This window comes from Perna viridis, chromosome 12 (genome assembly GCF_037379345.1).
Source record: "Perna viridis isolate PV_CMFRI_1.1 ecotype Kerala chromosome 12, ASM3737934v1, whole genome shotgun sequence".
Lineage (NCBI taxonomy): Eukaryota > Metazoa > Mollusca > Bivalvia > Mytilida > Mytilidae > Perna > Perna viridis.
Genome location: NC_142456.1, coordinates 28456383 through 28568087, shown reverse-complemented (window position 1 = coordinate 28568087; position 111705 = coordinate 28456383). Strand labels below are relative to the sequence as shown.

General features: G+C 32.4%; 4 protein-coding genes across 17 annotated transcripts; 1 reads left to right on the top strand and 3 right to left on the bottom strand.

Moving 5' to 3' along the window:
- Positions 1–8453: 8453 nt before the first annotated feature.
- On the bottom strand, positions 8454–34517 carry LOC148601921 (dnaJ homolog subfamily C member 28-like). 7 transcript variants are annotated; one of them, XM_088554943.1, is made up of 8 exons: positions 34378–34503; positions 32398–32470; positions 24657–24867; positions 23415–23612; positions 22998–23105; positions 21377–21543; positions 18400–18600; positions 8454–9363 (listed from the first exon to the last, which is right to left on the bottom strand). In XM_088554943.1, exons 5-8 carry the CDS (start codon positions 23097–23099, stop codon positions 8970–8972), a joined length of 864 nt encoding a protein of 287 aa, XP_088411069.1. In that variant the 5' UTR covers positions 23100–23105; positions 23415–23612; positions 24657–24867; positions 32398–32470; positions 34378–34503; the 3' UTR covers positions 8454–8969. The 7 variants fall into 7 exon arrangements, with proteins under 7 accessions (XP_088411069.1, XP_088411062.1, XP_088411066.1 ...); XM_088554936.1 differs by lacking the exon at positions 23415–23612 and having other exon boundaries at positions 24648–25091; XM_088554940.1 differs by lacking the exon at positions 23415–23612 and having other exon boundaries at positions 24657–25091.
- Positions 25112–27676, bottom strand: LOC148601922 (SCAN domain-containing protein 3-like). Its single transcript, XM_088554944.1, has 4 exons — positions 27350–27676; positions 26914–27069; positions 26313–26651; positions 25112–25994 (listed from the first exon to the last, which is right to left on the bottom strand). Exons 1-4 carry the CDS (start codon positions 27674–27676, stop codon positions 25701–25703), a joined length of 1116 nt encoding a protein of 371 aa, XP_088411070.1. The 3' UTR covers positions 25112–25700.
- Positions 34440–56782, top strand: LOC148601920 (dnaJ homolog subfamily C member 11-like). 2 transcript variants are annotated; one of them, XM_088554934.1, is made up of 17 exons: positions 34440–34542; positions 38723–38852; positions 39307–39380; positions 39822–39923; positions 40309–40370; positions 40613–40790; positions 41624–41691; positions 42594–42658; positions 43753–43877; positions 44196–44278; positions 45043–45159; positions 46084–46239; positions 47283–47352; positions 47593–47696; positions 48981–49074; positions 51503–51632; positions 54654–56782. In XM_088554934.1, exons 1-17 carry the CDS (start codon positions 34474–34476, stop codon positions 54686–54688), a joined length of 1662 nt encoding a protein of 553 aa, XP_088411060.1. In that variant the 5' UTR covers positions 34440–34473; the 3' UTR covers positions 54689–56782. The 2 variants fall into 2 exon arrangements, with proteins under 2 accessions (XP_088411060.1, XP_088411061.1); XM_088554935.1 differs by lacking the exons at positions 51503–51632; positions 54654–56782 and adding an exon at positions 51031–51087.
- A 2072-nt stretch (positions 56783–58854) lies between these two features.
- On the bottom strand, positions 58855–106480 carry LOC148601919 (cilia- and flagella-associated protein 74-like). Of its 7 annotated transcripts, none has more exons than XM_088554824.1 (44): positions 106419–106480; positions 103333–103488; positions 101954–102088; positions 100900–100998; positions 100302–100406; positions 99304–99477; positions 97174–97284; positions 96915–97017; positions 96506–96663; positions 95818–95950; positions 95543–95656; positions 94827–94944; positions 93194–93315; positions 92469–92588; positions 91954–92072; positions 89957–90023; positions 88695–88784; positions 87676–87849; positions 86960–87056; positions 86377–86481; positions 84536–84735; positions 84036–84157; positions 83120–83248; positions 82231–82318; positions 81719–81892; positions 80645–80778; positions 79941–80116; positions 78004–78104; positions 77351–77506; positions 76917–76931; positions 74694–74830; positions 74220–74345; positions 73518–73683; positions 72916–73035; positions 71772–71933; positions 71415–71544; positions 70903–71057; positions 70011–70140; positions 69173–69300; positions 68772–68786; positions 66184–66252; positions 62894–62926; positions 62402–62467; positions 58855–59255 (listed from the first exon to the last, which is right to left on the bottom strand). In XM_088554824.1, the coding sequence occupies exons 2-44, from the start codon at positions 103473–103475 to the stop codon at positions 59115–59117; spliced, it is 5160 nt and encodes a 1719-aa protein (XP_088410950.1). In that variant the 5' UTR covers positions 103476–103488; positions 106419–106480; the 3' UTR covers positions 58855–59114. The 7 variants fall into 7 exon arrangements, with proteins under 7 accessions (XP_088410950.1, XP_088410951.1, XP_088410954.1 ...); XM_088554825.1 differs by having other exon boundaries at positions 106413–106432; XM_088554828.1 differs by lacking the exon at positions 62894–62926.
- Positions 106481–111705: the final 5225 nt, after the last annotated feature.

Below are 111705 nucleotides of genomic sequence, written 5' to 3'. Positions count from 1 at the left end.
CAAAAATAAAAATATTTAGGCTTTCCAACCATGAATCACATTTTGCATTCTCAAAGAAGGAAGGTTCTCCAAAGAAAACTGAATCGGTATTCAGGTCAATAAGAAAGTAATGAGAATTTTTCGATTTTAGCCTCGCTGTATCTACAGTGCAGCTTTCAAAGAAATAATGACTAGCATCTTCATTTATATACTATCCACAAGCACAAATAGTTCTGTATTTAAAGAACTGGACCGATGGCGAATTCTTGTGAGGATTGTGTCAAAAAAAAAAACGATTTTCAATGAGATAATATGATGGGTGTTTGAAAATCAGAAATATTAGCTTTGACGGCACTTTTAAAGGATGATGAAGTTGGTAACGTTCGTATATTCAAATCAAGAGCATTTTCTAATGGAAGATGGAAAATATGAGTTGTGTTAAAAGAGTTATATAACCAAAGTTGAGTTCGTCAATTATATATTAAGTAGCTGTCTTTGTAAGAAACTTGCAAAATCTGAAAAATGTGATACACCCTAAAAAACGCTACATATTTTTATTTGTAATTAAGTTCTTTTATGGGTCTATATTGTGAAATCTCTAAGTATTCATTCATATCTGCCTGCTCTTAGGAGATAATCATCATTGAAAATCCAATATATTCTATTGTATTTGAGTGTCATTTACAGAGTTATCTCCCTTAAATTTGAAATATACAGTGCATTCTATATAATTTTTATCTCCTATGAACATGGGTTGCATGAAAAACCACATGTTACTCTCTGTTTACTATGACATTTTAAACAAAATATCAAAAATAAAAATATGTAGGCTTTCCAACCATGAATCACATTTTGCATGATTCTTATGTGGAGTGCTGCTTAATTATTCATGATTTCCTCTCCAAAAACTCTCAAGACAATCATATAGATATGGCAGACTTAACGATTGTGTATTTTGTACGTATAAAACAAACCCAACTTTCTCCTCCGTCTTCTGGAATGTTAAGACTCCCAACCAGATTTGAAGTACAAGGAGTTCTGAAAATGTAGAAAATTTACAATCCTGTAGCTATTCAAGCTGCTTTATGGTGTATCTGTTCAACTTAATTGAAATCTTGTATGCTGCACTCATCCCATAATTCACACACGTATTCAAATAAAGTAACTATAAGCTGCGAAATCTAGCTCTATGATCTTTTTCTTTTTTTCTGATTTTTTTTGCGATCGCAAAAATCAGAAAAAGGAAAAAGATCATAGAGCTAGGTTTCGCAGAATTTTCCACGTTTTGCTTGTTGAATGCATACTGTCCCTTGATAACATTCTTTTGAATTCCGCTAGAATCTTACCAAATATAGTGAGGAAAAAAGGAACCGTTGAAATTCAATATTAAAAAACTTCAAACGCGCACAAAATCCTTAAAGTTGCAGATATTTGCTTGATATTTTATACAATGCCAAGATAATGGAGACGATTATTTGTAGGCAAAAATTAAAAAAAAAATGTGAATTGCAATTTCTGGGATAAAAAAAAATCCACTTTTTCACCTAAAAATTTTATTGCTAAATTCATAGTGAAACCTCTCCACAGAATGATCATCAAACATTTTTATCAGAAACCATAAATGTACGGCACACGCTTTTTTGTGGATTAATTATTTTCACCACCAATCTTTTTTGTTGAGAAAGATTTTTTTTGTAATTCCCCGTCATTAAAATTTGAATTGGGATGTTTAGTTTTTTGTGTTGAAATGGTGTAGACAATTTCTCTTTTTCCAGTAGAATTGTATGTCTAAAAATGTGTTTCAGTACAGATTCACTAAGGTGAAAAAAAGCTTTATTGAATATTCTAGCTATATTAAATCCTGATACTCCTTCTAGGACACTGGAGTTCAACCCGATGGATTCGTTCTTTGTTTTTTTTAGTTTTAAATTGTTTTGTGTTGTATGATTTGTTAGTCTGCTGTTCGGTTGGGATTCCCTTGTATTGTTTTATCCAATTCTGCTTGTATCTTCGGTTTTGCTACTTCTTACCTTTCACAATGAATGCAATGAACACATTTTCTCACACTGCATGGTTGTATTAAATTGTAAGAGGTTGGGAACTAATACATTTGACGAATACGCACAACACATCTGGGTTAATTAAGAATGTTTTTTTTTTAAACAGCTACAGCACCTACCTTGGTACTAAGTGGAATATTCAAAACGTTTAAATTATATCTTTACATAGATCTAACTTAACAGACACTGTAACCCACATCAAAGTGTTTCCGGACTGTCAAGTAATTTGTTTATTAAGAAGTTATACAAAGCAAAAATGTACTTGAAACATCACATTCCATCTACATGTGTATATGTAAGAACAAGTGCGCGTCCAATGCTCTACCGTATAGTTAGTTTAGTTTCTTTTTAATGTTGTACAGAATAGAAAAAGGAACAGTTATGTTGAAACGCAACAAATGTCTAAGGCGGAGTTGAACTAGTTTTATAAGGCCCCAACCATCCCCCTTTAAATGGAAAATCAAAAACGAACTGAAACAACAAACAAACCATACAATTTATTTAGTAATATATCCAATTCTCTTCATAGAATACCTACATTAACATACAGACGAAATGGGATCGCTCGCAGTGACTGAAAGCTACATTAGAATATTTGAACATAACAATAAATCCCATAAAAAATACCCGGTCACTACAATGATTTGTGGTAGTAACGTCAAGTACTATACTAAATAGGCAATATTTGAAGTAGTGTTATACTAAACAAGAGGATCTCTCGAAGAGCCTGAATCGCTCACCTGACAAACCATACCCTATTAAGTAAGTAAATAAAGGTAACATGCTTTGTTACCGTTTTGACAAAAAAAATGCTGAAAAAGAGCATATATTGATGAATGTTGTAAGTTCAAAAGAGTACCGAAGGCACTGTAAAATGTTGGAAATGCCTTCAAGGTATTTTAGAACCCCTAGAGAAAATTTGTATTTCGACCTCTTTGTTCTATTTTGAGTAACAGCCATGTTTTTTCATCAATCAAAAATTCAAACGGTCATTTAGTACAGGAAACCCTAAAAATCCGAATCCATTAATCCATTCAGTAGTTCAGAGGAGAAGATGTTTGAAGAATTGTTAACGACGACGACGACGGACGCCAAGTGATAGCAATATAGCTCACATGGTCTATGGCCAGGTGAGCTAAAAATGACTTAGTTTTTGCGTAGGGATGCAATTATGGGTCGAATATCTTTATTTGTGAAAAAAAAATGGTTCAAAGAATAGAAAATGATATGAAAATCGTATCCTTTACGAATAAATCTATTAAGGGAGGTCGATAAATCAGTCAGATTTTTTGTTGTTGTTGAAAAAATGTGCTTTAGAGAAAATATTTCCATCAAAAACTGGGTGAGCAATACCATTTTTAATAAATAACCTGAACGTACTATGATATTTTGTATCAAATTTATGTAATGTGAAAAAAAAATGGTAAAATGTGTTTAGAAGTTCGTGATATAGATACCTCTGGCTGCAAAAGCTTTTCTGTTAGGAATATGTTGTTAGATTTGGTCAACTGTATAAACTATTTTGGGTAGATATCTAACATAGTTTTCGGAGTAAGTCTTGCAGAAACATCATTCGTGCACTTTTTCTTGATTCAGAAAATTGCAGCTTTCATACAAAAAATTATGGCAAAAGAGGCGAAATTATTTCCCTATTGCTAATTTTCCACTGAATTTCCTAGATGGTTATATTCCCGAAGCACCCTCCTACGGTATTTACATTTCACAACTGGTCCGTTTTGTTTGTAATTGTAATAAAGTGTAAGATTTTTTGTAGTGAATGCAAAAGATTCCTTACATAACAGCTTTTGCACGAGGGACATCGATAATACAGTTACATTTTTTTTCACCGTTACAAAAGTTACCAGTATCACCATTTAAAATGGCATTGCTCACTCAGTATTTTAACCTTGTTTTCACAAATATATTTTACCCCTACATAAAAACAATCTTGCATGTTTTGGAGATGACCATTTAATTCAGAGGTAGGGGCCTGACGGCTTTTGAAAATAAATATTCTGGCCTACACCTGACAGAATATCAATTATTCTGATCTCAGTCTAAATACTTCACACAGTGAAATAAGTAATCTTGCCCGGATGTGGTTTAAAATAAATTGTCTGACCCGCGAAACTAAAAAAATCGAATATTCTGACCCCACAAATTTTGCCAGCGCCTCCCCTCCCACCTATAGCTAGGAATCAAATAGTGTTGACGTTACTGCACCAAAATTGCAGTGACCTACTGTATTTGATGATATTGTCATTCTCATTTTGTCTATATGGTGTGACCTGATGTATTACTTAGTAAATTTCAATTTGTTGTGTGTTTGTTTTATTTATAAAAATAATTTTATTGGCCCAACACAATAACAATAATTGGTTTAGGCCCATGCATATACAGATAATATAAGTACATGTATATAAACAATTTCAATTACAGTATATTGAGACCTGTATTTTAAGACATTTTATTCTTTCTTGTTGCTCAACAGTTTATGGAGTGCTCATATCACAACTCATACGTTTATGCCAGAATTTGCCGAGACTACGCAAACTTTTTGTATCGCGCTAGAATTCTAACAAATAGGCGAGTTCTTCGTGATGTCATCACTTACCTGTGATTTGGTTTTGGTTGGCAAAAAATCCACTGAGTGGTATGGGGCATCAACTTTAAATCACCATATTTTTTTTCATTTTTTAAGATAACATAAAATTCTTTTGGTTTCCAAATTTGCTAGTAAAATTCTTTTTATCCATGGAATTTTTAAATAAATATTCCGTAATTAGACTATATGTGCATAAGATTTTAATTGAAATTTTATACGAAAATAGAGATTTACATAAAAATATCACAACAAATTTATTTTTCAAGTAAAAGAGTTATAAATTCACATTCAAAATATGAATTATTTTATCTAAATGAAACATTTTACAGAACCAAAATTGGATATAAAATAACAAAGTAATAAAGTTTTGAAAATTGGGATTCTAATCATGAAATTGTCAATTGTTTATTTAGTTGTTAAATTTGCCAACCAATTTGACAGGTAATGATATGCAAATTAGTGAATATGACATCACTTATGAGATTGGCGAACTCTCCTATAGGCTTCTGGAGCAGGGTTATGTTGCTACAAGATTGAAGTCATCACTACAAAAGTTTTATGGCCGTCATCATGAACTCGTGGATCGTTACGATGTATCCATCTGCGCCATGAAAACTGATTGGTTCAACGTGTCGTAGTTTTCCTTTCCTATTTCGTCTACCCCGGACTTGACTTTTTATGAGTAACTCGGCGGGTGTTTCTAGAAAAGCAGAGGACGCTTATCCTACAGATGCACCTGGTCCATGCTCCCAGTTTTTAGTAGAGTTCGAGTTGCTCATTTGCTTTTGTTACTTTTTATGTATAATTTTAGTTACTTTATGTTCTTTGTTGTTTATGTCTGTTTACCATGTCTATTCTTTGTCCCTGGATTACATTCTTTTGATTACTGCTATAACCTTGGTTTCCTTGATCACTCTTCCATGTCTGGTCATTATCCCTGTATTACATTCTTTTCATTATAGCTATAACCTTGGTTTCCTTGATTACTCTTTTGATATGAATTTGGAAGACATCTCAAGTATGTTAAAACTAATTGTTTAGAATTCAATCTTTTTTTTGTAAATTGTTCATTTTATTAAAATGTTTGCAGTTAGCAACTATCTTATTTTCAAAGTCTGATGAGATTTATAACAATCACAATTGAGTACAATTCATAGATCTACCTTTTACATTTGTTAATTCCTTTTAAACCGATTTTGTAGACTCTCCTGAAGTATAACATTTTATTACTTTTCCCATTATAAGAATTTTTGTTTTTGTAGATACTGGTAATTAATTCTTTGTTTACGATTTTGCTTTAAGCATACATTGGTTATTGAGAAGATAACTGAAGCCTAGTGAGTTGAGCAGTCTTTAGATCTTTTCATCCATGTATTTGTGTTTTCAGTTGCCTTATAAAGTTCATATATAGAAGGGCCTGAAAAATTCCCAACGATGTTAGAACTGTCAAATTTGCCAAGCAAATTTTTGGTCGTTCCCTCCGCAGGACTCGAACTCCTGTGACATCTATGGCAACACCGCCTGCACTAAGTCCAGCGCCCTAGACCACTCGGCCAGCTAGGCTATATAAAAATATAGCTTTCGCTGGCCGGGTCATTCCTCCTCGTAGGATTAATCTAGGGCTGTAACTTAGTACACGATGTATGGTAGTACGGGACAGTTCATCTAGGTGTTATTATGTAGGATAGAGGATCAGATTAATGATGCATGTCACAACAAATCAATATTATACAGGCTAAAAACCACTAATTCCACTTCCCATAGGCTTCTATGCTAATTTCACAATACTCAATGGCTTCTCTGGACTTTACCTTAACTTTAACCTGCAGAGGACTATATATCAGCATGATTCTACATATGTCAGCTCACAATCCTCAGAATGGCATGTGGGGTTAGCAGACTTGCAGTGCAGTACTGGTCACCGGAAGTTAAGGGTCTATAAATAGCATGGGAAATCCCAGTGTTTTCACAAGATAGGGGTATATTTAAAAATCATTATGGAGATTAGGCTTCACATCACAAGAAGCAAAATGCACCTATAAAATGTACAGAAATGTTTTTCCTTTCAGAAACTGTTTAAATTTTGTAAATAAAATGAGAACTTTTTTCACAGCACTATGAGGAACAGGGGTAATTTCTGCGTAGGACTATTTTTGCGTACGTTCCAAATGCTCATTGGTTGAATTGGTGGTCTGTAACCTAAACAGTCACTTTTTGTCTTAGAAAAAATAAATAACTATACAGGTATCTTCCTACACACATACTGAATGCATTTGCAAAGTTTCAGTGAAATGTGACAAGCACTTTTTTAAATATTTGATTTTTAAATATAGGGTAACCAAGTTGTGCGAGCAAAAAAGTGACAATATTCTACCATTATTAAATGCATTAAATATTTGCAAAGAACTTTTTCTGACTTTTCAAATAAGAAATATCAATCACAACTTGTTTTTTAACAATATTAATGAAGAAATAGTTTTAAAAGTAATTATTTTCTGAGAAATTGGTCTATTTTTAAAAATTTATTTTTGACATGCCTCCCCCTTTTTCTTGATCACATGTCAAAAATCCTAAATCTTTAAATTTTCACAAAAGGTGATATATTTGGCTTTAAATTTGTAAATACAGTGTTTTCACATTAAAACATGACCAGTAACGGGCACATAAAGCAAAAAAAGTACTCGGTAATGGATTTTCCATGTTGCCATAGGGGAATGCTTATATGGCCTTAACCGCAGTAATGAAAGTGAGTTTTTCCTCATTTCTAACCTAATTTTTGCTCAAATCTACACAAAACTTGATTTCAAGTGCTGATTACCACCATATTTAGGTAAATATAGCCCTCAAAGTTTAATATTTGATATTTTTACTAAATTTTCTACACTTTTTACAAGATAGGACATAAAAATCAGCCAAAAAGGCCAATTTTCCATAATTTGGACCTATAACTTAAAAAAATGCATATTTTGAAGGATTTTTGTAGTGTATTCCTCTCATGGCAAAGTTAACAAGATCTTCAAGTAGTTTAAAGCTATTTCAAGAAACTTTTCATTTTGCCATGGCTTCAGCTTAAGGCTAAAAACCACTAATTCCACTTCCCATAGGCTTCTATGCTAATTTCACAATACTCAATGGCTTCTCTGGACTTTACCTTAACTTTAACCTGCAGAGGACTATATATCAGCATGATTCTACATATGTCAGCTCACAATCCTCAGAATGGCATGTGGGGTTAGCAGACTTGCAGTGCAGTACTGGTCACCGGAAGTGAAGGGTCTATAAATAGCATGGGAAATCCCAGTGTTTTCACAAGATAGGGGTATATTTAAAAATCATTATGGAGATTAGGCTTCACATCACAAGAAGCAAAATGCACCTATAAAATGTACAGAAATGTTTTTCCTTTCAGAAACTGTTTAAATTTTGTAAATAAAATGAGAACTTTTTTCACAGCACTATGAGGAACAGGGGTAATTTCTGCGTAGGACTATTTTTGCGTACGTTCCAAATGCTCATTGGTTGAATTGGTGGTCTGTAACCTACAACGTCTCAGAATGTGACAAGTCTATTCGCTACACTACTCCATCGGATCAAATTGATACAGGGAAGATATATAAACGTATAGAAAGGTCTGAAAAATTCCCAACGATGTTAGAACTGTCAAATTTGCCAAGCAAATTTTTGGTCGTTCCCTCCGCGGGACTCGTACTGCTGTGACATCTATGGCAACACCGCCTGCACAAAGTCCAGCGCCCTAAACCACTCGGCCAGCTAGGATATATATATATATATATATATATAAGAAATGGTATGGTGTATATGTCAAAGAGACATATTTTATTTTTTTATGTACAATAAAAATAAGTTCTCAAAATAATTTACCTTAACAAAACATAACAATAATTTAACTACATGTGAGGGTACCATACATAAATACCTATACAGGCCCATAGTAAAAGCAATCAAAAAAAGACAATTCTAATTTTCATCACGGTAAGAAATCTTATGGTACAATTCCATAAACATCCATACCCTTAACTGAAATTATTGTGTAAAAAATAGAAAAATGTTTGTTTTGGACCTTTATTCCAAAAGGTCATAACCCCAAATTCCTTAACAGTCTAAACTTTGTGGAATGGAAATTTGTAGTATAAATTATAGTAATACATATTTTAAACTCATGATACTGTACAGAAACCAAATATCTACAGGCACTACAACAATATAGTTCTTGCAGACCTTCAAAAACAATTCTTAATATTATATGCAGAAGCTAGTACGCTATTACAAAAGTACTAAAATGGACAGTTGTCCCAAACAAGATGTTACTTAGCATCACTTGATCTTATACTTTTAAATGAATTTCTGATATCATTCCAAGTCTCCTTCCACTGAATTTTGTCTTTAGAAGCAATGTATCTATCAAACACACGATAGTCTGCTGAAACTTCTTTGTCCATGCCCTCTGGAAGAAACTTAGAGTACTGCTCTGAGACTTTCTTCACCTCTCGATCCAACATATAGGGTATCATTTGTTTTTGAATCAGGGAAGAAGGAACAATCATATTAAATTTCTGTATCTTTTCATTTAAATCTTCAATAGCATTTTTAAACACTTTCACATGATGAAGCCATCTTTTATCATTGACAGCCAGTTGTTCATCTCCTATTTTCATTCTCTCAATTGCAAGTCTCTGTCTTGCTTTTGTTATATCTTCTCTGAAAAAATATATGGTACAATGTAACAGACTGTTTTATAGAGGTATGTCTAATCAAATATTATTATATCACAGTTCTAAAATGAAACAATTATCATCACTTTTAAAAATGATGGTCAATATGGCCACTGTAAGTAAATGGAAGACTATGACATTTCTAACCATGCTGTACTTTGATAATGAATTTGGTCATAATAAAATCATCAATACACTCTAGTTGGTCCTAGCAGGGTTTTCTTCAATATGTCAGATAAACCATCCTTACATCTTAGTTAGTTTTAGCAGGGTTTTCTTCAAAATGTCAGATAAACCATCCTTACACCTTAGTCAGTCTCAGCAGGGTTTTCTTCAATATGTCAGATAAACCATCCTTACACATTAGTTAGTCTTAGAAGGGTTTTCTTCAATATGTCAGATAAACCGTCCTTACACCTTAGTTATTCTTAGAAGGGTTTTCTTCAAAATGTCAGATAAACCATCCTTGCACATTAGTCAGCCCTAGGATGGGTTTCTTCAATATGTCCGATAAACCATCCTTACACCTTAGTCAGCCCTAGCATGGGTTTCTTCAATATGTCTGACAAACCATTCTTATACCTCAGTTAGTCTTAGCAGGGTTTTCTTTAAAATGTCAGATAAACCATCCTTACACCTTAGTTAGTCTTAGAAAGGTTTTCTTCAATATGTCAGATAAATCATCCTTACACCTTAGTTAGTCTTAGAAGGGTTTTCTTCAAAATGTCAGATAAACCATCCTTACACCTTAGTTAGTCTTAGCAGGGTTTTCTTCAATATGTCAGATAAACCATCCTTACACCTTAGTTAGTCTTAGGTTTCTTCAAAATGTCAGATAAACCATCCTTACACCTTAGTCAGCCTAGCAGGATTTCTTCAATATGTCAGATAAACCATCATTACACCTTAGTTAGTCTTAACAGGGTTTTCTTCAATATGTTAGATAATCCATCTTTACACCTTTGTTAGTCTTAGCATAGTTTTCTTCAACGTGTCAGATAAACCATCCTTATATATTAGTTAGTCTTAGCATGGGTTTCTTCAATATGTCAGATAAACCATCCTTACACCTTAGTCAGCCTTAGCAGGGTTTTTTTTTAATATGTCAGATAAACCATACTTACACCTTAGTTAGTCTTAGCAGGGTTTTCTTCAATGTGTCAGATAAACCATCCTTACACCTTAGTTTTAGCAGGGTTTCTTTCAATGTGTCAGATAAACCATCCTTATACCTTTGTTAGTCTTAGCATAGTTTTCTTCAATGTGTCAGATAAACCATCCTCACACATTAGTTAGTCTTAGCATGGGTTTCTTCAATATACCAGAAAAACCATCCTTACACATTAGTTAGTCTTAGCATGGGTTTCTTCAATATGTCAGATAAACCGTCCTTACACCTTAGTTCATCTTAGAAGGGTTTTCTACAAAATGTCAGATAAATCATCCTTCTACCTCAGTTAGTCTTAGCAGGGTTTTCTTCAAAATGTCAGATAAAGCATCTTTACACCTTAGTTGGTCTTAGAAAGGTTTTCATCGATATGTCAGATAAATCATCCTTACACCTCAGTTAGTCTTAGCAGGGTTTTCTTCAATATGTCAGATAAACCATCCTTACACCTTAGTCAGCCTAGCAGGATTTCTTCAATATGTCAGATAAACCATCATTACACCTTAGTTAGTCTTAACAGGGTTTTCTTCAATATGTTAGATAATCCATCTTTACACCTTTGTTAGTCTTAGCATAGTTTTCTTCAATGTGTCAGATAAACCATCCTTATATATTAGTTGGTCTTAGCATGGGTTTCTTCAATATGTCAGATAAACCATCCTTACACCTTAGTCAGCCTTAGCAGGGTTTTTTTTTAATATGTCAGATAAACCATACTTACACCTTAGTTAGTCTTAGCAGGGTTTTCTTCAATGTGTCAGATAAACCATCCTTACACCTTAGTTTTAGCAGGGTTTCTTTCAATGTGTCAGATAAACCATCCTTATACCTTTGTTAGTCTTAGCATAGTTTTCTTCAATGTGTCAGATAAACCATCCTCACACATTAGTTAGTCTTAGCATGGGTTTCTTCAATATACCAGAAAAACCATCCTTACACATTAGTTAGTCTTAGCATGGGTTTCTTCAATATGTCAGATAAACCGTCCTTACACCTTAGTTCATCTTAGAAGGGTTTTCTTCAAAATGTCAGATAAATCATCCTTCTACCTCAGTTAGTCTTAGCAGGGTTTTCTTCAAAATGTCAGATAAAGCATCTTTACACCTTAGTTGGTCTTAGAAAGGTTTTCATCGATATGTCAGATAAATCATCCTTACACCTCAGTTAGTCTTAGCAGGGTTTTCTTCAATATGTCAGATAAACCATCCTTACACCTTAGTCAGCCTAGCAGGATTTCTTCAATATGTCAGATAAACCATCATTACACCTTAGTTAGTCTTAACAGGGTTTTCTTCATTATGTTAGAAAATCCATCCTTACACCTTTGTTAGTCTTAGCATAGTTTTCTTCAATGTGTCAGATAAACCATCCTTACATATTAGTTAGTCTTAGCATGGGTTTCTTCAATATGTCAGATAAACCATCCTTACACCTTAGTCAGCCTTAGCAGGTTTTTTTTAATATGTCAGATAAACCATACTTACACCTTAGTTAGTCTTAGCAGGGATTTCTTAAATGTGTCAGATAAACCATCCTTACACCTTAGTTTTAGCAGGGTTTCTTTCAATGTGTCAGATAAACCATCCTTACACCTCAGTTAATCTTAGCAGGGTTTTCTTCAAAATGTCAGATAAACCATCCTTACACCTTAGTCAGCCTTAGCATGGGTTTCTTCAATATGTCAGATAAACCATCCTTACACCTTAGTTATTCTTAGAAGGGTTTTCTTCAATATGTCAGATAAAGCATCCTTACACCTTAGTTAGTCTTAGAAGGGTTTTCTTCAATATGTCAGATAAACCATCCTTACACATTAGTTAGTCTTAGCATGGGTTTCTTCAATATGTCAGACAAATCATCCCTACACCTCAGTTAGTCTTAGCAGGGTTTTCTTCAAAATGTCAGATAAATCATCCTTACACCTTAGTCTTAGCAGGGTTTTCTTCAATATGTCAGATAAACCATCCTTACACCTCAGTTAGTCTTAGCAGGGTTTTCTTCAGTATGTCAGATAAACCATCCTTACACCTTAGTCAGCCTTAGGATGGGTTTCTTCAATATGTCAGATAAACCATCCTTACACCTTAACCATCCGTACACCTTAGTCAGCCTTAGCATGGGTTTCTTCAATATGTCAGATAAACCATCCTTACACCTTAGTCAGCCTTAGCATGGGTTTCTTCAATATGTGAGATAAATCATCCTTACACATTAGTTAGTCTTTGTAGGATTTTTTTCAATGAGTTAGAAGAATTATCATTACACCTTAGTCTTTGTAGGGTTTTTCTTCAATGAGTTATTAAAATCATCATCATACCATAGTTTATCCTTATTGGGTTTTCTTCAATGAGTTAAAAGATAAAGAATTTCAATCACCAAGTATTTGTCAACAATGTATCACATATATTAAGGGATAATACATTTTCAGCCACTCTGTGGCTGTTAGCTCAGTATTACTATTTCAGCTTCATTAAAAAAAATTCTTATTTAACATCAAAGCCCAGCCTCCCAAAGGATAAAGGATAAAAATGGTGGATACCAGTACCTTAATTTATTTATTTCTCTTTGGAGTCCTCCAATTGTAATTATATTGTTATGCATATTAACATATGATGCCAAACTACCAAAAAAAATTCATAAATGCCCTGTGAGTGTATAAGGACGGTTTGTGCTTAATATATTTTAACTTGCAAAACCCTTATTTGGATTTTCTCACTTTGGTGTCCTCTGACCATTATCAAAATCCACATATGATGCCAAACATTCTTATAAAATTTCAATAAAATCACTTGAAAGCATGGTTTAGGAGTTGCACTGACAAGAAAAGTGGACAGACAGAATGGCAGAGCAAAAGACAGGGTGGTTTCTATACACCCCATCCCCAAACTTTGTTTGCAGGGGTTATAATAAAATAACTAAGTCAAAAACATAAACTTTTGGTCAGATTGTACACATTTTTTGTATCTAGTATGGCTTTAAATATGTTTAAGATGAGTAAAGTTACCCCATTTGTTCACTTATTTCCTTGAAATTATTACATGTAGCTATCACCCATACTATTCCACGAGAAATCATTTACAGTAACTTATTTTAGTGTTGTTGTACATGTTATACCATGTTCAAATTCTTTTTATTTTGTTTATGTCTCATGCTGTGGCAGATTAAGTATATGAACTTTAACTAGAGAATATTACTTTTGTTAAAGTAGATATCTAGTACAATACTCAAATCAGAAGTAATGATTTCGGAGGTAGACCTAGGGTAAGGGACACAACTCTTACATATAACTGAACGTTTGTAGCATTTTACATCAATCTCATTTAGCATCAAAGTAACTTGGACTCATTTCATCTAGTTTCAAATGAAAGCTTGATAGGCTTTGGTGAAATTGAAAATGATACAAACATATCACTGATTTCAAGAGTTATTTCCATTAAACTAGGTCTACCTCCTTAATTGATACTGCTTACACATCAATTTTTATGGTTACTAATTTTTGTGCATTCTGTCAAGTGGACATGTTCATGGGTAAAATAAAATTTGGGGGTTTCAATAACTGATTAGTTATATAGCATAAAAAATTAATTTTGTAAGTACTCTTTTTTTTCTGTCCATCCTGGAAACGGTGAGGGCAATAACTCCAACATCGATCAACACATCTTTATGATAATTGTGGCATGGGTGCGTCTCACCATGCTGATCAATTTCCAGGTGAAAATTTGATTAAATCCATTTAGTGCTGCAGACAGGTATCAGTGCTTTAGTTTTCAAGTTTAATGGGCCTAGAGGGTATACGGCTGTATCATATGTCAATGGAAATATAAATCAGTGTAGTTTTTGAATATCGTACTTATCAAAGTGAAAAGCGGTAAAGTTTTCTGCTATTTTGCATTAATTAGAGGAAGGGTCAAAGATCAATCGACCCCAGTACACTTTGATAAGTAATTTAAGTAAATTCATATATTGTAGGTATCGGAAAACAAGTAACATGTAAATGTCACATGTATAGAATTTCAAAAATGTAAAAAAGAACTTTTTCCAACAAAAGGTGACTACAGAACAAAGTCACCTCTAAAATGGTTGCATTTTAGTGCATTTTCAATTATTAAGAGATAATAAGACACTGTATATTATTACAATGTATATCTGAGTATTGTTTACTGAATAACAAATAAAATAAACACAATGTTCTTGATTTGATCTGCAACATGAGCTTTACAAAATGTGTTTGAAGTTGCAAATTTTCACATATTTTAACTACTAATTATACTAAAATTGTAAAATATGAAATCATTTTCTGGACAACCTGTTCTGTTTCCGAACTGTTGGTATAACAGAAAAGCATGAATATTATGCAAAGTAACTTATTTTTTGACTTGATCAATATTTTAAGTGCTGTTTAAGCAGATAAATAAAAGTTTGACATATTTTTTTCTGTCATTCAATAATCGAGCACTCAACAATGTTCATTTTGAGGAAATTGTAATGAAGAACAGGATATTCTATTCACAGTCAAGACATAGCACCAAAAATACCAAAAAAGTCATAAGAAAAACATATATAAATTTAAAGAATTAATTAGCAAGCCACACTTGATAAAACAAATGGGGATTTGGACCAGGTTCATTCGTAGGATATTTATTTGAACGCCTTTTCTTTGATTTTCTTTAAGCGGCCGTCGATCTGTTCTTATACAAATGATGTCATTCCCGTTTAAACGAAGGAGGGAAACTCTGGCATTGATTAAAAGGTATCTACTATATGACGGTGAAAAAGAGAACGTTACACAGATTTTTGTAAATGGATTATTTCAAATAAAATTGACCTTTACTATCATATAGACTGATCAAAAGTTTCCAAGTTATGAATGGCTTATTTCCAATTCCTAGATTTTACAGCATCTTCGTTAGGTAAGGGTTATGGTCCCGCCCCTCCCTCTCCCATTGCGTGAAGGAAGGGGGCAAGACCATAACCCTATGGTAGCGAATTAGGCTTTTACAGTTATGATCCCATATTCAGTTTGATTCTTATTGGTATTTAGATTATAACAAATCAAAATTGGAGTGAACCATAAAGTGGCTCACTTATTTATTCTTTGCATGAAGCAGACAGACATGATTAGGTGCTCGAAAATTGAAGCTATGACATTGTAAATGTTCAAAACAACTTTTCTACCATATCAAAATATGACAACAGAAGCAACGCTCAATTCAATACACAAACCACTTACTACAACTGCTCTGTACATGTTTGTTTACACAGCAGTAAGTTTATAACAACTTATAAATATAGCAAACGATAGATTGCATCCCCAGTTTTCAAACGTCTTGATCACAGCCTCTCTTTTTTTAATATTCTTGATCCGCCTCTGGCCTGGACAATGATGTTTCCTATGAACTAGTATTCTATAACAACTATGTTGTAAACCATTGTGTCCTATTCATACAGCTACTAAAACTGGAGTCTTTTTGAGAGGTAAAAAAATCTTAGAAGTTTTTATTGCATCTGAACTTCTTTTTCTTTTTGCGTTAGAATCTTTTACAAGGAAACTGTTTTGTTTTTATCAACTCATTTAGAATAATCCATTCAGAACAATGGCCAAACCAGAGGGGATGCATGGGATTGGCACTCCTCTTTTTTTATTTTTGTCATTTTCATGTGTAAAATTGACAAAAAACGGTAAATAATGTCCTAGCACACACCACCTTTTCTGAGGAACCCCGGCTAGCACCCTCCTTTTCACAGTGTGGATCTGCCAATCTAGAGGATATTGCATTACAAGCATCAGTTTGGCACACAGTTAAACATCATAAGAGATAAATATTGTGACAACATGCATGTATATTTTTGCACATGCTTCCATGCAAAGTTCAAAGTTCACAGTTTATATATTGTCAAATTTATTACGAAATCCAGCCTTATCATGAACCCCCGAGTCACATTTTTTGTTTGCGAATCCCTGATTCATGGCTAAATCTTTCTGACGTTTTATTTAAAGTCCAAGCATATAAAGACAAATGCAACAACAAAAAATATGTATGATTTTTGTATGTACAAAAATAAATCTCAAAACCTTACATCTTTTCATCAAAACATAAGGTAGACTAGATATTTTACATGTGTCTCTTTTCTTAAAACAGTCTGGAAACTATACAAATTGTCCGGAAGCGATTCCGTGTTATACAATTTTAGTACAATTAATAGTTTAAATATGTGAAAATTTGCAACTTCAAACTCATTTTGCAAAGCCCATGTTGCAGATGGAATCGAGAACGTTGTGTTTATTTTATTTGTTATTCAGTAAAGAATACTTAGATATATATTTTAATATTCTACAGCATCTTATTATTTCTTAATTATCGAAAATGCACTAAAATGCAACCAATTTTAGGGGCATTTTTGTTCTGTGATTTAATATTCAACTTTTGTTGGAAAAAGTTCTTTTTTACATTTTTGAAATTCTATACATATGATCTTTACATGTTACTTGTTTCCAGATACCTACAATAAATGATTTCACTTAAATCACTTATCAAAGTGTATTGGGGTCGATTGATCTTTGACCCTTCCTCTAATTAATGCAAAATAGTGGAAAACTTTACTGCTATTTTCAGTTAGAAAAGACTGATATTCAAAAACTACATTGATTTATCTTTCCTATTGACATATGATATAGCCGTATACCCTCTAGGCCCATTAAATTAGAAAAATCCTTAGCCGTCCGCAGCACTAATTGATTTACGAGTAATTTCCATAAATCCTTAATTCTTAGTAATTGTGGCCATGTTTTTTGACAGATCAAAATTCTACACACATTGATTGTTAAGGATATCCTAACAAACATTCATCCAATTTTTTTGTTACAATCCATCTAGTAGTTTCAGAAGAGAAGATTGTTTTTCATTTATTTGCCAAATTCTGCAATTTGACCCCTATGGTCTATTTTTATTAATGACAGACATGTTTTTCGTAAGATCACAAATCCCCAGGCAAAGATTGTTGAGATGCTATAAGGAATATTCATGCTTATGTTTCAATCCATCCAGTAGTTTAAGAGGAATAAATGTTTGAAAAAATTAACAAACAACAATGATGATGGACATATAGTGATGGCAATAGCTCACATGGCCTTTTGGGCCAAGTGGGCTATAAATACCAGATATTAAAAGATTTTATCAAGCAGTTGCAGAGGAGTTGTATTGCAAGGTCTTCTATGTTTGAAATATGCTGAAAACAGTCTAAATCCTATAACTCAAACAAAATTCATGCAATCAAATTGATGGTGTAGTATATATATATCTACACTTCACACCAAATATCAAAAGATTGCATCCAGAGGTTTCAGAGGAGTTGCATCAAGGAAACCTTATTTTAGGACAGATGGATCCTTCAATTACCTATCCCTTTGTGAAGGGGAACAAAAATACCAATCATATAAATTTCAGTATGCTATATATTTGTTTTGAGCAACTGCTCATTAGAGCATTGGAATCAAATACTCAGAAAGCTCAATATTCAAAAATAAACTATATACAAGAAGTACTCAAAACCACAAATACACTATGTGTCAAACAAGGAAGCAAAATCCAGCATCAAAAAGTTCCATCAAAGAGAATTCATGCAATATGTACAATCCCTTGTTCATAACTTATCAAATGAAGAGAAATATGCTTTGTGCTTTAATTCCAATACTTTTTCTTAACTTCTTTGACAAGAAAGAAAAAGTAATGAAGAACTCTTAAAAGGGAGGAGGGAGGGCCTGTTAACTAATAAATCATTTTTAGTTGGCCTTCAGCATTCATTCAGTAATACCCCATTCAATCAAAATGATTGATTTGACAGTCATATATATACCTGATTTCTTTCTCCAGTGTAATCCATTCAGGAATATATCCATTATTGATTAGTATCTTGTTAATGTTGTGTGTCATGGTGTCAACCAATGGGTTTCTCTCTGCATAGTCCAAAGGTTTACCTTTCCCAGGTAGGTTGTCAAACTCACCTTTACTCATCGACTCTTGTATCAAATCTTCTACCATTCTATCTATAGTGTTACTGTAATAATTCACAAATTTCCAATACTACAGTCAATAAATCATAAACAAATGATTTCTAAAAATTGGTTACAGAATCTTTTATCAGTGCTGAAATTCTTAAGTATAAACTTTTAACGTAGATCGTACCTAATATTTCTAGTGGATAAAATTTCCTAGTTTTTCTTGAATGAACATACTTTAAAAACATAGGTCATTAAACTTGAGTTTGAGATAATTGAGCCTTATTAAAGCCAATACTTTACTGAATTTTATATGGATTCTGTAGGGATTTTCAATATTTTGAAAACTTGTAAAAAAAACTGATACAGGGATTGAATTTCAGAATTTTTCCCACTAGCTAAATTAAAGTTTTTTGGGTTATATTTGTACTTTACCTATATGACATACAAAATTCCACAAGCAAATTTGAGCAAATGGAAATAATTTCAACCAGTAAAATTAAATTTAAACTTCACCAAGTATTTCCTCCTAAATTTGATCACTGTGATAGATTAAATTTCTAATAATTTAATTTAAAGAACACTTTACTGACATTCTTTCATATTTCAAAATGAAAACTGGGCATCAATGAACTCTTTTTCTTGCAATATATATAAAAAAAAAATCCCTATTTATTTCAATAGAAACAGTAAGTAGTCATATTACCAGTCTTTGTTTTTAATTTGCTTGTTGCACTTTTGAGATAAAAATTACATAGATTGTACATGAAAAAAGGCACTTTGCAAGAGTTACCATTCTTGATTTGGTTTTATTTGGTTGATTTTAGTAGTAGATAAATGTATCATTTTCTAAAAAAGGCAGATCTGAATGCAGAAATGATTATCGTTACGTGAAAGTATAGCATATGTAGACTGAAAAAGCATCGTTTGTTTGGTGGATTTTTCTACATTATGAATCACTTTACAATTGGCAGTATCTGCATTCCATATGGATTGGTACTTAAAAAAATAAAATGATAAAGTTGTACACAGTTGATAACAGGCTGGACATGTATGTTCATATTTAATACTGACACATACTGAGGAACAGCAAAACCTTTGTTGCATCTAGTTTTATCTTGACAAACTTATTAGACTAATGTGAGTATATTTTTGGTAGGGCAGCAACATGACAGGTGAAACACAATGGGATGACTGCAGCAGTGGAACACAATGGGATGACTGGAGCAGCGGAATACAATGGAATGACTGAAGCAATGGAATACAGTGGGATACTGAAACTGTGGAATACAATATGGTGACTGAAGCAGTGGAATATAATGGAATGACTGGAGCAGTGGAATACAATGGAATGACTGAAGCAGTGGAATACAATGGGATAACTGAAGCAGTGGAATACTGTGAAAGTACTATTGTTCGTGGGGTACTAATTTTTGTGGTTTTCATGGGTCGGCCAGTGAAATACAACAGAATGACTGAAGCAATGGAATACAATGTAGCAGGTGAAGCAGTGGAATGCAATGGACGACTGAAGCAGTGGAATACAATGGGTGACTGTAGCAGTGGTATACAACGTCACAGGTGAAGCAGTGGGATACAATGTCCCAGGTGAAGCAGTGGGATACAATTTCACATATGAAGCAGTAGAATACAATGTCACAGGTGAAGCAATGGGATACGATGTCCCAGGTAAGGCAGTGGGAAACAATGTCACAGGTGAAGCAGTGGAATATAACATCACAGGTGAAGCAGTGGGAAACAATGTAACAGATGAAGCAGTGAAATACAATGTCACAGGTGAAGCAGTGGGATACAATGTCACAGGTGAAATAGTAGGATACAATGTAACAGGTGAAACAGTGGAATACAATGTCACAGATGAAGCAGTGGATACAATGTCACAGGTGAAGCAGTGGGATACAATGTAACAGATGAAGCAGTGGAATACAATGTCACAGGTAAAGCAGTGGAATACAATGTCACAGGTGAAACAGTGGAATACAATGTCACAGATGAAGCAGTGGGATACAATGTCACCAGTGAAGCAGTGGGATACAATGTAACAGATGAAGCAGTGGAATACAATGTAACAGATGAAACACAGAAATAGCATGCAATGCAATAAAATTTTGAAAACTGTGTCACCACCCCAGTCTTCATTTGTGTAGCATTTTTGTGAAGACGGAAATAAAGTTGCTATTCACAATTGAGAATCTCTTCAAAGCAATAAGCATTCCTTTATGGACTTCTGATAAGGTTATACTTTTCATATCAGGTATATATAAAACAAAATGTCTTTTATTGATTTATTAAATATGAACAATAGAAAAAAAAACTTTTCGGATCCTATTACACAACGGTAATCATATAAAAAGACAGGCAGACAAATATAAACTGAGTGACAAATGCAAAGAAAGACCTATAAAACCCAGTCGTTGTGACATTAAAGTTGACTTAAAATATGCACACTACATTGAATAACAGTATAGCAATATCATTAAGTTAAAATTACTTGAACTGACTTGTGACAACATGTGATTGACTCTGTGGATTTTAACAACAGAGGTGATACTGCATGATATTATATTATACTGCTTTTATGGGGTAGTGCTTTGAATGGCCACAAAAAATTGTCATATCCCTTTTTACATCAAAGTATAAGTCCAGTTTTAAGGTTAAAACCACACAGTGCTCTAATGTGTTCTTTGATATATTATGAACACATCATAATTCTATAACAAGTTCATTTATGCTGAGGCTTCTGTACAGAATTATTGGCTAAATGCACTTTAGATTCACCAGTGAGTTATAAAGTTCACTCCTAACTGATAATACCTTATTTTGTTTTTCTTGGCCTGTTTCTTATTAACAGCCAAGGCAGAAGTTTCGGTCTGCAGTATATTTTTACTCATTCTGAACTCTGTTACTACTTCTGATGCTCTCCTCACTTTATACTTGTCATACTGACTCAGTCTCTGACTAGGAGATCCAAATCCTATACCCTGAAGAGCAATATATCAAGATAAATCTAAAAAAAAAAGAATTCACCAATCCCATGACACATACAACCTCTTAAATATCATTAAAGTTGTGTTTTTTTTAAAATGCACATATGTAGCAGGTCATGTACTAATAAGCATACAAGTTTGAGTGACTTTCCCATGGGGAAAAGAGTTTTATTAATTTTTTTTAAATGCAAAACTTCACAACTTTTTTTAAGAAGCACTGTAAACATCTTAATTTGTGCGGATTTTGACAAGTGAGCATATTCGTGAATATCAATTTTCGTGGATTAAAAGCTTATTTTTTATAGTGTTTAATTTCATGGGTACTTTTTTCGCACGTTTATGTTCACCTCGAAAATAACGAAAATTAGTACACAGCAAAAATTAACACTTTTACAGTAAATTACTGAAATAGTCTATGTTCATGGTCTGTTGACATATCTGCTAAAACTACACCAAGAAAAATGACTTGCTTTGCACCACATGTACCTGTAAATTTAGAATAATAAACTAGAAAAAATTGACCTGACTGTACTGTATGACCCACAAAAGTCATTGGTTAAGAGATGTTAATCATCTTGCAGGTGTATCAAAGTGGTGATTTGTGGTATTGTCTCAGCATATCCTTATTCACCAAGTAATGTCTGTACCAAAGTGGTGTTTTGTGGTATTACCTCTGCATATTCTTATTCACCAGGTAATGTCTGTACCAAAATGGTGTTTTGTGGTACATGTATGACCTCAACATTAACTAATTCACCAGGAATTGCCTGTATGTGCCATTACATAAGCATTACCTTATTCTTAAAGTATAAGTATACCAAGGTGGAGGTCAACATCAACATTACCTCATTTTCTATGTATTGTCAGTACCAAAATGGTGGTCTGTTGTTTACCTCATTATTACCTCATTTTCTTTGTATTGTCAGTACCAAGATGGAGGTCTGTTCTTTACCTCATTTTATTTGTATAGTCTGTACAAAGGTGGTGGTCTGTTCTTTACCTCATCATTACCTCATTTTATTTGTATTATCTGTACAAAGGTGATGGTCTGTTCTTTACCTCATCATTACCTCATTTTATTTGTATTATCTGTACAAAGGTGATGGTCTGTTCTTTACATCAACATTACTTCATTTTTTATGTATTGTCTGTACCAAGGTGGTGGTCTGTTCTTTACCTCATTTTATTTGTGTTATCTGTACAAAGGTGATGGTCTGTTCTTTACATCAACATTACCTCATTGTCTATTTATTGTCTGTACCAATGTGGTGGTCTGTTCTTACCTCATTTCTTATGAATTGTCTGTACCAAGGTGTTGTTAAGTGCCATTACCTTGAAGGCTAACCTTATTTTTCAAGGTTTTACCTGTACCAAAGTGTTGTTTTGTTCTGTTAGCTCAGTATTTCTTCATTTCCTAGGTTTTGTCACTGCCTTTTATTGAGCATTACCTCATTTCCGAGGTATTGTCTATGTTGAGGCAGTGTATGAGGAAAGTCAAACTCTCCCTCAGCTTCCTCCTCTTCTGTTATTTTATCCTCTTGAGAATTCATATTTTTCTGCAGAAGATAAATGACAAATAGCTTACATTTCAGGTGACTGTTTCTGACTTTTGACCTTCTGAAAATGAATAAATTCAAGGTTTTTAACATTTCACAAAGAAAACCAAAAGCTGATCTCTAGTCATTTAAAATGTAAGAACTTTACTACACAAAGCAAAGTGTACATGCTGTTTAGAAATCTAAATTGTAATCACATATTTACACATTTGAAGCAATACCATTACTTGTCAGATTTTGTACAACCTCAGTAGGACATATCAGACACTCAGTCACAAAAAGTGATTATAACCATCAAAAGAGATTTACCTGAAAACCAATGCCATCCTAGCTTTTTATGTAACATCATTTCATCACAATTTGAAGTTGCTATCCCAGCAACAAACATTGAATCTATGATCTATGATACCTCCTATCCTATCCGACCCTCTTTGGAAAAGTGGCCCCCTTCAATGGATTTCAGTGAAAATATTTCCCATTTGGCTTTTATGGTTACCCACACTGCAACTAATTTTGAAACAAAATGCAATGAACAATGAAATCTGCATCAAGGTGACAAAGATGAATTTTTAATTTCACTAAAATTCCTCTCCCAAAAAAAAAGTGATTGCCTCAATGGTTTTTTTTTATGAAATTCTATCCCATTCAAACATTTATAGTCAGTTTAAATAAAATCCAACAAAAAATGAAGGTACTACCATAGCAACAACAAAGTGAGGAGGGATGGATGAGTCAGGAATATAAATAACTTCTACAACTTTGTTATAAGGGATATAATAAAGTAGTTTTTTTAACTCATGGGTTATATATATATTTTAGATTATTTGTGATACTTTTCTAACACACAAAAAATGCCTAAAAATGAAAGTACATGAATATCATTTCTTTTCTATGGAAATTATATCAATTATGGTAATTTTTTACTTGATTACGTTATCTTCAGTTTGTTCTATTTTTCAGGTCATGTTTGGATTTAATGTATTTGCTGAAGCTTCAGTCATTTTTTGCCCACATTAAATTGATTTATGATATTGGTAGATCTGGTTGCTTTATTCTCTTTTGGCAATATAAATTTTGTATCATCTAACTTAATATTATGGCATTTATATTGACTGGTCTGTAGACCACAATTAAAAAATCCCAAACTAAATAATATTTCATTTAAAAAAAGAAGTTATAATTTGGATTGGAATCGATAAGAAATTGTACAATTTACACTCACAAAGCCAACTTGTTCATGAATGGCAAATTTATAATGCATAAACTGCCTTAAAGTTGTTTATATCTCAATGCATGATTTGACAAAAACAGAAAACAATCCTTAAATATTTGTAGAAAACAGAGATTTACATAAAAAGAGATTATATCTATTAAATGAATAAATAGATTATAACTACCAGCTCCAATGTTTTAAGAAATCTTTTTCTTCTGATTGGTAACATTTTTGTCACGTTCTTGCAAAAAATTTTAATAGCATATTATACAATTAGTGTAAATTTAAAAAAAAAATAAGACAAAGGTATTTCTAATGCAAAAACTAACCAAGTATACCTTTATCATTTTATATGCTTCCTGTATCTGGTTAAACTTTCTTGGACAAGCTGTAGATGTACCACTGTCTGGATGATATTGTTTGGCAAGATGTAGATAAGATTCTCTCAGCTCCCCCTCAGTGCAGTCAACAGGCAAATTAAACAGGGAATAATAATCTTTCACATTATTCTGTAGTTTCTGGTTGGTAGTCTTTGATGTGAAAAGTTGCCTTTCAGGAAGAAAAATGTATCCTTCATAAACAAAAAGTTTACTGTGTCTGTGAATTACTGAAGATACATATCTTATTCCAGCATAATATAAGAGCCGTTTTTTGCTCAGCTGTAATAATTTGTATAATACCATATTTCTCTAGTACTAATCTACAGTTCTCTAATACTCATCAGCAACCTAATGTTATGTTTTTCTCCTCAGACAGCAACCTGATTTATCTTTCTACAATTGAGAATATAAGAGTACGTCAATATACATTGTACCTACCACTTTCTTACAATGAAGTCAAAAAAATATAATACACATTAATTTCCTTTAATTTTCTTGGATATTCCAAGAACTGGTAATACAGATTTAACAGAAGAGCATGATTTACCACTCAAAATTATACCATCACCACCAAGGATAGAACCCTAGATCACTTAAATTTAATGGGTATGTTTTTTTTTTTAAGTTACATAAAACAAACATTGAGACTTTTTGATCAATCAAATTAGTCAGATTATTTTTTTTGAGCTCCAAACCCACATATAGAGTATATATATATGTTAGCGGCAATAAGCAAAATCAGGCATTAAGCCTAAAGCCTAGGCAATAAGCTATTGACTAGTCAATAACCATATTGACTGAAATGTGTTAGGCTTTCACCTTAAAGACTAGGAAATAAGCCTAATGACTGAAAAAAAGAGGCAGGCATTAGGCCTATTGCCTGGTGCATATTTTTTCTTTAATTTTGGCCTTTTAAAATAAACCAAAGCTCATGAAATTAAATTATTGACAATTGAACACATTTACATTATAATACAGAAATATATAAGGCTAGTGCTTTTGTCACTTATTGTCACATGTGTTGGAAGAATGGCATCTGCTGTTACATAACTTTCCCATTTTCCTGCATTTACATCTGTTTGTGTTGCATTTTGTCGTGCAGCTACAACGTTGGAAACCCTGGCTGCTGGAAATTGATTGTTTATTTGCAGCCTCTCTAACACTTAGAGATGTTTCATGACTTGTATCATTCTCACTAAGCAATGTCTTTTTACACACACTGAATTCATTTGAACCGTATTTCCCTTTCAGCTCCCCGTACTTGGTGGCTATTCTACTGAGACCATGTTCGTCTACCTGTAAAAAATTGCTTACTTTTGAAAAAAGGATAATGTGTTAGTCATGTCTTTTAAATGCATATTTTTTATATAAAATGTAGTTTCATAAAATTGATGTAGCATTCTTCTGCTTCTGTGTCAAGGAAGGGTGTGGCTTATACCTCTGTGTCATATATCTTTAATTTTTAGTGTTCACAAAACTGACAGACTGACATACAGACAAATAGACGGACGGACAAAGTGAAAAAATATATGGCGCAACATTTTTAATACGAGGCCGTGAATTGTATTTGATATGATATGTAATTAATGATGTAATATTTAGTCTAATAAATACCTCAGCTATCCGTCTGAGTAGATTTTTACTGTCACCCTTTCCACGGTCATACATTGGAATTGGCACTGCTACTGTTTGTCCAACCTCTGGAGTACCAAGTAGTTTCTTGCTTCTGTTCACCATAGACACGGCCTGTTTGTCCTGCCTTTCCTTTGCCCCTGATGGACGACAAATACATCTCGTATCAAGAAAGCAGTGTGGACAGAGAACTTTGCTACCGAAGCCTTCCTCTGAGTTTACGATTTCTTTACCACAAATGATGTGAATGGAGGTATTACACTTTCCACAACTATGCGCGCCTGATGTTTCTAAAGTACACACCACACAAATCTGTTGAGGCTGAAATAAAAGTTGTATAAGTGAATGAATGTGACAAAAATATGAAATATCATGATACTGTGAAATTGAACCTATGTATGACGGATGAACAGGCAAAAGGACTATACCAGCCTCAACAATTGTGATCTAAAAGAAAAACTCGAGTTTCAATAAATGAATGAATTCACGGACACTATATATTCTAATGGATTATTTATTTTACATGTGAATAAGAAAAACCTGTCGATAACAAAAAAATAATCTATGATTGGAATACTTGTACCTTATCAGCTACATCAGTGGTTCCAGTTTCAGATGAACATTCAAGTGTTACTGATTCAGCAGTCACGTCTCCAACAGAAGCCCCTCTATCCTGGTCAGGCACTTGTTCCTCACACTCTGACTGCTCACTGTCAAGCTCACTTTCCTCGCTGACAGACTATATTTAGAAATTGAAAGGATATATTTGATCACTATCTTGATAAAGTTAGCTGATCTGTGTTAGAAGCTAACATTAGGTTTAGATCATACAATGTAACACAACATTTGTAACTTCACAGTAATCAGTGACACATTAAGAAGCACAAATAAATTCAAAAATTGAGTTCACCATATTTTTTGTGTTGAATGAGACTTAATTTGAAATCTATTGATAGTATAAAATGTACTAAGTAACAATTAAAATACTAGAACTAAGTACTGTCAAATATGATACTTACTAGTGGCCTTTTTGACGTCAAGCAAATCAAGTCTTCTTCTCGCTCAAGGTTGTCTAAAACTTCCTTGGGTAATGCTGCTGAAGAGGACAATCCTATTGTAGCGGTTTTTCCAAATAAGGCTTCATAAGGAGAGCGACCAATGCCTGTGTTTAAGGATGAGTTCTTTTGCAACTGGACAAACTTCAAACCGACAGACCACTTTGTACTGTCATTATCTAGCAACCATGCCAAAATCATGTCATGTATGTCTGCGTTGGACCTCTCAACACTGCCCTGAGACTGTGGATGTCGGGGTTTGCCATGTATGATAACAAGATCTGGCCACATCAGTTTTAATTCTTGTATGATTGCTGCTGCAAATTCTCGACCATTGTCACTGCATAATATGAGGAGCGCCAAATAAAGTAAAGATGTCAATTAGGTTGAAAGCAACCTCTGAAGCGCTTTTTGAAGTTAAAGCCTTTAACACACAAAACTTTGTTAAATGATCTTGAAAAACCATCACAAATCTGAAATCACCATCTGGATTGGATTGAAAGTCCAACAAATCAACTTGACACCTACTATTGAACTCACTAGAAGATAATGACTATTCCTTTGGATAAATGTTTTTTCTTCAAACAGTTTTCACAATATGCGAGAAAAAGCTCTATACTATCCCTCGAGACATTAGCATACCCCTCATTGACTTTCTTGAGCATTCAGTCTCTTCCCCCACGTCCAGTTTCTTTATGGGCTTTCTCCAAAACACCTAAAAGCTCTTCGAGATACGCGAACAACTTAAATCCCTGCTGATCACCTTCTGGTACTTTGGTTATTAGACGCTCAATCCCAGCCACAGAGAGAACATCAAATCTGGTAGAATAGTAATATTCAGTCAACGATTTCTTTTTAGTTGCTGCTGTCGATTCCTTTTTCAAAAGTTCCAAAAATTCATTATATTTCTCACGAGAATATATATTCCTAGTTTTCCCCTTCTCATAGCTATTTCTCATTTCTGCGTTAATTTTTCCTCGAATTGAGACATGTTGACATGACTACACAAGATGAGCAAATGAAAACCATTTAATGGAAATCAAGTGAGTAGTGAAAAGAACATTTACTAAATATTACTTGAAAACAACTCAGAACCTTATAAACTTATTTAGTTGTACATTGGTGTGTGTAGTGGCCTTTGGCAATATCTGATGTTCTCTCTATAGTTAAGGATTAACAGTATTAAAAAACTAATAATTTATATGGAAAAGAGTGGAAATGGGGAATATGTTAAAGAGACAACAATCTTTAAAAGATTAAAATGCAATGTTTTCTTTCTTTCATTATTTATTATTGCCTAGGAAATAAGTAGATTTTGACCACTATCATTTCAGGGAATAAGCCTAAAGCCTGATTTTTTTAGGCAATTAGTAATTGACTAGTCAATAGCTTATTGACTAGGCTTTAGGCTTAATGCCTGATTTTGCTTATTGGCGCTAACATATATATAAACATATAAATGCAATGTATTAAACCAATTTCGAATGTTTCTTTTCTCCAAAGAGTAAATATTTCAAGGACTATTCATTTTGTCAAAGAATATCCTCTTTATAAAGATATAAGATATGACAATTTAAAGATTTAATATAATGAATCAAAATTTTAGACGCTTTTTGCACAAGAAAATATTGAACTTTTAAAATGTTTCGGAAAGTTTTTATTTCATATTTTGGAAACAAGGAAATTGGCAAAGACAACCAACAAAGATTGTTCTTTTTTTAAATGAACTTTTTTTTTGCTTTATAGTTTACCCTATACCTGCAGCTGAATCATCATGAACATAATACCATTATATGTATGTACATTTTACAGTTTTTCAGTTAAATTAGTAACTGTCTTTATTAACCAATTACTTAGAATACAATAGAAATAGTCTATTCAACATTAAATATGCTAGTATTTTTGTCTAATTCCAAATTTAAGAGCATGTGTCCTGTATTAGTTTGTATTGTTTAAACTTGTCTTTCTGGTTATCTGGTTAATAAAGGTGTCATTAAATGGATATTTTCATATAAAGCCTGTATTAGGTCCACAAACAGTCATATTAGGCCTCAATCAGCTGTATATGCCCTCAGCCATGCCTAGTACATATACAGCTAAACTTGACCCAATGAGACTGCCTCATACCTAACACAGGCTTTATTTGAAAATAGCAATTTGATAGCACTATAGTATTTAATTGTCCTAAATGCGCTGCAAAGGGCCCTTTACTTTTAATAAACATATTCTACATTAATTCACATTTCATATTGCTATTTTGCTTGATCTATTGTCCCATGAGCAGCATCTGAGTACTTTTTCATACAAAACATTTGTCAAGTCATGACCATTTATTGAAAATGTGTTGGTACAATTAAATATTTGTTTTTGTAGTTAAGATTACTTACATGTACCATAATAACTATTGGTTTCATGCATACATATTATATAAAACCACTTGGTTGCCCTATATCACAATCAGGGCCGATAATTGAAAGTATTGGTCATTGTGTTGATCACTTTCTAGTACCAACTGCACTGTCGCAGCGTACTAAACTTTAAAGATACATTTGTATTTGTCCACATTATTGATAAATTTAAACCACATGCAGACTGTCTTCTAGTTTCGTATGATGTAATAAATATGTTTCTGAATAGTTCAAACAATGATCTTATATTAGCAGTAGATAAAGCATACAAACTTTTTGATGAAAATACATTTTACTTAAAAAGTTAACCTTCAAAAGACCAATTACATTCTTATTGAAGCATATTTTAGAAAAAAACATTTTCAAAATCAAAATCAAACTATTTAACAAGTAATAGGAACAGCTATAGGGGAAGTCCCTAGTCCCCAAGATCTATAGGAACAGCTATAGGAGTAATCCCTAGTCCCCAAGATCTATAGGAACAGCTATAGGGGCAGTCCCTAGTCCCCAAGATCTATAGGAACAGCTATAGGGACAGTCCCTAGTCCCAAAGATCTATAGGAACAGCTATAGGAGTAGTCCCTAGTCCCCAAGATCTATAGGAACAGCTATAGGAGTAGGCCCTAGTCCCCAAGTAATAGGAGCAGCTATAGGGACAGTCCCTAGTCCCCAAGATCTATAGGAGCAGCTATAGGAGTAGTCCCTATTCCCAAAGATCTATAGGAACAGCTATAGGGGCAGTCCCTAGTCTCCAAGATCTATAGGAACAGCTATAGGGGCAGTTCCTAGACCCCAAGATCTATAGGAACAGCTATAGGGGCAGTCCCTAGTCTCCAAGATCTATAGGAACAGCTATAGGGGCAGTTCCTAGTCCCCAAGATCTATAGGGACAGCTATAGGAGTAGTCCCTAGTCCACAAGTAATAGGAACAACTATAGGGGCAGTCCCTAGTCCCCAAGATCTATAGGAACAGCTATAGGAGTAGTCCCTAGTCCACAAGTAATAGGAACAACTATAGGGGCAGTGCCTAGTCCCCAAGATCTATAGGAACAGATATAGGAGTAGTCCCTAGTCTCCAAGATCTATAGGAACAGCTATAGGGACAGTCCCTAGTCCCCAAGATCTATAGGAACAGCTATAGGGACAGTCCCTAGTCCCCAAGATCTATAGGAACAGCTATAGGAGTAGTCCCTAGTCTCCAAGATCTATAGGAACAGCTATAGGGGCAGTCCCTAGTCCCCAAGATCTATAGGGACAGCTATAGGAGTAGTCCCTAGTCCCCAAGTAATAGGAGCAGCTATAGGGACAGTCCCTAGTCCCAAAGATCTATAGGAGCAGCTATAGGAGTAGTCCCTATTCCCAAAGATCTATAGGAACAGCTATAGGGGCAGTCCCTAGTCCCCAAGATCTATAGGGACAGCTATAGGAGTAGTCCCTAGTCCCCAAGTAATAAGAACAACTATAAGGGCAGTCCCTAGTCCCCAAGATCTATAGGAACAGCTACAGGAGTAGTCCCTAGTCCCCAGGTAATAGGAACAGCTATAGGGGCAGTCCCTAGTCCCCAAGATCTATAGGAACAGCTACAGGAGTAGTCCCTAGTCCCCAAGTAATAGGAACAGCTATAGGGGCAGTCCCTAGTGCCTAAGATCTATCTATGACATTCACATCATATAACATTTATAAAACATTCTAAAAATAATAGCTCCATATGAGCACAAAAATTTACTACATATGTTTTCACAATTGTGACTTTATTATCTCTGATGAAAATATCCATGGAATTGATATCTATTTTAGTTATTTTTAATTATTTTTAATTAACTCACAAACAATGATCATCGACTAATGTAAGCATATTTAAGGGTAACACATTATTTTAGATATGAAAACATACTTCAAATTGATGAAATATTTTTTCTAATGCATTATAGCAATATCAATGTATTTTCAGGATTCATCTAAGGTAAATCTATAAACAACATCTGTATCACAAATAGTAGTAAGGACTTGGACAATAAGTTAGTTAATTCTAAATGCAAATTAACAAGCAGGGGGGCATATAGAAACAGAAAAAGGGAAAAAAAATATCTGAAATGTTGATGAACTGAATTAAGTGCCTTTCCACATGAAAAGCGAAAGACAATGACATATAATCAGTTGTCCTTTGATCTTGGGTACTTGATATACCCAACATTCAGAAATAAAAAAGAACAAGGGTAAAACAGTATCCCACCCATCCTTTGTAGCAGAGGTATAATTATGAGTCTATGATACAGTACAATGTCAATCAACATTCAAGTAAAATTTTCTTTCAAAGTTAAAAACATTATTTTTTATCAAAGACAACAGGATAAGAATAAAATCCTTTTGGTTGGGCCATTCATTAATAGTCAGTCATGTCATTTGGATATATGCATACATTTCCATTTATGCACATATTGATTTATAAACATGTTGATCTACACCTTAAAACTGAATGTAATTGTTATTGCTATATATGCATACATGAAGCTTTAGTACATTTTGTATAAGCAATATATATGTTTATATACTTGTAAATAGAGGCATAAATATGCACAATAAAGGTGTATATAATAAATGTACCTTATTTTGTTAAACTGATGAAACTGCTTCCTTAAACAGGATGAGAAAAGACAAATATTCTGAGCTACATCACCTAGGAAATAAAATTTCTAACCTCAACCTAGATTACAGTGTAAATGAAAATAGATATTCTTGTCCAAACTATTCTTAAAATGAATCTTCTTTCCAGTAAAATTGTGACCCAAATAGGTTTGCCAGCCCTGCCCCACCCCATTCAGAATCAAATGGCTATTCTCTTATTTGCTTAAGCCATCCAGTGGTTTTTACAAACACCCTTAGCAAAATTTCCCTATTTTCAACAGAGAAATTTGAGAAAATTGGCTATTAAACAGCCAAATAGCAAAAGCAGTGTTCTATATAGATTATTACAAGTGACTTCTCCCTTGATTATACACTCCTTGATTTAAATTAAATCATCAACAACAACAAATTTAATATGATCACATACTAGTTACTAATTAAGTGAAAAATGATTACCTGTTCACAATTATCATTTTTAATTTACCAATGGTATCAGAAAATTTATGATTAAATAACAAATAATGAAATGCAAAATAAATATGTATATTTGTTTATGTAATCATGATGTAGTTGCTTTGCAATGCCTTTTAATTATGCTTTCTTTTTTTTTTTAAAAATGCTCAATTGACTTACTATAGGCTAAAAACCACTAATTCCACTTCCCATAGGCTTCTATGCTAATTTCACAATATTCAATGGCTTCTCTGGACTTTACCTTAACTTTAACCTGCAGATGACTATATATCAGCAAGATTCTACATATGTCAGCTCACAATCCTCAGAATGGCATGTGGGGTTAGCAGACTTGCAGTGCAGTACTGGTCACCGGAAGTGAAGGGTCTATAAATAGCATGGGAAATCCCAGTGTTTTCACAAGATAGGGGTATATTTAAAAATCATTATGGAGATTAGGCTTCACATCACAAGAAGCAAAATGCACCTATAAAATGTACAGAAATGTTTTTCCTTTCAGAAACTGTTTCAATTTTTTAAATAAGATGAGAACTTTTTTCACAGCACTATGAGGAACAGGGGTAATTTTTGCGTAGGACTATTTTTGCGTACGTTCCGAATGCTCATTGGTTGAATTGGTGGTCTGTAACCTATAGGAGAGTTCACCAATATCATTAGTGATGTCATATTCACTAATTTGCATTAAGTGTCAAATTGGTTGGCAGATAGACAACTAAATAAACAACTGAAAATTTCATTATTAGAATCCTAATTTTCAAAACTTTATCACTTTGTAATTTCATATCCAATTTTGGTTCTGTAAAATATTTCATTTAGACAAAATAATTTGTATTTTGTAAGTAAATTTATAACTCTTTTTCTTGAAAAATGAATTTAAAAATGATATTTATATGTAACCCTCTATTTTCATATAAAATTACTTTTTCAAATTTTATGCTCATGTAGTGTAATTACTGAATATCTATCTATAAATTCCATGGATAAAAAGAGTTTTATTGACAGTATATAGAGAACCAAAAGAATTTTTCAATTATCTTAAAAAATGAAAAAGTTATGATAATTTCAAGTTAATGCCCCATGCCACTCAATGGATTTTTTGCCAACCAAAACCAAATCACAGGTAAGTGAAGACATCTCGAAGAACATATGTACAAAATAAACGTAATATACAACTGTTTTTTGCAGTCTTTATTATCCAAATGGAAAAAAAATTAAATGAGATGCATAAGGTCAATATCATAAGAAAGTTATTTAAAGGTTACTTCAAGATATTCAGTAAGTGTGGTTCACACTAAATTATAAAATAGTAAATCATTATCAGATGATTCATTCTAGTATAGAGGAGGACATCCAATATGAATTTAACCGTTGACCTAACAGAAGCACTGAGAGCCTGAGTTAGAGTTAACCTGAACATGCAACCGAGTAACCTAAATGGATAACATTAGTGGCATCTTTAATAAAAACAAAAAGTTTATAACTCACATCTCTTAGTTTTATTAACTTCATCAACGTCCCAAATCTTGGCCTTTTTACTCTGGAACCACGTCTAAAGTTAAGATAACGTGAACCAGTAATATAATGGCTGCGTCCATGGATGATGGTCTTGCAGCAGAAGACTATTATGCTGTCTTAAATCTTCCTCGTTCTGTAAATATCAATCTCTCTTTGAAAATGACTGTTATATTTTTTCACTTTTGGGAATGTTAATGAGCAGAGATTTTAAGTGCATACAGGTCTTTAAGAATCTTACGCAATATTGACTTATTTTTTGTCAGGATATTAAGTTTGAAGGTTAAAAGAGGTGTAAATTTAAGCTGACCTTTTGATATTCCCAATAACTAACTAGATCTATGAAAAAAAAATTAAACATTATGAACCCATCTTACCATAGTGCTGATTGTAAAGAAAATTTTATAAGAAGAGTATAATTATGATGACAATATCATAGAACTAATGGCTCAGCGTGGCCTGTGTTTCACACAGCATCACATCCACCCTATAATGAAAGAAGAAATAAGGTCATTATGAAGAAACAATTTAAAATGCTGAGGGAAAAATCAACTGGTGAAGACTTCTCCCAAAACTTCATATATTGCAAAAAATAGTCTGAATTTCCTGTGACCCTTCAACCCTCCTCCTTTTTATTTGGATATTGATATGTTAGGTTGGGGTCCGGATGATGTGTCATACAAATAGTTGGAGATTCAGTGGTACTATGGAGTACTGCCCTTCAACCATTTGTAATGACTTTCAAATCGTGCATGTCACACCTACCAAGTTCTATACCATATTTGCTGAAAAAATTACATTTTTTATTGAAGTTTTGATTTTTTTCACGAGAGACCCTATGTACTTATCAACTGCAATTTTGTAGTTAAGTATACACTCTTGTACTATAGTACATGCAGGTGGGTGGTGTCGAAAAATGAAAAAAAAAAGATAATTACAATATTAAAAATATAGTATTTCCTTCCCACTTCACTCATGTCCCATTGCTTCTGCCATTTGATCATTACTGATGTCCTAGCGGCATGAATTAAATCTGGTTTGGTTTTAACTGTTGATGCTAAGTTGCTCTTTTCTGCATCTTTGGGAGCTGTTTTATCTAGTCAATCTGCCTCTTCGTTGTCTTGGATGTCTGCATGACCTGGAGCTCAGTTAACTTTTACCAATATGCCTTTATCATCCAATTTCTTTTTGCTTGTTTTGATTTCATGACTTGTTTGTCTGTAATTGTCTGAATTCCAATTTAGAGTGATTATTCCAACGTATGATTGGCTGTCTGAAGATATGTTGATTTGGTTCATCGAGCCCGTAACTGTCAATTTTCTCTAATACAAGCTTAATTTCAACAAATTCTGCAAGTAGGATGGATCCTCTGTTTGATACAGGATGTTGAATTATTTTCAGTTCATTATTCTATTAAATAATGGCCCCTGATCTGCCGGGTCCAGGTTCCACATACATGAACTATCAGTAAAAGCAATGGCAGTATTTGATGGCAATTTTTAATTTTACTCCGACTGATCATTTTACCTTCATTAATTTGTTCTTTGGTCCTTATGTTTTTTTTAAGCTTCCCAATGTTGTCAAATATTCAGGTGGATTTCCAATTGTTGTTCAATGTTATCAACATTTATTGATGTTTCTTTGTCCAGTTCAATTGCTATTAACATAATTTTTTCGCTATTGGTGATGCATATGCTTCTGGAATGATCTCAGTTTTCCAGTTCTCATGGTACTGTGGTTTTGTTTGAAGCAATTTTTGCCAATTTACTTATTGCGATTTCCTCTCTCCTCAACTCCAGTGGCAATACTCCACCAATTACTTGCAGTACCCCCAGACTGGGAGTTGATGGCATGTTTAAACGTGTAAAGCTAGTCCATGTCTTTGTATCTCATTCAGTTTATCCAGGGATGTTGAATTACAGATTTGCCAAGTGCAGCTAGCATAATTTTAATGGAAAATAATAGAGATTGGTATAATTCAATTAATCTTTTTGTTAGAACCTTGGATAACCCTTTAATCTATCTCAGTATTCCAAGTGATCTTTTTGCTTTCTTTTGAATGTTGTCTATATAGGCATTGAATGTCAGTTTTGTATCAAGTGTAACACCCAATATTTTCAGTATCTTGTTTGGCTTCAGGTTTTTTGTTCCTATCTTCAAACATACAGATAGATCCTTGTTGGTAGTTTTACCAAATATAAAGTATCTGTTTTTTTTCCACACATACATGTTTTTTCATCCTCCATTGTCTACTCCAAAGATGTATACGATCAATATCATTTTTATGCCAAATGGTGGCATCATCAGCAAACTTAAACTTTTCCATTAATACATTTTCTGCTAATGTGTCTGCTATGAATACATGTATATTGAGGTGATAAAGCTGATCCCTGAGGTAGTCCTGTGTGTGTTTGGAATTCAGATCCTTATGTCTTGTTAATAGTTATTTTAGCTTGACATTTATTAAGGAATACATCAATCCATTTCCATAATTTGCCTTTTACTCTATACCTGTTAAGTTCCACTAGTAATTGCTCCCTCCAAACACTGTCGTAAGCTTTTTCAAAGTCTATAAACAAAACAAGTGTATCCATTTTCTTGTTAAAAACTTCCATAAATTGATTGGACAAATGACATTAAAGCGTTGACTGTCGACCCATACTTTCTAAAACCTTTTTCTTTGTTATCAGTGATGTTGTATCTTTCCATGTATTCCTCCAATCTGAATAGAATTATTCTCTCCATAAATTTTGATATAACGCTCGTAAGACTGATTGGCCCTTGTGATGATGTGTTATTGTATGTGAGCTTGAATGGTTTCTTGATAAAATTCACATTTGACTTATTTAAAAATTCCTTTCCTTCATTGTAAAAAAGTTCTGGTGAAAATACATCTGGTCCTGGAGCCGTTTCCGTCTTTAATCTAAATATTGAGCCTTCTTGTTCCTCCATAGTTATGCTTTGATAAAAAATACCCTGTTCCATTTCTTTATTATCCCTTTCCAGTGAGATAGTTGTGTATTCCTGTGTAATTTCATTGTAAAAAGTTTTATCAAACTGTTTGAGATCCAGGTGTTTTCCTAAAAATAATGCATCCTTGATTCTTTACATTTCTAGTTCATCAAAAATAACTGCTCCATTTTGCGAAATGAAAGGCAATACTTTGTTATCATATCACTTTTTGGTAAGTTTTTGACTGCTCCATATCTCTCTTTTGGTGTTTTTCCTGATCCAACAAATTCGCATAGGGTTGTTGACCTTGCTTCTTGTGCATTGTCCTTGCATATTTCAAATTCACTCTTGGCATCAACTATTGAGTTAACATTATGAGGAGTACTTCAGTCTTTGAAAAGTCTGTGCATTTTGACAACCTTTTGTTTTGCCTCTTTAACCTCATCATTCCAATGAATTTACATGTACTTCTACTACTTGTACCTGGTACATTTTGTTCTGGAAATCATAAATACTTGTATGTGACAGGACAGCCAACTTGTTAAAAAAAATTGTGTGAGGTGCCTGAATGTAAAACATTTGATATCTGGGGGTTGGTAAAGCAAGGTTCCATGGGCCATTTTCTCTTTTTGGCTGGAAATTTCCTTCATGAAAAAAAATAGCCCCTTTAAATTGTGATTGCCATTATGGTCATGTTGAATACAGACATATAAATATGGCCCTTACATCATCATAACATACAGATGGTGCACCAAATAATAGGTCTACTTAATTTTGCCAACATTATGCAGAAAAAATTACATGAATGGAAAGTTGAATAAGAGTGCATGGATCTATATGAAATTGTACTACAAGGTTTCAGATCACAAAAGAAAGTTTTGTATGATTTATTGGGCCCTAACCATTTAGGAAGGGGCAAAAACAAGCATTACCTTAAACTACATGTATGTACAAATATCAAATTGCAAATTTTTGACCACTTTCATACTATTTAAAACATATGCTATGTTGAACATTTTATTACTTAGTTAAATCAAGAGTTGTATCTTGGATATTGTGTCGATAATTGCTATTCTGGATTTTACATCTGTGTCCTTTGAAGCAAATAATTCTGATCGTTTCATACTTTACAAAGTGGCTGTTTATTTGAATCTTTTAATATATACAATATACTGTAAAGCCTGCATATATTTTACAATGAATAAACTGAACTGTTTGTCCACAATTCTGATCAAATGTCTAAACTTGAGACTGTTGCAAGCCAGAAAGTGGTTCCATCTCTTTGTGTAGAATAGAACATAAAGTCATTTTTGAATAAACATTTTATATCATTAGTTATTCACTTTCATTCATTCTGTAATTTTAGGCAAGTACTGAAGACATCAATGGAGCTTTTCGTAGACTAAGCAAAATATTTCATCCAGATAAACATGTAGATCCTAAAAAGAAGAAACATGCTGAGCTTATGTTCACTAAAATCAAGAAGGCACACGGAGGTAGAAACAGTTCTATATGAACAAACTAATTTGCCTCTCTAATATTGTATACTTGTATCATGAGTATACCAGATACAAAAATATGTCATATAGATATTGCAAGTTTTTGATATGCTGTACACATGCTTCAAGAAGTAATTTCTCAACAGTGCTGTCAGTAGCAACCAATACCATAGGAGGATCTTTATCCGAAAATAAAATTTAAGTTCTTAATGCTTTCTCCTCATCATTTCTTCTAGTATAATTATATACATGTCCAAATTCTGAACAGCAAGTAATTTTGTTAACTTTGATTTTTGATACATACAACACTGTCTGTATTGTTTATAATGATATAAAAATGCTCACATATTTTTTCAATCTGTTATGTACATGTAGGAGACAAAACAAAACAATTGATTGGGCTAAGAAATCGATTGTTTAACACAATGTATGTATCCTCGTTCATTTGCAGTTTTAATAGATCCAAATCAGAGAGTTATTTATGATAGATGTGGTGCTAAAGGGCTAGAAGTAGAAGGAATGGAGGTTAGTGAAAAAAAAACAGAAATAGTGAAGTGCAACTAATGCACCAGCGTATGACCTAAATCCAAAACAGTAAATTCTTCAGCTTTACAACCAGTGTAAACACGCCTTTAAGTAAGCTCTGAAAAGCCCAGACAACAAAAGTAATAAAATCCTCTGCAACAGAGCAATAACAATTCTTCAAAAAACAAACTAATACAACTACACAAGGACATGTTAATGACCAACATCTCTATAGTATGATGTACAGAAATGTATTTTTCGATATTATTGACATACTAGTAATAACTGTAAGAAAAACAATGGAAAAAAGAGTTCGCATTACACAACTTTTCTAATTCTGATATAAATATGTCAAGTTTTTACAGGTTTTAAAAAAAGGTTGTTATAGAATCCACATTGTGTATTGATTTCTGTTTAAATATTTACATATGTATTTGCTAGCTTATAACCAGAACAAAATCTGCTGCTGAAATAATTGCTGAGCTGGACAGACTTCAGCAAGAACAAGAAGATAGGAAACTTCATCAGATGACAAACCCAAGGGTAGGGAACTTGCTTAAATTAACTTTTAATCAGAGATTAGATTGGCCTATGTTCTTGTCTATAATCAATCTCAGAATTCGATAAATAGCTCTAACTTGAGGTGTTTACATTGCATTTAACACACTACAAATTTTACAAGCTTTATCACTGTGCAGTATATTTTTTACTCTAATATGAATAGTGTCAATGACTCAAATTGTACTTGAGTAAAGAGAAATGATATATTTTTTTTTAGAAACATACATGTTTTCAATCAATAGATTATTTAGAATAAATATGATGTTTTTTTAGCTGGAAGTTCAAAAATAATGAAAGAATTATTTTCATCCACAACTCTTCGTAGTTTTCTTTATTAGATATGTATTGTAATTCCTTATGTTATTAGGGTACAGTATCAGTTGGAATTAATGCTACAGATGTGTTTGATAGATATGATGAAGAATACAGGTAGGGCGATAATTAAATTTGGTGATTGAATTTCACAATGCTGGGAAACAACTACTGCTTATGATGTACACAATCACGTTTTTTCCAATGTAAGGTCAAATATGAAATATATACTTTACCAGTGAAATGTTAATTTTCCTTTCAAAACTTTGTTGCTCTAAAGATATCCAAGAATACTTTACCAATGAATGTCTCATTTGAGACGGAAATCTTGTTCATAGTGGTTTTAATTTAATTTTCAGTTCAGGTATTGGTGGAGTAGAAGTCAGTAGCATGGCTTTGACACAGACAGTAGAATGTCCACTTACACGAAAAGATACAGTACGGCTGGTTGGTAGTCTGTCGTCGCAGAATGGTAATGGTAATGGTATGTTCACAACAGTTTGGAGACGTCTCTGGTCAGCTAAAGGTTGGAATGAAGTAAGGCCACTAAGAGAGTATAAATACTCAGACATGATTTTCTTCTTATTTAAATAGAAATTTCAGTATCAAAAGTAAGAGAGATTTGACTGAACATACAGAAAACAGTATTTTTCTAGACCTTACCCCCTAATTCCCATTTTGTTCTCAATTTCCTACTTTTTTTGGGGGGGGGGCAATTAGCAAAATCATGTGTGATACTTTTACCATATTTATATTAACTGATACTGTAGATAATGTAATTGCTATAGATAATTTATTGCAAAAATAATTTTCATGATACAAAAACTTTTCTGTGTGAAACCAGAAATATAATGCCAGTATGTTTGTTTTTCTGAATATTTGAATAAAATGTTAACAGAAAGAATAATTATTCATTGACGATATAGAATATACGTTGATATCCTTACAAAAAGGTTTTCCATGTAAATATGATAAATCACACTTTGCTCCTGTAAACATCCTTTCATACCGAGAATTGCATGCGAGGCTGACAATATACATCCAACCAAGCGGAATAGGTAATAGATAGATCTGCAGCAATTGGTAAGAGAAGTGAACTCAAAGTGAAAGTAGTCTTTAAATTGATTGAAATTAAAATATGCAGTTCATAAATAAGGGAAAAAAAATATTTACAGTATCTTGATCCAGTATGCTTAATTATTATTATTTTTTTAATAGACAACCATATACCTATCTTAATCCGCCCCTTTCAGCTATCCTCCTTTTTTCAATGACTTAATAAATGTATGAAAAGAAATATGTTTACAAGTGCAATTCTTGGTGCTGTTTCTAACTTGTATTAATTGTTCTCATATTTTATGTACTTTCAGTTTGAACTTTCAGTTGGTAATGGCATGGCATGTGGGTTGAGAGCATTTTATCAAATAAACAGAAGATGGTAAGACATTTATTGAATGGTTCATTAGACTTCACTGATAATTAGATGGTAAAAAAGTTCTCATTTTATAAATTTAAGTGCCCAGTGCAGGTCCAGGGGTTAAAAGAATAGGCCTGCAGCAGCGCTAAGCTTGTCGTAAAAGGCGACTAATAGTGCTCAGAACCCTAGCTGGGGGCTAGGACGCTCTGCCCACAGAGCAACTGGGATGTGTGCCTCAGGTGGTGGAATGGGATACCCCTGGTGTGTTACATGCTGGGGTTGTCAGGCTATAATACGGAAAACCTGACCGCAAACCATAGTGGTGCACCGTGTTGGGAAAGATGCCACGTTCCTCACACGTAAAGAACCCTACTGTGGTATTCTCCCGGGGTAGGAACCATAGGGCTTTGCACAGGAGGCTACATTTCCCGACCCTACCCACCTCTCCCTATTTCCAGTGGCAATCAAAATTTGTCAACCTCGTTGTCCTTGTGTCCCATCCCTTTTTCATTTCATCATCATTTCATGTTCATTTTATTATCAATTTCATGTTCATCGTCTGAATATAGCTGAAATATTGCTGCTCGTACGTTAAACCCCAACAAACAAACAAACATATAAATTTAAGTTGAATTGTACAAAATATATTAACAAGGATGTTTAGAAAGTATGTTGTATTTATCTGTAAGATCCTTGTTTTCACTGCAGTTTTTGTTTCAAAATATGTGTGTATGAATGTAATTCTAGATTTGAAGATTTTGGTGTTCGTGTTTCTGTATATTTTGTCATGAAAAATAATCATTGTAGACATTTTACTACATGTTTTAGCTAGTACATCACAATTATTAACACCTAAACATGTATCTAAAAGTGGTTGCCATACATGTACCTGATTATATCTAGATATGTATATTGTTTTGTAGTTTCTGTGTAGGAACAGTTTCAGCTGCTGTAGCTAATGGCGGCATCAGACCTGGAGTGTCTTCAAGTAAGTTACATAAAATAGATATATTCTTCTATGAACGTGGTACCTACATGTAATTGAGATGTTAATGTGTCTTTGTTTCATTATACACGTATTACTTCTACATTTGATTTTGAAGAATTGTCTTTGTTCTTATTACTTTTTTGTTTGAACCTTTCAGAGCAAATTTAAAAGTATGTTTACAATTGTTGAAGACATTTTGGTGATTTCTGAAAGTGTAAAGTATTTTGTCTTTGGGTTACAGCTGGTGCTATTATTACATTTTACCATATCTGTTCTTTTTTTCTATTGATAATGTGAAAATGCATTACCTCCATGTCAGGGTCATTTTTAAACCTTCATCTTGATTTTGCAACAGTAGCCATCTCAGTACAAAAAAAATATGACAAATGAGACCATTTTGATTTTAAAATTGTAATTTTCCCTTAATTATGCAGTAATATACAAGCTTCCCCTACATATGGTATTTATATTTCTCAGTTGTTAATGTATTTCAAGAGCTAGTAAGACTTTCTGACTTCTTGAGATGCCACTGTTGCCTTTGAGAAAATATTTATTGAAAAATCTTATTAAAAACAGATTTTGTTTAAATTTTGTAGGATTGTAAGTCATCTTATTGCCCTGCTGTTTTGATTTAACAAATTTTAGGAGTCCTTGGACTTAAACTTTTTTTGTGGTGGAAGAAGACATACGGATATGTGTAGCAGTCTTGTTTATTTGCCTTCAGTGTATCTTCTGCCTTAAGCTTCAGATGCTTGTTTTTTATCTCTTCATTTGTTGTCTGGGCAAAATATTTTCCAGACAACATAATTGTGAACAAAAGGGACATAACTCTCATGGTAAAAAAATATGAGGCTACCGGTAGCAGTGTATGGATTATACACCATCACTGTGTGACATCACTTGTCCAGTGAAAACTTGATTTATATAAGGGGTAGGGTATAAAGTACAATTACAGTAATAAGTCTATAAAGGCTTTATAATTACAGTGCAATTCTGTAGTCCATTATCCAAATTTCTACCACTGAATCAATGTTAACTAGCCATGACTATTGTTCAGTACATTTTTTATGCCTTTTGTTTATTTTTTTTTCTAGTATTAACATTCCAGTTAGACAGAAACTTACAGGGAAGATTAATATTTAATGGCGGACTCTCCTCATCGATGACTACAATGTTGATATATGACAATCAGAAGTTTAACATCTCAATGTCTTTCCAGGTAAATTTCATTTCATTGAAAGAGATCAGTTATAGTAATCTTTTGCAATATTGACTTATAAGTTATATTTCCAGTTTGAATTTTGATCTGGTCAAATGATTTTGGAGAATTTGGTTTTTGAACTTGTAATTTTTTGTCACAGCTTTAGGTCTTCTATTTTCATTTTACAGCCAGTAGGAGACTATGCATACTATGAGAACCTTGTAACGATTAGTTTTCTTACATGAATTACAATTTATGGGACTCTAACCACTAAAAGGGTAGGGATGTGCATATCATAAGCAAATGATTATTTAACTGTGCTTATTCTACTTTCAGCTGGGAATACCTCTGTCTTTCATTAAAACAAGCTTATCTAGGTCATTTACTTCTCATAATGCCAAAGCTAGGGTCGCTGCCAAGTAAGTATAATTATAATTCACCAAAGTGAGGATCGCTGCCAAGTAAGTATATTTATAATTCACCACAGCGAGACTCGCTGCCAAGTAAGTATAATTATAATTCACCACAGCAAGGGTCGCTGCCAAGTAAATATAATTATAATTCACCAAGGTGAGGGTCACTGCCATATAGGTATAATTATAATTCACCAAAGCAAGGGTACCTGCCAAGTAAGTATAATTATAATTCACGAAAGTAATCATCAAAATAATACTTCAATCTGTTATGCTTGTTTTTTTGCCGCAGTCAGTATAGTTTTGCTTTTTTCCCTTTGACCTTTAATGACGCTCTTCTATGGAAACGCAAATCACCTGATCGCAATTATGATTCCCCATTGGTCAGATACTGCTAATTTAGTGGCGTTCAAAAAAACTGTATCAAAATTTTGAAATTGTGTTCGAAAAAACAATCGAAAATTTGAAATTGCGTGCCCTGTGTTATTTTCTTGAAAGAAATGTAGAAACTTAAAAAAGAACAAAATTTTACTGTGTTGGCTGTCTTTTTTTTTTAAGATAGTACTTGTTTTTTATTAAGCTTTATCAATTTAAAATATTGAATAGATTAAGTAAGTCTTAGAAATGTTGCAGACATCAAGCTTCAACAGCTTTTTGGATGCTTTTCTTTCCTGCAGTATAAGAGTTGTTAATCTTTTACTAATCTTTTATTTGAATTCTTACATGAAAAATGAACATATGAATTGTTTTTAAATTTATGTTTTTAATAGATTTGGAACAACAGGTTTGTATTTAGAGTATGGAGTAGAGAAGAAAATCACCCAATTTAGTTGGTTAGGTGCTACCATGATTATAGGCATACCTTATGGTGTTATGCTCAGAGTCAAGTAAGTAATATTTTTGCACATGATTATTCTGAGCATTATAGTCATGCTTTATTGTGATTTAGTTGTGGTTAATCTAATATGACTTGCTTCAAAGCTCTTTAGACCACAGCTATGATAAAAAAAAGTGATAAACAAATGACCAACATTTTGTGCAACACATAGGCTTTGTTTATTTTAAAAAATTAAGAAACTAGTCATATTAGTGAATAACTTTCAGTGAATGGATCCTTTGAAATTGTGATACAAGGTAATTTTGTGTGTTTTGACTTGAACTGATAAGGAATTAAGGGCCAAAAAGGGGCTGGGAACAAGAATTTCCCTGATGTACAGATAAAAACCTGATTGAAAGTAAATGGATCTTCTTTGATATTGTGCCAAAGATGCCATATCCCAAAAGGAAAGCTTGGGTTGACTTTAGGAATTGTCCTTATTGAGGAATAAGGGGCCATTGCAATTCTGGTCAAATTCTCTTTCTGTGTCAAATATTTATTTCCAATCAAAATTTTCAAAGCTGTATCAAGCTTGAATGAAGTGTTCATGCATGTCCCGATTGCTCAGGATTACGCCTCTGCAGTCAAATCATGCTGTGCCCTGCAAAGCATGATCAGTATTTATAAAAATCAAAATTACTGGATTTTTTTTCTGTTCAAGAAAAAAACTCGCTGTAAAATAACTTTTTTTTTCTATAAATACTCAACAGATCAGTTTTATTTCTTGCACATATGTATTTTACAACAATATGAAAGAGAAAAACACAAAATGACCTGGTTAGCAGCAAATTATATGTTTACATTAATTTTTCTTTAATTGAACTCTATGTATATCATTATAAAAAATGATGAAATAGATAGCTTTTAAAAAGTTCATTACCTGCACATGAACCATGTTACAGAAATTTAATGCTCTGCTTGTCATAAATTTCAGATTGTTAAGAGGCCAACAGACATTTGTATTCCCTATCAAACTTTCAGAAGAAATCATGCCTGAAGTGGTATTTTACGGAACATTTATACCAGCTGTTGTATATTTTGCTGTACGTAAACTGATAGTAACACCTTACCTTAAGGAACAAGAAGAAGAGTAAGTCTACATCAGATTGTAGTACAAATGTACCATTATTGTTTTATTCATCCATCATCTGATTGACATATTACTTTTTAAAGTACTTTTATTTGTGGGTTACAATTTTTGTGGTTTAGGGAAAAAAATTGAAGATTTTTGAATTTGTGGATTTGACAACTCTATCATACAAACGAATGGGAAATTTCCTTTTTGTTGGGAACCAAATTTCATGATTTACCAAACCCACGAAAACCACAATAATTGATACCCCACAAACAATAATACTTTCACAGCATAGTATCCTGCTGTCCACTAATTCACATGATTGTACTATTACTCAAATTTTAATAAGTTCAATCTTTATTATATGTATTTTTACATCTAGATATTGTGCATATAGTTAAAAAATATCAATGTGTAGTTTATCCTGAATGAAAAGTGCAAACACCTGTTTTCAGATTTATTTTAGATTTTGTTTCAAAATATTGAATACCGATTTATTTTCCTATTCAAGAAGAATTGATATTGAATAAACACATTACATACATAATGTATCAAAATACCAGGGGTGCTTACAGGAATTGAAGAATGGGAGGTTGCTTTGACTGACCAAAGAGGGGCATGCAATATCACGCTTTAGTAATTAGCTTTCATTGTGGTACCAGCTGCTCCAGTGGTGTAATATCCTATTTTGCCAGATTTATTTTGGACTTGACTTGATTATGAATTGGATTAGTGTTTGTTAATTTTGTTGTTACCCTTATTCATCTAATTTTTTCCAAAAAACAGGAGGGCATGTGGGGCCTGGATACACCTTATTGTATATCACATCAAAACAGTTGTAAACATAAGTAGTTCTTCAAGAAGATATGTAGTCAAGACGTGATACACTTAGTCATTCTTTCACTTGGAAAATCATCTTGTATCACAAAGGTGGTATCAAATTGCAAAGATTTTGACAAAAAGAGACAGAAGTAAACTTAAAAAAAATGTTTTTGGTATTAGAGCTTGTATGTCATGATGTATGCTCATATTGAAATGATTTTCATTGGTTATTGTAGAGATATTGAGAAGAAGAAGAAAGACAATGCAGATGAAATGGCTAACCAGAAACAGGAAGCAGAGGCAGCTGTATGTTAAACTTTGTCCTTAGTAAAGTAGGGATAGTACATGGCTAAAATATTATACGTACAATTTTATTTCTTGATAATTTTGTGTTATTTTCTGTCAAGAACTTATCAATATTTAAGAAAGATCTTTATTATGATAATGGTTGTACATACTGCAAGAATGAAGTTTTATTTGAATTATAAAGATTCTTAGAATGAGTTTTCATACTAATGCAACATGTACCTTTGTAATCATTAACAGATTGACCTTATGTTAGAGACTGTTGACAGAATTATTGAAGCCGAGGTTAAAAGAGGCGGACTTATTATAACAAAAGCTGTGTATGGAAGGTTGTTGTCAGAAGGGTAGGTTTGTTTTACTGGTTTTAAATGTCCTTTTATCATTCAAATCTGTCATACTGTCCAATTGTTCATTAGTCACTTGAAATGATTTGTATAGAAAACCCTTGCTTTAAGTTTTGGTCCTAAATTTTGCTATAATTGCAAGGCTAGGGTAATCACAAAAATAAAAGTCATGTTCCGTAGACCATATCTATGGAGGCAAAAATAAAAGACCATGAAAATTTAATATCCGTATTTTAATAGGGCAAATCACGAAATTTGGCCCAGCGAAAAATAACCTGTTCTATGGTAGATCAAATTTCATACCTCTTGTGGATGCAAACTACTTTAGAATTGAGCATGGGAGGTCACTTTTCTCCTAAAATTTTTGGAAAGAATTTATAGACATTTGGGATCTCAATGGCTATAAATTTCTAGATTGGACCACAGTTTTTAATTAGTTAACAAATAAGAAAGAATGAATGTTTAATGTAGATAAACTTAAATGTGTGTAAACTAACAATCAATTGGAGTGGTTTAGAAATATGAAAGAACAAGAAGTTAGTACCTTGATTAAATGATGAGTTTTTTAATATTGCCACCAATGTAGATTTGTCAGGAATGAAATTGTACAACCACTTCAAATGTTAGATATTGATTTATCAGAGACTCCGTAGAGAATGGCCACCTACATCTGAATAGTAAACTAAGTAGGATAGCACATTGAATGAGAAACCAAATGGCTGACTTGCACAAAACTTGGTCGAAAATTAGAAAAAAAAACTTGTTTAACGTAATAAATTTTGTAAAAGTACTTGAATATGAATAGAACCATATCGGAGATCAGATTGTTGTGCTTGTAATGAAAGATTTAAGAAAAATATTTGTGTAAATAAGTTCATTAGTAAGACACACAATTGAATATTGTATAATCAGGGATACAACTTGTACATCATTTATATATTGTTATAGTGACTTTCCATGAATATTATTGTTTGTTGGATATTTAAGATCTCGGTTCAGATAAGCCAAAAAAGAACATTGTTGAATAAATGAAAGTCCACCGTTACTTGGTTCCTTTTGTTTACAATGTAATATAGCATTTGACTAGGCTAAATAAATTGTTTACACTGCTTTCAAAAGGTTATCTGATATTGCTTTAAACTGAGGAACAGATAATCTTAAGCCTATGTGTAGCTGTTGAGTAATCAAGGAAACCAAGATTCTAGCTGTTGAGTTTGTTTTATCAAGTAATCATTATTTATTAAGAAACTAATCCATTGTTTGTAATTATTGTATAAATTGTAGTGAGCTGTCTGAAGATGAATGTATCAATGTAACAATTCCTATCCAAGTTCTAGTAAAAGATTCACAACTTCAACTGCCTGAGAGTAAAACCAAGGTTAGTACACACATTAACAGGAGTTACTCAGCTGCAAAGAATTTGGATACCATTACGTCCTATGTGCATCATACTGGTACTACCATATTCTTCCATGTATTTCGTGCATTCATGTATACCGTGCACCCCCTTCTAGGCAAAGGAGGTCGACGAAAAAAGTTGAGTTTCTGGGAAGCGAGGAAAAATCATCAGCAGAAAGCCACATGAAGTTGAAAGGATTCCGGTAAATTCCCTGAAATGTTTCTCCTTTCATCATTAATCTTTTAAGTAAAAGTATTTCTTATGTATTGAAAGAAAAATAAGAAGCCAGTTGTGGTTTTTTGTACAAACTTTGAAATGGAAGAAAACAGCTTTGATGGATAAAACAACTATTTGGCAATAAAACTTTGTTTGATTATCTCACATAAAACTGTTCTCAAAAATACAAAATGGCCCGATCTTATCTTTCGTTGACAGCTTTGGTTCCGAAAAGTTTGTCTCCAGAAAAAAATCAAGAAACTCATTGTTTTGGTGTATACTGAGCACCCCCTCCTGGAGCAAAGAAAAAGTTGAAAAAAGTGTGCTGTATTTATGGGAGCATACTGTATATCCGAGCCTAGTATGAATAATGTTAACTTTCCTTTCATCTAAATTGAAGTTTTAAACACATATTGGTAAGATATGATTCTTTACTCTTTATTCAATTGTGCCATTTTTTGTACAGGAAAGTGCCTTGTTCTGTCTCAACCTGTTGGTGAGATCAGGAAATCTGGCACAGCTGAAAATATGAGTTTTCTTTTCTCTTTAGTGGGAAAAAGGCAACCTCCCTTCTAGTGATAAATGAATTAGCTCAGATAAAGTAAAGTTTTCAACAAAAAACAAAAAAAAAAAAGACAGTTGGAAAGAAATTTTAGATTGATTTATTGATCTTTATGGGAAGGCCTACAAAATTCTTCAAGAGTCTAAGTAGTCGAACATCTCTTTAGTAGTTACTGGCCTTCTATGGCCAGAGTTTCTTCATCTAATCAATAATTTTACTTGTTTAGTCCAGTGGTTGAGAGTTTGTCTTGTAATAGGTAGTGGGTATTATTAAATTTAACTGGAAATTTAAATACCTAACATTATGATGTGATGCTTTTTTCCAAATATGCAGCATTTAGGATCTTAAGTAATCTTCATAATTCAAATTTCCTTCTGGGTTTATTGCAAAATATGACACATCAGAGAAAGAGCATGAGGAGATATTTGGTGCAAAGCAATGTGTTCAATTGAACAAATGTTTTCTTCTCATTCATGTACTTGCTGGTACAGCATACCCAAATTTGTAGTAGATCGGTATTTTGTACTGAAATATCAATAGGATAATTAATTGGAAAGAGTGAATAACAAAATATGATCAAAAGTGCCAAGAGATGCCAGGAGTAAGGGAGGCTCAAGTGATTATATTTTGGTTAATCACAATAACCGATTGGTTATCCTTTTTATTATGTAGATTTTCTGAAAATTCATTGTAATTTGTCACACTTTTTTCTCCTCTTTCATCTAACCTAGTATTGACATTTTATGAGCTACTTGGGGGTGTTTCTAGAAAAGCAGAGGACACCTTACCTAGCCTATTGGTGCACCTTGTCATGTTCCCAGTTTTTTGTGGAGTCTGGGTCTACTTTTGTTTCTTTGCACATTATTTTGATTATTTCATGTCCTTTGTTGTGTGTCTGTTTTACTTGTCTACAATATAGTCTTTATCCTGACCTTGGAATATGTTCTTTTGACTTCTGCTATCTTGATTACTCTTTCAAATAAATTTTAAGTTATGTGTTCAGCAGATTGATATCTTCAATGATGTCAGGGATCAGTGATATACCAGGTTTTCATTATTTCAGACTGATATACTAGGTTTTCATTATTTCAGACTGATATACCAGGTTTTCATTTGGTCTTAATTCCGGCTGATATACCAGGTTTTCATTATTTCAGGCTGATATACCAGGTTTTCATTATTTCAGACTGATATACTAAGTTTTCATTATTTCAGACTGATATACCAGGTTTTCATTTGGTCTTAATTCTGGCTGATATACTAGGTTTTCATTATTTCAGACTGATATACCAGGTTTTCATTATTTCAGACTGATATACATTTGTACTAGGTTTTCATTATTTCAGACTGATATACCAGGTTTTCATTTGGTCTTATTTCAGGCTGATATATTAGTTTTTATATTTGGTCTTATTTTAGGCTGATATACTAGGTTTTTATTTGGTCTTATTTCAGGTTGATATACCAGGTATTCATTTGGTCTTATTTTAGGGCGATATACTAGGTTTTCATTTGGTCTTATTTCAGGCTGATACATCAGGTTTTCATTATTTCAGGCTGATATACTAGTTTTTTATTTGGTCTTATTTCAGGCTGATATACTAGTTTTTTTATTTTGTCGTATTTCAGGCTGATATACCAGGTTTTTATGACCCATGTCCTGGAGTCAGTAAATCATTATATATACAATACAAGTTCAGAGATCAACAACATGAAGCCACATTACAAGATGATGAACCTATTAGATTACCTTTGCAAAGTAGGTAACCAGTACATGTTGACCCATTATACAGTGAAACTTCTGTAAACCAGACCCTCAGAAAACCAGTCTTCCCTTCAAACCGGCCGTTTTCAAAAGTCCCGGCCGATATACCTTAAAACCTGTGTTTTGTCTTCAATAGACTGGCCACCCCCTAAAACCGTACATCTGCCGGTTTTTCACAGTTTTAGTTACATATTTCAAATAAAAACAACCTATCAATTCCGGCCGCCCAGTTATTGTTCACCTGTAATAAATGTATCAACAAAACTGTAAATGATTGCTTAATATTAGGTAATTAATAATTCATTCACTGACCTGTTTGCATTTCACCAGTGGACAGGTGATAATTGAAGGGGACAGTAGTTTAAAAAAAACAAATTTAATCCATACAGTACATTTTGTCACTGGTTGGGTGTTAATTGGTGTGTACACACGTCAGTCAATTGGGGTAATTTAATAGTATTGTCTTTACGATCTTTTGACTGTCAATTAATGTGACCTATGCCAAAGCAACAAAGGGGTGAAATTATTATACTTTGTTGACAGGTAATTTACGAAAACAATAAAAATGATTAATTACCATCAATAACCCTTTGATCTTTAATACATATTCTGTCAAAACCGTGAACATTATTTTGTTGGCAGTACCATGTGTAAAATCAAATCATTTACAAATGATGCAAGTTTTGAAATGTAAAAAAGGCCCAAAGATTTGAATTGGCATTAAACATGTCTCGACCAACAAACTGACAAGGTGTAGTGTTATAGAACACATTAATAGAAACAGCTCTTAGAATGCATGGCTATTTTTCACAAAACCAGGCACCCCTATAAACTGGCCATTTCCTCTTGTCCCAGTGGTTGCAGGTTTGGAGAAGTTTCACTGTATTACTGTTACAAAGTAAGTAACCAGTACATGTGAACCTATTAGGTTACTGTTACAAAGTAGGTAACGAGTATATGTGAACCCATTAGATTACCGTTACAAAGTAGGTAACCAGTACATGTAATGAACAAGACTTTTTAATTAGTTCAGTTACGGTATTAAAAATGATTATTTATGTCACAATTCAATATGTCTTATGCTAAATTTTAGGAGTCATAATACTTTTTAATATTGATGATTCAGTCAAATATGTTCTATTCTAGTTTGATAAGATTATTTAATGCTGTGTGTAAAGAAATCAAATATTTTAAATTTTACAAACAAGTGAGAACAAATGTAATAGTCAATTGGAACATATTTTTTTTATTGTATATCTACACAGGTAAATATTCAAGATACACATGTTTATGAATTTTATAGGAACCATCTTGTCTGTTGTCTGTTTATATATCGTGTACTGGAACTTTCACTCATTCTTTATCACATGATTCCATTGTACAACTCCTTTTTAATTTTCCCATCTTTGTTTCCGGATGCAAATATTAATTTAGTTGTTTGTTTACAAAGGTGGTGGCATCTTCAAATCTACAACTCTTCTGCAACCACTGAATGGAATTAGATGAAACTTTCACACATTCTTCATCACAATGATGCCATTGAGCACCTTGTATTTTTTCCCTTCTTAATAACTTTTTGGGGTTTGCTGTATGATTACAGTGGAGGTGAGTTTTGGGTATTGCTAAGTGAGGGTTTGCTCACAGTTGTTTATGACTGAATTTTTTTTGTCAGTATCCATACACAATTTGGTTTCAGGACAACAATTTGATTGAAATGGATCTTTATTAAATTAAACCATGAGGTGTTGTACCACAAAAGGAAGGCTGGAATTGGATTTGGGGTTGTCACTTGAAATGAATAGAAATAAGGGGCCAAAAGGATCATTAACAAGCATTTTAATGATTTATGGACTTTAACTTGACTATTAGTGAAAGGATCTCTTTGAAATTGTATCACAAGTTGCCAAACTACAAAAGGAAGGCTAGGATTGATTTTTGGGGTTGTCACTTCAATTATTAAGAACAAGGGACCAAAAAAGGTCCAAAACAAGCATTTTCATTATTTCCAGGCAATAATTTATGAAAAAAATGAATGGATCTTTATGAAAGTATACCACAAGGTGCAATAATACAAAAAGAAGGCTAGGATTGATTCAAGGGATTAGAAATTAGGGGCCAAAAAGAGTCCAAAAACGATCAATTTCTTGATATATCCAGACAATAACTGGACTGTAAATGAATGGATCTTAATGAAATAATACCACAAGGTGCCATACCACAAAAAAAAAGGCTGGGATTGATAATGGGTGTTGTAACATGAACTGCTGTAGAATGAGGGCCAGAAGGATTCAGTAACAATAATTTTACTGAAAGTGGATGGATCTCAGTGAATTTGCACCACAAATGAAGGCTTTTAATTGATTCTGGTGGTTGTAACCTGAACCATTTATGAATAAGGGGCCACTTTAATTCTTATCAAATTCTTATCCCGGGTCAAATATTTTTAAAACACTAATCAAAATTCAGAGCTGTAACAAGCTTGAATGGTGTGTTCATACTTGCCCCAACTTTTCATTGTCTGACCTCTGTAGTCATATCAAGCAGCACCAAGTGAAGTATTTTATTTAGTTCATATGAGGGAAATGTCTAATTGCTTACTTAAAATTCTATTTAACTTACCTTCCATGTCAGGAACTTCTGCTGTGTCGAACATTTTCTTGGCGTTATCAAACTTGAATGTTGTGTTCAAACTTACCCCAACTGTTCAACCTTTGCCAGTTATACAAAGTTGCACAATTTTTTACATTTGATTATTAAAAAAAATTGATGTGACAAATCATTTTGTAAGTTCTTACTGACTTATGATATGCAAATTGTACTGCCAATTCAGAATTAATAAAATAGGCTGTCAACAGGCAGTCTGGTATTTTCAGTATGAATGAAGTTGGATTTTTCTCAATATTACTAAAATTAAATTACAAATTGGTATAAAATTACAAAACTGCAATTTTATTTTGCATTTATTTGATAAAGACGTTACTTTACACTCTATTAATATTGTTATTTTATTTTTAGGCCATTTAATTCGTCAGAACTCAGGAGTGGTATGACAGTGAGGACCAATAGGAATCTTATTCACAACCCAAGTGTCGGAGGACTGCTCACCACAACTCTCATAATGAAATGTCATTTTTACAACTTGAGAATTTCGTGAATTGATTAAGTGGTATGCATGATATGACATAAGAAAAATTTTCCATTGCATTTATGCAACTGTATTAATAATGCAATGATCTTCCATATGTTTTTCTATCCACATAAAGGTTCATATACATGTATTAAAAACAGCTGGGAATAAAGAACCATTAGGGCTGGTTAATACTTCTAGGTTTCACAGTTGGTCTATTAGTTAATTTGTTTTAAAACAGACTTTGTGTTATGGCAAATCAAAAAGGTTTTTGTTAAATAATTTTTTAATAATAACTTTCAGTTTCCTTTTTTTTTTCATTTAAAGCTTAACAATGAAAACACTTAACGAAAAAAAAAAACCAAAAAAGTACTGGTAGTTAAAATGTTTTTATGTGAACAGGAAGTAATATCTTTGAATAGTCATGCATATTGCCAAAATATACAAATGAATTAAGGCTCTTACTTCACGAACCACTCTAATCTTGGTTTGTCATAGTCATTTACTATAGAATCATTTGTTTAGTTTTAATACACCTGTCTGTCTAGATGGGACTTATTATGGTATACCAATGTCTGTCTGACTGTCGTTCACACAAAAACTAAAAAATACTGCGACCAAAGATTTGTGAAACTTTAGTGAATTATTACTTTCTATTGATAGGAGCACCATTTTGATTTTTATAAATTTGTTTTTTCATTTTCGAGTTATAGGATTTTATTAGTACAAAAATGGGGTGATTTAAGGGTTTCCAGAAAGCTCCCTCTTCAGTTGTTATGAATTTTGTATTTCCTGTTTTCGAGATTTTGAACTTCATTCATAAAAAGTGATTTTCCGTAATTGCACAATAACTTCAAAATGCTTCAAGCAATCTTCTTGAAACTTTGTTGAAATGGATTTTTTTTTAATAATTAATGTAAGCTCTTTCTAATTATATTTTTTCGTGTCTGAATATTTGCCTCATCTGTTCAACCTCTGTGGTCATTTAGCTGTGCTCCACTAGACATTTTATTGTATAGTAACATCTGTATTTCTTTGTAGCTAAGAAGATTATTATTCACTTTCATTCACTGTACTGTCACAGCTCAAAACAAGAAATTACTGAGAATTCATGTTCTTGTTTTTTTTTTATCACTGAAGTACTGTTTGTTATTACTACTCACTAATATGCATTTCTTTTTATTGAATATTGAATATTGAAACACATCAGTGGTATGTCCAGAAATTACTTAAAGGGGTTTGGGAGGGGGCACTATGGTGATTTTCAATGTTTTCTTTATAATCAACATAAATTCTCAGGCATAAAGGGGAAGCCAGACCTTTGGGCTCCTTCTTATATCCACCTATGCACATATCTTTCATTCACTGGGTTGTCACAGCTAATAATTTGGATTTACAAAATTTCAGAAATTACCACTTTAAGTAGCTGTCTTTGTGAGAATCATGCAAAATCTGTAAAATGTGATACACCCCAAAAAAGGCTACATATTTTAATTTTTGTAATTAAGTTATTTTATTGGTCTATACTATGAAATTTGTAATTATTCATTCAAATCTGGCTGCTCTTAGGAGATAATTGACATTGAAAATACAGTAGATTCTATTGTATTTGAGCACCATTTACAGAGTTATCTCCCTTAATTTTTAAATGTACAGTGCATTCTATATATTTTTTATCTCCTAAGAGTACTGGTTATATGAAAAACCACATGTTTATTTCTGTTTACCATGACATTTTAAACAAAATATCAAAAATAAAAATATGTAGGCTTTTTACCCATGAATCACATTTTGCATGATTCTTAGCTGTAGTGCTACTTAATTGTTTGGAAATTTTTAATGAAACTCCCATTGCTGTTAAATTTCTTATCATTGATAATATCACTTCATCATTTAAATAAATTGTTTTGTTGTTATATCTGTATTGAAGTATTGACAAGTGTGTTGCTCTTTAGATTGCTGTTTTATCATGTATTGTTATATGATACAATGTTTTACAGTAAAGAATTTGATCAGAGCTGTATTTGTTTTTTTGTTGGTTTTTGTACTAGAAAAGGAATGATGCTATTTTGAAGACAATAGACCATTTCATGTTAACTGTAGGGTAGTTAATAAGCATGCTTAATACACATTTTTGTGAGGAATATTTTTTTGTTCTGTCCAATATCACACATGCTCATCAACTACCCCACAGCTACCACAAAAGGGTCTATAATAATGCTATGTTTGGTGAGACTGTGAAAGTCTTTATTCCTTAAAACCATATCTTATTTTGATTTACTCCGATTTCTGAGGCTGTTTTTCCAGTTACTTATTTTACTATGGTGAATTATATTTTGTGTTGGAACTGTTTATGTCATCCCAAACTCAGAAAAAAAAACATGTCATCTGACCTCAAACAAAAATTTGTCACCTGACCACATACAAAAACATATCATCTGACTTCAAACAAAAAGGTCATCTGACCATATACAAAAACATATCATTAGACCACAAACAAAAACATGTTATCTGACCTTTTTTTCCAACTTAATGAAGTAAAAATTTAACAGAAAAATTATGCATCATAGCTATTACTTATATACAGATATTTTGGATTTATATATTTTCTTGATTAGGGGAAAATATTAATTTCATGGAGTATCATTTAAAGGAAAAAAAATGGGCAAATTATTTGTCAATATTTTGGCTTGATTGTCAGCAATTGCTGTTACGTACTCATAGAACCTTGGTTTCTGTGTAATTACTAAGTCTTGGTTCAGTTTTGAAATTTTGTGGCAAAGTTTTTTTACCACATTAGTTTGTAATGATTTTGGGAGTTCGTCGTTGCTTAAGTACTGATATAACTTTACAACAAACACAACACACCATATACATGGGATGTTCAGACATAATATTGTTATTGTTAAAAAATAGGAAATTTGTGGGGGGGGGATAGGAATTTGGGGGTAAGGTCTAGAATAATAATGTTTTCTGTCCTTGCAGACAAAAACCTGTAACTTGATACTGAAATTTCACCTGAATTACAGAAAAAAACACAACGTTCCATGTTTGTATAATACTGGTAGTGGTTTTATCATTTGACAAACATGTTGTCATGCTAGGCATGCTGCCAGTCATTCAGGGATCTGCAACTGTAAAGCAACCAATATCACTTACAACATAGGCTCAATCTATATGAAGCAAAAAAAAAAATTGGAATCAATTCATCCATTTGGAGCCAAGATCTTGTGACAAAAAATTTCTCTATCATTTAATATTGTAAAAAAGTCCCAAGAAACAGGAAGCTGATATCCAACATCACCTAAAATGATTTATAACATATACCCCATCTTTATGAAGCTACACACCAAACTTGAAATCAATCCATCAATTGAGAGCAGAGATAATTGCGACAAAATTCAAATGGGCAATATGACAAGGTAATTCCAATTTACCAGACCACTCTATGAGCAGGGGTATAATAAACTTTTAGTCAGAAAGAGTTTAATCTCCAAGTCACTGAGGTAGACCAATGCAATATCATAGTAGACCTTATTCCAAGATAACAGCATACTTTCTTGAGTACTTGCCATTATAACCAATATGGTGTGTAATTTTATACAATCTCAATACTAGTTGTCATATAATGGTATCATCATGTGATCAATAATGAGTTGTGACTTGAACCAAATCAGGGCCAGAAACAAGCATTTTTATGTTGTCCAGACAATACCTTGACTATAATATGTATTAGTGAAAGAAACTCTTTGGAATTGTACCCCGAGGTGTTACACCACAAAGGAAGGGTTTTATGTGACTAGAACTGTTTGAAATAAGAGGCAATAAAACAAACATTTTCAGGCTGTGTGGACAATAACTTGACTATCAGTGATTGTATCTTTTTGAAAGTGAAAACTGGGATTGATTTTGGGATTTGAACTATTCATAAATAAGGGACCAGAAACAAGCACTTTAATGTAGTCCAGACAACAACTTGACTATAACATGTATTAGTGAAAGGATATCTAAGAAATTGTAACCAAAGGTGTTACACCATAAAGGGAGAACAGACAAAGTCTGAAGAAAAAAATACACACAAAACTAAAAGACAGTTCTAAACTTCATTAGATTTTGTGGAGGCATAAATATCACAGATAATAATAATCAATAAATAAATCTTAAAAATGAATAGATTTTTCAAAAAGTTCATCAAGAAAATCTCATCAACCATATTTTAACTTGTAACAATTAAATTTAAAATCATTTCATGGAAAATCCACAACAAAATAGTTGTAGAGGTCAAAATTAATTCAACAGTTAGATATAAAAAAGAACTTAGATGTCCTCTAAACCATCAAATACACACATCATGAATTTGTCTTTTCCTTGGAATCGTCTTTCTTCTCATCAACATCTGACACAACATAAGCCCTCAACATGACCTTGACCTGCTCTGTGATGTCACCTTTTAAGGTCAATAATATACTAGCTTCAACAGGCTGATTGGGCTTTAAAATAAAAGAATAACAGAATAGAATCATAATTCTTACAACACAGATATTATAAAAAATGAGGTATTAGAAATTAGTACATATGTTAATGAGTTTTAATAGAAACAAAAACAAAAAATAATTTTAAATCAACTGTTTTATAAAAATCTGAGTTTGTTTAATTGAGGGGAAAATGTTGTAACTGCACACAACTAGGGAGACAGACTTACTAACCATTTAAATTGAAATGCTCATTTAAATCCTATTTCATGACAAATTAAAATCTAGCATATGGCTACTATATCCTTGACAGATGCAAAGGTACGTGATTGAAAGTAAAGACAAAGTTCTGAAGTCTCAGATAATAACACAGCTGTTCATGTAAACAGCTGACAATGCATACAAAATTTAAAATTGGGTAACAAACTTTAATTGACATATTGCTTTATCACAGAAGATGCAAGACAGAACAATAGATAGCCAAGGATAACATTTCAAGTCCTCTGACCAGGCTCTGCTAAGTAAGAAAACAAATGAAATTTTATCAAAGGATATCTGTCTGAGATTTCAAGTGGTGTGTGATTATCATGTCAAAATTAAACATGCCAACTCACAAGACAAAACATGGAAGAGACCAGGTGACCTAAAAAAATCCTTTCACAAAAGTGAGAAATATTTTTCTGTTACTTTTTTTTCACCCTGTAGTGTTGATAATACTACAACAGTTTCAACTGACAACAAAACTAAACAAGAGGATCACTAAGAGCCTGAATTGCTCACTTGGTTCTGTTTTCACCTTTCAAAGGCAAAAACTCTAATATGAGCCATCCTACAATTCCAACCCAAGGAGACTTTTGTAGGCCAATGTTCTATTTATAGCTATGGTCTCCATTTTGTTTAGGCTATGAAAATGTCAGTTACATATTTGATACTAGATACCTTTAAGGAAGATGGTGAATACAATCAATCTTTTTTTAAGAAAGAGCAAAAGACAACCAATGATGGATGACAACAGATGCCAAGTGATGGTGTAAGCTAGCTCACATGGAGCTTTGGTATAAATAAAAAATATTTTACAGCAAACTGTAAGTTAAAGGTGTACATTTTCCAGAATTAGTTTATTCTTTTTAATTATTATCCAATGTGTTATTTGATATGTATAGTAATTATGCCAGACATTACAATACCCCTCACCATTTTCTAACATGCAAAAATTGTGTTATTAACAAGGTGATTCCTACTTTACCCCAAAACTTATATTGGGGTATAATGAATTATATTTAAATTAAACGTAGTAAATACACATAATATCTTGTGACTAGTTAAAACACAGCAGTGCTTTAAATACAGCTTTCATGCAATCTTCTGAGTAATTATTCACTTATCAAAATTGTATTTCATAAACTTTCAAAATTTTGTAAACAAACAACAACTATTTAAATTTAAATTTAAATTTGAACTCAATTAACAATGAATAGCAATTAACTACTTCCCAATACTATCCAATGACAGTTATCATATATCATACAAAATATCCACATGCTCTGATATCCTAAATCTACATTAGCTTCTGTACCAGTCCAGCCTAGATAACCTTACCTTTGTATCAACTTCAACCTAGATGCACAGTTATAGTATATTGTACAAATGTTCACAATCAAAGTATACTTAAGTGTAAGTTTTTGTAAGAATCAGGCAAAATGGGAAAAATCAGAAACATGCATGTCAAAAACCCACTAATCTGGCAATATAATTTCAGTCAAGGATGCTTCCTCTTTTTGGAAAGACCATCATATAATCTCTGCATCACTGGATATGCTCAGATTTTTTTACAAGAGAATGTTAGAAAAATTAGGTTTTTGATAGAGTTATCTGCCCTTGAAATGTTCATTTCAATGAAATTGTGACTCAGTTTAACAAAATAATATGGAAAATCTAATCTTTTTTCTTTGATTCTGATAGTGCCAATCGTCAAATTAAACTTTCAAAATGGTTGATTTTTTTCATAACTTGATAAAAACCATTTGTAAATGTAAGCTGTCAGACCAGGGCAATGACCAGTTATCAGCCCAAGGATAAAAACCTAGTTTTTTTAGTTCCAGTTATTGGGTATTCTACTATTGTGGATGTGGCAGGTGATAACGTGTTAACATGCATTAAACTTGCAACAATTATCAGTACAAGTAATGAAAATTAATTTAAAAAAAAATGACATAAATATGAATGCTTCTAAGTATGCTCATAAAGTCAATTTAAGTGGGCCATACAAAATGGCATGTCAACATTACTATTTGATCACAAATTTATGACGGGCCAATAATTTTTAAAAATTTATATAATAATTTTATACTAAATAGTTACAATACAGAAAATACTGTACTTAAAACCTGTATTGTCCAATATTTGTTTCCAGTACAGTAATGATGCATACAATATTTTCATGTAATGTACATGTATAAACTGTATATTAATGTAAATCTAGTAGTATAGATATACATAGTATATTGTACAGATGTATAGATGAACATAGTCAGGGGAAGATCCAGGATTTTATGAAGGGGAGGCGTAATAAAGAGATTCAATATAAATGGAAATGACATGTTTAATGGATGAACATGATACATTGCCATGTTCAAAACAATATTTAGCAGATCACGATAGTGTTTTTGTTTTTTTTTCTTTGAAAAGGGGGGACGTACACCCCCTTTACTCCCTCACCTGGACCCGCCTCTGATATTATATTGTACAAATGTATATTAAATTGTACATCCTGATTTTCCATGTTTATTATGCTTACAATTAAACTGAATTAAATTCAGAATAATAACTGGTACTTCTGAATGTATATATTTCTTTTTCAAGGTAACTAAAGACTTCAATTTGTTCAATATTAAGAAAATATGATAGTGAGTATTTTTTAATTGATACTATTGATAAAGGATACATGTAGAAATCAAATTCTGAGTGAACAAGACTTTAATTTGTTTCATATAATATTGCAAAAATGCAATGGTCGGACTTTTTGGTGATACTACTTTAATATTTGTAAACTGCATTATTGATAAAAAATGCATGTAGAAATCAAATTCTGTGCGAACAAGTGTATGGACATATCTTGATGCATTCAAACAGGGATATTTCAACCAAATACATATAATACTTACATCGTGGCCAGGTGGAGGGGACCATGTTATTGTTACTGGTTTAAGGTTCCCTGCTTCTACCATACCCTGTGAAGATATGAAACATTTCATTTTACAATATATTCTACAGAATTAACCTGGAGTGACTACCAATCATGTGACATTCATGTCTCTACCAAATAAAACCAAAAATGTACCAACATTTTATTCTACATTAGGGGATGCTTTTTCGTTTACTCATATGATGTACTAGTTTATACTGTATTTGGTCACTCAACTTATCGTTACAAACAATTCCATTCTCAACTGATATTTGTGATTTTTTCAAATAGCATTAACTTTGATTATAAAACCAAAAACTATACATAAATCAATCCATATCAATCAATGATGTGACCTATGACCTGTAATACTATGTATAATAAAATCAGTGCATGAATCAAGTGCAAGTCAAAACACATACACCAAAACCGTTCAATCCTGACCAAGTTTGTTGAAAAAAAAACTTAATACCTTGACTTCACCCTTTCTTGTTATTTCATATTCCTAAAGGAAAAGTAATATCAGTTTACTCCTTCAAGTGCTTTGTAGTTGAAGGCAGAAGTTTTGTGCGTGTATGTATCATCTAGTTCTTGATTTCATAAATAATTCTATTTGTAAAATATCTCTACTTCATGATACATAACATTCTTAAGTTTGACGGGATATATCAAATATCTTGCATCCGTTTGTCCGTCCGTCTGTCCGTCATAAACATGTCGCCTGTAATTTGAGAACAACTTATCCAAATTTTTGAAACTTAAAATAGTTGTTTCTTATGATGGTCAAATAGTCTGTATACCTGAAATTACTTGAAATTAGATTAAAACTTTTCAAGTTATGAGACTTTGTAACTAAATAGGGGGTGTTTTTTTCACGTCATGCCATATCTCAAAAATAACTTCTGATTTTTGCTTAAAACTTTACACACTTGTTAGTTATATTAATCAAAAGATCTGTATACTTTCTGGTGATGATTCAATATCTTACTTTCAAGTAATTGAGTTTTTTTGTAAAAAAAAAAAGGGGGGTGTTTTTTCACATGTCGTTACATATCTCAGAAACTATTTATGATTATTGCTTAATTTTTTTTACCACATTTGTTAGTTATACTAATCTCAAGATCTGTATACTTTTTGGTGATGATTCAATTTTTTTAATTTCGAGTTATCAAGTTTTTTTGTTTTTATATGTTGCATTACACCTCAGAAACTATGATTATTGCGTATAAAATTACACACTTGTAAGTTATATTAATCTGAAGATCTGTATACTTTTTTTCATGATGATTCTTTGTTTCGTTTATTAGCTATTGAATATTCTATTGATTTTTTTGTAAAAAAGGGGGATTTTCACATGTCACATTGTATCTCAGAAACTATTCATGATTACTGCAAAAAACACTCTTGTAAGTTATAGTAATCTGAAGATCTATATACTTTTTAAAAAAAAGGGGGGGGTTCACATTTCACATTGTATCTCAGAAATTATTTATGATTTTTGCATAAAACTTTACATACTTGTAAGTTTTATTAATCTGAAGATCTGTATATTTTTTCGTGGTGATTCCTTATTTCATTTTGAGTTATTGAATTTTTTATTGAGTTTTTTGTAAAAAAGGGGGTGTTTTTTTCACATTTAATGCCATATGAGGAGAATTCAGGAGGTGCATCGATCCTAAACAAGAGGCACCCAGGAGCCTGAATCACTTTTGCCTTTCAAGGGCAATAACTCTTATATGGAGTTGTCTGACAACTTTGATCCCTGGAGACTTTTTTTCAACTCTCAAGGGCAATAACCCTTACCTGGAGTCGTCTGACAACTTTGATCTCTTGAAGACCTTTGTAGGCTTATAATAAGGATATTTCAGCAAATGAAAGATATTGGCCAAACCTAACGGAGATATGTGCAAGAAAATACTGTACAAGCCCTATGTTCTTTTTTTTAGCAAAGGTGGCCATGTTTTTTAAGTTTTTAAGTTGTATGTTAAGGATATCCTAAAAAACAGAAATATCAACTTTCATTGAGTTCTGTACAGTAGTTTCTGAAAAGATTTTTGAAAGTAACAACATCAAAAACAGCAAAAAACGTCCAAAAAGGGCAATAACTCCAACATGGGTCAACAGATTTTCACCAAAATTTGACAACAGATGGATCTCATCATGCTGAATATGTTTACCTATGTCAGAATTTGGCCAAACCTAACAGTTTTAGAGATATATGAAAAAATCTGCTGTTGGACCCCTTTGTTCTATTTTTAGTAATGGCGGCCATGTTTTTTAACCAATCAAAAATCCAAATGGTCATTTTGTTCAGGATACCCTATCAAACAAAAACAAAAACAACTTTCATTGAATTCTGTAGTGTAGTTTTTGAGATGAAGATTTTTGAAAGTAACAACATCAAAAACAGCAAAAAACATCCAAAAAAGGGCAATAACTTCAACATGGGTCAACAGATTTTCACCAAAATTTGACCACAGATGGATCTCATCATGCTGAATACTTTTACCCACGTCAGAATTTGGCTAAATTTAACGGTTTTGAAGATATATGCAAAAATACTCTAAGGAACAGTCATCATAAGTTTCATGCAAATCTATTTACGGTAGTAGTTTCAGAGGAGAAGATGTTTGAAGAAATATGTATGGGTGTGGTTGGGTCACAAAAAACTGCCTTCCCATACATTTATTGACAGAGTAATCAAGGGAACCAAGGTTATAGCGGTAATCAAAAGAAAGCAATCTAGGGCCAGACATGGAAAACAGACATACACAACAAAGAATACAAAGTAACTAAAGTCATAAATTACAAAGTAACAAAAGCAAATGAGCAACTCGGGCTCCACTAAAAACTGGGAACATGGACTAGGTGCAATGGAAGGGTAAGCGTCCTCTGCTTTTCTAGAGCACCTGCCAAGTTGCTCATAAGAAAGTCAAGTCTGGGGTTGACGAAAGAGGAAAGGAGAACTATGACACATTGAACAAATCAGTTTTCATGGGGCAGACGGACACACCGTAACGATCCACGAGTTCATGATGATGACCATAATACTTCTGTAGTGATGACTTCAATCTTGTAGCAACATAACCCTGTTCAAGAAGCTTATTTGTTGGAATTCTAGCATGATACAAAAAGGCTACCTAGTTTTGGCAAGCTCTGGCATAACGTATGAGTTGTGATATGAACACTCCATACGCAGGTGTTGAAGGGATGTTGCTACAGATGAAAGGAAAGTTGACAATTCTGAATGAATAGTCATCATGTTTGTCGATAACGTTTGGTCAATAGTTTTCCTTTACCATCCATTTCTAAGTGTAGGTCAAGAATAGACCTTAGAATGAACCAATATGGGGAATTCATTTTAAAGCAACATTATACCATGAACACTAACATGTTGAAACAATATTTGTTTCTTTCCTTTATCAACTTTCTGTTTTATGGAACTTTGAAATTTTCAATTTATGTACTGACATGCAAAATTTTCCATGCAAAAATCTTTGCTCCCTTAATCAAAATTAGACCAAGTGATGTTTTTATAGCAACCATGTTAAGTCTCAAATAAAAAGAATTTCTATGACTGCTGAAAGTTCAAACAATCACCTCCAAATTACCTACATCATTTCTGACAGATATTGAGTCAATCATGTTTCAAACCCCTAAATAGATAAGATGTAGGCCAATGATCTGTTACCATTAAGGCTTTGATTTATTGTCTGATAAGTAGACAGACAGTGGTATACATCATATAAAACTCTTACTCACCCTCTGGGGATCAATGTTAAATCCTTTAGAAGTAATACTTTGTACATTCTCAAACTGGAACTCTCCATTCTAAAAGTAAACAAAAGAATGTCAAAATTGTCCAGAATTTTTTTTTATCCCTCCACCAATCAATTCTTCAAATCTCTTTTAACAAACCCTCTCCTTCTCTGTGGTTAAAAAATTAAAACAATAGCATGGAAAATAGAATGATATTAACTGAAAGATTATTTATTTTACAGAAGATGAAGCTAGTTATTGTATACAGTAAACCTCTGAGTGCCTTTCCTCCAGAACACCAAAACATGTGTCATAATTAAAATGTGTTTAACTTCAACCAATTTTGCCACCTTTTCATCTGATGAATATTTTGAGAATGCAATATGCAGTTAAAGCAAGGCAATGGGTGTAACAAGATGACACCATGAAAAACTGACCAGTGGAAAGCTAAATAAATACATGTAGAATAAAACTTACTTTCAATTTTAATACTGACAATATCATGTGGAATATCTCAACAAGTGTTTGAGTGTAGGTTGAGATGTTTGATGTGATATTGTCAGTATCAAAATTGAAAGTAACTATTACTCTGTTTATCGGTAATCTAAATATGCATTTTTTGATCATTTTGATATACTTTTAGCAAAAAGTCTAGTAGTGCCATTACAAACTGTTGGTGCATGATACCATTTTCATTCTAAACTGAGAAGAAAGTCTAATGATGTCAGAATAATTTCCAGTGTTTTGACAAATATTTTTGAACATCTTGTCATGTATGAGAGATAGAAAAATATTAACAAAATAAAGGAAAAAACATACAGATCACCAATAAGTTGCTCTATTTGACGTCAATACATACAACACTATCAGCACAATCAAATTTACAAAAGAACAAAACAAAGCAAAGTTTCCATTTTTGTTGGAAAGTAGTAGATTTTGATAAAGTCATAGTTTCATATGTCATGATTTTTACTAGATGCTTCCATTAGCTAATTCTCCTTTAAGATGAAAGACTGCAGTCAGAATTAAGTTGTATACATATAAAGACATTCTGTATGCAGGTAAACCACAGAATATAATCTATAAGATATACTGATCTACTCTACACAAGCATGTTTCTTACCCCACTAAATTTCTGTTATATAGATATAATCTACTGTTATATTAACTAGATTGGGAAATATCTTTTTTTTTACATTTGAACAGTGGGGGGATATTCTTTAAAAATTACTATGTCTTGGCCTTTCCTAACTGAGAGTTAATCATAAACTTAATTTCATCTTGATTTTATAAAATAACCATACTGAAAAAAAAATGTAATTGTATCAATGCTTTTTGCAAAAGACATAAAATTTGTACCATATACTAGCATTTCAATGCAAAATAAATGAAATGGAAACTAAGTCCAATATATATATCTGGTCAAACTAATAAATGTACATGTACCGGTCTAAATCTCATTCTAAATGCAATTGCAATGATTTTAAAATTCATATGCTTTGAAATGTAAAATGTAGCAAAAAGACCAAAAATGACTTCACTATCTACAATTTTTAAAATGATTAACAGTAAATAAAACCATATATGTAGAAAGTACTATTTTTTTTTCAAACCATTTTTGTAAAATTGTTCTGAAATGTAGCAATCATCTATCATATCTTAAGACCAATTCTACACTAATGCCTTTTACAAAAATCAACAAATTATTCCCAGACATACTTATTAAACTCTATTTTTAATCAATGGAAGTCATTAATATGGACTAAGCAACTCTACACCAATAAACAATATTATTTGTACCTTTCTATGTCCCTACAGATAATCAATAATAAAAATATATATATCAGTGCAAAAACATAACTTTTACAAAAACTAAAAGAAAATGTAAGCAATGCTCACTATATTGATAACCCCATTCCCCCATTTGAAGACTTGCACCCATACAGACAACAAGAACAGACACCCCTATCACCCCCCAACTATGGAGGGAAGGAAGGACAGACACCCCTATCACTATATACCCTCAACTATAGAGGGAAGGAAGGACAGACACCCCTATCACTATATACCCTCAACTATGGAGGGAAGGAAGGACAGACACCCCTATCACTATATACCCTCAACTATAGAGGGAAGGAAGGACAGACACCCCTATCACTATATACCCTCAACTATGGAGGGAAGGAAGGACAGACACCCCTATCACTATACCCCCCCCCAACTATGGAGGGAAGGAAGAACAGACACCCCTATCACTATATACCCCCAACTATGGAGGGAAGGAAGGACAGACACCCCTATCACTATATACCCTCAACTATGGAGGGAAGGAAGGACAGACACTCCTATAACTATATACCCCACCCCCCACTTTGAAAGTGGAGGTATAATAATGAAAACAGCACATAACTATTAATTCTCCCCTTTTTATCAGTTCAAGAAAAACAATGCAGAATTCAAAAGCATCAGTAACTTTAAATGAATTTCTAATTTACAAAACAAATGCTGAAGCTATTCATTTTAACAAAAGAAAACAAATTAACAAAACTACATGTTGGTGTCTATTCCTGGCTGTTAGCTTGGTTTCTTACCTTTCCTTTGGTATCCTGTTAGTAATCAATAACAACACTCTTGTTATTTATGTCATCTTTGTTAACAATTACAGCAAACCATTATTACAAACATCAATATATATTATGTATTATTATTGGTTGAGTATCAATTTTTGAATCTGATGCAGCGATAAAATCATATTCTTAAGTTAACATAAATGAATCAGCAAATTCTAAGATGTGAAAATTTGAATTAACAGATGAAGTCAATGAAACACAAACATTGATACCCAGTAAAACAGGTAGTTCAGCATAGTGACCTGTATGGGGGGTTGAACGTTATTACTTTACAAGTAAGAAATCTATGACACTCTTCAATACATTCCTGTAAGTTTCATGTATTTCATTTTATATTAACAAAAAAACCCAAAACTACTGACCTTCTTTTGACTAACAGCCATTGTTCTGACACATCCTACATACAAATCTCTAGATCCTGGTACAAACTCTGATTCTTTAGCAATACTCTTAACAGAAAATAATACTGATGGGATATGGCCTTTTATATCTGAAATAAGTGACACATTATTATGAATGATATAGAAAGGGTGGGTCTTGCCATAAATCACCATTTGGTTAAAATCTGCATTAGGACCCTCTGCAAAGTGAAGAATATATCTTGGTATCAAAATAAAACCCTACAAGAAAATCATCCTTATAAACAAGCAATTCTTTTAATTAATAAAAAGTTCAACAAAAATAATGGAACATTAATGGACATAATCTTATCTTGAGACAACCCGGTAAGATGAGATCATGCACACTATTTCTCTTAACCAATGAAAAGTCTTAAAAAGTGGCAGGTTCATAGACATATTCAAAACAAAGGCAAGGGAAAGTTTGACATCACTATATACTATGTTTCCAGAAATGGCAGAGCTCTGTAGGAGAGACAAACAAAAAATATATGTTTTCACAGGAGAAACAGGTACTTTTACCCAATAAAGATCAAATATCAGGTTATCTTTCTCTCATTAGAGAAATTCTTGGTCTTTTCACTTGTTCCGCTGAAATCAACTTGTTTAAATGATTTGCATTTCTCATACTCATGGAAGATAATTCAATCTTAAATCTTCACTCACGTAAGAACCTATCAATCTTCCTATGGTTTTTTTATGAAGTGTTATATCTTTCTTGAGTAAAACATGGGCAATCATGGTAATGTGGTTGATAGATTTTGACAGAATGGACAATATCTTTACTACTAAGATTACAAACCTTCCTCTTCTAATGTGGTAGGGGGATTTTCTGATAGAGATTCTACATTGACTGTAGTATCATCAACACCATGAACAAACATCACACTCTTCTTTGCCATGCCTCGTATACCAAATGAGTGAGACTCTTTCTGTAATATTTAAACATACATTTGTACATGTATGCACAGGGATGATTTTATGAGGTTAACAAACAAAGTGGAAATTGGTAAATTCAGAAGTAAATATACAGTAAAAAAAAAGAATCATAACAGTAAAATCCAGATTTTTGAAACAGCAAAAATCGAAAAACCGTGCAAAAAAATCATCCTTGTATGTAATCATTTCATTTCATACTGAGTAGATTTTTTTCCAGATAAATATTGTTCAGTATTTTATGGATACTTTATTATACTTTATTATTTTATTTTCAGTTTTTATCTGAAGATGTTTGTATTGTTTTCATACAGAATGAGGTTTAAACAGATAATCATTATAGTTTTTTGTAGATATTACTTAAACAATAAAGTGGTAACTAACTTAGAAAACTATTAAGCTTTGAAAAATGGGAAAACTTAGATGTACATTTTGATTACATGATAAAGTTGAAAATGGTAGATGTGGTAGAATTGATACAATTTTTGTGGAATTAAGTTTAATATGGATAAGATATAGTAAGCAGGCCAGAGAAGTTAATTAGAACAAACTCTAAAATCTGTCAAAGCTAAACTACTATTTCATAAAGAAATGTTGTTTTTTATTTTTTTGTGATTTGATAAAAGCTTTTGTTTTTGTTTCATAAGTTTAATGTTCTTCAAGAAGAGTTTTTTTGGCATTGAATCATAATGTTAGTTTGTTTTCCTAATAAGCCAGTAAGAATGTCCAGTGATAGAGACTAAATGCAGCATACAAACCTTTCCAAACAGTTCAATTTTTACAAAATCAGCGTAATGGTCACTTGGATGATCAGGAGCAAAGGTCACAGTGACCTCTTGAGTTGCTCCAGGTGCTATTCGACCATCAGAAGGTACCAGATCAAACACATTCTGTCCACTGTTATTCTGTGTACCTGTGAGATAATCCATAAACTAAAATATATTTCTGTATAATATATGATATCAATTCCAGTAGGGTTTTATGTAAAAAAAAAAGAAGTAGGCTTGTTTTCAATTTGTTTGCTGTTATCATATTTCTGAATCTCTAATACAAATATCATCTGAATATAGCTGAAATATTTCTGCTCAGACGTTAAACCTCATCAATCAACTAAAACAAATAAATTTACCAGAAAGACCACATCATTTACTTAACTTCTAAGTAAAAAGCTAAATTATGTTTGTAATCTTATTTAAGGAAATGAAATAAATTAGCAACAAAAATATATATTATAAGCTAGTGAATATTGTAAAACAATATAGACACCTACCAACTAAGGCTTTAGTTGTATCACCTTTAACTATAAAGGGAGGTAATTCTTGACTCTTGGCATGCCGCAATAATGAAAGACTTTCTAACTTAATACAGTAATCTATGGTTAGTGGTGAAGAATTCTGCATCTGTAAACAAAGCAATGATAAACGTGACTTCAAGTTAAGTGTTCACACAGTCTTCATGATAAACCAGGCTGGCAAAAATGTTTGTGGAACTAAGAGTTTTCTAAAATATGGTATGGGCCAATGGATAAAGAAAGTTAATTGAGAAAACTGTTTCCATATGGTTATACAAAGTAAGTGTAGATTAACTAAGCAGCCCATTATCATTTTTCATATAAAATAAATCTTACCTTGAATGTCCTTTCTAGATATTCTCCAGCTAAAACAGCACCAATATCAAATTCCCCTTTCTCTGTTGGCATATCAAGGTTTATAATTGGATTAACACCTTCTCCTGTTATTGTAACATGTAATGTTGATGTTCCACTATTGATCTGTAGCACTTCATGAAACTATTGATAGAAACAGATGTGTGTTGACAAAAACCATGGTCTAATGCAAGGCAAGTCATTGCTGGCAAATTACTTGTAAAATGTTACGAAATTATACTGTTCACCTACAGCCACCTATGGTATGCATTTAGCTTTATACAATTATATTACAAAACACCTGTCTTGACCTTTTTCTTTCTTTCCCTTTTGAGTGACACAAAATAAAACTAAATGTTAACTAGAAAAACTTGAGCAATGCTTACCAAATTGATACCCCACTCCCCCATTTAATAACATACACCTTTTGACCTCCAAATTGATTTAAATCAATTCTGTGAAAGTTTTATTAAATTCTAATGGGTGATGTAGGAGAAATAACGGATAAGAGATTGGTACCCCATATCCACATATTCATAAAAGACAAAGTCCATGTTTTGCTATGGTGAAACCCCTGTATTGATTTGGATCAAAATCTAAAATAAGAAGTCCACATTGAGAATTTGTAATAAAGATTCTGTGAAAGATTCATTGAATTCCATTCAGTTATGTAAGAGGAGTAACAGATAAAAGAACAGTTCCAATGTCCCCTGCCAAATTTCTCATAGTAAGACTACATACAAAATATAATATCAGTTGGTAAAAGCATAACAAAAAAAGTGCGGAAAACTGTAAATTCGCTGAAATTTTCTCCGTCCAAGGGTCATAACTTCCGTAAAAATCATTTAACCGTAACCAAAATCAAATTTAATCTGTAACTCTTCATAATAAGGCCACATACCAAAAACAAACTTATTTTGTAAAAGCATTAAAAAAAATATGGAGAACGCGGACAGACGGACAGACACACAGACATGTCATTTTCATGTCCCCTAGCAACATGTCGCAGGGGACAAAAAGAGATGAGTCTACCTCTATGTAATGGAAGGGAATATAAATGGAAGAAAGCACCCTATCACTATATACCCCACTTTGCAAATGGGAAAAAATCAATATTTCTACATACCACTCGCCCAGCCTCCGGAGTGAATGAAATCAGTACTGTGTGTGTTCCATCTGGCGGTAACATTCGTAGTGCATTCAACATTAAGAAAGGTCCAGAGGTGTCAAGCAAGGAAGATGATAACTTGTAAAAGAAAAGAAAAATAAATAGACCAAAAGTTTTTTTTAACTAAGCAATCATATTTGTAATCAGAAGAAATGCTCAAAACAAGAACAACATATCATATAAAGAAAATACATCAATGTGAAAATGATTATTAATGATCTTGTCAGTACTATTTTAAACATTTTCATTCTAAAACTAATCTGAGCACTAAATTTTAAAATCTAATATACATTTTTACATAACATATTCAATATGAAAATGAATACAATAAATAACCTCTGACAAATGTTGGTATATTATAGAAAAGTAAGTGTTTAGTCTGAGAGTACCATATTCTTCTGTGTATTCTGCGCATTCATGTAAACCGTGTACCCCTTTCTTGGAAAGGGAGATGGACAAAAAGAGTTAAGTTTAAAAACGGGCATTGGGAAGCGAGAAAAAAAGAAAAGTTGAAAAAAAGTGTGCAGAATACATGGAAGAATATAGTAACTAAAAAGTACCTCTATTGTTTTCTTGGAGATGTTTTGTATAGTAACTGATTTGATAATAGTTTGACCTAATGACACCTGTCCAAAGTCTAAAGTTGTCTTTCCATGATCAGAGATTACCACAAGGGTTGGCTTCACAACTGGACAATGAACCTCAAGGTACAATGTGTTGTGAATACTGGAAAAGAAAGATCATTATGATACACCGTTATATGCTCAAATAAACACTTTTAATATTTTCTTTTAAAACCCTTCCATATGAAATTAGTTCATTGTCGTGTCTTCCTTAATTGTAATGTTGCATATAATATACCAGTCACAAATGAAAAGGAGGTAACAGTATCATTACAATCAATATTAATTCAATGTTTAACAAGAAGCCTTTCATATAGAGGCAAATTGGCTATATCATGTATATGCAGCAATATGTCCCCCAAATAGAAAATTGTCCCTGCACAAGATATCCATATATGCATTATTGAAATGGCCAGGGTCAGCACATTCTTCTGAAGTTACATACTTGTAAGAGAGTTCACCAGAGTTGGCACAAAATCCTGATGCTACATATCTTTATTGGAATTCTCTTGAGAAGGAAACACTGTTAAGTGGTCGTAGTTTATTTTGGTTTATTTGCATTTTGGTGTTTCTCTAGAATTAGCTACACACCTGTATGTAAGATTTCTAGGGTTGGTACATTGTCCTGATGCTACATACCTATATGGGAGTTCTCCAGGGTTGGCACATTTTCCTGATGCTACATAACATGGTATGACATAGGTCCTAAATGAACTTTTATACTGTCTCAGTAGCGATCCAAGAGCAGCAGCATAGGCTGGAGTACTATAAATACACATAACTTTCTTTTATTGATGTCATTCTGATGCAAAATATATTCAATAAGGTCACAAGTTTCTTTGAAATATAAAGGTTTCAATTTAAGTTACATCACGCAACAAAATATTTCATCATGTAAAGTATTCCATTTCACTGTTTAATATTTTTTGTTTGGTAATTAAGGCCAACTCGGAAGGCATACCAAATATCATGCTAACATGACCTTATGTTGGTCTAAGTAGAGCTTCTAGTAACCCTCAAATCTTAAGTATGACAGATGGGTATATACATGGAGAGAAAATCTAACTGTCCATATGCATTATTTTTAAAACATAAAATAAATGAACTACTTACTCTTTGGTGATGTTCTCCAGTGATGGAGGGGTAAAAGGTTTAGGTCCAGCCACTGTCAAAGTAGGTACACCAGGAGATTGTCTGCCTTTGCCTTTAGCAGGGGATTTCCCATCTTTCTTTCCCTTATTTCCTGATTTCTAAAATAAATTATCATAGAACTAATCAAATATTCCTTAAATATATGTTACATAGGATCAAATGCAAAGCAACAAACAAAGAGGTGAATAGAGGATAAGATATAGCTAGAGTTCCTTTAGAGGGTTTAAGCAAAGAGTTATAATAGCAATGAATCACAAATTTGAAAATCACAGTAGAAGTTTATAATTAGATGGAAAAATGAAAACAAAAAAGAACCACAACTATTCACACAATAATAGATTACTTCGAAATGTCTACAAAAAGTGTGTAAAAACTCCATAATGTTGTCTGGTTAAAAAGCTGATAAGTAATCATTAGTCAGACTATCTTATGGTTAATTAGTAAAATATAGTCACTGGTTAAGTAGCAGTCTTTGTAAGAATCATGCCAATTCTGTAAAACGTGATCCACCAATAAAAAGCCTACATATTTTTATTTTTGTTATAAAGTTGCTTTATAGATTTATATGATGAAATACATATTTATTTATTCCAACTGTCTGCTGTAAGGAGATAATTTACATGGAAAACCAAATAGTTTCTATTGTATTTTAGTGTCATTTACAGAGTTATCTCCCTTAATTTTGAATTCTACAGTATATTCTATGTAATTGTCATTTCCTATGCACAAGGGTTATATGAAAAGCCACATGATGCTTTCTGTTTACAATGACACAATATAAAAAATAAAAATATGTAGACTTTCCAACCATGAATCACGTTTTGCATGATTCTTCTGTGGAGTACTACTTAAATATTTCACTATTAGGTAGTAATCACTTTTGAGATAATTGGATATGTTGCAGAAATGCTTTGTTATCACTGGAAATACGCTGTTTCAGATTTCTGTCTCGTATAAGTACAGTGATTTTGTTATCTTGAGTTTACCTCTTAATACATGTTTATTTCCCCAAACAAAATTATCTCAAAATCATGCAATATCCCAAAAAATCAGTTTGCCAAAGTTTGTTCCCCATTGGTTTATTTTCTTCCCAAATCTAACAGGAGGGAGCATGTTTGAAAAAGAGTAACAAAATCACAAAAGTAAAATCATCATTCTTTACCCTATTTAAACAACTACCAACCAGCAGATTTTATATATATATATTTAATAATACAAACTTAGCAGTTTTATTTTCCCATTTAGACCTTATCCTTTCACAATACCTTCTTATAATTTCCCCTTTCGACCTTATCCTTTCACAATACTTTATTATAATTTCCCTTTTAGACCTCATCCTTTCACAATACTTTATTACATTTTCCCCTTTCGACCTCATCCTTTCACAATACTTTATTACATTTTCCCCTTTCCACCTCATCCTTTCACAATACTTTATTACATTTCCCCTTTGATCTCATCCTTTCACAATACTTTATTATAATTTCCCCTTTCGACCTTATCCTTTCACAATACTTTATTACATTTTCCCCTTTCGACCTCATCCATTCACAATACTTTATTATAATTTCCCTTTTAGACCTCATCCTTTCACAATACTTTATTACATTTTCCCCTTTCGACCTCATCCTTTCACAATACTTTATTACATTTTCCCCTTTCCACCTCATCCTTTCACAATACTTTATTATAATTTCCCCTTTCGATCTTATCCTTTCACAATACATTATTTTATCCAATGTATAAGACATTATTTAATTCTATGATTGGACACCATTTTGACCCTGAAATCCTAAATGGTTGGGGCCATAATCCTTGTTGTAAATTTTTATCAATAATTAAGTTATCTAATGTAAACAAGTGTCTACGGAAAAATCATGGAAGATAGAGGACAGGTCCATACCAATAAACATTGCAATTTTTTTAAGTTATATTAAAAACAGTACATATTCATTTTTAAATGTGGATCCCATGCCATCTTTGTTATGTGTTAGCACATTAAGCCTGAACCCTAACAACTAAACAAACTTAAATCAAAAATGCTTTGAACAATCTACTAAATACAATTGTATGAAAATTTAAATTTAAAATACTGGACTGTGTTATCAGTTGTACAATTACATTCATGATACACAATTCCCCAAACTGCCCGTGTTATGTATAGAAGCTTAATGTCAACATTACCTCATCATCATCATCCTATGTATAGATATAATTATCAATATCTAAAACATCAATATGTTGTGCCAGAATCAAATTACTCACTATTTAGAAGCCACTTTTTCTATTCTAATAAAAGGAAATATCTGTGAAACATACTTTTCATAGTTAAGGACCAAAAACAGACCTTTCTATACTTCACCAATTTTTTTACAGACAAAAAATATGCCAATGCAGTTTTTGCAGTTTTATTGAGACTGCAAATGGTATAAAAATAGTTTTCAGTAAAAATACCAATTGAGGGGTATAATTCTAATAAGTTCAAAAAAATTTCCAAATAAAGTTAAATAAAAATGAAAGTATTGTCCAGGAAATTTTGTACCACAAGTATTTACTAAACAAAAAACATAAGTCTGGATTGTGGAGTTTTCTTAACAACTATTCTCATTCAGTATTACCTGTGCCTCTTCTGCTCTTTCTTTTTCCTTCTGAAGAGCTTCTTGATATTCCTTCTGAGCCTTGGCCTCCATAGCTTTTGTTGCCATTCTAACACCTTCTTTCCTCACATCCATCTCTTCTAAGTGTGGTGCAAATCTCACTTGTACACGGCAATGCTAGTAAAACACATGCAAATTTTAATTTACATGACACTGCTAGTAAAAATGAACACATGCAAATCTCAATTATATAAGGTTATGCTCAAATCTTGAAAACATCTACTAACATGATGATTTACACTGAAACAATTATCTTCGAGAGAAAAAGCATAACGTTCTAACACATTTATGTAGATGAATATGTTAATCATTAGTACCATAACATCAATATCTAATATGAAAGTTTAACAGCTATACTGCAGTTGCACTTCCATAATGAGGTGTACTTATTTCCAATTAATTCATGGCAACCAATATTGCATGTAAATATTACATGTAGATCATATACATGTAAGTACAGCTTTAAATAACTGCAAAAGTGACCATATTTCTTAGTTATATGTTAAATTCAATAAACTTATCATGCTATTTCATTTGATATTTGTATTCTTCAAAAAATGTGTATGTAATGAAAATAGGTAGCAAAATAAACTATTCAAAATGTAATGTTATACCTCGCCTGGTTCAATTGTTCCGACTGATGGTGATATAGTCAGTGGAGCACCCTCAGGTATCTTAAACTCAAATGATGTTGGACATACTGGTACAATTTCACCTATATCAGAAACATTGAAAACAGACATCAGCAGAAGAAGTGCTAGGAGTAAATTCAAATGATGTACAAAAATATTCAACATCCTTATCAGGGGTCTGGAAATTTTTACAGCCCATACCGGACATTTTATAAAACTTCAGCAGATGTTTGTGTCATTTTTTTAGATGCTCAGATTGAAAATAAACATAAAAAAAAACTTTTTATGTAGCTACAGTTATTTTAAGATAAAAATTGGACATTGTGTTATTTCATCACATACTCTGTCTTTTACAAAATATCAGAGCAAGTGAACAAGTTCAGTTTCAACCACATGTGGAGGTTCTAAAATGTCAACAAAACATCATATCTCTCGAACTTTTTCATCACATAGGCAAAAAGCCAAAAACTTCCGAATGATGAAAAAAAATGTTGATTATAATTTATAAAAGAAAATTGCGAACACATTTTGTATATTGATTTAAAAGGTTCCGTTGACTTCTGTGTTAAAACCATTCAATAGATGAATTAATAATTACCAACTATGACTAATCCGAAGTTTCAGTTTCATGTGCTTTCATTACCTCTTAAAGATCAGTGGGAAAATGATGGACTTGTCAATCTTTTTTCTTAATTAATCAACTAATAAATGTATGAAAATTCTCAGAGTCAATTCAATTAATTCTGATACACAATGGGGCTGCACATGTACCTTTAATTCAATTATGCAATCAACTAATCAGTTACAGGTAAATCACAGGTGGCTGCACATCGGCTAAAATTGACACACACCTGTCTATTAATTTCCAATAAACAATTAAGAGACAGGTAGACAGGATGTTTCTTCATTAATAAAAACCATGCAGACTGTAATTTAAGGGTTGACAGTCATCGGTCATTTGCAAAATTTGTCGGTCAATGACCAGCATTTTTTACCGTTTCTGGACCCTTGATCCTGATTCATTAAAGGCAATATTCAAAAATGGTATATGATGTTTGTGAATATGATACAACACAAGTTCTTCAAACAAAATGATGACTTCAGCATTTAAATATAGAATGATTACTTCAGCTAAGACAACACTTAATTGTCTTTGTATGCACATTGAATGGAATGTAACACATATTATTTGAGAAAAGGCAATATTAAGGAGGTAGACCTATGGTAAGGGACATCACTCTTGAAATCTGTGGTATGTTTGTATCATATTCAATTTCACCAAAGCCTATCAAGCTTTCATTTGAAACAGAATGAAATCAGTCCAAGTTACTTTGAGGTGTCATACCACTATTTCTGGTCTCCATTACTTCTATGTTAAATTCAGCTTTTTAAAAGGCTCAATTTTTTTTACATCAGTTCAGATGGTGCTAGAGGGGTATCATTATGATGGTCACCCTTTACCTTAACTCTCATAAAAATATCAACATACTTATGTGCCTTCTAAGAAAGAACAGTAAAGTAAAATTAGACTGGAGCAGAAATCACTAGTTTTGTTTTGAAATTTAGCCATATCAAGGAGCCTAGAGTATTTGTTCAGAATTGTTTTACCCTACACTGAATAAAGAAAATGAAGTTTTTAGAATATTGCTGATTCATTTAGCTTTCAGATGACACCAAGTTTGTATACCTCTACTAAACAAAGAGAATGATAGGGTGCAATATTGGGACTACTTCATGTCATTACGAACTACTTTCTTGTATGTGCAGGCGACTGGTTTCCAAAATAGTGGTATTACACTTTGATGTTTACACAAGATTGGTGTAAAATGCTGAATACAAACGTTCGAATGTTATGTAAGAGTTGTGTCCCCTACCCTGGGTCTACCTCCTTAAATTAAATAAGAATATAGAATTCAAACCTTTCCCAATTCTTGGAACTGGATGTGTAAACTCATTGGTACTGGTGTGAGAATTGTTTACATGCACAGTAGCTGTAGATACATCATAAAGTGCTGTAGCAGCAAAATGGATGACCTGATGAGATAAGTCTAATGGTGGATGTACTCCAATACCCTCGCACTGGATCTTGAACTCTCTGCAGATGAAAGATATTGAAAATATTAACTGACAGATAGATTGATTGTAATCTTTAAATTCCAATGGCAGACATTTCGAACATCGTCATAAAATAACATATTGTGGTGGTGCCCCAAGCAATTTGTAATACCTGTTGTCATAGGCAGAATAATCAAAGACACTCTGATAGATTTCAAAATGCAAGTTGTCAAGCCATCATTTTTTTTTTTTTTAATTGATAAAAACATTGCAAAAATTTATGAATTTTCAGTATTCAAATATATTTATCCATATTGTAAGACCAAAAAACATTTTGACCATGTAGTAAGTTGTGAAAAAAGAAGCCAGATCAACCATAAAGTTATTTTTTTGTAATTCTTCTTTTTTCACAATACAATGAAAAGCTTGATGTATTTCATTAAGGAAACAACAGAGGCATATAAAATTTAAATTTTGGAGATGGTTTAACACCTTTATTACCACAATTAATTTAAAACTCAATTAAAAAAAAATTTCAGAGATTTCCAAGCCTTTGTAAAATACTTACCTGTTAATGATAGATTTACAATTTAATTCAAACTTATACTCTCTAGCTTTCTTTGGACTAAAGATTACATCAAGGTCAATGGTTTCCAATGGCAACAGGGTACCAAAGCCATCATCAGGCTGTACTTCAACAAACTAAAAGATATCATAAATAAATATATGATAAACACATTTTTTGTTATAAAACCCTTTTTCCACCAAACCTTGATATATCTTACTTGTAAAGTTTGTATACCTAGCAGACCTGATATATTTGGTAGAAAACACACAAAAACTACAGTGAATACTGTAAATTTGATTATACCATTTCGTCAATTTTGATCAAAACACGATTTTTGTGTCACATCAGGAAAACCCAGCTTTTAAAACTTCTATATTGAAAATTGTAATTATTCCACACTTATTCATTCACATATTAAACTCAGAATAATGAAAATTTTGAAATAACTTTTGAATCATACATGTAGTAAATAGCATGTATTAAAAAAAAATCTAGTGACAAAAAAAAAAACAAAACAAAACAAAAATAAGGCTCTATCTGTTAACCTACACATATAGAACGTATATACAACAAAATGTTTTTTTCCAATATATGTTCTTTTTAATAACATTTATTGAAATTAACTTCATAAAAATGTCTTTCCTCAATACCAGTACATGTATTTTATTTTTAAGTGTCAGTTTTTGTAAGAATCAGGCAAAATGGGAAAAATCAGAAACATGCATTTCAAAACCCCACTGATCTGACAATGTAATTTCATTCAAATATGCTTTCTTTATTTGAAAAGACCATTATTTAATCTCTGAATCACTGGATTTACTCTGAAAGTTTTGAAGAAAATGTTGGAAAAATGAGGTTTTCGACAGAGTTAATCTGCCCTTGAAATCTTCATTTCCAATGCATTTCAAAGATATCATAACTCAATTAACCAAAACGATATAGAAAATCTTCTCTTTTTTCTTAGATCTAATGGTGCAAATAGTCAAATTAACTTTTCAAGATGGTGGGTTTCTTCAAACCATGTTTCAGCCACTGCTTGATTCTTACATAGAATGGTACTTATTATCAACTTACATCAGGTAATCCAACAAAGCCATATTCTTGTGGCAGAATGGATCTATTACTAAGCCTTATTCTGGTTTTAACAGACTCATGGATTGTACAACAGCCAAAATTAATGTTTGTTATATCAAATTCCATGTCAGAGGTTGTCACTACAGCTTGTACTGTGAAAGGCACTGGCTGGGTCTGCAAAATAATTTGGTTATACAAATTAAAAAATATGCCCAAAGTCCCTTTTTTATTTTTTTTAAGTTTTGTTGAAAAGTGTTGCTTCAGAAATTTTATCAGAAAAAAAAACAAAATATAAAATTTCTTTGGGACGAAGCAAGCTTAATCAAATGGAAACATTGAAGAAACAAGAACAAACTAGGATCTTTATCAAAACTAAAAAAATGTATATCATATGAAAACTTTTTTACCTAGACCATGTTTATAAGTGTACACTTGTTTACATTTGAACAAGAAATTCCTTTCTGGTGCAAACTGCTACTAAGATGTACATTAACTGTTCATGGTTACAATACCTGATCAGCTACTCTGATAACCATAGGAGCCTCCAGAACTCCTGTCTCTTTATCAAAGTATTTTCCTGCCTCTTGGAATAAACTCTTCCTACAATGCAAAACAATTTCTTTTGATTTTAGAACAAGAAAGAATATTACAAATTAATATTGAGCAAGATAAAATATGACTGACGGTAGGTGTTGTTGATATAAAGCTCCACACTCTCAAAAGCAGCAGTTCACAATTTTAAAAGGATCATTCATATGAAAAATAACAAGAAATCTGTGAGCAATGGCTCACTAGTGATACCCAGCTTTCAGTCATAATTTAAGTAAAATAAACAAAGTCCTCAGTAAACAGGAAGTTGTTGTCCAATTTGTTTGAAAATGGATCCCACTATAAATCACACCTACAGAAAGAATGTGTTAAAATTTCAAGCCAATATGATGAGCATTTGCTGAAAAAAGTGTGATGGAAATATAGTTATAAATGTATGGACAAGTGTAAAATCATATACCCCCTCTCCTTCACAGCAGGGGAAAAACAATTCCAAACTGACAAATGTAATATCCATAACTGGCATTCATTTCATAAGAATAAATAACATATCAAAATTTTATTGACAATGCACTTATATTGTATACTAATACTAGTATTCTCTAAAGCTGGGTATTATCAACAAGTGTGCTTCATCTTTGGATTTCAACCCAAAGATGCTAACGAAGAGCCCTGTGCTTTATAGTGTTCATTTCCCAGAACACTTTATTCCCCTTGAAAATATGGCCAACATAGAAATTAATATGTTAGCTGAATTGAAATTCTATTAACATACCAAAAGAAAATTCTTTTTATCTATTTTAAGCATCTTGTGAACATAAAGTTAGTTAGATAAGCATGGTATTAAATAACCTTGGTAAGAACTTGAGCTGAGCAGAGAACTGTGATTGAGCTTGGATGTAGCCTGTTTTTGGTAACAACTCCAGGTGGTTTTTAAGCTCTTTACACACTTCAAACTTCAGACGTAATGCAGTTGTGGCTCTGTAGGATAAATGAAAAATATTGAACTACTAAGGAAATATACTATACATGGTCATTTTTGATGAAATGCTGTGAATGAATCATTCTGGTTTCTCTGCCAGAGACAAATCTGAACTCGATAGTGATAACTTTAACAAGTATTTATTAAATTAAATTCCTCATTACTGAAACAAAGATATTTTCTCTTTTACCTTCAGATTCTCTTTAAAATTAGGTAACTTTAAACCTTTAAAACTAAATAAAAAATTGAATAACTGCTGAAATCTGAATGCTTTTTTTAATGTATATATTTTTGTAAATACTGTCATCAGGCCACTAAAAGTTATATGTAAATATATTGTTGGCTTCTGTATTTTAAATTTTTTACATTTGTTTTTCTCCACAACAAATGCTTACCTGTTCATGTGCAAATGATGGTAAGATAATATAAATCTTTATAATAAAATACCTTGAATTTTATTAATCAATATAATAACTGAATTGAAACAATTGATGTCAATATCAGTGAAGAAAATGGGGTCTTCAATTCACATCTGCAATTTAGATTCATTTTCATTAATATTTTTCACTTTCGTTTTGATTCATGTAATCAGTGAAAAAGCCAAAGAAATCCAATAATACTCAAGATGCCAACAAATGGAAGCCTTTGTAAGCTTTAAATCTGTTTATATCCAGCCTGGGATAACCTTCAGTTGTGTGGTAATGCTGTAAAGTACGTCACAGAAACACCAATAGTCATGTTAAACAATCTATGGGTCAAATGAGGCTAAATATGATTGTAGATTACCTGTTATTCACAATGATGGTGTCCTGGTAGAGCCTGTCATACATACAGATTTTCAAGTCAACAGTTTGTCTTTCTACCCACACAGGAACATCTATAGCATTAGCTAGAGCTTGGATAGATATCTGAAAATGAATATTACACATCAAAATGAATATCTTACACATCAAGATGAACATCAACAGCATTAGCTACAGCTTGGATAGATATCTGAAAATAAATATTACAAATCAGCAACAGATGTACATCTATGACATTAGACAGAATTTGAAGGGATATTCAAAAGAAATTTTATAGCTTTAAATTCAAATAATGGTTGGATATATGTGAAATATATCTGTGTTTAAAAATCAATATGTGTGAGTGTTCAAACTTTTTAAAGGAAAATAATGGTGTTTTTTTTATTCTATCCACTACAAGTAGTCTACAATATAAACATCTGTTTTGTCCTTCCCATTACTAACACATTTTTTTACAGTATTGGCATAATATATCACACTTACTCCTTCTGAGAGAGAATCACTGAAAGATATCAGAAACTCTGTATCAACTTTTCCTGGAATGTGTGGCTGCCAAATAATCTCTAGTTTAACAGAAGAGAATGGGCCAAGTTCTCCAGTAGACATAGGTCCTACTTTCATCCCATCTAGAGATCCATAATCCTCAATTTCACTAATAGCTAGGTCTGGTGACTGTTCACCACCTGTTGTAAAGGTATAAAATCATTATATCAATGTCCAACAGTTTATACATAGTGTTGGAATATTTTTTTCAAGTTTCTTTGGATTATAAAATATAATTCTGGGTTAGTTAAAAACTTAAGTACAAAACAGATACTAGTAGGCAAAAAAATATATATATAGTCAAACAAGAATTTCTGATAAATTTTAAAGTTGAAATAATTTTCTTTTCTTTTCCAACAGAAAAATATACTTCAGTTCTATTAAATTGCCTGCCTAGGACCTGTGAGTCAATTACAATTCTTTAATACAATGTATGAATGACTAAATCCTATTTAATATTTTTTGCTGTAAGCCGTAAGAAGGAAATGATGGGAAATGATTTAAATACAGAGCACCTATTCATAGGTTTCAGTATTTTTCTTCAGAGAACCATTTTTGGAATGCTCCCTTCTAATGAATCTATATTAACGCAAACCCATACAAACTTGTTATAATTGTGAACATTCTAAGATACACCATCATTATAATCAGTCATCAATTTACCTTCCACACAGTAAGATACACCATCATCATTATCTTCAGTTATCAACATACCTTCCACACAGTAAGATACACCATCATCATTATCTTCAGTCATCAACACACCTTCCACACACTAAGGTACACCATCATCATTATCTTCAATCATCAACCTACCTTCCAGCCACTAAGATACACCATCATCATTATCGTCAGTCATCAACATACCTTCCACACAGTAAGGTACACCATCATCATTATCTTCAGTCATCAACACACCTTCCACACACTAAGGTACACCATCATCATTATCTTCAGTCATCAACATACCTTCCACACAGTAAGGTACACCATCATCATTATCTTCAGTCATCAACTTACCTTCCAAACAGTAAGATACACTATCATCATTATCTTCAGTCATCAACATACTTTCTACATGGTAAGATACACCATCATTATCTTCAGTCATCAACATACCTTCCACACACTTAGACACACCATCATCATTATCTTCAATCATCAACCTACCTTCCAGCCACTAAGATACACCATCATCATTATCGTCAGTCATCAACATACCTTCCACACAGTAAGGTACACCATCATCATTATCTTCAGTCATCAACACACCTTCCACACACTAAGGTACACCATCATCATTATCTTCAGTCATCAACTTACCTTCCAAACAGTAAGAAACACTATCATCATTATCTTCAGTCATCAACATACTTTCCACATGGTAAGATACACCATCATTATCTTCAGTCATCAACATCCCTTCCACACACTTAAACACCATCATCATCATTATCTTCAATCATCAACCTACCTTCCAGCCACTAAGATACACCATCATCATTATCTTCAGTCATCAACATCCCTTCCACACACTTAAACACCATCATCATCATTATCTTCAATCATCAACCTACCTTCCAGCCACTAAGATATACCATCATCATTATCTTCAGTCATCAACATCCCTTCCACACACTTAGACACACCATCATCATTATCTTCAATAATCAACCTACCTTCCAGCCACTAAGATATACCATCATCATTATCTTCAATCATCAACCTACCTTCCAGCCACTAAGATATACCATCATCATTACCTTCAGTCATAAACCTACCTTCCACATCACCCATTGTACCACTCATTGCATCAGCTTCTGCCTGTGTTCCCTGATGATCTACAGATGTACCTCCACCTTCCTGGCTTGCCTTGTCTACAATATCTGTTCAAAATACAATATTACATACATCATAGCTCCCTTATAAACAAAAAAATCTACAACAATAGCACTTGCTTTCAAAAAATCATGGTTCTATACCCTAGCAAAAGCTTAACAGTAAGTTCCTTTACAATATACAGTTTATCTTAAACAAAGTCCACTGTATTTATTTTACTTATTCTTTGGATCTGCTACATATAAGCTCTCAAGATCAAAATTTCAGAAAAAAAAATCTTTCCAATATTTACAGTCCTGCATCTCTTTTAATTATTTGTTTAAGAATTGAGAATTTCAAGATCTCATTTGTTTTGCATTTAGTACAGCTACAATCTAAATTAAAACATTAACAATGGAAGAAACTATTTTAAACTTTTTTGTTTAAAAGAAAAGAAACAAATACAACATTGCAATTACATTATGCTAAAAGAAAATATGAATAGAAGAATTAAGAAATGCATGTATTAAGTTGTGCAAGACAAACCTTGATCTGGTTTTTTATCCCCTGCTTGAGCTTGGGTGTCTTTCTTTCCAACAGACAGAGAATCAGGAGTTGTAGGTCTCATTGTATCAGCAGTAGTCTGGAAAGATACAAGTTATTAGATATACTAAGTGTCTTTTATACTGCATCCAATAAATAAAATATTTGAATCTAAAAACACAAAGGAAAGACTTCAAGAAGTAATTATGACATAAAAAAAATACAGTGAGATTGATAGGGTGAATTGTGACATTCAGCCAATACATTTATCTTCTTCTGATCATCCACAATATATCATCTATGGTTCACTGTAATTGAAATACATGCAGCATTTATCTTTTTATCACCAGTATCAAAATACAAGCAAAGAAAGATCAGGCAGTTAGTCATATATAGAGATTTGTTTGTGAATAAAATAGTATGCATCACTCTCTTAATTTCTGCTTTTTGTATAGAAAATTATAATTCCAAGATTAAATTGTCTAAATAAAGAATTTATTTATTAAGCAGAATAAATATAACAAACATAAAGGACTTCATGTAATATACTAATTATACACCTGTCTTACATACTAATTATACACCTGTCTTACATACACCTGTCTTACATACACCTGTCTTACATACTAATTATACACCTGTCTTACATACTAATTATACACCTGTCTTACATACTAATTATACACCTGTCTTACATACTAATTGTACACCTGTCTTACCAATCGTCCAAGTGAAGTTTCAGCAGTGGTGACTGTTCTTAACTTGGATCCTGTCAACTTGAAGAACTCATACTTAGTACCTAAAGCCCCATTGTTTGTCAGAGTAAATGTTCTTTTCAACGTCTCTCCAATAACAGTTGTACCAAACTCTACAGTGTTGGCATCAACTGACAGCTACAAGTAAAAAATATTAAAACTCAAATTGTCCCTTTTTAAGTAAGTTCTAGGTACAGGAAAGGAAATAATTGATTTCAAACCCTTCACAATATTTCACTTAAGTTCACAAATGTCCTTCTATAGACATATTTCAACTATTCTTAAAAGATAGAATATTAAATTACTGCCTTCTATCAGAAAGAAGTGCTTCTATTAACCAACCAACTTTTAATACATTTTTGAAGTTAATTCAACCTGATTACACTGTGTAATATAACCCTTAAGTCTTACCACATCACTAAATTACCTTATTTTTCTTATGAGCTCAATGAACAGAAAAAAATATCATATTAACACAACATTTTAAGTCAAACTATGCAATAGGAGCTTAACATACTTGTTCATGTTGAAGATGCTCCCCCAATTACACTGTCTCTTGTAGGATATTTTTACGTAAAAGTTGATGTAAAAATTTAATTATTCAGTATTTTTCATTGAAAATATTGTAATTTTTAACCAAAAACCTCCCACAAATCTTACATTATTATGACGAATTTCCTAAATTTTTCATTGATTTTTTGGGAGTCTCCCCCTAGTGTGGGAGGGTTTACAGGTATGGCTAAACTATTTCAAATTAGCCTAAAAGAATTTTAAGGTACAATTCATAAGTAAACAATAAATCATTACTGATTGGTCAATTGATCACATGAGACCAAATGTGACAAAAGTATTTAGCTACAATCTCTATTTTGGTAAACTGAGGCTTGACCTATTAAAGTACATCAGAAATCTAGCTGCCTTGACCTATTTAAGCTGTGATACATGTACAGGTTTAGACCTATTTACTGGTCCAACATACTTACATCACATTTCTTTGTAGTACATTTCAGTGGAATACAGAATGGCCCTGTTTGCGACAAAAAGTTAACTTCTCCCAACAGGTCCTCATTTATCTAAAAGTAAAAAAAGCTTGATGCTCAAACATCCTAAATTGAAAATGCTGGTCATGGACATTAACTAACATTTTAGTTTATTTTTAAAAAAGTGTTTGGTGTAAGTACTTACTATTTTGTATTAAGATTATATGATGGTGCATTTGCTGCATTTCACCATATCTGTTCCTTTCTCTATTGATTCAAGAATTATGGTATGTATTTAAAAAATGTAAATGTATTTCATGGTTCAACCAACCACTGAAAACACAATATAATGAATTAACACTTAATTATTATCATCAATGATACATTTAACAGGGAACTTAATCGGAACAAAAGGAATCATGACTTACAATGCTGTCAATACAGAACATAAAGAAACAATAAACAGCTGTCCTAAAAAGATGTTGTAACAATCAATAAATAAAACAGAACATGTGCCAGTAACCTCCTGAACAATATTGTACTTACATCCCGCTAAATAAAAAAGTTTAAAAAGGGAATCAAAATTTGTTTAAGAATGACAACTCAAAAAAGAACAACTCTTGATTTGCTCACAAATGTAGTCACTCAATCCAGTAAAAAGTGTAATTATGAATATTAGTATTTCTTTCTATGACTTAATTTAAATTTATCAATGGTGCTTTTAATAATCTTTGTAACTTTGAGAAACAAGACTGTGGAAGTACTTTTATTCATGGGTACCAATTTTCATGGTTTAAGGGAAAATGACCAGTTTGTAGATACTTGATTTTGTGTATTTGAGAACTATATATCATACAAACGAATGGAAAATTTTGTTTGTTTTGGGAACCAAATTTCATGGTTTACCAAACCCACGAAAGCAATGGAAACCATGAAAATTGGTACCCCACAAACAATAATACTTTCATGTAGTATTTCAGATTATAATACATATGTATTCATATAGTAAACAGAACCAGTAACTCGAACCTCCAGATACACTTTTATTTAGACATGGTGAGATTGATAAAATTGATTGTGGCAAATAAAAATTCTATAGAAAAAAGTAGGAGCTTTTTCCAATTGAAAATCTGTGACAACTTTCAAAAATTTTAAAACTATTGTGTAAAATGCTTAGTAATGTAACATTACCATAGATAGTTGTCACTGCCATTTTATTCCAAGTTAAACTCATAGAAATATTAACAAGTCATGTAATTACTCACCATAGGCTTAAAAGTGACCATCATCTCACAGGTTAAACCAGCTGACATCTGTCCTGGTGGGTCAAATCTAAGAAAAACAATAATAAACTTTAGGTTTTTAGGCATAATTTCTCAAATTAGTCTAGTTTTTTCTCAGACTTTACCTATAAGTGCATAAAGGTGCCGATTGTCAGTGTAAAAATGCAAAAAATTATCGAAGATTATATGTATACATGCCTAATAATCCCACTATGCTAATGTGTTTTATACAGATGGGTTTCTTTGGCACACATACATGTATATAATAAAAAAAAAATATTTTTGAAAAGATAAGGTTTGTTTCAATACTTTAAGCAAACTGCAACAAAAGTCATATGAAAAAGTAACTACTGAAAGTGTTAAAAATCCAGAACTTAACATCATTTAAATCTGTAAAAAAATATATAAAACACACAAAGACAACATAACTCTGTATCAAACATATTGTAACACATGCCTTATTATTTTCCAGTTCTATCTATGTCATAATGCATGTACATTTAATTATAAATAAAAAGTAGAAGACATATTGAATCTAGACTAAAGTAAGATCATACATAAAATGTATATATACAGGATCAGAAAGATTTACTGAACATTTATTACAGCAATTAATATAGTAACTTCAGGGAGACAATCACATGGTGAACTCACTGGACAACCGATAACTTTCTATCAACCTTACATTAAAATACCTATGAACAGATAGAAAGTTTCTCTTTCTTAATTGTCCAATTAGCTACCTAGCATTTCATCAGGTGATTGTTATTTAATCCTAGAAGACCAACTCTATTACCTGAAGTTAACTATATTACTTGTTGTAATATGATTAAGTCCTTTAGACGACAGATGTCCTGGGATTTCATTTGATGGGCCCTTTAGATCAAGCTGGGTGTTTGGGAGTTTGTGGAACTCCCATCCAAAAGCAATCTTAATATTTTCTGGCTATTTTTTTATGGTGCATATTATTTGTTTTGTCTTTTTATATACTGTATATCTCTTAAGTTTTGTCATGGAAAATTTGAAAACTTAGTCCTTTGTCAGGAGTTTATTGATCCGGAAAAGCTTTCCAACTCATCTACCTTTAATCATTTCAGTTACTACTACAAATATTGTTCTATAGACAAATCACACTTTTGTAAGATGAATTTTATTGATCTTTAATAAATTGTAGAAATGTATGGAATTACATAACTATGACTAAGAAAATGCACAAGATGAGTCCACATGTTTTTGAAATTAATCATACTCAAAAACATATGAAATCACACCAAGAATTTGAAAATAAGAACTGTACTCAAAAACAGAAATATGTATTTAGACATTTAAAGAAACTGGTTATCATGATGTGCTGTTTTACAAATAAAGTAAGAGTGATTCAATAAACAACCAGCCTAATCAAAACAAATAAAAGTGTGTCAGTGTTCAATGACAAAACATATTTCTATAAAGTCCTTCAGATGATGAATACGACTTACTGAATCTCTATAAAGTCCTTCAGATGATATGCAAGGACTTACTCAATCTCTATAAAGTCCTTCAGATGATATGCAAGGACTTACTCAATCTCTATAAAGTCCTTCAGATGATATGCAAGGACTTACTCAATCTCTATAAAGTCCTTCAGATATGCAAGGACTTACTCAATCTCTATAAAGTCCTTCAGATATGCAAGGACTTACTCAATCTCCATAAAGTCCTTCAGATGCTATGATAAATACGACTTACTGAATCTCTATAAAGTCCTTCAGGTGATATGTAAAGACTTACTGAATCTCTATAAAGTCCTTCAGATGATATGCAAGGACTTACTGAATCTCTATAAAGTCCTTCAGATGATATGCAAAGACTTACAGAATCTCTATGAAGTGCTTCAGATGATGAATACTACTTACTCAATCTCTATAAAGTCCTTCAGATGATATGCAAAGACTTACTGAATCTCTATAAAGTCCTTCAGATGATATGCAAAGACTTACTGAATCTCTATAAAGTCCTTCAAATGTTCTGTGATGTTGATGTATTTACAGTAGTTTACTGTATATGATACATTTGTCAATGTTACTTTCTTCTTGTAGACCTTTCCAACATCAAAATCCTAGAAATCAGATAAAAAATAAAGAGGTTAAATATAATTTTTTAAAAATAATAAAACACATCAGATATTTAGTAGAGTAACATTTCAATATTAGCTTGAGGAGTGACAGCCTCTATTACACCACTTAAGCAGGGTCAAAAGAGGACAATTTGAAGAAGCTATTACTGTCAAAATTCCTAAACATTTTCAAAAAAAATAGCCTTGGGACTTATAGAGGCATTGAATGAAAGAGAAATAGGCAAATCAAAGGCTAAAAGGCATTGGATGCCAACTTTTCAATCAAGGGGAACAATCAATGGACTGTTTGAAGAGATTCAATCACCCATTCATCAAAGTTTTTTTTTTAAATATAAAAATTGAATACAGAATTACACACATGTAGTGGGTAATGATTACCTTAAAGTGTATAACATCAGGTTTACTGTAGAAAGGACAGCCCTGGAATTCCTTCCCTGCAGCTACTTGTTTGACAATAATACCTGATCTGTGTTTATCTAATACTTTCTTCATTATATCCTGATAAGAAAATCATAGGTTATAAGAAACAGCAGACATTTGAAAAAGCATTATATTTTTATCACTTTTTTTTACATTTTGGTCAATGTAATATTTTCATTCTTTAATTTTGTGTAGCCAATATATCAATGTTTACATTTGTTTGAATTTTGCCGTTCTATGGAAACAGGTAATGCTTGAATTATTATACCTACTGGGGCAACATGGGATAATGAATTTACTGTTTCCCAAATGAACAGGGAACAAATGTTTTATTATACTGAACTCTAAATTGTCTTCATAATCCATGAACAAATTGTACGACCATTAGTGCTGATTATCTTCTGATCTGGCTGTATCTGATTTTAATATTGTAGAAGGATACAGCCTAAGAAAATCCTAACTTAGATTAGCAAATGAAAATCACAGGAAAAGACCCACAAAATATGATTACCGCACTATTGCCCCAGTCAATAGTAAAAACTGTCTACCAGATAAACAGAGGCCTTGTGGAGTAATTAGTGAAAATGTTACACTTGGTTTACCATAGAAATAAACACTGAAGTATGATAATGATAAATGCTTCCTATTCCAATGTTTGCAATACTATACAACTACAGCTGTACCTTTTCCATTTTACTAGCTCCAGGTAGTTTAACTGTGTTGGTCTCCACTGGTACTTTGTAAGGTTTATGATGACTCCACAGACCTTGAAATTCAGGCTCTGCTAAATCTACTTTTCTTTCATCTGGAATATCAAGAACTTCTGTGTACATGTAACAGCAAGGATTTTGTACATTTTTACCACCCAGATAACTTATTTCTTAAATTCAAAGGAGATGAAAATTAGAAATTATCCTACCATATCTTTTGTATTAACCCAAATGATTAACTTGAGGCCATTATTAATGCATATGAACAGTATCATCAATATATTTTACAAATGAATAACTGTAAATTGCATGAAAACTGCACACATCAACATTTTAGAGGCTACAAAAGGCCAATAGACAGAACATGGCCTACTTAAGAAGTAAATCATGGAAACTGCATTTTATCATTGTTTTACCACAGACTGACCATTTATGCCACATTATTTTACCCTGACCCATCGCTCGGGGTAAAATATCGGCATAAATGGTCAGCCCCTGGTAAAACAATGATAAACTGGAGTTTCTGTGATTTATTTCAATTCTAATAGGACTTTTTTACATTTTAATGACCTATAACAGAAACCTTAGACCCATCATATTTGTCCATATTTGGCTGTACAATTTATGCTATATCAGTTGAAATAGTTGCTAGTGAAACTTTGAATTGTTTATAATGAAGAAAAGGGTGAATTAAGTTGAATGATGTTTGATATGGCAATAGTTGTTTGCATTATAAGGTCACAGTGTTCACACATGGGCAGGTACAATGTTTCCTTCATTGACAATTGTTTTTGTTTGTTTTCATACATGATGGCGCACATGGAAAGTGCCACCATGTACATGTGTAAGCGATTTTTATGGAATATAATATCACTTTTCTAAAACATAAAATTTCAGATTTTTATTAAATATGAATTTGATGTTCATTAACGCTACTGAAATGAATGAAAACAGCATGTACACATCAGAATGTTAAATGTGTTTGTTGGCATGATTAAGGTGGGTAGTATTTTACACACACACAAGCCACACTCAATCAGTCATATGCTGCTCATATAACAATCGAAAATCAACCACAGTTGCAGTCTCAAAGCCTTTTATGGATGTCATATTAGAATCATTGATTTTACATTATTTCTGAACCACCTGAGTTCTCCCTTGGTTTCAGTGGGGACTGTGCTGTTTATCTGTGTCATTTTGGTTCTTGGTTTAATATGCAAAACACAAACAAGTTATACATTTTTTTGTCTTTGGTGTGGTAATTTCCCAGTTCCAAGTATTGTCTTGTGGAAGGATTTCCCCTTGTTTGCACCTTTTGTATAATTATGTCCTCTTCAATAATTAGATCATTTGTTTAGGGTAAAAAACACCTCTTACAAATCACGAGAACATTTGTATTCAGCATTTCACATAAATCTAATGTAAGCATCAAGTAACTTGGACTGATTTCATTCTGTTCCAAACGAAAGCTTGATGGGCTTTGCTGAAACTGAATATGAAACAAGCATATCACTGAATTCAAGGGTTATGTCCCTTACCCTAGGTCTATCTCAAGCTCACCTGTAGAACCAAACCACAACCACTAATGTCTGATTACTATACTTACCATCACTATCACCATCACTTTCATCACTAGAATCAACCTGTTTTTTCTCCTCAGAACTTGAAGGTCTTATTAACTCTGCTGGTGCTTCTTCGTGGTCTGAATCTTCTTGTTTTTCAAGCTGATAATAGAATTAATTCAAACAAATATATTTACTATGTTGATAATTCAATAATTAGACAACAACAGGTAAGTAAAATAAGGTCATACAATTTTCTAAAGGATGGGAAAAAAATCAATCGAATAAATTTTTTCCTTTAAATTGTTCATTTGGAATGTACTGAAGTATTATTCAATACCATGACATAGTGAAACTTTTGCCCTTATTCCTAAATTTTATGGTACAATTAAGGAATAACAGTTATATTTCTTCCGTCCTAATGAAATCACCTCAATCATGTGGTGTATACTAAATATCCTGCATAGCAAGTGTGCACCACAGGCATTGAGGTTATTTCAAATTGATCAATCGAAAAAAATATAACAGTCACTCCTTATAATTTAATTTAAGTACCAAAATTCAATTAGTAAATTATTCTGAAAGGTTGATGACATTACAAAATTTTGTCTATGAGATGTTGGACAAATTTTTTATCCAATCAGAAAGAATGTTACTTCTGAAATCAAATTATACTACAATATACACAGTCAATGTTATATGTCACCACTGATTCTTACAAAGACTAGAAGATTAATCTTATTTGGTCAATGTATACTACCTGATCCGGGGTAAAATCTACTTTAGTGTCTCCGAGTTCTGTTTCATCAAATACAGATGACCCACTCATGTCCTTCAGAATCTTCAATGGTTTTTTCTTCAAAGGCCGAACAATCTAAAACAAAAATGATTTATTTGCTTAAGAAAAACGCTTGCATATACAGAACAAAATGCCTTTTTTTTTTCATCTTTCAGACAAATTTAAAATATGAAATGTCTTGACTCTTGTTTTGTTTAAATTAAAATATTTGATTAGAAATAGAGCAGAATATATACCATAGATTTTTCTCTATTTGGATCTGACCAGAGCTGTGGCTGCTGTTGCTTTCTTTTCTTCATCCTTTCTTCTTCAAGTAAAATTTTATCCATAATTGTTGCTTCTCTTTTCCTTTTCTCAACTTCAAAATCCCTGTAAAGTGCATATCTTACATATTAAAAACTCATGAAAGTAAAATCCAGAAATTTTAAGCTTTTGAGATTTGTTGATGTCATTTATTCTTTTTAGGTTGCAAGAAAATACAAAAAATGTACTACTATATTAAAAAGAAAAATGAAATTAGAAATGACCTTCATCTTTAACTTCAAATTCTTAAGGTCAATGAATGTTTATATCATCCTTTACAGCTCTTAAACAGTATAACATTTACTGTAGAAAACATTTATAAATTTCAATACGTAACCATCAGACCATATACTATAACAAGAATAAGTATGGTAAATATGTCGAAGAGACATCAACCCTGCCAGGATGAAAATGTCACTAGTATACTTTGCAAAACATACTGCAGTAAAATGTAGTTCATATCATTCCATGGTTGTTCATTTCATGTATTGACAATATATGTTTTCTACGAAATTTCAATTATTTGACCTATATAAAATAACAAATTTTTATACATTATCTGTTACCTATGATGAATTACAGACTTATCAGAACAGCATAATAAAACCTTCATAAGCTTACGATTTGTGTCGTTCAAAAGCTTGAAGCCTTTTCCTTATAAGAAATTCCTGGTCAGGATTTCCTCCAGCTTCTAGAATACGTTTTCTTTCTTCATCTTCAAGTTGTTTCCTCTCTTTTTCTTGAGCCTTGTCTCGTGCATTCAATGCTTTCAGGTTCTCCTATACAAAAGATTCATTACATTATTCCTAATTATAAACAATAAAAAGATTTATTATTATTAAATTAAAAGATTGGATGAGCAAATAATGAAAAATTGTTTTTAAAAAGTTGGAAAGGGACAAAATTCCAGTAAAATGAACCAATGTAAAGAATTCCCTTAAAAAAACCAATCAAAGGATTCTTTTAATTTAGAATTATTAATACAATTGTTTCCTTTGAAATTAAGGCTTTAATAGGAGTTCCATCTTACCCTATTGGATGAAATGTCTGATTTGAGTTTCAATAGCATGTCCATTTTTTTCTGCATGTTTTCTTTGTACCTAACATCCTCTTCTTCTTGTCTCTTCTTTAATCTAGAACATCAAAACACGCTTAAAGCTATAATCTGCTTTATTTTAATGAAAGTCTACCATAAAATATACCAAAAAAAATACCACTTTCATAAATAGAACTAAAATATGGTGAAATATGCACCTCTTTTAAATGTCATTTTATCAATGAATACATACTTGTCCATTGTAGCATTAAGATATTTGCTGTGTTTCTCATGGGCTTTCTGTGTATCTTCTATTCTCATTTGTTGTCGCATTCTGTGGTCATTTAGGGCTTCCATATCTTTTCTGAACAAAAACAAAAAATGGCATCCTATCATTTCAATGACAGTCATTTACATGCATGTCAAACAGCTGAAAGAAAATATGTTTCAGAAATGTGTTGAGTACATTTTTTGTTTATGAGTGTGGCATCATAAATAAGATAATATAAACCTGGTTTGTTTTTGATCAAGTTAAATTTTCATGGTTGTGAATCCCAGACCTCTACAATATATTTGAAAGACAATTAAATGTTCAGAGAGGATTTTTTACAGGATTCATTTGTTATGCATATAAATATAAAGATAGCAAATATTACAGTGATTGTGATGACTTTTCATTCAGAATTGTCAACTTTCCTTTCATCTGTGGCAACATCCCTTCAGCACCTGCGTATGGAGTGTTCATATCACAACTCATATGTCATGACAGAGCTTGCCGAAACTACCCAGACTTTTTGTATTGCGCTAGAACTCTAACAAATAGGCTTCTGGAACAGGGTTATGTTGCTGCAAGATTTTTTATGGTCGTCATCATGAACTCGTAGATTATTATGGTGTATCCATCTGCACCATGAAAACTTATTCAACGGGTCATAGTTTTTCTTTCCTCATTTGTCTACCCTGGACTTGACTTTTTATGAGCAACTCGGCAGGTGTCTCTAGAAGAGCAGAGGACACTTACCCTACCGATGCACCTGGTCTATGCTCCCAGTTTTTAGTAGAGTCCAAGTTGCTCATTTGCTTTTGTTACTTTGTATGTATGATTTAGTTACTTTATGTTCTTTGTTGTGTATGTCTGTCTTCCGTGTCTAGTCTTTGTCTCTGGATTACATTCTTTTGATTACCGCTATAACCTTGGTTCCCTTGATTACTCCTACAACCATGACACTCTTTTGTTACCAATCTCCTAAACAATACAAAGGATTGACAAATCTATTGGGACATTTAAACTGACCAGCTGCTGTTGTAAGCCTCTGGGTATTTAAATCTGAAGCAGCTACCTGGATTAGTTTATTTTTCATTGGTAAGGGGAGTTAAAATCTAGTGAACTAAATTTTGTTTTGTATTTTGTTGGCATGATTGAAAAAATGGTTTAGAATGAACAGAATGGTATACTAAAATTATTACTTTAATCTTAATCACATTGCACAGAAGCCTTATAATAAATATTAGACCTTAACTACTTTTTATTCCATCCTTCATAAAATTGGAGGAGTCCTACTAAGGTAAAGTGTATGACTCCTATTGTAGTCATTAAAAGAACTTGTGAATGTAGTGCCTTATAAAATGTGAAGGATTTTCATTGGAATAATATTGTAAGGGATTAACTGTACTGGTTTTCATAGTTTTCGATTAGGTGCCATCATTTTTATAATTTTCATTTGTATAATAGCTTGGAATAAATGCAATGAATTCAATTAAAATTGTATTTTGGGATTATTAATTATGGACCAAATGCTATTTTCTTTTAATCCTCTTTGGATTATATGCAATGAAATTCATTGAAATAATATGAAGTTTGGAATTTAGTGCAATGGATTTTATAAAAATTATGGATTTGCATTTAAATGTTGTTTCATTGACACTGTTGTGGATTAAGGGCAGTGATTTCAACAAGATAATAGTTTGGGATAAAGTGCAATGGTTTCATTGAAATAAAATAAACAAGAATTACAGTTTGTGACTAAGTGTAGTATGATGTATCTGCAATTTTAGAAAAAGTGCAAAATTCCCACAAAATGTGACTAAAATTCAGAAGCTGAAAATGTTACACTTAATTTAGACCTGTGTCCAGGTACATTTTCATGTGCGATCAACTCTTAGATAGCAACTGGTCAGTTTAAGTGTTCCAATAGCTTTGTCAATCCTTTGTATTGTTCAGCAGATTGGTAACTGTTGTAGGAAATTCACTGTAAACAAAAGATAAAATTTTCTATTCCTAGACATATGATAGATGTTTGTAGTTAATGAAATAAACTATAACAGTACATATTGGTGAATACTCTGTTCTCTGTTAACTACTTCTTTACTCTACTGAAATTACTTTTCTTTGTATTTCCTATGGTGTATAGCTTTTCTAACTTTCCACTCCTCTTTCCTCAGTCTTTCAAGAGCCATGTCTGTTTTCTCAGTAGCCAGTTGATGCTCTTTCTTAATAAGTTCATCCTCAGCCAAAAGATATCTTCCTCTTTCTACCTCAACCTTTGCTAGTTCATATCTAAAATGACAGAAGCAATACAATTCTTCAACAGATATGATTATTTGGCTAGATATCAACTTTTATACACATGTGCTGATCTTCAACAGATAAGACTATAGTTAGATAGATATCAACTTTTATAAACATGTGCTGATCTTCAACAGATATGACTATAATTGGCTAGATATCAACTGTTATACACATGTGCTGATCTAATTATTACACAAAATCTGAAAAAAACTTATTTTATCATCATACACAATTCTGTCTTTTTTATTATTTTGAGTTTTGATTTCAATAGTTTCTGACATTGAAACTATCTTGTCTAGTGAACAACTTGTTTATTTAAAACAATGTTTTAATGTGATTAAACTGCATAGGTGTAAAACTTCTTTAAATAGAAGAGTTATATGAAATTATACAAAGAACAAAAGTGCCTTCCCCTTGTCCCTAATATGCATTACAGGAACCACCCTTATACATTTACATTTCTACCTTTTAAAATTTCTGGTGTTTTAAAATTGTTGATCTTTTGGAATGAGTTAGGAGTCAAAATAAAAGGGAAAACATTGAATGGGGTACCAGTATGTCATTCTAATAAATAAAACAGTGTACAGCAGCACTTTTAATCCTCTTTTACTGTTAGAGTTAAATTGGAAGACATTTATGATGTTCATTCTTTAAAAAATATTAATAACTTTTATTGTTATTTTGCATTCTCTTGGATACATATCATTTCGGACAATAAATTCTTATTTTCACAGATTCAGCATTCAACTAACATGCATGTGCATGTTGCCCTAGAGCTGTGTTAGCTTTAAACAATTACAATTAAATCTTACTCTTCACTTTGTAGTCTTTCCTGAATCATTTTTTCCAGAGTTCTTTCATTCTCTATCTCCTGACATAGTTTTGCATGTTGATCTCTCAATCTGTACAAAGCAGATCTGTAAAGTGAAAAAATTTGTAGTGAAAAACTAAATGTATTGAGATAATTTTCATTTCACCCCTATCAATTAATGATTAAAACAGAAAAGAAAATGGAACCAGGCAAAGTGTCTTAAAGACAACCACCCTACCAATGCAGGTCTATGGTGTTCAGTAAATAAACATGTCATTACATTTAATAATTGATGCACAACAACCATGAAATGTGTGCCCATTTTGTTATTAGTAGATTAAATCCCTAGCTACCTTTAAGATTACATTTTAATACAAAGATCAAGTCCAGGAATAAACAGACAGCACATGTTTATGACTGCCACAAATTGTTCCAATCTTAATTAAAAGAACAGAACAGTTACTACCTAGCCAAAACATCTATGGCTATAAATAGTGTATCTTTAAAATTAAAAGTTGAAGTTTCCAGTTACCTCTACATAAAGTACATTGAAAATTTTGCTATCAATATGTTCTCCACATTTGCATTATATTACTTACGTGTTACCATCAGAATCAGCAGCTTGAATGTGGCCAAATACCTGGTCTCTTTCTGATTCTAACTGACTCATTCGAGATCTACACTGTTTCAATTCTTCCCTAAAAATTTAAAAGAAACCCTTATTATCAATTTTCATTAGAATGATAACCAATTATCATAACAGTCATACTGTAAAGTTGTAATGGTTGGTGAATATCCCTGATGCAACCTTCAATGAAATCAAATACAAATAAACTAAAATAAATTTTCCATAGGAAAATCGTTAAAATTTAAGTGAATATCTAACATGACATAGATATGGCACTGAGCAAACTTACTCACAATACAATAAATTATACAGATCAAGTTTGAACCAGGTGCGTAGCTGAGGCCAAATTGAAGTGTAGGCAAAGTTATGGCAGTGGGTCTGGGCGCCGCTTAAGGTCCCCAGCAGGTCCAGGGGGCAAAGGCCCCCCCCCCGAAGCTCCAAGGATATAGCATTTTAGAGCATCATTTATGCCTCTCCTGGATGTATTTTATCTCAAAAAAAAAAAAAAATTGGCAAAATTAAGTGCAGGCAAAAGTTTTTTTGCCTAACGGCAGCTACACGCCTGTGAACGCTTTTTCCATGAATTCAAAATGGTCCCCATGAAAAACTACTGTTTTTTTGTGGTGAAAATTTAAGAGGTCCTTTATAAAGCAACAAAAGAAAACCAAGCTATGCAAAAATACACTAGGCACAATTCATACTGAAGCTACAAACCTAATTTAACATTGTGTATAAAGGATCATTGTATTTTACAGGACAAAATCACACACTTAAGCATTAAAACTAAATTCTCTGATGCCTAAAAGTGGAAAGACATTATAAAAATTTTGAATGGTATTGATATCAACCTAAGCTAATAAAGACATTATAAAAATTTTGAATGGTATTGATATCAACCTAAGCTAATAAATTCAATATTCAACTGCTGTTTGTATTCGTATAATGAAATCCAGCAACATACATGTAATTCTTGATGAAAATTTTTTTTAAACAATATACATGTATTGAATAATTAAGAAACAAACCTAGTTTTCTCTGTCAGATATTGATGGTGCTTTACTTTCTCTGTCATTTCATTCAATAAAGCTCTTAAATGTATCATTCTTAGTTGTTCTTTCTTTGAAATTTTCTCTTCAGGTGTCTCAGGTGGGGGCTCCTCACTGAAAATTTAATAGAGCATATACCATGTCTGTTTACCAAAAAACAACATCATATCTATTTTTGTAAGGAAAATCATATTCCACACCAAGAAGTTCTTGTTTCAAACAATGTAGTGGTGAACATATCTTTTTTAATTCTATGTTAGTGCAATATTATGGTTTATATATTAAAAAGAACTTTGGTTGTAAAACTGGAAAGTCTTGTTTAATTAGGGCCAAATCTAGAGGAAGAAATGACTTCTAATGGATTGTGATTACTTCTCACAGGGAGAATTTTTTTGTAATAGATTTATACAAAAATGTCAATATTGTTATTTTTCAAACAGAATTTGCATATACCTAAAACTTCTTGTCATCAATGTTTAGATTAGGCCCTAAATTAAAAACCACAGTGAATAATTAAAATTGTTCTGTTTAAAAATGTTTTTAAAGAAAAGGTTGGTTGAATGATCTATACAGTTAATATCCATTTGACCAAACTGAGTTAGTTTCTCTTCTTTCTTTTAAGGCAAAACAAATATATACTGGTATGTGTGATTCCAGTTACCTTACAGACTGGAAATATTTGAAATTCTGGAAAAATCATTTCTAGTACCAAGTTTGTTCCAAAATTTGGGAAATAACTGTACCTAGTTCCATCAACAAATGGCTGCTCCAAGTAGCAGTAACAAAAGTTCCTTACCTACCAACCTGGAATTTTTTAATTTGGTAGCAGGAAACAGACACCTATTTTTTGCCCTAGATATAATTAAATTCCCTCTACCATAAATACATTAAAAGGGGGGTGACATATTGTTATGGTAAGGTACTGCTATGATCTGAAAGATTCTGGGGATATTAAAAATCAACAACTGCTAATGTTCAGAAAGTATGTAGGTGCCAGAAAAATATCAATATGAACTGAGGACAAACCTCCACAGTATTGTATTTAATTCATGTTGAAATGAATAAGTTACCTTATTTATATTAAGTACCGATACTTTTATGAATTTTCAATGATTATTGCTAATCTTAAGTAAGTTATGATAGTTTCTTTTGAAATGAAAGTTTCTTGTTTAAAATCATAAACACACCTTAGTATGTTTCAGATACATTGTAAGTGGTCATAATAGTCATAGGCTCAAGTCCAGACAAGTAAACCCAGTGAGAAATGCAAAAAAAAACTTCCTTAATCACTGCTTAAAACATCTGGATGGTTTTTGATTTTTATTTGTTTATAAAAACTCAATAATTGTAATACATACTAAGGTGAGTCCACTTCCTCCTCAGAACCAAGGTCAAGGTCACCTGCTGTATCGCCATCATCATAGTCAATTATTTCATCATCGAAGTTGTCATCTTCAATGTATTCTTCCCCACCAAACATTTGACCATATTCATCATCCATGTTGGTTCTGTCACTAATAACAGAAAATTTCAAAGTTATGGTTTCCGGGGTTATTTTTTTTCCATGCAATTAACATTATTTATTGATTTCATACAAATACTGCATCCAATATATTCAACTTTAAATTTCAACAGAAGCCAATTTTGTCTTAATACAGTCTAACTTCACTAGCTCGAACTCGGATGGCTCGAACACCAGGGATTTCTCAAACACAATTCAAAGTACCAATATTTTCTCCTTTATAATCAATATAATAACCTCCGATTTCTTGAACACTCAAACTGACTAGTCGGTCCATTCGGTATTAAATCTTAGAGAATAACCCTCAATAACTCTAACTCGTCAGCTATTTTGTCAGCTTGGGTAATAAAAGGTGTGAAAAACTGAAAACCTATCATTAACCAGTTCCATTTTAGTTAATTACAGGTAATTTTAAGTCATCACTAATTAGGTAGTTTTGATGTTAGTATAGCACTGATTGAAGTTTAAAAATGTTCAGTATAATGAAAACATCAAAGAAAATAGGATGAAAACAAATCATTGACTAAATAACTCGTTTTTAAAAGCAAACACAGCATTTTTAATGCCCACAAATCAACATAATCTTCAGAAGGCAAATAAAAAAGATCCATAAATTAACAAAACTTCGTAGGAAGTAAGCAATTTCTAATGATAAAGTCAAACTCAAACCAGCAACTTAAAAAAATCCAGAAAGATACAAACTCCAATTTCTCAAACTCCCGATATATCGAACACATTACAATGGTCTGGGAGTTCGAGCTACTGAGGTTTGACTGTACTTGTAGATCTAAAGAAGTTAAATTTTCATAACCATACATGCAGTCAAACCTCATTAATTTGAATTCAATGGGACTAATGTACGAATATGTGATGTTTGAGTCATCTGAGGTCAAGTTAAACCCCAAAAATATATTGATTGGTGACTGTTTCTGTTTTAAATTACAAATGATTTGTTGTGTACAGTACATATACAAATGTATTTTAGTTGTTAAGGTTATTTCTTGATGTTCTGTGTATCTAAAAATATTGATAAACCAGTAAAAGATAATTTTGCATGTTGTTACTGTTTATCAGTTATGTTATAAATGCTGTGCAATATTGAGTGTTTTGGGGAAAATTCCTATTTATTTTTTCAATGTCCAAAATGTAATTAGTAAAATGCGGTTTCGAAAAACTCAAAATCAGGAATATTGTCAAACCATGTGCACTACATTAATAAAATTAAATTACTGATTTATTAGCAAAATTAACTTAGTCCTTGACCTAAATCTATTTATATCATCCATTATTTGGCATGTAGTAAAAACCAGCAGATATCATTTCAATAAACAGAATTTAAAAGTAAAATTTTATCAATATAAAAAAATCAGATGCAAGTGTTGGTGTGAATTCTGACATATAATTAATCGTTTCTTTCTACTACTCAAGTTATTTTGTATTTAATACACCGATCAAGCCATAAAGATATCAACAAGTAATTACTTAAGCCATGCAAAACATTGCAAAAACAAACTTCTTTCATTGTTGTAATAAAGCAATAACCTATCCCGCTAATAATTTTACTATGAGATGAGATGTAAGAATTAATTAACCACAAAGGACCTATCTACATGTAGGGCACTAATTGAAAACCTATTCATCAAGGTTCAAGTTATCATAGGTAAAATTGTATTGGAGTAAGGGAACTTTTGCTGGGACTGACAAATGAGTTTTTGTTAACATAAATGTTTTACTTCTTTATAAGGTTTAACTGAACAAGATTTCAATTTTTATTAAAACCTTGATATTACAAAGTGGAGAGCTTGTTTTAAAAGTTGGTGCCTTTTGAGAGCAATGTTATTATTAAGCTGTTTACAAGTTATTCTTACATGTATGTTTGTTGCAGGTCCCTGGACTACCACTGGAGTTGTATGTTTTTATAAGGGTAATTTGAAAGGAACCAGTGCCAATACAATAAATATTCCCACTTCAAAATAAAATATCACAATATTATTATATAGTAATAAATATATTCCTATTCAAATCAATAGAAAACAAAGCATGCAATATATCCCGGTATTTGTATGCAAACTTTCATTCGTATCCGGAAAATTTCGAAGACATTCCAAATATGTTTTCAAATTTACTGCACTGTTGTCGTCTGTTAAAAAAAATGGCTGAACGGGATATTGACAGGTTGTTATAAAAATGGCAATGACCTCTTTACATGGGTCACCATATTTCCGCGTTGGGTGACAGTTATTGTGATTCCATTTTTCTATCAAGCCATACAAACAAAAAAATGCATTCCTTTCAATTTTACTACAATTTATCAAACATTCATAAATTCATATTGCACTAGTTCATACATTTATTATGCATCATATTTGAACTAGTGCAATAAAGCACATGCAACGTTGTCAAATGCATTATATCCAACAAATTAGTATAATGTTAACTGAAATATTTATTACTATATAACAAAAAGGTTATTGCATGAATACTGGTGAATGTTGTCCCTTGCAGAATATTCACCAGTATTCATACAATAACCCTATATTACTGATGGATAAAAAAAAACATTATGTGACTTTGTGAGGAATAGACATAGTATACCCCAAATAGGGGTTTAGTCCAAATTTCCGCTGAATCTCAAACTCTTTCTATGGCACATTGTTCTGACCCCAACACAACATATCAATATCCAAATAAAAAAGAGGAGGGTTGCAAGGTCACAGGAAAATCTGACTAACAGGGTCAGGGGGTTCACTTATACCTGACGTCTTGAGTCTTGATATGAATTCAAGCTCCTTATAAAATACTACGATGTTAAATATTGTGCTGATGTGCGAGACATATTTCAAAAAAAATAATGACTGCAAGGAAAATGCTTAAAGTAAATAGAACAACTGCTAATTTATAGTGTTCTACATTAACCTTTACCGGTAATTGATTGTTTACAAGCCGTCCGCCATCTGTAGCAACATGAATCTCGTTTACACCGCGAGAAGTAAATCAGGTCATTTCGTACCATTAACATTTTGTACGAATACCATTTCGTACCATATTAAATTCGTAATATGAATGATTGATTGATTGATTGTTGGGGTTTAACGTCCGAGCAGCAATATTTCAGCTACATTCAGACAATGAACATGAAAGTGATGATAAAATGAACATGAAATGATGATGATGAAATGAAAAAAGGGATGGGGCACAAGGATAATAGGGTCGATAAATTTTGATTGCCACAAGATAAAAGGGAGGGATGGGTAGGGTCGGGCAATTTAGCCTCCTGTGGCGGAGTGCAAAGGTTCCTACTCCTATCGAATACCACAGCAGGGCTCTTTAACGTGCAAGGAACGTGGCATCTTTCCCAACACGATGCACCACTATGGTTTGCGGTCAGGTTTTCTGTATTATAGCCTGACAACCCCAGCATGTAACACGCCAGGGGTACCCCATTCCACCACCTGGAGCACACACCCCAGTTGCTCTGTGGGCAGAGCGCCTAGCCCCCAACTAGGTTTCTGAGCACTATTTAGTCGCCTTTTACAATAAGCTTAGCGCTGCTGCAGGCCTATATTCTTTTGACACATGGACCTACACGGGCAATTCGTAATATGACAATAAATTAATAATCTTATCGATACTTGACAAAAATGAGCACTATTGTAATAAAATATTATTTAAACATAGATAATGTTTAAAGCAAAAAGTTAGATGACATTACAAACAAATTTCATCAATATAATATGTCCTGGACATATATGTACTTAATATTCAGTCAAGCTTCATATCTCTATAATGTATGTAGTTCTTCTTACCAGTTGTCAGTTCGGTTTTTAGATAATCGAGTCAGTCTTTAATTTCTCTATGTGATAATGGTTCAATATGGGTAGAGAGAATTTTCCTTCAATCCAGGTTTCTCTTACATAATCTCTCGGTTTGCTACAGTAATCTCCATTGGATGCATCCTCTATTTTGTAACTAGAAATCTTTAACTTTATTTAGTGACACCAGGTTTGGTCCTTATATTTTTCCTGAAGTCTACATTCCTGAGTCTTCTTCTCAGTGATTCAAGACAGATAACTACATTAATTGGACATATTTAGATATGATCAATGATGTGAATTTTAAATTGATAATATATTTATTCGATTTGGAGATACTTTACACAGACAGGTTGTTGGTATTCAAGTGGGGACTATAATTGGCTCCTCTCATAGTCGATTTGTTTATTGTTAAAATCGCAATTCGTGGCTAATCTCTTGATAGATCCCCCAAATCACGATCTGCGGCATGAATTTAATAATATGTTTAGATATATTGATGGTATTTTTCCCGTAAATAATACTAACTTCGAAAATCATGTTCAAGACATCTACCCCAAAAAAATTAAGTCAAATAAGTTTAACGATTTATAGTACACATTTTCTTCACTTAGATACACTAAGAAATGACAACCTTCAAACTAAAAGTTTTGACAAAAGTGATGATTTTGATTTTCCTATTGTTAATTTCCCATTCCTAGATGGTGATATTCCTGAAGCCCCCCACTATGGTATTTTCATTTCACAAATAGTCTATTTTACTCGTATTTGTAATAAAGTGTCATGTTTTAATTAACGAAACAGAGTACTGTCAGAAAAGCTTTTGCACAAGGGGTATCAATATCACAAACTTCTAAATCAGTGAGTGTCAATTCTACATCAGGTTTCAAAGACCCGATGTAGCAAAAACATTTTCTACTATACATGACAAATTTGTTGTCGTACCAGCAGACAAAGCCTAAAACAACATTGTTAGATCCTTTAATCTCAGTTTCTGCTATATAGATGACGTATTATCGTTGAACAATCCTAGTTTCGGGGATTTGATACATCGCATTTACCCCCAAAGGATACTACAGACACTGTGAAGTCAGTCTCATATCCTGACATACACTTAGAAATCGATGGTAAAGGAAAACTGTTGACCAAACTTTACGACAAACATGATGACTTTTCATTCAGAATTGCCTTTTATCTGTGGCAACGTCCCTTCAGCACCTGCGTATGGAATTTTCATATCACAACTCATACGTTATGCCAGAGCTTCCCGTAACTACGCAGACTTTTCACAATTAGGCTTCTGGAATACAGTTATGTTGCTACAAGATTGAAGTCATCACTACAGAAGTTTTATGGTCGTCATCATAAACTCATAGATCATTACGGTGTATCCATCTGCACCATGAAAACCGATTTGTTCAACGTGTCGTGACTTGTGATGAGCTACACGGCAGGTGTTTCTAGAAAAACAGAGGACGCTTACCCTACTGGTGCACCTGGTCCATCCTCCCAGTTTTTAGTGGAGTCCGAGTTGCTCATTTACTTTTGTTACTTTGTATGTATTATTTTGGTTATTTTATGTTCTTTGTTGTGTTTGCCTGTTTTCCACATTTGGTCTTTGTCCCTGGATTACATTCTTTTGATTTCCTCTAGAATCTTGGTTCTCCTGATTACTCTTTCTAACAACATTTGATAAGTTTTTTTTTTCAACGTTACATGACTTTGAAAAAATAAAAGCACTTGGAATTGCTTACACAGTTTTGGCGGAAACATAGTCTATAAAGCACATTCTTTCAAACAAAATTCTATCACATGTACTTGTTCCTACCATCAAATATGCAGCCGAGTTAGTATTTTAATACGAAAAAACGTTTTTATATACTAGTTGGACTGCATATTTCATAGTGGGAGCAAGTCCATTTTTCCCTACGGAAAATCTAAGGTAATATTTTGAGTATTGCTTGACGTAACTACTCCAAACCCAGTTCACTGGAATTGTAGTGACCGATTATTTCTAATGCTGTCCACAGAATGTGTTTTTATATCGTTATATTTCTTTTGAATTCGATTTAGAAGAATTGTCATCGTTCTGTTAATTACTCTCGTTGACGGGGCCTTCAGAGCTCACTTAAAGACGTGTTTGCACTTGTTGAAGACCACTGGGGATAGGTTTTACGCTGGTGCATTTGTTACGTTTCACAATATCCGTACTTTCTTCAATCGAAATGCCTTTGCAGTGATGGAATAGTCAACCTTTAGAATTCTTTACTGTTGCATTGCGTGAGGCACACTCTAAGTCCAGGCTAACTGAAGTTGGTGAGAAAAAATCTGGTTATAGCACTGGCATACCTCTGTAAGTAAGGTGTAGAGCCTGCAGTGATTGTCTTTGTCTCTCTTTGGTAAAAGTGTGGAGACTTGTGGGAACATTGCTAACCCAGCAAAAACGTGTATATTGAAAATACTGTCAAACATGGGTGGTGCCGTGTAGAATGTTCCATAGCAGTAGATTCTGTCTGCACTGCAATCAAAAGAATGTAATCCAGGGACAAAGACCAAACATGGAAAACAAACACAACAGAGATTGAATGATCTCTGAAGTGGTAAAGCTAAATTTCTTGTAGACATCTCTATCTTCTGTATGTAGGAAGGGCTCTCCAAAGGTACATGAAGTTTGACGAAATTTACCCTTTGTTTCTCGTGTGTGGTTAGTAAGGGCTGTATCATCTTCTGTCAGGATATATACATGGATGACTTGGCTGTGTCAGAGGTTGTCAACTTTCATACAACTTCTCAGTCTAGTTTCTGCATCCCATGGTGCGTCTCTGAGTTAGTTTGGTGAAAAGGATGCATTGGTGTTAGTTCCACTTCACCTGTGAGTCGAATGTTTCTGAGTATGCATCATCCTTCCACCCGAGGACGGTTGGGTAGATGGTTGTGTTGTTAACTGGTATGTTGTTTCTGGTACAGATGGTAGCTCTGCAGTTTGGTTGTGCGCACTTCTAAGACACCCAAGTGTCTCTATTACTTTGTCTACAATTACATGTATAGCCATTCCATATAAGATGTCTGAATCTTCTATTGGCCTCCAGAAAAGTCAACGTGAAGTAGTACACCAGTCACTGTTGTTTAGAACTGATGGTTGTTTGTTGTAGACTTTGCTATAAATACACTTTCTGGCATGTTAGAGAAAAGGACATTGATAATGAATTCATAAATTTATTTTAATCCTATATGCACTTTTAACTTCCTAATATGATTGAGCAATAAATTCACTGATTAATTTACATGCATTTCCTGAAAAAAAAATTATTTGAATGCTTGATTGGGTTACTCAATTTCTTTGGGAAAAACTCTTTAATATTTGACTTGATAAGTATTTCATTATTGACTTGCCATAACAATTATGAAATATCTCCTTAGTTAAGTTTTGTTTTTTACAAGAGTAATAAAACGCTTCGCCTAGCGCATCATAGTTCGGACAAGTGTGACCACAATATTAGTTTTTTGACACACTTTAGCATAGGAACTTACAGTTCATTATAAACACAACAACTGGTTTGGACACTATATTGCACAAAATTTTTAATTCAATGAAAAATTTTCAAAATCAGACCAGAAATTAAAATTCGATATTTATCGGGTGTGGCCCCTTTGACCCCTTATAACTTAAAAACCATGATATATCTGAAATTCGATTAAAAAACGCAGGCAGAGAGTTACATGAGGAATCCAATAAAAACATTTCGAAATTGGACCCAAAAATTTGATTTTTATTCGTGTGGCCCCTTTGACCCCTTATAACTCAAAAACCGTAAAAGATATCTGAAATCTGATTGAAATGTGCAGGCAGGGATTTTATGAGGACTCCAATAATAAATCGAAATCGGACCAAAAATAAAACGTTGATTTTTGGAGGCGTTGCTCAAACTTTGACCCCGTATAACTTGAAAACTGTACAAAACACATAAAATCTGCTGATGCATTTATTTACCAGAATTAAATAAGGAACACAATAAAAGAAAGAATAATTATAAAATCTTTTAAAAATCCAAACATTCTACATGGGTTTTAATAATAACACCTATTTTTCCGCTTTATCTAAACCGGAAGGGGCCTCAAAGTCCAAATTAAATAGGAACCTTCCTCAAGTGTTTACAAAATTTCACAACAATTAGTGAAACTCAACTTAAGTTATCGCACGGAAACTAAGTGTCCCCAGACGACTGCGGTCGTACAAAATCTGAAATTTTCTATTCCGCCTTAGTTCTTTACCTGAAACTTAATAGCCAAGGCAAAATGGGAAACGCCTAAATTTCTATATGTTTATTTATTTTCTTTACAACATTAATATTACCATCAAGAAGCAATTTAACCATGTTTACCCATTTCTCTTTCTC

Bases quoted from the DNA above. Each gene is read 5' to 3' on its own strand.
- LOC148601921 (XM_088554938.1), bottom strand. From the start codon at position 25,001: ATGGTATTATACAAATTATTACAGCTGAGCAAAAAACGGCTCTTATAT. The intron at 23,106-24,647 runs GTTAGTTTTTGC...TATCTTCTGCAG, and splicing joins AAATGATAAAGGTATACTTG to AAAAATATGAATTCTCAAGA. The intron at 9,364-18,399 runs GTATATATATGA...ATATTTTTTCAG, and splicing joins ACACTGGAGAAAGAAATCAG to AGAAGATATAACAAAAGCAA.
- LOC148601922 (XM_088554944.1), bottom strand. From the start codon at position 27,676: ATGTGGCCAGATCTTGTTATCATACATGGCAAACCCCGACATCCACAG. The intron at 27,070-27,349 runs GTAAGTATCATA...TTCTAAATATAG, and splicing joins TGACGTCAAAAAGGCCACTA to TCTGTCAGCGAGGAAAGTGA. The intron at 26,652-26,913 runs GTACAAGTATTC...CTTTTATTTCAG, and splicing joins CCACTGATGTAGCTGATAAG to CCTCAACAGATTTGTGTGGT.
- LOC148601920 (XM_088554934.1), top strand. From the start codon at position 34,474: ATGGCTGCGTCCATGGATGATGGTCTTGCAGCAGAAGACTATTATGCT. The intron at 41,692-42,593 runs GTAAGACATTTA...ATTGTTTTGTAG, and splicing joins TATCAAATAAACAGAAGATG to TTTCTGTGTAGGAACAGTTT. The intron at 51,633-54,653 runs GTAGGTAACCAG...TTTTATTTTTAG, and splicing joins TATTAGATTACCTTTGCAAA to GCCATTTAATTCGTCAGAAC.
- LOC148601919 (XM_088554824.1), bottom strand. From the start codon at position 103,475: ATGGATGATGAATATGGTCAAATGTTTGGTGGGGAAGAATACATTGAA. The intron at 90,024-91,953 runs GTAAGTCTTTGC...TGTTTTTCTTAG, and splicing joins AAGGACTTTATAGAGATTCA to ATTTGACCCACCAGGACAGA. The intron at 83,249-84,035 runs GTAATCTACAAT...TTTATCCTACAG, and splicing joins ACCATCATTGTGAATAACAG to AGCCACAACTGCATTACGTC.